Source organism: Lampris incognitus, chromosome 14, assembly GCF_029633865.1.
Source record: "Lampris incognitus isolate fLamInc1 chromosome 14, fLamInc1.hap2, whole genome shotgun sequence".
NCBI lineage: Eukaryota > Metazoa > Chordata > Actinopteri > Lampriformes > Lampridae > Lampris > Lampris incognitus.
In genome coordinates this window covers 11010286-11154464 of record NC_079224.1, presented here as the reverse complement: position 1 = coordinate 11154464, position 144179 = coordinate 11010286, and the positions used below count along the sequence as shown (strand labels likewise).

Below are 144179 nucleotides of genomic sequence, written 5' to 3'. Positions count from 1 at the left end.
CTGCTGCAGGAAACCACCTTGGTGCACATTTTCAGATGGAACAGGGAGGCGATGCACAACAAAACCACAATCTGTTTGATTTGCTCTAAATTTTCAAATACCAGAAGTTGGACTTGATGCGTTACTCGCTGCGACACTCAGACATAACCCAAAACTCAAGAAGAGTATGTGTGTAGGTGGGTGTTCTCTGTACATTAGAGTCCGGGATTTCTATCTGTGTGAAAGTTGTGTAAATGCCAGTAAACATCGATGAGGTCTATGTATGCAAGAGGCAACAATACAGGTCAGCAGTGACAAAACAAACCCGATGCCGATGAAGGTGGGAGCTTGTCTGAAGGTAGGAGCTTGTATGAAGGTAGGAGCTTGTATGAAGGTAGGAGCTTGTATGAGGGGAGGGGCTTGTATGAAGGTAGGAGCTTGTATTAAGGTAGGAGCTTGTATGAAGGCAGGGGCTTGTATGAAGGTAGGAGCTTGTATGAAGGCAGGGGCTTGTATGAAGGCAGGAGCTTGTATGAAGGTGGGAGCTTGTCTGAAGGTAGGAGCTTGTATGAAGGTAGGAGCTTGTATGAAGGTAGGAGCTTGTATGAGGGGAGGGGCTTGTATGAAGGTAGGAGCTTGTATGAAGGTAGGAGCTTGTATGAAGGCAGGGGCTTGTATGAAGGTAGGGGCTTGTATGAAGGTAGGAGCTTGTATGAAGGCAGGAGCTTGTATGAAGGTAGGAGCTTGTATGAAGGCAGGGGCTTGTATGAAGGCAGGGGCTTGTATGAAGGTAGGAGCTTGTATGAAGGTAGGAGCTTGTATGAAGGCAGGGGCTTGTATGAAGGTAGGAGCTTGTCTTAAAGTAGGAGCTTGTCTGAAGGTAGGGGCTTGTATGAAGGTAGGGGCTTGTATGAAGGTAGGAGCTTGTATGAAGGTAGGAGCTTGTATGAAGGTAGGAGCGTGTATGAAGGCAGTGGCTTGTATAGGGGCTTGTATGAATGTAGGAGCTTGTCTGAAGGTAGGAGCTTGTATGAAGGTAGGAGCGTGTATGAAGGCAGTGGCTTGTATAGGGGCTTGTATGAATGTAGGAGCTTGTCTGAAGGTAGGAGCTTGTATGAAGGTAGGAGCTTGTATGAAGGTAGGAGCTTGTATGAGCAGTTCACAAAAAATAACTGGAAAGGATTCTGTGTATATGCACAAAAGGAAATATGACATACCTACACTAGCATAGAAATATGAAAATGTGGCTCTGTAGGTAATATGACGAGTCTACAATAACCCAGAAATACAAAAACCTGTCTCTCAACTATACAGATATGGTTGAGGTATGATGCATTCATGGATATGTAGTTGCATATACACTACCGTTCAAAAGTTTGGGATCACCCAAACAATTTTGTGTTTTCCATGAAAAGTCACACTTATTCACCACCATATGTTGTGAAATGAATAGAAAATAGAGTCAAGACATTGACAAGGTTAGAAATAATGATTTGTATTTGAAATAAGATTTTTTTTACATCAAACTTTGCTTTCGTCAAAGAATCCTCCATTTGCAGCAATTACAGCATTGCAGACCTTTGGCATTCTAGCTGTTAATTTGTTGAGGTAATCTGGAGAAATTGCACCCCACGCTTCCAGAAGCAGCTCCCACAAGTTGGATTGGTTGGATGGGCACTTCTTGCGTACCATACGGTCAAGCTGCTCCCACAACAGCTCAATGGGGTTCAGATCTGGTGACTGCGCTGGCCACTCCATTATCGATAGAATACCAGCTGCCTGCTTCTGCTCTAAATAGTTCTTGCACAATTTGGAGGTGTGTTTAGGGTCATTGTCCTGTTGTAGGATGAAATTGGCTCCAATCAAGCGCTGTCCACTGGGTATGGCATGGCGTTGCAAAATGGAGTGATAGCCTTCCTTATTCAGAATCCCTTTTACCCTGTACAAATCTCCCACCTTACCAGCACCAAAGCAACCCCAGACCATCACATTACCTCCACCATGCTTAACAGATGGCGTCAGGCATTCTTCCAGCATCTTTTCATTTGTTCTGCGTCTCACAAACGTTCTTCTTTGTGATCCAAACACCTCAAACTTGGATTCATCCGTCCACAACACCTTTTTCCAGTCTTCCTCTGTCCAATGTCTGTGTTCTTTTGCCCATCTTAATCTTTTTCTTTTATTGGTCAATCTCAGATATGGCTTTTTCTTTGCCACTCTGCCCTGAAGCCCAGAATCCCGCAGCCGCCTCTTCACTGTAGATGTTGACACTGGTTTTTTGCGGGTACTATTTAATGAAGATGCCAGTTGGGGACCTGTGAGGCGTCTGTTTCTCAAACTAGAGACTCTAATGTACTTATCTTCTTGCTCAGTTGTGCAACGCGGCCTCCCACTTCTTTTTCTACTCTGGTTAGAGCCTGTTTGTGCTGTCCTCTGAAGGGAGTAGTACACACCGGTGTAGGAAATCTTCAATTTCTTAGCAATTTCTCACATGGAATAGCCTTCATTTCTAAGAACAAGAATAGACTGTCGAGTTTCAGATGAAAGTTCTCTTTTTCTGGCCATTTTGAGCGTTTAATTGACCCCACAAATGTGATGCTCCAGAAACTCAATCTGCTCAAAGGAAGGTCAGTTTTGTAGCTTCTGTAACGAGCTAAACTGTTTTCAGATGTGTGAACATGATTGCACAAGGGTTTTCTAATCATCAATTAGCCTTCTGAGCCAATGAGCAAACACATTGTACCATTAGAACACTGGAGTGATAGTTGCTTGAAATGGGCCTCTATACACCTATGTAGATATTGCACCAAAAACCAGACATTTGCAGCTAGAATAGTCATTTACCACATTAGCAATGTATAGAGTGTATTTCTTTAAAGTTAAGACTAGTTTAAAGTTATCTTCATTGAAAAGTACAGTGCTTTTCCTTCAAAAATATGGACATTTCAATGTGATCCCAAACTTTTGAACGGTAGTGTATATATATATATATACACACGTATATATTTATGTGTACGTGCATGAAAATGTAGAGTGAAAATCAATAAAAATTGTTAAAGAGAGGGCGTCCGGGTAGCGTAGTGGCCATTCTGTTGCCTACCAACACGGGGATCATCGGTTTGAATCCCTGTGTTGCCTCCGGTGTTCCTACAGACACAATTGGCCGTGTCTGTGGGTGGGCCAGATGTGGGTATGTGTCCTGGTCGCTGCACTAGTGCCTCCTCTAGTCGGTCGGGGCGTCTGTTCAGGGATGAGGGGTAACTAGGGGCAATAGCGTGATCCTCCCACGCGCTACGTCCCCCTGGCGAAACTCCTCACTGTCAGGTGAAAAGAAGTGGCTGGCGACTTCCACATGTATCGGAGGAGGCATGTGGTAGTCTGCAGCCCTCCTCGGATCAGCAGAGGGGGTGGAGCAGCGACCGGGACTTCTCGGAAGAGTGGGGTAATTGGCCGGGTACAATAGGGGAGAAACATTTGTTAAAGAGGAAAACTCCATAGGTGTGTAAGAACAAATTTGTACGTATGAACGATTGATGAAATGTGATTTCACCACATGTCAGTCATGGTGAAATAAATCCTCATCATTTCCCAGCGAGACAATACAGAAGAGTGGCTGTAATAATAGCAGGTTTCACTATCGCCACTATTATCTCCCCGTGGAGTGACGGTTATATCAGTGAGCACTGAATAGTCAGCAACCAACATATTTCAACGTGGGCGTCTCAGCAAACAGGGATCAGATGGAGTTGTGTGGTGGGATTTGAGTCCATTTGGGGGTCTGTGACCTGAAGCCTTTCACAACCCTGTTGGTGAGAGAAACAGGCTAGTGGTTTTGGGGGAAGGCTGGTTCAACCACTCCAGATAGAAATCTGGAGAAATCTGATCTGGGGAAATCCGAGGGCAGCTCCCAGGTATGAATGAGCATAGCTGTGTGACTTTAAAGCGGGGATGCGGATGAAGAAGAGCACGCGTGGTTGGTGGACGATGCCAGCCGACGGGAGAGTCCTCTGTATTGTATGTTTGTATGTCATTGTGCCCTAGCGTGACAGCACAGTCAATCACACCTGTCCGCCATCACTCAAACCATCAGTGGCATGGAACAGAACATGCATGAGTGATGATGATGAAAGAGAAAAAAACTATTAAAGCAATCCAGTTCCCATCAGGCTCGCAGAGGACTGAAGATGCTGCAAAATGAGGTCACGTCAAGGTTGATGAGAGGAGATGGAAACAGGCATTTCTGTAAATAAAGACACCAGCTGCACGGCGTCTGGGGAGTATGGCGGTCTATTCCGTTGCCTACCAACACGGGGGTCGCCGGTTCGAATCCACGTGTTATCTCCGGCTTGGTCGGGTGTCCCTACAGACACAATTGGCCGTGTCTGTGGGTGGTATGATGGAAATTATGAAAATGAGTTGGTCAGGAACCTTGGTTGTCAACAAGTCATTCAGAAAAACATTTATTTAGAAAAGCAAGACAAAAACAGACTTTGCGCGCAAAGGGACAGTTTACAAAGAGTAACCCGTCACAGAAGAACAGCCAGAAGAGAGTGGTGAAGAAGAGAGGGCGCGTTGGCCCTGCTAAGTATTTTTATAGGCTATTCAACAAAGGGCATAGGTGTGAGAATGTGCAAATGGTCCGGGGGCTTCAGTGCAATCTGAATCTGAATGGCTAGGTGTAATCTCCGGATCTTCCGGGCGCAATCTGGCCAGGGATAGATAAGACAAAAGACTTTGTTGTGTTCGAAGGGGGTTATGTTAAGACAAAGGCCTTTGCTCTGTTCAAGTAGAGTACATTGATAACTAAATTTTTCCATCACAGTGGGAAGCCGGATGTGGGTGTGTGTCCCAGTCACTGCGCTAGCAGCTCCTCTGGTCAGTCGGAGCACCTGTTCGGGGGGGGGGAACTGAGCGGAATAGCGTGATCCTCCCATGAGCTAAGTCCCCCTGGTGAAACTCCTCACTGTCAGGTGAAAAGAAGCGGCTGGCGACTCCACATGTATCGGAGGAGGCATGTGGTAGTCTGCAGCCCTCCCCGGATCAGCAGAGGGGGTGGAGCGGTGACCGGGACAGCTCGGAAGAGTGGGCCCAGATAGCAGACACATTTGGTCCTAATCTGGGGCACTTTTGGTACTTACAGCTCAGTTACGGCACTGGTGACTGTTGGGTGGGCCAGACGTGGCCCGAATATCATAAGCCGGGCCTGAGTTGGGTTACGGCAAGTGTTGTGGGTGCCAGACGTGGCCCAAATGTAATGAACCGGGCTAAGCTTGGGTTACACAGCACATACTATGTGGCCCAAATATGGCCCAAGTGTGGCTGAGTTGAGGCAGCCACACTCACCCTGAGTAAACGCCGTCATTCAAGGCCAAATGTGGGCCGTAAGAGAACTGCAGATGTGGGCCATGTTTGGGCCAAAGATTCTGTGCTATCTGGGGGGAGGGGCGGGGGGGGGGGGTAATTGGCTGGGAGAAAAAGGGGCCAAAAATAATAGTAATAAAAAAAAAAGATAAAGACATCAACTGAGCCATTATTTTGCCCAGAATAAGACACTAAGCCATTCTTGATGTGACCAACGCTAAATATTCATTTTTAGTACAGTAAGAAATGCCTCAAAAAGTTTAACAAAATAAGAAACAGGCTCCAAATAAAACCGGAAGTCTTCACGGCAGCATAAAGATGTGTTCTGTTAGCGCCAGGGCCAGCAGTCATCAGCGCTGGGTGTCTTCATTTGCTTGGGGATCATCTAAAACTTGTTGGCATTTAATGCCGGGCTGTACACTTGATCCCCCCCCCAATGCTGGTGGTTCCTGACAGGCCTGATAAACGTGGAGACGCGACAAGGGGAGGGTGAGGAACCGGCTGAGGAGGCGCGTGCCATCAATAAAAACATGAGGCAATTAGTGTAGCGCTCATATTTCTTTAGGGAGGCTGATATAAAACGTGATGATCAAAGTAATGTGTGCTGCGTGCGAGTCATTAATGAGGCGCCGCCGCTTCTGTGGGGATACAGAGAGTTAAAGAGCCTCTAGAAAACGAGTCTGTAGTAAAAAACAGATCTGTCTTTATTTCACCGCGCATTGTTAGGAGGTAATTAATGAGTTTTGTGCACGGAGGGAAAAAACAGGCTTTACTGTTCACTCTGGCGAGAGCGGCGTCCTGTGCTGATTATACCTTCTGCCAGAAATGGCCAAGGGTCGGCTTTTCCGTACTGGCCAGCCTCTCTGAGAACCAGTGAAGTGCACCAATTAACGGATTCAGCAACAAACTCTCCAGCCGCGTGCCAAGCAGGGGAGACGGACTCCAGAAAAGCGGCCATCATCAGAGCCGCTTTCATCTGCCGTCTCCACAAGCGTTCAGAAGCATACATGCGCCCGGTGGCGTGGCGGTCTATTCCGTTGCCTACCAACACGGGGATCGCCGGTTCGAGTCCCCGTATTACCTCCTGCATAGCAAAATTGCTGTGGCCCGGACCCGTCCCACACCTGACACTTCATCCGCACCACATACCGCATTGAATGATGGCGCTTGGGCGGTCCGCTCCAGTTTGCCAGATCTGGGCCAGAACTGAGCCATAGCAATGCCGCATGTGCCACATATTTGCCAAAGGTGGCCCATATTTGTTTTGTGATATTTGGGCCATATTCGCCATTTACCACACGGGCCACTTCAGGGTCACATCCAGATTACATGTTGCCGAGAGCACCGCATCTTTGCCAAAAAAGGCCCACATGGGATTTGGCATATTTGGGCCATATTTGCTATTATACATGTGGGCTACTTCAGGCTCACATCCACTTTGTCAGGGCCAGAAGAAGGCCGCCAGTGCCGCATCACTGCCTGGAGTGGCCCACATCCGGATGCTGTCTGGGCTCCAGCTTGGTCGGGCGTCCCTACAGACACAATTGTGTCTGTGGGTGGGAAGCTGGATGTGGGTATGTGTCCTGGTCGCTGCACTAGCACCTCCTCTGGCCGGTCGGGGCGCCTGTTCGGGGGGGGGGGGGAGTGGGGACTGGGGGGATTAGCGTGATCCTCCCACGCGCTACGTCCCCCTGGTGAAACTCCTCACTGTCAGGCGAGAAGAGGCGGCTGGCGACTCCGCGTGTATGGGAGGAGGCATGTGGTAGTCTGCAGCCCTCCCCGGATCGGCAGAGGGGGCGGAGCAACGAGCGGAAGAGTGGGGCAATTGGCCAGATACAATTGGGGAGGAAAAGGGGGAACCCCCCCACCCCCCAAAAAAAGCAAACATGAGCGGGAATACACAAAAACCCACTCAATGCTGTACACGATCAGAGATCTGCACTTCAAGAAGGACAACGTGTTGTAATGTGCGTTGATGCGAGGCCCATCTAGCGCTGTCTCCGCCATGTTTCCTAACTGATTACCTGCTCCTGTCAGGGAGCAACGGTCCGCTTCAAACTCTCATTATTCTGCGTGAGTGATGGGTCGCTGTGCCTGCTGCGAGTGGTGGACCCTCCGGTCTTTGTTCCAGAGGTTTGTGGACCTCAGTTAGTGGTTCTGCATTAGACGGGGCGGCTCCGAGGCAAAGTTTAGGGAGGATGTTTTATGTGCCTCCTCGTACAGCGCTGCCAGACCCCCCCCCACTTCACATCGTCTACCTTGCCCAGCTGATATGTCTGACACGCATGTGCATCCCGGGAGATGGATCCCTCCTCTGACGCACTTCCTGCAGTTGCTTCCATGTGTTGTTCTTGCTCAAAAGTTGTTTTTTTTTCCCCCCATGGAAACTGTCTTCATCTGAATCAGGGGTCTGAGAGAAGGTGCCACCCTTTGTCGTTTCTATCGACCTACTTTCCCCTGTGAGACTGTGAAGCCCTGTGAGACTGTGAAGCCCTGTGAGACTGTGAAGCCCTGTGAGACTGTATATGTGGTTCAGGACTATAAATAACTTGACTCGATCACGGAAACAACAACAGCAGTAAAACACGGGTTAGAGTTGTGTTGTGGAGTTGTGTTGTGGAGTTGTGTTGTGGTGAGTCTGATGTGGCTCGTTTGGAAAGGCAGCACATAAGTAAGACGAGGGTAAACGAGTTTAGACCAATTATTATTTAATTATTTTTTGACTAAGTACAACATTTCACGTGCTCCGTGCAGACGCTTGTTCAAGACATCGTCGCCTGTGGGCTGGAAACGAGTTTTTCAGCAGTAATAAAAGGTATTACTAATAAACGAGTTTTTCAGCAGTAATAAAAGGTATTACTCATAAACTCTGCAGAGGAGAGACACAAACAGCAGACTGCACGAGTAAGCAGCACACTTGTGGCCACGACACAAACAGAAAACATGAACACAAAGAAGAACAACCATCAATCAACAATAAACTGCAACAAAATAGTATAAACTCACACGGTCCCTGACGCATCTGGTGAAATAAAGACACGAAGATGTTTTATTCTGTCATTTTACAGCGAGGAGCCAGTCCACTCTCTAGCAATAACAGACGAACTTTTAACAGCACCAACAGTTTATGAATTTAAAAAACAAAACGAGGGCGTCTGGGTAGCGTACCAACACAAGGATCACCGGTTCGAATCCCCGTCTTTCCTCCGGCTCGGTCGGGCGTCCCTACAGACACAATTGGCCGTGTCTGTGGGTGGGAAGCCGGATGTGAGTATGTGTCCTGGTCGCTGCACTAGCGCCTCCTCTGGTCGGTCGGGGCACCTGTTCGTGGGGGGGCTGGGGGGAATAGCGTGATCCTCCCACGCGCTACGTCCCCCTGGTGAACCTCCTCACTGTCAGGTGAAATGAAGCGGCTGGCGACTCCACGTGTATCGGAGGAGGCGTGTGGTAGTCTGCAGCCCTCCCCGGATCGGGTCGGCAAAGGGGGTGGAGCAGCGACCGGGACGGCTCGGAAAAGAGCGGTAATTGGCCGGGTACAAAAAATTCAACAGCCTGCTAAAACTTACAAGAGCATCGAACATGTGACAATCCGAAGCAGAGAGAGCAGGTGTAGTCTGATGCCTTGCTCTGGGATGTATTGACAGCATTCATGGCTGTAGGGGGTCTCAAACCTGCAACTTCGCAATCACGGGACAATGTGTAACCATGTGTGCCAGCGCACATTACGCCACTGTTGAAAAGGGCAAAACTGGTGTGTCCATACCATGTGACTGCAGACACACACGATGCGCCCTGCGATGGTCGACAAACCACCGAGCGAGCCGCCATTCACTGGTGTGTTGACACGAACTAGCCCCTGTAACGCCAGAACGACCGGGATTCCACTCCTGCCTTAAACGACCACGGGCGGTCAAAATGACCGCCGGTTTCTAAACTCTATATTCTGTCACTATAAATACCCAACTGAGATAGTAATGCATTGCATCTGTTAGTATGTCTGTTAGGAAACCACTTACACCAAAATTAACATTTTAACAACTTTAATACTATTTTTTTGCATGTGCTCCCCGTGTCTGCGTGGTTTTCCTCCGGGTGCTCCGGTTTCCTCCCACAGTCCAAAGACACTTAGGTCAGGTGGATCGGCCGTACTAAATTGTCCCTAGGTGTAGAATGACTCGCATGGAGGCAGTGTTAGCGTCTAGGCTTAACATTTAATAATCATTGCAGGGGAACTCAGGTACAGTGTACAGGCATGTAGCTGTGTATAATGCCGCCACTAGGCTGCATGATCTAGTGACTACTCTGTAAGTACGGAATGCAGGTCAGTACAAACATAACGCTACAAGGTTATCTACATCCTCCTTCTTTAGTTCAGAGCTGTAATTATGTTTTCAAAATGTTCACTGTGTTTCAAAGTAGCTTATATTTAGTAAAGCAGTACTGGCTATCTTGTGCTGGCCTTACACGAACTATGCCTGACATGTAACTCTGCAAAGGAAGCAAATCTGTGTTAATGTAACATTAAACATTTCAACAACATTTCAACAAGAGAAGTATACTTGTGACGGTAGGTAGAATTTACCATTTAACATTTCAACCAACAAGGCAAGTCAGTTCTTGTGTCCATGCACTCTTCATTCAGTGTATTTTGGGTTGGGCTTTGAAATCCTCCCAGATCTTGTGACATAGGGGGATTGAGATTGTCCAGGTGGCTCCACGACTGGTGGTGGCTCTTCAGTGGTTGCTTGAGTGCCATGGTCTGGCTGTCTAGTGAGTACTGATGGAATGTGTTCATTTTGGTCGAGGATATGTTGAGGTTCGGATACTGGCAGAATGTGCCGTCGGTTTCTCCTGTATTCCTTTCCTTCCGATTCAACGATGTAAGATCTAGGTTCGTTGCCCTTCCTTTTGATCACTCCGATCTTGTCATGTCCCTTTGTAGTCTGAAGACGGACTATTTGGGACGGTTCCAGAGCAGGCAGTGGTCTGCTTGACTTGTCATAGTGTACTTTCTGCATTCCCCGTTTCTTTGACAGCTGAGCCCAGACCGTTACAGTGTCCTTTGACGACGGTGCCAACAGCTGCTGGCTGGCAGGTAGGGTGTTGCGTGTTCTCCTAGATAGGAGACGCTGAGCGGGAGAGCCCAGGGTTGTATCTCGTGGCATGTTTTGAATGTTCAGCAGATTCAGAAGTAGATCTGTCCCATCTCTCTTTGAAGTTTCAAGCAGCCTCTTTGTGCTTCAAACTGCCCGTTCTGCCAAGCTGTTTGCTTGTGGGTATTCAGGACTGCTGGTGGCGTGGTGGAAACCCCAGGTTGTGGCAAACTCACGAAAAGTCTGACTGGAGAACTGAGTGCCATTGTCTGAAAAGACAGTGTCAGGGACGCCATGGACTGAGAAGTGCCGCTTTAACTTGTTGACCACACTTTGTGAAGAGAGGTTTTTAAGTGGCTCGATTTCAAACCACCCTGAGTACGAGTCGACCAAGACCAGGTAGTGGTGACTGTTCCACTCGAAGATGTCTGTGGCGACGGTGGACCAGGGCAGTTCTGGGATTGGGGTGGGTTGCAGTGACTCTTTCTGTTGATGTCCTTTTAGACTGTTGCACACACTGCAGGCTTGGACCATGTTCTCAACATCCTTTGCCATGGATGACCAGAATGCAACATCACGTGCTCTGCGTTTTGTTGCTTCGGTCCCAGAATGTCCTTTGTGTAGAATGGTCAGGTATTCAGACTGACCATGACAGTCAATTTTAGGAGAATTCGGGGAGCGCAGGTCTGTATCTTTTTTTTCCACGAAGTAATTAAACTTTGAAAATCCGAAACGGTCATAATGACCGTCCACACAGCTGTGCTATAGACGATTCACCATGTGTTTAATGCCACATTAGATACACACTCGAGGCGGGAATTAGTGTTTTCAACAATGCTGAGAAAACACTTCTGCTTAATTCAGAGGAACAGTGATTATGAATAACACTACGCATTGTGGCGCCATCTATCCCATAAGAGCACATTTACTTGAACGCAATGTCTCTGAGGTCAAGCATTCTCCAAGAACAAAATTTGCCAACACTGCAGTCACAAAATTCCCATTGTCTCATTGACCTTGCCCTGGAACAGAAAAACACTTCCATCTTCCAGTTCCTCGTTGAAAAAAAAATATATAAAAAATGATAAAAATTCAGGTAAATAGAAGGACCATACAAAATCTGAATGAGGTTAGATGACAGTCAAGGTAGCTCAAGTTAAGACTGGATGTTTTCACTCTCCAAGGTAAGAAAGAGGGAACTTTTTGCAATTTTTTTTCTTTCTTTCCTACAGCCAGTGGTTTATTAGTTTTTCTGTTGTTGTAAGCTTGTAGAAACTCAATCATGTCCACTACTCACAAAACGAATGCTCTCTCCACTGCTGTGATGGAGGTTACTTGAATAAAGAATGAATATTGGTGTCACGCTCACAACCATTTGATTATTAATTAATACACCAAACCCAGTCATATGACTGTCGACACAATTAATGAGCACAGTTAGAAACCCTGATGATGTGACATGGTTTTTGCCTTGTGAATAACAGTTGTATTGTTACGGCTGTGACTGTGTCACGATGTCACCCAGACTCAGGCAGCTCATGACTTCAGTCATTGTCTCCCATAGTCTCAGTCATTCTCCCAGTTCCCCCAGTAACCTCACGGGTCACGCTTTATTTTACGGTACACAAGTAAGACGTAACAAGCCGTACTTTCTATCAAATTAGACAAAACTAGAAATTATATTGTAATGGAGGAGTTGGATGCACCTTCCCAAAAACAAACTCTTACTGTGGTGCTAAACCCAAAAAAACATATACTTCAAAAACCACATCCAAGGATGTAGGGTAGCACTCACCAATTTGAAAAAGAAGAGGGACAGTGCCTCATTTTCACCAATTTTTTTTCTTCAGAACTTTGTTCATTGAAGTTTTAAGTGGCATAAACATACAAGATGTCATATCAAAACATAAACATTATTAAACAGCATCCTAAATGATTGTGCAGAGAGGTAGGAAAATAAAAAATATATATGTAAAAAAAATAAAAATAAGAAAGTGCAGTGATCAAAGATGAAGAATGTGCCCAGGTCATCATGTCCAAAAAGGAGTGGACAGCTAACAAGTACCCTCTATGGAACATCAAAAGTGTATTGTTCTTTGATATAATCTAGAAAAGAACCCCATGTTTTATAGAACCTGGACGCTGAGCCCCTTATAACACATCTAACTTTCTCCATTTTAATAAAGTACAAAATATCCCTTATCCACGTAGAGTGAGGTGGTGGAGAGGGTGATTTCCACTTTAATAGGATCAACCGTCTAGCTAGAAGGGTCGTAAATGCTACTAAGTCCGCTTTATAGCGTGGTAGTAACAAATCAGTTGGGGGAACACCAAAGAAAGCTGTTAGGGCTGTCGTCCCAATAGGAATATCAATGCTATTAGAAATTGTTTCAAAAATTTCAGACCAAAAACTATGTAAAGAAGGACATGACCAAAACATGTGGCTATATGTGGCCGGGGCCTGATGGCATCTGTCACAGGTGGGATCAATGTTGTCATAGATCTTGGAAAGTCTAACCTTGGTTAAGTGTGTGCGGTGAACAATTTTACATTATATCAGCCCATGTCTGGCACAAATTGAAGAGGAGTGGACCCAGCGTAGAATTAACTCCCATAGGTCCCCTGTAATCTCCTCACCCAGGTCCTCCTCCCACTGGCTCTTAATGTTTTGTAGAGAGGAAGGGCGTAATGAAGAAATCTGAATATACATAACAGAAATCATCCCCTTTGTACAAGGTACAGGTGTCAAGAGAGAGTCAATAGGGACAGAATCCGGGAGATTGGGAAACTGTGGACTAATATTATGGATAAAACTGCGGACTTGTAAGTATCTAAAAAAGTGTGACCTTGGTAGGGAGTGCTTTTCAGATAACTGTTCGAATGGTGCAAAGACCTTTTCTATATATAGATCTTTGAAGGTTCCAATACCAAGTGTGGACCAGGAGAAAAAAGCCATATCCATTATAGAAGGTGGGAAAACAGGGTTGGCTGCAATTGGAGCTAGTAAACTGATTCCAGACCCTGAGTATTGACTTCACAATAATACTATTAGAGTGGGGGGAGCAGGAGAACTGTAATGGAACGTGTGCAATAGCTGTCAAGGAAGCGGGGTCAGAAGAGGCTGCTTCCAAAGCCAACCATGCAGGAGGAGAAGGGGAGTTCTTCAACCGAGCCCAGTGCTGCAGTATCCTGATATTGGCTGCCCAATAATAAAATTTAAAGTTTGGTAGAGCAAGGCCTCCCAGAGGTTTTGGTCTTTGTAGTAAGGGTCTACTAAGCCGAGGAACTTTACCGTCCCAGATAAATTCAGACACCAATTTATCAATTTTATGGAAAAATGACTGTGTAAGAAAAATGGGTAGAGAATGAAACAGGTATGAGAATTTGGACAAGGAGTTCATCTTAACAGAATTAACTCTTGCAGACAGGGACAGTTGTAGTAATGACCAACGTTCAAAGTCTTTTTGTAGTTTTGTTAATAAAGGGGAAAAATTAAATTTAAATAAGTCTGCAAATTTATCTGGGAAATGAATGCCAAGATGAGTAAAGCCACATGTGGTAATTTTAAAAGGCAGAGTGTGCAGGGGATAGTTACGGGCCTCTGCATTTAACGGAAATAACTCACTTTTGTCCAGATTAAGTTTATAGCCTGATATTTTACCAAACAGGCTAAAAATGTCAATGACAGCAGGAATAGAGATGGGGAGATTAGACATACAACAACAAATCATCAGCTAAAGCGAGGTCTTCTGCTCAACTCCGAATCGCTTAATGCCAGTTATAAGAGGACTAGTCCTAAGGGCAATGGCCAATGGTTCAATTGCAACTGCAAATAGCAACGGACTCAGATTGCAGCCCTGCCTGGTAGAGCGAGAAAGAGGAAAGTAGTCAAAGTAGGTGTTATTGGTCCTATCTGAGGCTGTGGGAGAGGTATAAAACAGTCTTACCCAGCTAATAAAAGTGTCACCTAGGCCAAACTTCTCTAAGGTACCGAAAAGGTAGCCCCACTCGATGCGGTCAAAGGCCTTTTCCGCATCGAGTGAGATCACGGCCTCCGACAGAGATGAAGTGGAGGGGTTGTACATAACATTAAGAAGTCTCCTAGTGTTAAAGAAAGAATATCTGTTTTGTATAAAACCGGTCTGGTCAGGGGAAATAATAGAGGGTAAGACAGTTTCTAGATGCATAGCCAGTAGTTTGGAGAGCAGCTTCAGATCCACTGATAATAGGCTTATTGGGCGGTAGCTTCCACAGGAGAGAGGGTCCTTGTTCTTTTTCAAAATTAGAGAGATTGAAGCCTGAGTGAGTGTGTGTGGTAGTTGATGAGAGTGAAAAGATTCATTGTACATGTCAATAAGAATTGGTGCTAATTTATCAAAAAACTTCCTATAAAATTCAATTGGGAATCCATCAGGACCAGGACATTTACCCGACTGCATGGCATGAGAGACCTTGTAAAGCTCCTCCACAGTTATAGGAACATCTAGCTCCTCAGCTGAGACAGAGTCAATCGTAGCAATATCTAGAGATTCAAAAAAATTGTCAAAAGCAGATGGATCGTCTGGTCGCTCTGCCGTATAAAGAGAGGAGTAAAATTGTTTCCAATTGATCATTAATCTGTTTGGGGTCATTGGTTATACCTGATGGAGTCTGAATTTGAGGGATCTGGTGAGAAGCTGCTTCCTGTCTTAATTGGTGAGCTAGCAATTTACTTGCCTTGTCACCAAACTCATAGTAAGCATATCTGGACTTAAACAGTAATCGCTCAGTGTGAGTTGTGGAGAGAACATCAAATTCTGCTTGTCGTAGAAGACGCTCCTTATACAAATCTGGTGATGGGGCTATAGAGTAGGTATTGTCAATCTGCGTGATCTGCTCAGTCAAGTTTGTTAGTGTCCTCTTTCGGGCTCTACCGTCATGGGCACAATAAGAAATAATTCCCCCCCTCAAATATGCCTTCAGCGTCTCCCACAATAAGGAGGCTGAGATCCCTGGTGTCCTATTAACATCTAGAAAAAAATCTATCTGTTGAGAAACAAAATTTACAAAATCTTCATTTGATAACAGGCCAGTATTCAGTCGTCAGGCTGGACGGGTATTATCACAACCTTTGTTTTTCAAGTCCATAACGACTGGGGCATGGTCTGATATAACAATGGCATCATATGAGCAGGATAATACTGATGGAATAAGCTGTTGGTCAATTAAGAAATAATCAATACGTGTGAAGGTGTGATGGACGTGAGAGAAGAAAGAATACGCCTTGTCAGACGGATTATAAAAACGCCATGGGTCTGAAAGTGAGAATTCGCCCATAAAGGCTTGAATAACTTTAGCAGAGCTTGATGGAACTGTAGTTTTTGTGGATGAGCGATCTAGTGATGGATTAAGCCAACAATTAAAGTCCCCCCCCTAAGATGAGACGATACCTAGACATGTCCGGTATTAAAGAAAATACTGATCTGAAAAAACAACTGTCGTCCCAATTGGGGCCATAAACATTAAGTAGAGCAACCGGGGTGTCATTAAGTTTTCCACATACAAGCACATATCTACCATTTGGATCACAGGAGAAATCTGAGCAAGTAAATTAACAGATTTATGAATCAAAATTGCCACACCTCTGGATCTACTCTGGAATGCAGAGTGATAGATTTGTCCAACCCACCTCTTCCGCAGCCTGGTGTGATCAGATGGTTTAAGGTGCGTCTCTTGTAGAAAGGCAATATGAACACCCTAGTGATTAAGATGTCTAAGTACTTTGCTGCGTTTGATTGGCTGGTTCAAGCCTTTACAGTTCTAGCTAGAGAATTTGATCACTCCTCCTCTCTGCTGCAAAGAGGTTCTATTAGGATGGCCCATAGAATGGTGCTGGGTGCAAAATGTATAACACTATAAAATAGACTCTGTGAATGAGTTCAACTCGCGACAACCAAGCAATAAACAAAGCAGTAGTAGAAATAACGTTGTTCAAAAGGAACTCTAAACTAACATAACCCCTGCCCCTCCCTGCTGATGCGTCACCATGAACTGGACGTGCGCATAACCCACTATCACTAGTAAACCCTAACACACACCTAAGTAGTATCTGAAGAGGGGTAAGAGTCATATCACTTCTCCTGAAGTCAGTGGTGGATCTAGAGATTTTTTCCTGGGGTGGCAAGACTGTGTCCCAGAGGTGGCAGCTGCCACCCCTTGCCACCCTGTAGATCCGCCCATGCCTGAAGTCAAGTGGCAAAGTAATAACACATTGTCAAACTGTTAACAGCCCAGTATTAAAGGTGCACCGTGGACATAAGCATTAGGCTTGTTAGAAAGCCTCCTCCCTAGGCGGAGATTGCGAACTTGCAGAGGCTGATGGAGGGACCACCTTCCGGAGCTTACTGCCTACGAATGATGAGGCGACGGTCGGATCTTCAAACGTGTGCATGGTCCCATTCGGTAGGGTGATTTTAAGGAGTGCTGGGAACATCAGTCCAAACTTGACACCTGGACAGGCCCGCAGTTCGCGTTTCACTCCTCCAAGCGCGGCTCTCTGCTTGGAAACGTTGGCAGTGTAGTCTGGGGAAACGGACAGTCTCTTGCCCCGGAACAGCAGAGGGGAGTTGCGGGATGTTTCGCTGGCCCGTCGTAGAATCTCGTTCCGCATGTGGAGCTAGTGGACCCTGATGACAATCGGTCTGGGCGGTTCTCCCTGTCTGACTTTCTGTCAGTTTGGAGGGATCCGACGACGACTTTATAGTTCAGTGTCTTTATTTCAACGGTGGCGGTTACAATCATACAGTAGCTAGCTCCGCAGCAGCGACTCGTCTGAGTGCTAAACATAGACCGACGATTATGTGGTTCCCCTGCGCCCTCATGCGTCAGATGGACCAATCAGCTTGCAGCTAACTTAACAGCCAATAGGAGTGCTTGTATCACATCAACCTTATAGCCAAACGGGCTATTATATTCTAGAGCAGTGTTTCTCAACCGGGGGTCCGCGGACCCCTAGTGGTCCGTGGTGTAATTGGAAGGGGTCCGTGAAAATAAAAATCTTTAAAAAAAAGATCCTATGACATTTATAGAAATAGGATTATTTTACTCAAATGTGACTGAGACCTTTATCTACCTAAACTATAAAGGGTAACAGGACTTTTTTCTCTAATTACATCTGTTTCACAAGTGTAATTTATTGTATTTTAATAAGAGATCTCGCTCCCGTTTGCATTGTTAAAAGTTACTGCATAAAAATTCTGTTGTTACATATATCTGAAAGTTACTGAATACATATTCTGTTTTGTTACATATATCTGAAAGTTACTGAATACATATTCTGTTTTGTTACATATATCTGAAAGTTACTGCATAAGAATTCTGTTTTGTTAACTATATCTAAGTTACAACTGAAAGCTCTTATTTTTGCCCCAAAGAGTGAATAAATGCTATAATGCAATTTAAAATGCAGTTTCTACTGTTTCTATCAAATTGCAACCCCCCTCCCCCAAGATCAGGTGGAGGGGTCCTCAGGATAGATCAAAAATACGCAGGGGGTCCAGGACCCCAAAAAGGTTGAGAACCACTGTTCTAGAGAATATTACACTCCCGTCTTGGGTTTGGCTCTGTCGAGTAGGGGGACTCCATCCAGTTTCAGCAGGTCTTTCCATAAGCCGCCAATAAACTCTGTTGGACGCGGCCCTTCAGAGCCCTCTGGTGACCCCACTATACGAAGGTTGTTGCGCGTCGATCTCCCCTCCAAGTCCTCACCTTTGTCTGCCCGTGTCTTCACTTTTGTTTTGAGCGCCTTGACGGTGGCATCGAGTGAGGTGAGCCGGTCGCTATGGTCACTCGTGGTTTGTTCCAAGTCATCAAGAGTCCGCCCATGGTCATGTATCTTCTCCAGCAGTGGCTCGGTAGCATTCTTCAATGCTGTGCGCACTGAGCTGATTTCGGATCTCGAGTCAGTCGCCAACGAGTCAATCCTACCATATATGTCTTCCTTCAGCGAGTCCAACATAGACTGCAACGCCCGCAGGTCGGTAGAGTTAGCCGTGCTATAGCAGCGCCATCCAGCGGCCGCGGTGGGTCAGTTGATTGCGAGGATTTGTTGCGGCCTACACGTGAGGAGTCGGATTTCAGCTTATGAGTGGCCATTGCTGAGTCCGAAGTGCAAAAAAGGCTTGTCAAACTGATAAGCAAAATGAATTGAGCCTGATAATGTCGAAAACAATTGATAAAAGGACTATTGATAAATTAAATTTGTCACATAACGACAGAGCTGTGAAAAAGCACGTCTCACGTGCTCGGTGCTCGGCTCCGCCCCTCTTCACCGATTTATTTTGGCCAGCAAAACGTGCTAACGTTTCGGCCTGTAGCTGGCCAAAATAAATTGGTGAAAATGAGGCAAATGATGTCATTTTTCAAATTGGTGAGTGCTACCCTACATCCTTGGATGTGGTTTTTGAACTAGAAATTATATGTTCTTTATTAGACAGTAAGCAAACAGAATTATACCCTTATTAGACACCATACACCTAAATTGGGCTGTAATTAGAAACTGCATATAATGCTGTATTAGACCCAAACTGTGCTATAACTAGGAGGTATCCGGCGTTGCCCAGGGAAAATGTTCTCACCAAAACAACCAACATGATCTGATCTTTAAGATATAATCGATGATGAAATGTAGGATAATTTATGATATGATACATATGATTACGAATGTCAAATAAACGAATTTTATTAACGAAAATGATCAGATGTCATAATTGTCAATCCATTCATCAAGCTTCTTTGCCAGTGTGTGTATTAATTGCTCAGTGCTCAGGCGCCTCAGGGTAAACCATGTTGCGTGCCTTCAGGCTAGTATTGACAATGTTAGGTGTAGTGCCTCCCTTGACCACTGGAAGGATTTGCCGGAAGTCTCCACAAAGCATCGTTGGAATGCGTCTTTCGCAAATAAATCAAATTTTTTACTTGGTTTTTGAAATATTTTTCGAACTGTGCAATCCTTGGAAAGTGCTGATTCTAAAAATACCTTTCTTTTTGTTGTACAATGAGTATTTCTGAAGTTTTAGGCGAACATACAAACATACATTCTTGCTTTATATATATATATATATGATTAGACACTAATATACCAAATTATACTCTAATTAGAAACCAGTCACATCTGGTAACTACTTCACACGTCCCATGTAGTTTGTAGGTAGTAATATATAGACCAATACATGCTTCCAATACATGGGATGGGAGTAAGGCCAGGAGCATCAGAGGTGGATTCAAACTCTTCTACCATGGTGTGGATAGAAGGGGAAATGGGGTAGGGGTAATTCTGAAGGAAGAGTATGTCAAGAGTGTGTTGGAGGTGAAGAGAATGTTGTACAGAGTGATGAGTATGAAGCTGGAAATTGAAGGTGTGATAAGGAATGTTGTCAGTGTATAAACCCCGCAAGTTGGGTGTGAGATGGAGTGAGTTGGATGAGGTGGTGGGGGGTGTACCCAAGGAGGAAAGAGTGGTTATTGGGGTGGACTACAATGGGCATGTTTGTGAAGGGAACAGAAGTGATAAGGAGGTGATGGGCAGGTATGGTGCCAAGGAGAAGAATGTGGAGGGACAGATGGTGGTGGATTTTGCAAAAAGGATGAAAATGGCTGGGTGAATACATATTTCAAGAAGAGGGAGGAACACAGGGTGACGTATAAGAGTGGAGGAAAGCGCACACAGGTGGACTGTATCTTATGTGGGAGGTGCGATCTGAAATGGATTGGACACTGCAAGGTGGTGACAGGGGAGAACGTAGCTAGGTAGCATCGGATGGTGGTGTGTAGGATAACTTTGGAGACCAAGAAGAGGAAGAGAGTGAAGGCAGAGCCAAGGATCAAATGGTGGAAGTTGAAGAAGGAAGACTGTTGTGTGGAGTTCAGGGAGGAGTTAAGACAGGCACTGGTTGGTAGTGAAGAGTTGCCGGATGACTGGAAAACCACTGCAGAAAACGTGAGGGAGACAGCTAGGAAGGTACTTGGTGTGTCATCTAGACAGAGGAAGGAAGACAAGGAGACTTGGTGGTGGAATGAGGAAGTACAGCAAATTATACAGAGGAAGAGGTTGGCAAAGAAGAAGTGGGATAGTCAGAAAGATGAAGAAAGTAGGCAGGAGTACAAGGAGACACAGTGTAAAGCGGAGAGGGGTGGCAGAGGAAAAGGCGTATGGCGAGATATATGAGAGGTTGGATGCTAAGGAAGGAGAAATGGACTTGTACCAATTGGCTAGAGAGAGGGACCAAACATGGAAGGATGTGCAGCAGGTTAGGGCGATGAAGGATAGGGATGGAAATGTGCTGACAAGCGAGGAGAGTGTGTTGAGAAGACAGAAGGAGTACTCTGAGGGGCTGATGAATGAAGAAAATAAGAGAGAGAGAAGGTTGGATGATGTGGGGATAGTAAAGGAGGTGCGGTGGATTGGCAAGGAGGAAGTAAGGGCAGCTATGAAGAGGATGAAGAGTGGAAAGGTGGTTGGTCCAGATGAGATACCTGTGGAGGCGTGGAGATGTTTAGCGGAGATGGAAGTTGAGTTTTTCTTTCTTTTCAAAATATTTTTATTGAATTTTTACCAGGGTTGGGCACATATATTCCACAATGCTACACATCAATGTACAGAACAAGCAAAAACAAACAAAACCCTGTGGCAGTGACAGTGATAACGGTGATATAGTAAAACAGCCCTTCCCTCCCCCCACCGTCCCCCCACCCCCTGATCATCTGGAATAATTCTAAGGCACAATGTCTAGAAGAAAATAAGTAAATAATGTAGCTATTTTCATGGAGTCAGGTATTGTTTTTCATGTCAGGGGCAGAGTTAAAATGAATATAGTGCTTATATTGTTTGGGTGTTGCAAAAGTATGTTAAAAAGGGTTCCCAGGTTTTATACAAATTTCCCCCTGAGCCACTGACTGAGAATCGCAGCATCTCTAAGTTGAGACAGGACATTATGTCTCGAAGCCACTGACTAAGCATGGGCGGGGCAGCATCCTTCCATTTGAGCAAAATTGCATGTCTGGCCAAAAGCAAAGCAAAGGCCACCATGCGGCGCTCCACAGATGTCAGATGAGAGTCATCTCCATCAGTAATGCCAAGCAGAGCAATAAGAGGGTCTGGGTCTAGGTTTTGTTTTAAAATTTTAGACGGGGTACGAAAGATATCTTTCCAGAATTTTTGTATGTGAGGGCACAGCTAGTACATATGGATCAAGGTAGCATCACTGTTTTTACATTTGTCGCAAGTGGGGGAGATCTCAGGGTAGATGCTAGATAATTTAACCTTGGACATGTGGGCCCTATGGACCACCTTAAATTCCACCAGGTAGTGTCTTGAACAGAATGAGGATTTGTGTATTGATGTGAGGATGGAATCCCATTGGTCATCGGATATATGTCCCACACCGTGTTCCCAAGCCGTTTTAATCCTGTCCAGAGGTGGACATGTCAGCATGGAGATTTTTCTATGTAATGCTGACAATGCACCTCTAGATAGAGGGTTAAAGGAAAGAAATGTGTCAGCCGGGTTAGTGTCAGGTTCTGCAAGGAAGCAAGGTAAGATGGAGCGCACATAATGTCTGACCTGTAAATATTGAAAGAAATGTGTTTTGGGTAAGTTGTATTTCTCAAACAGTTGACTGAAAGATATAAAACAGCTATTTTTGAACATGTCTTTAAACCATCTGATGCCTTTCCTGTGCCAATCCTGGAAAGTTGAGTCGTGTCGAGATGGAATGAAAAGATGTTTAGAAGCAACAGGGCTCAGGAGAGAAAAATCTCTGTAGCCAAAGGACTCCCTGAACTGGGCCAACACTTTAAGGGTATGACACACAGCTGGGTTGTCTATTGATTTTGTTGGGGAGTAGTTGAGCGGTGAGCCAAGGAGTGCTGGAAGCGAAATGTGCGAGCATGATCCTAACTCCAGAAATGTCCAGTCTGGGCTGTTGGGCTGAAGATAAAAGTGGGTCCAGAAAGCAAGACAATGAATGTTAGCAGCCCAGTAATAGTGATGGATTTCAGGGAGCCCCGTGCCCCCCATCCCTTTTGAACCTCTGAAGTAAGATCCTGCTTATTTGTGGCTTTTTATTTTGCCATATATATGAAGAAATAACCAAATCTAGTGGGACAAAAAATGATTTTGGGATGAACACTGGTACACGCTGAAATAGATATGTAAATTTTGGTAGTATATTCATTTTTATAGAGTTTATTCGCTCGGCGGTGCAGGCTGAGCTATCTGCTAGCCCATGCAGACTGGCAGTTCCGACAGTCATCCTGGCTGGCGTTCGTTCCCTGGACAGTGATTTTTTTTTTTAGTTTAAATATGTGTGTTAGTTTGGATATATGTGTTCTTGTAGTTGTTGTAGTTTTTGGATGTGTTTTTGTCTTTGTGTTGCACTGCTGTGGGCCGGGGGAAATGATGTTTCGTTTCATTTCATGTGCACAAGTGCATGAAATGAAATGACAAATAAAGTGTTTCTGATCCTGATTATTTTCTCTCTCCAAATGTGATACAACAACAAGTGCAAACTTCTCACAGCCATAAGCACTGGTTATTAGTAACAGATGAAATATGTGCATATCCCTATGAGGGGACAGCTCCAACAATATACCTGCAATCAGCAAGAAACAACAATGTCTTTCATTCTACAAGATGTTGTTGTTGTTGTTATTCGTCCGTCGCAGCGATGAGGACCATCTAGTCAACCTGTGATGGATGACTGATGACTTGCACAATGATTAAAGTGAGGAAGAGTTGCACATCGTCAACCCCACTCTCTCGTCCGAGACCACCTACTACCAGTGGGAAGACTAGCAAGACGACTGGCAGTTGAGACGTGTATTCTACAAGATACACGCACAATAACACACTAGATCTAGACAGTCTAAAACAAGATGCTGCCTCTGAGTTCTTCTCATCATCTAAAGAATAAACACATTGCTGAAGGTTCTCAGACACACCCAATTGCATATTAATATCAGAATTAATTAGATATACAATGGGTAAGGCCCACCGTTCTGTTGCAGCTCAAAAGCAAGCTTAGTGAAGTCATTTTTTTTAACGAGGAACTCGAGGTACCTGTCTCCATCCATTCTGCTAACTGGTTCCACCCACACTTCATGTATGCAGCTTTTCTTTTTTTTTTAAATGATGAAAATGGTGATTTCACTGGTGAGAAAGCCAGGTTCAACCTGGCCTCCCTTGTTTTGTTTTTTTCAAACAATGAATTGACCATTCAATGTAGAGCTTGGCCAGGCCTGGTCTCAGTATGATTGGCTAAAACCCTGGTAACTAGAACTTGAGCTTTGAACCTGGTATGCCTGTCTGCCTGCCCCTTGTCAATCAAGACAGAGCTAAGCCGTAGACACCAAAATTACAGTTTATTCTGTCTAATAGTATGCAGTGATCAATGGTGTCAAAGGCTGCGCTGAGGTCCAGTGGTAGAAGCACAGAAGTGGAATCAGAGTCCATAACTAGTAGAAGATCATTCACCACTCTGGTCAGAATAGTTTCAGTGGAGTGACAGGCCCTGAAAGCCGAGTGAAAAGGTTCATATAGATAGTTTTCTTCTATATGGGTCAAGAGTTGTTGATACACAACTCTCTCTAGTCTAGTACTAGAAAAGCGAGGAAGATTAGAGACTGGTCGATAGTTATTAAGAGACCCTGGATCGAGGTGCGGTTTCTCAGATAGAGGTTTGACCACAGCTATCTTAAAACTGCTGGAAACAATGCCAGTAGTAAGTGACAAATTAACAGCCTAGCATTGTAGGTCCCAGGAAAGGCCAGAGGTCTTTAACAAGTTTTGCTGGTAGAGAGAGGGTCAAGTAGGCAAGTAGTTGGTTTAGAAGCTGACATGAGCTTAGTCAAAGTAATGAGAGATATGGTCTCAAAAGCTGTAATAACTGGGACTATCAGTGACTCATTGGATAGATATGAATTTGGTAAGACAGGATCTGCAGGAGTAGCTGGAGTTGAACTAATTTTGTTTATCTCATCAACCTTATTGCAGAAAAGTCTAGAAACTCATGGACTGTGAATGGTGAACAGCTAATAGAAGGCTGCTTTTACTAAATGTTGCTACATTGTCAAAGAGAACTCTGGGATTATGTTTATTAATATTGATTATGCAAGAGAGGTGTGCTGCTTTCGCAGCAGCTAAAGCACGCGTGTATTTCAATAAACACTCGTGCCAAGACAGGTAAAAAACTTCCAATTTTGATTTTCGCCATTTACATTCCAGTCTCCTGCAGGCCCACTTAAGAGCATGTGTCTCATCGTTAAACCAGGGTGTAGGCCTCTTTAGTCACCTAGGTCTGGTAGTGAGAGGTGCAGCTGAATCGACGAGACCAAAGTCGGCCACATTCAAGTCACTAGTGAAATTTTCATCAGAGTCGATCTCTACGGTGAAAGGAGCCAAGACTAAAAGCTGCTGCTGGCCAAATGCAGCCACAGTAGATGGACCAACATGCTCGAGAGGCTAATACATCTGTGCTGACACTAACAGGACAGGCCAATAATGCTTCAAATTTAATGAGAAAATGATCTGACACAGTGGATGTGGTTGGGAAGACATTCAGATCAGAAACAGCTATCCCTTAAGATAAAACCAAATCGAGGTTGTTATCACTGCAATGAGTCGACTCTTGAACAAACTGAGCGAACCCAAAAAGTATCAACAAGCAACAGAAAGGCTTTTCTTAGAGCAGACGTGGGCAACTGGTGGCCCGCAGGCCACATTCGGCCCCCGTCCTCACTGAATATGGTCTACGGGTCAATTTCCAAATATCAATAAATTGTTGGTTTCACAGGTGTTGGAAGCAAACGGGCCTTTTGACCACATTTAAATTGGATCCCAATTGTAATTATACTGTCCACTGATGGAGGGCGCTCCGTCGGAACACAAGAAGCCTTTAGCCAACCAACTGCTTCCACCCGGTCTTGTCTTGGTCTCGGCGGGTGTCTTCTGCAACAACAGGCGACGAGGAGAGGCATGTTCTCCAAAAAAAGAAAACTTGACCTAGAGAACCGTGTCTTCCATGCAAGATGGGAAATGGAATATCTTTTTACGGAATTCAAAAGCAGACCTATGTGTTTAGTGTGCCTGGAAACAAAATCAGCCATGAAGGATTTCAAATTGAGTTGCCACTACAATACCACGCACAAAGACATTTACACCAGAGGTGCCAGAACCGCTGTCATCGCTGAACTCAAAGGAAAAATACACCAACAGCAGAGCCTTTTTACCAAAGCCCTGTCTACACAGGAGTCCTCTCTCAAGGCATCTTGTGATGTTTCCCATGAGCTTCCTAAAGCAAAGAAGCCCTTGTCAGATGGCAAAACAGTGAAGCTATGTGCAGTGCAGATTCAGATTCAGCCAACTTTATTTATCCCAGAAGGGCAATTCAATTCTCACAGTCTACCCAAACATACACAAACTCACAGACAAGTGGCAATCATCACCATGTCAGAGACAATAGATAGATCAGTACATGGGCAAGAGATGCACATTGCCACCCACATGTGGCCCTGCATGCAGACTCACACAAGGACCAGGCGAAGGGCAAAAACCCACACAAGTCAAAAGAGTAGAATAATAAATAAATAAATAAATAAAGCATTCTAAGATGCATTGCACGTTACATTCCCCCACTACAGTTAGTGAACGTACAGGCCCACAAGCCACGCCAAAAAACAGACAAGGTATAAACCAACTATTGTGGTTTAAAACAATATAAAGCATTTATTCAAAATGAATAATCTCAGCATTTAACAGCCTGATAGCAGAAGGAATGAAGGACCTAGAATAGCGATTCGTTTTCCTAGGGGGCGCTTTATAGCGCCGGCCTAAGGGCATTACAGTGAATTAACTGGACAGGACGTAGTCAGATTGGTTAATAATTCCTTTTGCTTTCTGGGCCTCATGTTTCTCCCAGAGGGAGCACAAGTCTCTCTGCTGGACTCCGGTTATCTTGGAGCAGACCTTGACGATACTGTTTAGGCTATTCCTGTCCTTCACAGTCAACCCGTTAAACCAACAAATAGAGGAAAAAGTTAAAAGACTTTCAATAAATGACTGGTAAAAAATACACAAGATGGGGTTACAGAGATTAAAGGAGTTAAGCTTCCACATTAAGTTAATTCTTTGTTGTCCACGCTTGACAATTAAATCTGTGTTCACATCGAACTTGAGTTGGGAGTTGAACAAGTTTCCCAAGTACTTATAGTAAGTGTCAACAATTAGAACATCCTTGCCATGTATAGTGCTAGCTCTGGGTTTATCACTGTTAACATCAATGATAAGTTCCTTAGTTTTTTGCCACATTAAGGTCAAGGAAGTTATCAACAAAGGCAGGTAGAGCGCAACTGTGATCTGACTCCGAGCCCTGAAGAAGAGACAAAAGTGCAGTATGCTACCTTCTTTAGAAGACCTGCAGCTGTCTGTATACAAAATAAAAAGTAAGGGAGAAAGAAGGCAACCCTGCAGTGAACCCCTGTTTGAGACCAGGACATTGGACATAACTCCATTAACTAAAAACTGCTGGGTTCTGTGTGTTATAAAGTTTAAAAGCAACATTAAAAGCTGATCGGTTAAATTAAAATAAGAGGCAAGCCGCTCGACCAAAATGTGATGGCTAAAGCTTTTGGAGATAACATGGCTAAGAACTTTGAAACGGCCTCTCTGTTCTGTCGCACAGTACGCGAAGAATTTTTGACATTCACAATCATGTCGAGGGAAAGCTAAAACAAGTCATGCGTGACTGCAAGTACTTCTCCTTAGCGTTGGATGAAGAGCACAGATGTGATGGATGTTTGCCAGCTTCTCATTTACACAAGAGCCATCGACGGTTCATTTGAAGTGCACGAGGAGTTATTGAAATTGGTGTCTTTGCATAACATGAGCAAGGGCAAGGATGTTTTCAATGCCGTTTGAAGTGTTGTAAGTGAGCATGGGGGCTTCGACGAGCTTTCAGCAGCTGTTGTTACCGATGGTGCTGTAGGGTATGCAACTAGTCTGAGTATAGTCGTGTAACCGGTTATTTTCTTGCCCGGTGCGGGATTCGATACGGGGTGTACTGCACCACAAGGCGACATCACTAACCGCTCGGCTAAAGGGTCAGACCCGTTAGCTAGGGACTAACGTGTCTTATTAGTAGTTTACAGTCGTATATGATTGGGTTAGTATCAGGCAAGCCCCCTCCATTGTAGCCAATCAGAGTGAGGCTCTCTAACACACGGGGGGGGGGGGGAGGCGCGGTGTGCGAGAGCTTTGCGGCTGTGTGTGGGTCGCTGAACAAAAATACGAAGTCTAGAGAGAGAGACAGACACGTACTGTACGTGGAGTGAATGTGTTACCGTCTACAAGGATCCTTGGGGACGAATTCGTGTTTCCTGGGGTGCGTCAGAAAAGGTGTCCTGCTTGGAGGCTGCGAGTGACCACCAGCTAGCATGAATTCCCCCGACTAGCAGTGGAGTGTTTGAAATGGTCATGGACTGAGGACGTGGAAGTCGGTGCTTCGTCGGTGCCGTGAGTTTCAGAGGAACATTTGCCATTGTTGTAGTGAGCATGAGGCACGAAGAGGATTCTAGACAGACGTTAGTAGACATTAGTGTTTAGTGATTGGACTCTCTCCAGCACTAAGTGCCGCACCGGATAAGCCTATAGTGCTAACGTTAGTCTATTTGTCAGTGAAGCTAGCTAGCTAGCTCACACTGGTCGGAGTGGCTCGTTAGTTCTCAATACTGGGACTGCGCATGTTCGGATGAACTGTTGGATGCTGAGAAGAGGACTCGGAGGACAGTCGTGTTTTTTGGTTGTGTGACGGGAGATGGCTGCCCGAGTGAACGTTATTTCAAGAGCAGTGTGAACATTGAACGCATTGCATTGCTGCTGGCGCCATCTAACGTCTATAGCGAGTCACGTCGTAGACTACACGCACGTCACGTGGTTTGCCCTGCCGTGCAGGCGTCTCTCCAGCGGCTCGTCTCGTGTGCCCAGGATTCATCAGACTGGTATTTGTGTCAGTTTCCTTATTACTCATTACTAGACTGTGTTAACAAACGAACTGAACTGTTTATGTTTGAACATTCATTGGTTTTGATACTCAACATTTAGAGTGAGTTTCTCATTTGAGGTTGTGTTGATATTGTGTATACCAAGAGATACTGTGTATACAAAGAAAGTCAAACTCTTGTTTTTTGCATTTTATTTTATTTTATTTTGCTATTGTCATCCTATAGTATTACATTCAATTAATACTAAACTGTTGTTGGCTGTTGATTCATCTTTACTGTGGTTGGAGTTTAGGGCTTATTACAATACTTACCTGAGGGTAAGTATTTTGAAGTTGTGTACTTGCCTTGGAGTAGGGGCGGCTCAACTGTCCAGTTGGTTCTGGGGAGGGAGGGTTATGCTGAGTTGGACCCATAGCACAGCATACACTCTACACGTCAGGGGCCACCGTGTCAGATACCTTAGCGTGAAGCCCACCCCACGATATCTTATAGGGTGTAACGCACTAACCACTCTGTTCAGCAGGACAGGCATCCACATACTTACCCACGTAGGTACTGAGACTAATTGCATTGGGAATGGGGACCCAGATCCCTTCATTAACCCAATCTTGCAAGGTGAATGAGTACTATTACTACCCCTACAAGGCGTGGCTTATTATGCCCGCTACGGTGCACCATCAACGCGAGGAAGACGCACTGGATTCGCCGGGCTCCTCCCAGCAGAGCGGCGTTGACTGCCCTATATTGTACTGCATCATAAATCAGGTGGTTAACGTTATTGCTAGCTAACTGTTGCTATATGGTTATGAGTGTGGCTTTTCTTTGTGGGAATTTGTATCATTGAATAAATCCTGTTTCCGCTCCCGCCGTTCTTGCAACCCGCTCGTCATGTGGCGGGTTGCAAGAACGGCCGTGGCCGGTTACCACGGCCGGAGCGTCCACGGGGTCAGGCATTCATTAGGCCACCCTTACCCGAGGGATAGTGGGTGTAGATCGGTGTAGTGTTCGGGGACTCGTCGTTCTCCAGCGACCCCTCTGGCCCATCCGGGCGCCTGCAGCCAAGCAACCGGAAGCATTCTCCCTACGTGTCCTTCGCGGCCTGAAGGTGATGCAATCCATGTGAAGCTTCAGCGTGTAAAATAGCGAGAGCAGCCGACATGAGTTTGAAGGAAGCTGGTGTTACGCCAATCTCTTTCCTGTGGAAACGCGAGCCAGGGGAGTTATTCGACAAGAGTTCCGGCCATATGCCATTGGGTTAATCGGGTGGGATAAGGGGAAAAACTAGAAATACATTTATATATATAAAAAAAAGGTCAGCCGCGGTGGTGTAGCGGTCTAAGCATCGGCTTTGTGTCGATGCAGTTGCCCACTGGGGACCGGGGTTTGCGCCCCGGTCTCGTCAGATCCGACTATGGCCGGACTCGATGAAGCAGCAATAATTGGCAACGCTGTCTTCGGGAGGGGGGCGGAGTCGGCTTGTGTTCGTCACATGAATGCGTCTCTGTGTGTGGGAAAAGCAGTGGTTCGGCCTGGATGCGTGGTTTTTTTTCGTACCTGTTTTCCGGGAACTCTGCCTCTGATTGGTTAGTAATCGTTGAGAGAGCGTTCACCTGGATTCCGGGAAGACCCGCCCCTACTCTATCTCTGATTGGCTAACCTTATCCCTAACCCCACCCCAACCCTAACCTTAATCAACGGAGGCAACGAGTACTAGCCAATCAGAGGCAGAGTTGTCGCTTGTCACGAAAGTGGAGAGGCGTTGCCTTCGAGACTGCCGGCCGGAGAGATGCAGCTAGCGAACGCGTACAGTACGAGGGTGGGTTGTTTGAATTAAAATAGGGATCGATTGGCCACTAAATTGGGAGAAAAAAGAGAAAAATCAGAAATAAATTTATAAAAACGAATAAATCCTGTTTCCTTTTGATCTTACAGGAGGCCCTCTGTGCCAAGACAATGAACTTCAGCCATGTCATGGATTTAGTCACCAAGTTTACCAATCTCATTCGAGGGGTCTCTCAATCATAGGAAGTTGGTAGCCTTTTTGGATGAAGCGAGTGCCGCTTATGGGGATTTACAAGGGCACATTGAGATCAGATGGATGAGCCGCGGGAAGTGCTTGGAGAGGTTTTTTTGCATTGCGCGCTGAAATCCCAGTGTTCTTGGAGGACAGCCTTCAGTGTGATACAAGTGCCTATTGCAGTAAACTCAGGGATACAGAATTTCTCTGCGAAATGTCCTTCCTTGTGGATATTACCTCGCATCTTAATCACCTTAATATGCAGTTGCAGGGAAGAGGTCAAACTGTGTCGGATCTCTACGCACACATGAGCGCATTTAAGCATAAATTAGCCCTGTTCAAAGAAGGCTTTTCATCTGACCATCCAAATTTGGCACACTTTCCCGCCTGTGAAGAGATGCGCAAAGATGTCCTTGAATGTGAGAAAACATTTCTCAAGTACAGAGCAGACACAGAAACACTGCAGCAGCAGTTCAAGGAACACTTTGAAGATTTCCACACCATGCAGCCACGAATTGCGTTATTCACTGACCCCCCCTCTCTGCGGCTGTCAGTGAGCAACCCCTAGAGTTGCAGCTTGAACTTTGCGAAGTACAGTCAGACCCCTTCTTTCAAGCGAGGCGCAATGAGAGAGGAATTTCATTTTGGAGACTACTACCCGAGTCCCGCTTTCCACTCCTCAGGGATTTTGCACTCTCAGTGGCCAGCATGTTTGGGAGCACTTACATCTGTGAGAGCAGCTTCTCAACAGTGAAGCAGATCAAGTCAAAAGGGAGAAACAAGCTGATAGATGAAACTCTGTTCCAGCTCATGCAGGTTGGATGCACAAACATTGACATTCAGTCTATCGTACGCCAGAGGGGAAAAGGCCATAAGTATGTCATTTAGACAGCACTTTATACTGATCCACCTGTGAGTGAGTTTCAATGGCTTCATCAGGGTATGAGTGTGTGTGTGAATGGTGAATGTGAGGCACGCGTTGTGAAAAAGCACTTTGAGTGGTCGGTAGACTAGAAAAGTGCTGTATAAAATGCAGTCCATTTACTGTTTTGAGCTAAATGCATGTTTATTTGAAACATGTTATGGAATGAGAGGGCAGAGTAGAAATGCACTACAAACATGGATATCAGTTGCTGCACTTAGTGTCAATATTAACTTTTGTACCATTATTGTACTGACATAATTGTATATCCCTCAGGAATGTGGATGTTTTGTTTCTGTGTTAAGCTCATTAAATAGAAATGTTGGTATAATAAACTGTGATTACCGGTATATATTTTATTCTTTTTATTAAATTAGTCGTGATCATCGGTTAGTTGAGTGATGGAGTTACAGTATCTCACTGGTGGAAGTGCACGTTCACAATCCGGCCCTCTAGTAGTGAGGATAAAACATTTTTGTGGCCCTCTCTATCATTAAAGTTGCCCATCCCTGACTTAGAGGATCAGCAGCCTTATTCAGATGAATACTGAAATCACCAAGAATTAGAATCTCATCAGAATGAGTAACAAGACCTGAGACAAATTCTCCAAATTCTTCAAGAAATAGTGAGTTAAAGCCAGGAGGTTGATAAGAGTATCACAATCTGAACTGAACAGAATCTATTCGTGGCTGAGAGAGGTGGAGTTAGAATAAGAATCACAGAAGACTGGAGTTTAGATTCAAGTTAAGAAGTTAAATTGAAAATAGATTTAAATATTAAGATGACGCCCCCACCTTGTTTGTTTGCTCGAGCTACATGGGCATAAGTATAGTCAGGTGGCGAAGCTTCATTTAAAGGAAGGGAAACATTTGATTTCAGCCATGTTTCACTGTTTCACAAAGCCCAGTCATATCAACACTCTGTTCAAGAATCAGATCATTTATTAGTAAGGCTTTGGTAGGCAGTGATCTGATATTTATGAAACCAAAGTTAAGCAAATTGCCCTGTGATGGCCTGGCGGCCTGTCCAGGGTGTCTCCCCACCTGCCGCCCAGTGACTGCTGCATCCCCACGACCCTGAGAGCAGGATAAGCGGTTTGGATAATGGATGGAAATTTAAGCATCATGTAGAAGTGATCAATAGTAGGAAGAACTTTAGAGCCACGAATAGAGGAAATATTAATTGGAATTAGATACCTTGTAGTATTAGTTGACAGTTTTGAAGACCTACGATTTTAACGATGTGTGATCACACTTTTGATAATATTAGATATTAGATGTTTGGTTCTGTAGATTATTAGGTGCTTTGTTTCATTTCACATTTCACCACCGCCAGTGGTGGGAATGATTATTGTGATTCACACATATAGAAGAGAGCTAGGGAGCAATACAGCAGGGGTAGGGAGACAGTCTCAATGTTATAGACCAAGTGACCAGATCAGAAAGTTTAGCTTTCCTCAAGGGATCCACCGTTACAATCCACTTCTAAGAAACTCACTCCCTGTTACGTTGATCCCTATGAGATTGATTCTATTATCAACCCCACTGCTGTTAGACTCAACCTACCTTCTCACATGAAATTTCATCCTACATTTCATGTCTCTCAGCTGAAACCTGTCCCCACTAGCCCACTGTCTCCTCCAGCTACCCCCCTTCTCCCTCACATAATCGACCATCCAGCCTACACCGTCCAGCGATTGTTGGCTGTACACTGCCGGGGCCAGGGCTATCAGTATTTAGTGGACTGGGAAGGATATAGACCAGAAAAGCACAGCTGGCTTCCCTGCCAGCAAATCCTGTGCCCATCCTTGGTCCGGGACTTTCATTGGGAGCACCCAGACAAACCCAGTGGGTCACCTAGAGGCGCCTGTTGAGGGGGGGGTTGCTGTTATGGCTATGACTGCATCACGATGTCTCAGTTCAGTCAGCTCATTACTTCAGTCATTGTCTCCCATAGCCTCAGTTGTTCTTCCAGTTCAGTCAACTCATCATAACCGCAATCATTTTTGTTGTCTTTCCTATTTTATTTTGAAGTACTCAGTTGTTTTGTCGTTTCAGTTCCTCCCCCTGTTGCCGTCAGTCAACCCCATGTATACCACACCTGTTCCCCATTTCCTGGTTAGCTCCCCAGCACATATATTAGGGCAACAGTGTCTCAGGAGGTAGAGCAGGTTGTCTGGTAACTGGAGGGTTGTCGGTTATATCCTCAGCTCCTTGTTAGTTGTTCTTGAGCAAGAGCTCCTGAAGAGCTGGTTGGCGCCTTGCATGGCTGACACTGCAGTGGGTGTATGAGTTTGCGCGTTTGGTGAATGTGAGGCATTCATTTATTGTAATGCGCTTTGAGTGGTTTGTGTAGCTAGAAAAAGTGCTGTATAATGCAATTCATTTACCATTTATACCCCCCTGGTTTCTCTGTTCCCCTGCCAGATTGTCTTGAGTGTTCAGCCAAGCTAGCCAGTCTTCGGCCTGTTGTCTGGACCTTGTTTCTCTTGCCCGCCCCTCGTCGGCTCTGAAGCGCTTTCCAAAAGCTTCTTTCCAAAAACTGTAGCACGAATGAACTCGGACGTCTCCTCAGTCTGAAGAGACTGCTGTGCTGCCACCACTGGGCGCGTGCGAGCTTTGCAGCATTTACCTACGTGTCAATTTAAGCCACTTCATATGTCACACCGCACCTTGACCGCATTTTTGCACCTCATAGGTTGTACTTTCATCATTAACAGTGTTGTATTTTGTACTTATATTGTTTAGTCAAGTCAGTTTTATTTGTAAAGCCCATTATCACAAATTACAAATGAGCAACACAACATCCTGTCCTTAGACCCTCGCATCAGATAAGGAACAGCTCCCTAGGGAAAAAGCACCCTTTAACAGGGAGGAAAAAATAGGAAGAAACCTCAGGGAGAGCAACAGAGGAGGGATCTCTCTCCCAAGACGGACAGACCTGCAATGGATGTTGTGGTTGTGTTTACACAGTTAACATAATACAACAACTGAAAGACGATAACAGAATTATAATGGAATTATAAGATATATGAAGAATATCTGATGAGGAGGATGCCATGCAGTGTCCAGATGCCGCCGGAACAGCCCAGGACCTGAGCCAGGCGACCACCATCACCATGTGGAGCTGACAGGAGGACAGACTACACATGCACACAGGGGAGACTCGCGTCACACCATTCACACACACAGGAGAAGCGACAGAAGACATAACTCACACGTTGGAGTGAGAGAAGGACATAACATTGAAACAGGATATGGATTTATTCATTCATCCATTATCCAAACTGCTTATCCTGCTCTCAGGGTCGCGGGGATACTGGAGCCTATCCCAGCAGTCATTGGGCGGCAGGTGGGGGGGGACACCCTGGACAAGCCGCCATTTCATCACAGGGCTGACACATTCACACCTCGGGACAATTTAGTACAGCCGATGCACCTGGTCTCTGGACTGCGGGAGGAAACCGGAGCACCCGCAGGAAACCCACGCAGACACAGGACGCAGGATGTGGCTCTATAAACTGTATAAAGAATGTGATGAGGGGGATGCCAAACGGCGTCCCGGTGGCGACAACCATCACCATGGAGACATGGGAGGAGGACAGACTGCACGTGCACACGGGGGAGACTCACATCACACCATTCACATACACAGAAGAAGAGACGGGAAGAGGGGAAGACACCATTCAGAGAGAGAGAAACGGCACGTGAGAGAGGAGAACAGTTTGGGGTAGTCATACATCCATACTCTATAGTCTCGTTGGCAGAGTTTAGACTCTGTTCCTTTAACTGCTGATAATCTATATTTCTTATCTCTTATTTATTCTCTGCATGCACCATTTGAGTTTGAAACAACTGCAATGTCGTCGTGCTCACATGATGACAATCAAAGTTCTTGAACTGTTTGACCTGAAAACCCCGGTAACTAGAACTTGAGTTTTGAACCTGCTTTGCCTGCCCCTTGTCAATCTGGTCACCTGTCGGACTGATTTCCCTTTGTACGGACCCCCTGCCTGCCTGCCTTTGACCCTTAAACTGAGTGTTGCTGTAACCTTCCTGTCCGTGAGTCCTGGATTTGGGTCCTTCCCGGGTCCACAACATGTGCTGTAAACCCGCTGATCCCCTGCATTTTCCACTCAGTAAGCCAGCTCCAGCCTGCAGCGCAGCAAAGGACTAAGCAACGCGGGACTGTGTTGGTGTGATGGCAGACTCCGTTCCCGTTATTGAATCAGCTCTCCAGGAGCAGGGAAGTCGTCTTGATAGGCGGCCAACCCATCCATCCATCCATTATCCGAACCACTTATCCTGCTCTCAGGGTCGCGGGGATGCTGGAGCCTATCCCAGCAGTCATTTCGCAGCAGGCGGGGAGACACCCTGGACAGGCCGCCAGACCATCACAGGGCCAACACAAACACACACACACACACCTAGGGACAATTTAGTATGGCCGATTCCTCTGACCTACATGTCGTTGGACTGTGGGAGGAAACCGAAGCACCCGGAGGAAACCCACACAGACACGGGGAGAACATGCAGACGCCACACAGAGGACGACCCGGGACGACCCCCAAGTTTGGACAACCCCGGGGTTCGAACCCAGAACCTTCTTGCTGTGAGGTGACCGCACTAACCACTGCGCCACCGTGCCACCCCAGGTAACCAACATCTCAAATAAGCATTGAATTCAGCTGCCTTCTTTTTACAGCCCTCCCCCCCCCCCCAGTGCTGCGGAGCACTTCACAGAAAACCACAAAAAGTAAGACTCGGCATCATCCCGGGAACTACGCCACATGTGTTATTAATGTAATATAAATCAGTAATAAGATGTTATAATGCATTAACGAAAAGACTTTTTGCCTTGCCAGGTTGGGAGCCCACTCTCTCAAATATGGGAGTCTCCGTAGACTCAATATTGGAAACCACGTGACCAGAGAGGACCGCTGACGCACATTTTCGGGGAGCGGTGTACAAATGACACGACTTGAAGTACGTAATGCATACAGAAAAGTTGGCTTTCATGCAGTGGTGATAGAAACTACAGATACAGGTAAAGTTTAGGGTGAAGATTAAGTCATGGTTAAGGTTTGGTCAAGGTTCTACAGTGGTTAAGGTTTGGGAAGCGGTTAAGATTAGGTAGCGGCAGGTGTTTTGGCTAGCATTGTGGAATCACATGGTTTCTGAGACAATGTCCATGGAGACTCTCCCCACTTGGGTTACCAACCTGGCAACCCAAGATGTCCTTTAATGTTTTGTAACATCTTATACAGGATTTATTACACATTAATACATTAGTTATTTGCTGCTAGCGAAGTAATTACTAACACATATGAACTGTTTATAAACTATGCCTTCTTGTAAAGTGTCGGCATATTTTTTTAAGTGAGCATGACATCCCAGCTCAAAATGAAAACTGGACGGGGGCGTCAGGGTGGCGTAGCTGTCTATTCCGTTGCCTACCAACACGGGGACTACCGGTTCGAATCCCCGTGTTGCCTCCGGCTCGGTCGGGCGTCCCTACAGACACAATTGGCCGTGTCTGCGGGTGGGAAGCCGGATGTGGGTATTTGTCCTGGTCGCTGCACTAGCGCCCCCTCTGGTCGGTCGGGGCGCCTGTCTGGGGAGGAGGGGGAACTGGGGGGAAGAGCGTGGTCCTCCCACGCGCTACGCCCCCCTTGTGAAACTCCTCAGTGTCAGGTGAAAAGAAGCGGCTGGTGACTCCACATGTAACAGAGAAGACATGTGGTAGTCTGCAGCCCTCCCCGGACCGGCAGAGGGGGTGGAGCAGCGACCGGGACGGCTTGGAAGAGTGGGGTAATTGGCCAGGTACAATTGGAGAGAAAAAGGGGGGCAAAAATGAAAAAGAAAAGAACCCTGGATCAGGCAGATCTCAAGTCAGTAATAGAGCTAAAGACGTGGGCCCGGCGTCGGGACGTGAAAGAAGACACTCTGCTTGCCAACTCATGTTTAATTCTGTATTTTTGATTCTTTATTCATTACGCTGACATAAAAGCCACGAACCACAAGGCCATCACTATTTCATACTCTGGTTAATATGCGATTACATAGGGAACAAAAATCTGATGCCAAATCTAACCTCCCAGAAAGTACTCCCCCAGTGGCCTGAGCTCAGCACATCTCTACTTGATCACTGAGATGTTAAAAATCACCTTCAGTGCTATTCCCTTGCCTACCACCATGGGGAAGGTGGTTCGAATCCCGGCGTTACCTCCGGCTTGGTCGGGCGTCCCTACAGACACAATTGGCTGTGTCTGCGGGTGAGAAGTCGGACGTCAGTATCTGTCCTGGTCGCTGCACTAGCGCCTCCTCTGGTCGGTCGGGGCGCCTGTTCAGGGAGGAGGGGGGAATAGCGTGATCCTCCCACACGCTACACCCCCCGGGTGAAACTCCTCACTGTCAGGTGAAAAGGACCGGCTGGCGACTCCACGTGTATTGGAGGAGACATGGTAGTCTGCAGCCCTCCCCGGATTGGCAGAGGGGGTGGAGCAGCGACCGGGACAGCTCGGAGGAGTGGCTGGGTACAAGGTTGACGCTAGATCCAACGGGGTGTGGGCACGGAAGTAGCCGTGATTGGCTGTTGCAGCCGTGATTGGCTGTTGTGTCGGCCAATAGGCAGCGCGCAACCTCGAAGCGCACTGACTTGAAACAAACGATGTGCACTGAAACATTTAGCTGGCTAGCTTACAACTGACCCTAGCATTGCCAGATCGTACTGTAACCCTAGCCCTAGCGCTATTGCTATCGCTAGCTAACTAAGGTTAACTTAATTCGCCCCAACTATCGCGCTGTCTGTCGGTCTGGCAGTCGGCGCGCTTCGAGGTTCCGCGCCGTCTATTGGCCGACGCAACAGCCAATCACGGCTACTTCCGTGCCTACACCCCGTTGGATCTAGCGTCAACCCGGGTACAATTGGGGAGAAAAGGGGGGGGATTACCTTCATGGCGTCTTTGCTCAGAGGTCAGAGGTCAGCTGAGCTGGCTCTTCACTTGTGTGCGCAAAGGTTTTTACGTTGCGTCCATCACGACAGTCGTTAAAGAGGACACGAATCACAGGAGGGGTTTGATGTTTTCTTTAATACGTAACGTCCCCATGAAGAGTCAACAGAAGCACAGACAAAACAGAATATCAAAAAAAACAAAACACGGCGAATAACAGAGTCCACGTTCGGGGTTGGGTCGGAGAAAATAAAAGCGTTCACGACACGTCACTTCTTGTCTAATGCGTAGCGCGAGCAGCCAGCAACACAGCGTAACACAACATCACACACGGTTACCGAGCCTTTTACTACAGGGTGCAGGTTTGGGCAGTGATTCGGTCCCACGCTGTGGAACAGAGACCTGCCATCAGCCATGCAGGATGTGCAGACCGGGGTTGTTTGGTTTGTTTGCCACTGGTGAGAGGTGTGTGTCGGCTACCCTTGTGGTGCCGACGCCGCCCGTGTTGGACTGAATACATTCCGTGTCCCTCACCCAGCCTCGGGGTGGCGCCGGGTCCACCCACACCAACAGGTTCTACAAGGACACTTGATGAGCGCGTGATAAAAGAAAGTGCTTCGCTACGACACGTTGTTAAGACAAGGACATGACATTTTGTTTTGTTCAGAGTAAGAAAGCACTTGGATTTAAAAAAAACAACAACAGCAACAGCAACAGCATGGCAACAAGAACGAAGACAGGTTTAGGAAGGAGAACGGCTGAAACGCTACATGCTGTCTGGGACAGGGTCCACAGAGAATCAAGCCCAGGGGGGGGGGGGAGCTTAAATAACCAAACTGGGGGCGTCTGGGTAGCGTGGCGGTCTATTCTGTTGCCTACCAACACAGGGATCGCCGGTTCGAATCCCTGTGTTACCTCCGGCTTGGTCGGGCGCCCCTACAGACACAATTGGCTGTGTCTGCGGGTGGGAAACCGGATGTGGGTGTGTGTCCTGGTCGCTGCACTAGCGCCTCCTCTGGTCGGTCAGGGCGCCTGTTCGGGGGGAGGGGGGCTGGGGGGAATAGTGGGATCCTCCCACGCGTCAAGTTCCCCTGGCGAAACTCCTCACTGAGAGGTGAAAAGAAGTGGCTGGCGACTCTGCGTGTATGGGAGGAGGCAGGTGGTAGTCTGCAGCCCTCCCCGGATCGGCAGAGGGGGCGGAGCAGCGACCGGGACGGCTCGGCAGAGGGGAGTAATTGGCCGGATACAATTGAGGGAGAAAAAGGGGGGGGGGGAATAACCAAACTGTCTAGTGGTGAACAATATGAAATTCACAGCTTCTGTGCCACCGGCTTTGACCCCCTGAGCTCCTACTCAGAACTCTGATATGCGGGGCGCTCCCGGGTCTTTTTCACCCCAAGAGACTCGCATGTTGCGTCCACATGGGCACGATGCAGCTGCACGCTTTGAGTGGCGCCATTTCACTGACGTGCGCTGCCGAGCTGCTCGGGACCCGCCGCACAAGAGCCACCGCCGGTCCAAAATGTGCATTTCTATACCACACGACAGCTCGGCATGAAACCCGGTGCGGATGAAACCACTGCCAGCTTTTACAGGAGGGGAGAAGACGGCAAAAGAAAGAAAAGCCGTGTTTGTGTGAAACCCGAGTTCGGGCCTTGTCAACGCTTGAAACCTGCAGAGCTCCAGAAACGGAACAAGTCCTGTTTTCACAATGAAAGGCCCGGTTCAGCTCCGGCGGTGCATCCAGATGACTAAGCTACAGCGAGGCTGTGAATTAACCTCATTTTACGCCTGGGTGGATGAATGGTAGTGGCCAAAAAAAGAAGAACAAAATTAAAAGAAAATAAAAAACGGATTGGGTCAGAGCTGCCACATGATCGCACACTCGGGCCCAGTAGAAACGTGTGAATGACACACAACATTAATACAAAACGCACATTAGGGCTCACTATTGGGTAGTCAAGGTTGGATTCACACAGGAAGAGAAGAGACGATCTGGTTTTCGGCCCCTCGCTGCCCAGATCTCACGGTCACGTGGCCGTTGCAAGGCTTCATCTTGCTCCTCATCATCACACAGCGTGTGGAGATGCCTCACAGCACTCCTACTATGCGTTGCATTTGAAGCCTGCACGGCCCTGCTGAATTACAGTCCCTGGGCCCGACAGCGTTTCTGCCATGTTTTACCCACAGAGATTCAAACCCCTGCCTGTGGCTCAGCCTGTGCCATATTCTGCCCAACAAGCCTCCCAGCTGGTAAACTAATGGGGGATTTTTTGTTGTTGTTGTTGTGCATTTTGATGGCGCCGTCATCTTGGGGGTTTTACTATACAGCGACTGAGCCCACGCCGGTTATTATTTGCCTCTCTCGAGGTCTCCTCGACAGGACATGGCAAAACGGCTTGTAAAAAAACATTTCCTGTTCCTGTTGTGAACACAGCCTGGAAAGCACAGATGCAAAACAAGACTGTGGCAGCTGGAACAACGTGTGGGGGGGGGGGGGGGGAGTGGCTGTGCAGTGGTGAACGACGGTAGACATACAGCAGGTTACAACGCAGCGGGGCTGAGCCTCGGCTACGCCGCCTCAGTGCATTGCAGTGGTCTCGCAGCCATTGCATCATTCTCATTCTCCTTTGTCCAGGCCTCATTTCTGACCAGGAGGCGAAACAAGGCCTTAAGGGGTGGGGTGGGGCGGGGAGTACCGCGGTCACAGTTCACATAGTCGGTCCGTTTCCCCCGTCTCCCTTCACAGAGGCTGTGATCCAGTATGCTTCAGTACTCCATTGATTATTCCTCAGCCCCGCGGTCTTGAATAGCGAGCGAATCCAACGGCAACGGTGTGAACAAGAAGACATGCGTGTCACGCCCGGAGACAGACGGTGAAATATGTACAGCTCTGCTCTATACATGGAGGCACCAAACACGAGGAGGAGATAAGCAGGAGAGGGGGGAGAGCGGGAACGGGTCCTCGGGCGCATCATCATCTGTGTAAATACAATGAACTGCTCAGTGTATCGGAGGCACAAATTATAATTGAATGCAATTAACTTCAGTCGGTTTCACTGCACACGTAGTGTCTTCCTGCACGGGGACAGTTAATGACTCAACTCCACCCATGTCTAATTGCACGTTGCTCTATGTGCTGTGATGCTCACATCGCCGGACAATGGCAGCCGAGAGTGTCCGCAACTTCTATCTACAGAACTAATGACCGACCAGAACCAATGCCAGAACATATCCATCACAACTCATTTTCACAGCATTTCAACAAAAAGAAAAAGCTGGCATTTTCCAAACGTGTAAACGCACACGAGGGTGGTGTGGCGATGGGGAGGGGGGCCGGAAAAAACAGGTTTGTGCCTCTGACCAAAACGAACAGACTGCCTGACTCGCTCTGGAAACGACGACGTCACTTTTCGTCAGTTGCTTCTCGGATGACCTCATCTGCTGAGGGTTCTCTGATAGACGGTGGCGAGTAATTGGAACTGATGGAGCGTCTGCCTCCAGTCCTTCCTCAGATGCCTCCAGTCCTTCCTCAGATGCAGATGAACGCCTCAGTGTTACTTATCATACATTAATTACTGCTTGACAGGAAACAGACACAGGAAACAGACACAGGAAATGGCGACGGGGAGCTTGTCGGAGGTCTACAGCGACGTGAACGACTGCACTAGGACGCCACATTTCTCAAATTAAAGTTTCAGAAATTCGTGTCAGTGGAGCCTGTCGCCACGTACTGCGTTGGTCGAGGCATCAGGATGAGTGCAAATTGAATGAAGTCCCTTCAAATCCCCATTTGGTAGCTACTGTTTCAGCCATACTGCTTGACTCACAGGGCAGCAAGTGGTTGGACCGATCAACCCTGGTGACCATTTTCACTGTATAACACAAAAAAAAAAAGGTCTCTCGTCCCATCAGCTTTCGACCTCAGCTGATGAAACGAAAATATCCAACAAAGGATAAATTTCTTCCTCTATCAGGTTGGACACAACGGGCAAGGTCTGATTTAGCGGCCATTGTCACATCAGGAACTCCACCTCCAAGTACCTGGAGGGGGTTTACGTCCTTTACCTTGACCAGTTAGGGACAGGTGGAGCAATGGTCAATACAAAAGTGAGACTGGATCAGAACTGACAGGGAAAACGTGGCCGATATGAATATTTGCACATGCTCACACCAATGAGCAGGAAGAGTTTTTTTGATGAGGTGTGTCAAGACTTTTAGTGTTGTCCCTGGATGATGATGATGACGGTGTGGCGTTTCCTGATTGGACTGAACTGGCCAGGGTCACGATAGCTGCCAAGAGGGGTTGAAGAACTTGATGGCGTGCGTCTTGGCCCATTTGGCAAACACCGCTTTCTCTGTGATGAAGCGATGGCCACCGTAGGGGGCGCTCTCATGGAGAAGGTACTCAGCACATTCATCCCGGCTGCCAGCCTCATAGTAGTGGTAGGGCACTTTTCTGTAACCCTCCGTCCTAGAGAGGAAGGAGAGAGAGAGGGACTCAGAGACACAGGAAACATCATATGAGACAATGCATAAAAGTTGTTGGTTTTTAATCTACTTTATAATAATCCAACATAACTTGATTAAACATTATGTTCATGTCACTGAAATTTGATGGGTAGAAAAATACAAATACAGCAGAAAAGTACGTAAAAGAGTGAGGCAGGAGAAGAAGGTTCACATACTGTTTCCGCTAAAATGGTGTCTGTTTCTGGTTTGGGACCACACATATACATACACCGATCAGCCAAAACATTAAAGCCACTGACGGGTAAGTGAACAACACTGATTATCATTACAGTGGCACCTGTCAAGGGGTGGGATGTATTAGGCAGCAAGTGAACAGTCAGTACTTGAAGTTGATGTGTTGGAAGCAGGAAACATGAGTAAGTGTAAGGATCTGAGCGACTTTGACAAGGGCCAAATTGTGATTGCTGGAGGACTGGGTCAGAACATCTCCAAAACAGCAGGTCTTGTGGGGTGTTCCTCATATGCAGTGGTCAGTACCTACCAAAAGTGGGCCAAGGAAGGACAACCGGTGAACTGGCGACAGGGTCATGGGTGCCCAAGGCTCATTGATGTGCATGAGGAGTTAAGGCTAGCCCTTCTGTTTTGATCCCACAGAAGAGCTACTGTAGCTCAAATTGTGGAAAAGTTAATGCTGGCTATGATAGACAGGTGTCAGAACACACAGTGCATCACAGCTTGCTGTGTATGGGGCTGCATAGCTGCAGACCGGTCAGCCCATGATGACCCCTGTCCACCCCCGAAAGCACCTGCAGTGGTACGTGAGCATCAGAACTGGACCATGGAGCAATGGAAGAAAGTGGCCTGGTCTGGTTTTCTCTTACACCATGTGGACAGCCGGGTGCATGTGCGTCATTTACCTGGGGAAGTGATGGCACCAGGATGCACTATGGGAAGAAGGCAAGCCGGTGGAGGCAGTGTGATGCTCTGGGCAATGTTCTGCTGAGGGAAACCTTGGGTCCCGGAATTCATGTAGATATTACTTTGACAGGTACCAGCTACCTAAACATTGTTGCAGACCAGGTACACCCCTTCATGACAACGGTATTCCCTGATGGCAGCGGTCTCTTTCATCAGCAGGATAATGCGCCCTGCCCCACTGCACACATTGTTCAGGAATGGTTTGAGAGTTCAAGGTGTTGCCTTGGCCTCCAAATTCCTCAGATCGCAGTCTGATCCAGCATCTGTGGGATGTGTTGGAAAAACAAGTCTGATCCATGGAGGCCCCACCTCGCAACTTCTCGATGGAGTGAGCGTTAACGGTTGGGGTTGGATGAACGGCAGCAGGGCGGCAGCAGAGTAAAGTTGGCAGGTGCGGCTTTAACATGTTCTAGTGACAAGAGACAGCTTTATGAGGGGAATGACTCGTGTCACACTTTCACCGAGAGATGAAAGAATAAAGAGAGGGAAACGGCCATCGGAGCGATAGGCCGGTGCGTCCATGATGAAAGCTAACGGAGCGACAGTGGCCGTCTGCCAATTCAATACGTGACCCCCGCAGCACCTCTTCGTCCCCTCTTGTGTCGCACAGCTGCGCGCGTCAACAGATAAATTAAACCCGGCCTCCGCGCGACACCCGTGGCGTTTTCATTACCGGAAAAAAAACCGGCGGGGTCCCTCTCTGGCTGACTCTCGTACCTTCACGGCCCAAAAGATGGGCGCCCAGCTGTGCTGCCACACTCCAAAATATCAAATACCTGCCTGGGAACACTCCTCACTCCACAGCCTCGCGCCGGAAAACTTGGTGAAACACAATATTCTGTTGTCTTCTCGCACAACGGAGGACAATGAGTGGGAAACAAGACGGGAAGAAAACCCCCAACCGTTCTCTTTCTGAGTCATCAAATCCTCCGCACCACTCGCAGAGCCGCTCTATGATGTGTCTGGAGCTGTGTGTGTGTGGGGGGGGGTGGGGGGAGTGGGGTGGGGGGGGGGGCAAGGCCTGGATAAAGGGCAGGATTTTCACTGAGCATTAGGTACAAAGTCTGATTCGGGGGTGTGGGGGGGGGGATGGAGGGCGATCAGGGCTGATCTGTGAGAGTGGCGGAGGGTCGACGGTGGGAGCAGAGCGGCCCCGGCTTCAATTATGGCCGAGGTGTCGTGAGAAAGAGCAGCCGTGCCCGTGGCAAAAAAAACACCCTGTTTGCCATCCCTCCCACGGCCTCGCAGCCAGACAGTAATCACTCACCGAGAGTGAGAGAGATGATGCCAAGCCCACATACAAATATAACTTTAAGGAGCGGGGATATAGGGTCTGCTGCAGTCCAACCGCAGCAGCAGAGCCAGAGCCGGCGACCTACTGGGTATTCGAGGCACATAACGGTATTCACGGCGCAGGGAGCTCAATATGGATTTCTGCATAGAAATCAGCCATTAAATTCAAACAGTGGCATTGAAAATGTATTCTGGTACGGCAACAGTCCGCGGTTATGGGAAGGAATGACTGGCCTCTGCTGTGAATGTGAGATCTTGTTTTCAGTGTTGTAGGAGGCCGGTCGTTTTCCTTCCAGCTGGATAAAGATAATGATTGGCATCTTACTTGCAGTAGGTGTCGTTTATCATGCCGTAGATGTGAATCTCTTTGCACATGTCCATAGCCAGGATAAGCGTGAACCAGCCGGTACTGAGATAGGAGCCTGACTGGATCCTGCAAACACACAAAAACGACGGTTGTTATGTTATATCTATTTTCACCACGACAGATCGATACAGTAAGTGCTGTAGGTTGATAGGTAGGTAAATAAGAATCAGAAACACTTTATTTGCCATTTCATTTCATGCACAAATGAAATGAAATGGAACACCGTTTCCCCCCAGCCCCCAGCAGTCCAACACAAAGACAAGAACACATATCCAAGAACTACAAGAACACATATCCAAGAACTACAAGAACACATATCCAAGAACTACAAGAACACATATCCAAAAACTACAAAAACTGCAACAACACATATCCAAAAACTACAAGAACATATATCCCAAAAAAAAAAAAATCCCTTTTCAGATGAACGAACGCCAGCCAGGATGACTGTCGGAACTGCCGGTCTGCGTGGGCTAGCAGTTAGCTTAGCCTGCCCCGCTTCCGCGTCCTGTCAGACCGCCCTCGGTGTTTCCTCTTCGGGCGTAGCTCCGGTCAGGGCCGTGGTCCCTGGGCCCACAGGACGCAGCAGACCAGGCTCCCCCAGCCGATCCAGCGCCGGCTCTCCCAGCCATCAAACAAAGACAAACTTAGACGTGGACAAAGACACTGCATGGACGGTACTGGGTGAGGCCGGTGCAAACGTGAATTCCTGCCGCCATCTTCCCCGTAGATCCTTTTACTTTTTCCCGTCGATTACTTATAATCTTGGCAAAATGACAGCTTTAGTTTACCTCACCTCTTTCCATCATTGAGTCTCTGTCTGTTTCAACCAAAGATAAATTCAGTATTTATAATACAGATGTGAACGCATACCCTAGTCATGTTCAGCCCAGCGAGGCAGCCCCTCAGATCTAAGACCATATGTGTGCCTTAGGTTTTCAGATGACTGACGCTGTCGAGTCTCAGCATCTAAAACCCGTATAAGCACCAGCGTCGGGTTCATCAACAGCCAAAAACAGCACTGGGTTGCGTATAGTTTGTGTAAGTGATGTGTGACAGTCACGCCTCAAATCCATTCGACTGGCTTCACAACTAACAGTATGCTGGTTCAGAACATTTGGAAAATAGACTTGGAGAAAAAAAAGAAAACCTGCCTGGGGGCTGAGAGAGCTAAAGAGAAAACACTCCTAGACTGTTAAGGTGCTCGCTGCGGCGTGCAGCAACTAAAAACAATACTGCAGCAGCAGATTCCAAATTCACTTCATATTCTCCCCCTAAAAGACCGACTATTTTCAGCAACAAGAACAATCGCCCCCGTGGCTTGTATAGTAGGAGAGGAGACACAGGTGTATCCGACAAAAGAAGTGCCCTCAGTCACATTTGCATAATTCACAATTACCTTTTTGCCACGTATAGTCGTGTCAACGAATTATGCAAAGGCATAGAAATCACAGCCGGCCTGCACGGCATCAGAAGCAGTCCAATCACAGCGTCTGAGACAACAAAGGATAAACCGAAAGAGGATAAACTGAACCAGTTGAAGACCACAGAGGTGTGATTTGGAGGAGGCGGTGAAAAACACTTGTATCTCAGATAAATTGGAACCGGCAACACAGCTTTGAGTAAGTCGACTGTTAAGCACACTTCAGAGTGGGTGTAAAATGATTTCTCATCTGAAGGCTTAATGTAATGTTGATGAGGAAGTCTACACAAAGGTCGCAGAGAGGCCTGGTTTCCTTTTTATACCGAAATGCAAAATCATTTTCTGTGCAAGCACAAAACACAACCGCACATAACTTGCAGATTGCGGCGGCTGAAGCTCACAGAGCTGAACACTGAACACACACACACACACACACACACACACACACACACACACACACACACACACACATGGGGCCCCCTGTGGCAATTCCATTTAAATTCATGTAATTAATTTTTTTTTTGTGCCAGTCTCTATTGTTGAATTAGAGTTTTTGCAGATCAGCTGCTTCTTTTATGCTAAAGCAGATAGCTTTCCACAGCTGAGAAAATGTCCCGCTTTAGACAAAGAAGAAAAAAAGAGTCGTGTCACGCAGGCAGCTTCAACTTTTTGTGACACCAACTACAAAAGCGGCATTAATGTGGAGGACGTATCAGCAGAGAAGTTTGCGGTAGCTGTTAGCTTATTGCTATTAGCTTATTGCGATCCCGCGACCCTGAGGGCAGGATAAGCGGTTCAGATAATGGATGGGTAGCTGTTAGCTTATTGCAGGGGCGGATCTACGGGGTGGCAGCTGCCACCTCTGGGACACAGTCTTGCCACCCCTGTTGCCACCCCATTTATAAATCAGATAATATGTTTTTAAAGTATATTTTATGTACATGCATGGTGAAGGTCAATGAGACCCGCACCAAACTCGTCTCAAACAGAAGTCGCCGATTTAGAATCCCCCCCTCCCCCTCACAGGCGCGGATCTACAGGGTGGCAAGGGGTGGCAGCTGCCACCTCTGGGACACAGTCTTGCCACCCCTTTGCCACCCCAGGAAAAAATCTCTAGATCCACCACTGGCTTATTGCTATTAGCTTATTGTTAGTTGTTAAGAGTAAACAACATAAGACTCACCGGCCGGTCGGCCGGGGGGGGGGTCGGCCCCTCGGCCCCTTTAGCCGAGCGCTCAGCGACGTCGCCTTGTGGCGCAGCGCACCTCCGCTCGAATCCCGCAGCGGGCACCGATCGAGCTACGTTACATTAGCAACCGCGTAGCCACTGGGGCGCGCCCGGATGTGCGCGGGCCATCTGAATCTCAAGCTGGCACACCCAGCATAATCACAAAAAAAATGTACGAGTTAGCTGCAAATTAAAAACATCTTAATGTTATTTATTTCTCACACTATTGAAATGAATAAAAAGTTGAGTGTTTCCCGAAGCAGCCCCCCCTCCAGTGTCGGCGCCAGAACAAATCTGACGGCCAGGCCTACGGTTTTCACGGGGGGGCATGAGCATTAGGGCCCCACTACATAAGTGGTTCTCAACCTTTTTGGGGTCCTGGACCCCCTGCATATTTTTGATCTATCCTGAGGACCCCTCCACCTGATCTTGGGGGAGGGGGGTTGCAATTTGATAGAAACAGTAGAAACTGCATTTTAATTTGCATTATAGCATTTATTCACCCTTTGGGGCAAAAATAAGAGCTTTCAGTTGTAACTTAGATATAGTTAACAAAACAGAATTCTTATGCAGTAACTTTCAGATATATGTAACTAAACAGAATATGTATTCAGTAACTTTCAGATATATGTAACAACAGAATTTTTATGCAGTAACTTTTAACAATGCAAACGGGAGCGAGATCTCTTATTAAAATACAATAAATTACACTTGTGAAACAGATGTAATTAGAGAAAAAAGTCCTGTTACCCTTTATAGTTTAGGTAGATAAAGGTCTCAGTCACATTTGAGTAAAATAATCCTATTTCTATAAATGTCATAGGATCTTTTTTTTTAAAAGATATTTTATTTTCACGGACCCCTTGCAATTACACCACGGACCACTAGGGGTCCGCGGACCCCCGGTTGAGAAACACTGCACTACATCAACACACTGATATGCTAGCCGCACTGCGTCACAGTAGGCTACTAAATGGCTAAGCCCAAAGAACCTCGAATCAAGAGAAAGTCATTTTCTCATATCCATCATGATTTTACAGTTAGCTAGCCAGCTCAGTCGATTTTGCCGCGTTTTTAAAGCATCCTTTTCCTGTGTGTCACACGCAATGACCACCTGAATGGACAAAATCACACACTGGTGTTCCGCTCCGGTGTCCTGCTAACCCGCTCCTCCACAATCACGCAATTTAAGCATTTTATTTCATTGATTATTATTGATTATGTATTTAAATGTGCTATGTGCATTAATTAATTTTAATTTTTACATGATGTTTAAGTACTAATTTTCACACCGTCACTGGGTAATTGGCGGGGGGGGGGCACAACTTTAATTTGGGGGGGGGGCGGGGCCCGGCCAATGCCCCCCCCCTGTAGCGCCGACACTGCCCCCCCTCTTTCACTCAGTGTAGAGCCCGCGCAGCGGAAAGTGGGCGCGTGTTCCTCTGAGCCTATAATGTAGATCAAGACAAAAACCATGGCGGAACTACGGCGGCGCACGGCTGCCACGCCGCAAAAAAACAAGATCGGTATCGCGTTATAACGTGAAAAGTCTTCTGTTATAACAAGATCTTTTTCACGTTATCACTTATTGTTTCAACATAAAACGTTTCACCGTACAACGCGGTAAGTTGGTCTCGGCCGGAAGTGGGTGTTACGCTTCCGTAATGGCACATTAACGCCGTTGGTACGAAGCAAAGCGGCCTGCTTACACTGGTCACACGAGACGTCGCGAGGGGCAGGAGGAAGGGAGTTCAGCTCGGGTTCCGCCCTCATTCTCACCCCAGACACCCACGGCTGCTCCAGCTTCTCCTCAAGTGCCGAGGAGCAGCGACACGTATGAGGCTGCTGCTGGTCCGGCCCTTTCCCCGCCAGCAGCTGGACTCTTGAAAGACTCTTTCCCACCGCCGGTCCGATAAAACCCGGTACCAGGGCGGCAGTGATGACATGCAGACTGGGCTCTTTGTCCCCGCTGTCCTTTGAAAGAGAACTGACTGAGTCGCTGGACTATGACGACATAATTTCGGTATTCAACACCCTGCCCCATCACCTCCTGCTGCAATCATTCCTAACGTAAGCTGATGTAGTTTGGGACTCAGTATTATGGTTTTGTTGGGTGCACATCTGGATGTTATGCAGGTGTTGCTGCACGTGTGTGTGGTGTATGTGGCTGCCAAGCCAGGCTCCCGTTACTGAGCATGTTGGCACTGGTGTACCTCTGTCCATAGATAAGGATTATTGACGCTGTTGTGTCCGTCAGCTGTGTGTGTGTGTGCGTGTGTGTGTGTGTGTGTGTGGCTGCCGGGCCAGCCACTGTGATGCTGTTAATGTTCGTCTTGGAGCCTGTAGCATTACCTGTGTTGCGTTCAGGCGGGTAAAGTTGTAACGGACTATTGTGGTTAACATATTCGTCTCAGAACCTATGAAGTGTGATTGGTCTTGGACGGGCTAGGCCCACCTGATTTTCTCTGCGCCCACCCGCACTGCGATTTCTGCCTGGGCTGTTGGTTGTTAGCTTATTGCCGGACGCTTCTGTCATTTAGAGTTGTGACGGGAACGCGTTAGCCGTGTTGTGGAAGTTTCTAGTGAGTGTTTCCATGCCGGCACACAAAGTCACACAACCCTTTCTTCAAGATTTTTCTTAAAACACAAACTAAAGGGCGTCCGGGTGGCGTAGCGGTCTATTCCGTTGCCGACCAACACAGGAATCGCCGGTTCGAATCCCCATGTCACCTCCGGCTTGGTCGGGCGTCCCTACAGACACAATTGGTCATGTCTGCAGGTGGGAAGCCGGATGTGGTTGTGTGTCCTGATTGCTGCACTAGCGCCTCCTCTGGTCAGCCGGGGTGCCTGTTCTGGGGGGAATAGTGTGATCCCCCCACGCGCTACGTCCCCCTGGCGAAACTCCTCATTGTCAGGTGAAAAGAAGCGGCTGGCGACTCCACATGTATGGGAGGAGGCATGTGGTAGTCTGCAGCCCTCCCCGGATCGGCAGGGGAGGTGGAACAGCGACCGGGACGGCTCGGAGGAGTGGGGTAATTGGCCAAGTACAATTGGGGAGAAAAGGGAGGGGATAAAAAAAGTAACTAAATTCTTGGCTTTTCAGAAATCACCACAACTGGCAACCACGTGGTCTTGAACAGATCAGACCACTCTGATTTGTTAAAAAGAATGTAACTTGCAACTGACTCATCAACTGACCCATTAAATGGACGTCAACAATTTGCCAGAAGTCTGTTTTCAGTGATCTGTTACATGGTACTTGCGTAGGAAGGTATCCATGTACAACAGTTTACACGAGGATTGGAGTAACGTGTGCAACACATGTTTTCACATATTCACAGACGCGCAGATGTTTATGGAGACCACAGCTTTACGTTAAAAAGGGAAAACCGGGCAGCAGATTTGGCTGTTTTATTTAGAAATATACAAGCCTTGAAAAATAATTTGCCAGACGGAACGCATTCAACATCTGAAAAAAAAAAAGCAAGTCTGTGGAGCCAACAGCCGGTGAGCTGTGGGTTTGGCTGTTGGCTCAGGCGGCTCTCACATACACTCATGTACACCGATGCTGCGCTGGGTCTGCAGGAAGGCGGAACTGCAAAAGGGAGGCAATTTGTTGTAATAAGGCAGCGGAGGAGCACAGAAAGAAAATGGCACATTATCACCGATACACACCTCGGCAGCTTTCAGCCGTTGGAGCTGTCAGCACATCACTGTTAGCCTGCATTATTCATTACACATTTGCATCTCTGGCAGTCAGACACCGAACTGCTGCATGGGTGAGCTCGCACACACACCAAGACACAAAACAAAAACACGGGCCTGTGCCTTTGAAATGCCTTTGTGTGCGTATATATACACTCACGATCGTAAACACACACTCACACACACAGGCTTGGGGCGTAATGGAATACAGTAACGGGTGTTATGTAATCAGGATACAAAAAATGTAACAAAAAAAGATGTAATCAGATTACCTGATACAGTTGCTAAAAACAGAGATTTGTCTTTCAGGTTACATTTTTTAGAATAATATAAAATAAATGTTTTTTCAACTGCCGCCGTGCGTCGCAAATTGTAGTCACTCGTGGACGACCTGAGAGGGACACGTAGTAGGATGTGCGCTCGTTAGTCTTTGATATATGAACTATAGAAATGTCAAAAGTCCTTGGAATAATAATAATATCTCATCTCATCTCATCATCAAACACTTCTCCGGGGTCGGGTCGCGGTGGCAGCAAGCTAAGTAGGGCACTCCAGACGTCCCTCCCCCCAGCAACTGCCTCCAGCTCCTCCTGGGGGATCCCAAGGCGTTCCCAGGCCAGATTGGACGTGTAGTCCCTCCAGCGAGTTTTGGGTCTACGCCGGGGTCTCCCTCCCAGTTGGACGTGCCCGGAAAACCTCCAAAGCAAGGCACCCTGGAGGCATCCTAATCAGATGTCCGAACCACCTCAACTGACTCCTTTCGATGCGAAGGAGCAGCAGCATCTCTACTCCGAGCTCCCCCCGGATGTCTGAGCTCCTCACCCTATCTCTAAGGCTGAGCTCAAGACACCCTACGGAGGAAACTCATTTCAGCCGCTTGTATCCACGATCTTACCCAAAGCTCATGACCATAGCTGAGGGTTGGAACGAAGATTGACTGGTAAATTGGGAGCTTTGCCTTCCGGCTCAGCTTCCTCTTCACTACATCGGTCCAGCACAACGTCAGCATTACTGCTGATGCTGCACCACTCTACCTGTCAATCTCCCGCTCCATCTTACCTCACTCGTGAACAAGACCCCGAGATCCTTGAACTCCTTCACTTGAGGAAACAACTCATCCCCAACCCGGTGGGAGCAATCCACCATTTTCCGGTAGAGAACCATGGCCTCAGACTTGGAGGTGCTGACTCTCATCCCGGCCATTTCACACTCAACTGCAAACCGCCCCAGTGCGCACTGGAGGTCGCGTTCTGATGAAGCCAACAAAACCACATCATCTGTGAAGAGCAGAGATGCAATTCTGAGGTTCCCAAAACGGACACACTCCTCACCTTGGCAGCACCTTGAGATCCTGTCCATGAATATCACAAACAGAATCGGAGACAAGGGACAACCTTGGCGGAGTCCGACACCCACTGAAAACGTGTTTGACTTTGTGCCGAGAATGTGGACAGAGCTCTCACTTAGGTTATACAAGGACCAGATGGCTTGTAGCAACTGCCCCGGTACCCCATACTCCCCCCACAGAGTACATGGTCGTAAACCTTCTCCAAGTCCACAAAACACATGTAGACTGGCTGGTCAAACTCCCATGCCTCCCTCATCACTTCCACAAAGGTAAAGAGATGGTCCGTTGTTCCGTGGCCAAGACGGAATCTGCATTGTTCCTCCTGGATCCGAGGTTCGACAATTAGTTGGAGCCTCCTTTCCAGCACCCTAGAGAAGACTTTACAATGTGATGCCCCGAATTGAAGCCCACCCTCCGGTAATAACAGTAATCATAATGATATATAATAATAATATTCTATTAATAATAAAACTAAAATGGAAGGAGTCTCTCTGTCTGTCTGTCTGTCTGTCTGTCTGTCCGTTCTTTGATTTTCTCAGCAACCGTTCATCCAATCGACTTCACACTTGGCGGGTGCACCATGGGTCTGGATGGCTTCGTGCCTCTTTTTTTATATATATTGCCACCATAGGCGGATTATGAGACAATGGGCCCCTGGGCATGGATGCGTAAAAGCCCTCCCCTCGCAGGGCAGTTACACTGACTTGCAGCCAACAGCACAATAACTAAATTCATCTGTACCTCAACAGGATTTATAGCATATTTCATACATATTTTCAGCACATTTACACAACACAACACCAACAGCATATTAACTAAGACATAAATTCACCTGCAGTTTCCTTCAGTTTGTCAGTAGGACGTCAGGGACTCTGTTATTGACATGAATGACTAAGCCCTTTGACTATGCGACAAGAAATCCAAAGATAATAACAGCCGCTTCACGCAGAGGCTCTGGCTTGGGGCCCCCCCAAAGCCCTTCGGTTCCTGGGCCCGGTAGGCCCGTTCTGTAATCCACCCATGATTGCTGCCCATCTCTTACGATTCGAAATCGTCCTGTATGCAAGATGGAAATGATGTGTTCCTTGCTGAACCGATACGGAGTGTGAATTGTTCTGTACTGTCACAACCGGAGGCGGCAGAAACACGCAGGCAGGCCCTCAGTATTTCTTCCTGCCCTGGTCTCCTGAAAGTTGTGGTGGGTTACCAGAGCACTTTCCCCGGGGTACAGGATTCCCGGTTTGTCTGTCCTGCTCTCGGTTCTACTGTTTATCTGTCTGTCTGTCCTTTGATTTTCTCGGCAACCGTTCATCCGATCAACGTCACACTTGAGTGCGCCGTGGGTCTGGACCAGTTCATGCTTGTTTATAGTGCCACCCATCCCTTAAATCTTCCTGTATTTTAAAAGGAAATGATGCGTTCCTTGCTGGGCTGATACAGTGTGTGATTTGTCCCTTATTCTCACAACCAGAGAAGGGAGGAAATGTGCAGGTAGTCTCTCCATATTTCTCCCTTCTCTGTCACCTGAGAATTGCGATGGTTTACCAGAGCGGTTTCCCTGGGGTACCAGGAGCACATAGCTTCAGTCCTAAAATTGTGCATTCATCCATCCATTATCCGAACCACTTATCCTGCTCTCAGGGTCGCGGGGATGCTGGAGCCTATCCCAGCAGTCATTGGGCGACAGGTTGGGAGACACCCTGGACAGACCGCCAGACCATCACAGGGCCGACACACATACACACATAGGGACAATTTAGTACGGCTGAGTCACCTGACCTACATGTCTTTGGACTGTGGGAGGAAACCGGAGCACCCGGAGGAAACCCACGCAGACATGGGGAGAACATGCAAACTCCACACAGAGGATGACCCGGGATGACCCCCCCAAAGGTTGGACTACCCTGGGGCTCGAACCCAGGACCTTCTTGCTGTGAGGTGGCTGCGCTAACCACTGTGCCACCGTGCTGCTAAAATTGCACATTTATTATTAAATCAAAACATATAACTTTGTTAAGAAATACGAGTACATTGTACATTTGAACAGTACATGGTTATGGTCACTGAATGTATTTTGTGTGTTGCTTTTGTCTGAGACATTATGTAGCCACATGTGTGTCTTCTAGAGACATATTACTCTGACAGGTCTACTTACTGTAGGCAGGTGTCTGGCCTACTGTAGATTTCCCCTTACATGAACCTTTCGAGCCTTCACCATTCTGACCTAAGACCACAAACACACTGTGTGTGCATCCATAGAATCAGGGAAATTGATATTTATAAAAACATATTTTCCAATGAGGTCGGGGGTAGGGGTCACGATTCAAGATTCAACATTTTATGTTACAATAATTCAGCTAATGCTACCACGTGGCCCATGCCCTTAAAGGGACAAATCAAAGAGCATGTGGTTAAGGAGTCTGTACAAGTTTATACAGCCGGTGAGGCATTCAGGATGCAGCCTGCTGCAGGGTTAAGGGCCACTGTGGAAGCGAGATGTTCTGGTCTTCATACTGCGGAGTCTTTTACCCCAAAGGAGGTGACTGAATAGGGGGTTGGCCAGGTGTGAGGAATCCTTTTAACATTTTAAAACCTTCCCGCTGAATGCAGATACGGTATGATTCAGAAATGGTGGAGAGAGTTCACGGCCAATTATATCTGGAGCTGTGTGCGTGACTCTGTCCGTCTGGTTTCTATTGTGGTGCTGTAGAACTGCTACAGTGGGTCAAGTGTCCCTTATTTTTCGGAGCTAAAGGTGGCGACGGGCTGCTTAAATTCGTCTCTGTGTCACCTTCTTTTACTCTGGCTCGCATGTAGGGTGACCAGACGCCAGCAAACCAAATGTGGGTCAAATTGTGTGTTTGTGTGGGACAATGTGAGACACGTATGGACATAACCTATATGTTAATGTGGAATCCAACGGCCCACTGCCTGAATTTCCTTTATGAGGCTCTTTTTTGTTTTTTTGGACGTTTCCCCCCCTTATTCTCCCCAGCTGTACCCGGCCAATTACCCCACTCTTCAGAGCCGTCCCGGTCACTGCTCCGCCCCCTCTGCCGATCCGGGGAGGGCTGCAGACTACCACATGCCTCCTCCGATACATGTGGGGTCACCAGGCGCTTCTTTTCACCTGACAGTGAGGAGTTTCACCAAGGGGGGATGTAGCGTGTGGGAGGATCACGCTATTCCCCCCAGTCCCCCCCCCCCCGCCCCCACGAACAGACGCCCCGACCGACCAGAGGAGGTGCTAGTGCAGCGACCAGGACACATACTCACATCTGGTTTCGCAACCGCAGACACGGCCAATTGTGTCTGTAGGGACGCCCCACCAAGCCGGAGGTAACACGGGGATTCGAACCGACGATCTCCGTGTTGGTAGGCAACAGAACAGACCGCCACGCTACCCGGACGCCCCATTTTGCATGTTTTACACAGCACCTCTTCCTGCTCACTGTCGCGGAGCTTGAATTTTTGGTTTTGGCCACCAGTTCATCCGCGTTAACCCGCTCGTTGTCGTCGGTATCCATGTTTCCCTTCTCTCTGGTCTGCACACAGCACACCGGATAGTCATGTGACGGTAGACTGCACACACGTCACTGCCTAAACAGGGACTGGTTGGTCATCTCTTAATTAAGGGCATAGATATGCAGACGGCACACGCAGACGTCAGTATTTAATTACGTCGCAGCCTTCTGCGGTTACATAGTTGCACAGGCTAACGTCGCCATTGTGATTACATTAATCAAGCAGCAGTAATTACAAGCCTGCCTGGTGTCTCCACTGTCCTCTCCAAGGCTCCGCTGTTTTCTTGTCTTAGAAAATACACTTAAGTAAAAGTCCATCCATTATCCCAACCGCTTATCCTGCTCTCAGGGATGCTGGAGCCTATCCCAGCACGAGGCGGGGAGACACCCTGGACAGGCCGCCAGGCCATCACAGGGCCCCCCTCCCCCCCCCCCACACACACACCTAGGGACAATTTAGTACAGCCGAGTCACCTGACCTACATGTCTTTGGACTGTGGGAGGAAACCGGAGCACCCGGAGGAAACCCACACAGACATGGGGAGAACATGCAAACTCCACACAGAGGACGACCCGGGACGACCCCCCCAAGGTTAGACAATCTCCCCAAGGTTGGACTACCCTGTGGCTCGAACCCAGGACCTTCTTGCTGTGAGGCGACCGCGCCAACCACTGCGCCACCATGCTGCCCTAAGTAAAAGTCATGTGACTGATATGTTTTCTTTTGTTCATATGTGGCATTGAGGTGAACCAAAAGTAAGTAAAGTTATCCACATTACTACGTTAATACTGTGATACAGTAAGTTACTGAATACATTCTTCAGCAGGTAATTTGTAATTGTAACTGAATACATTTATGAAGTAACCCGCTCAACCCTGCACACACACACACACACTTGCAAATCTATACCTGTGGAGCCCCCTCATTGACTACATTCATTTCCTAGCCCTTAACCCTAACCTTAACCTAACCCGTACCCTAACCTTAACTAACCCGTACCCTAACCTTAGCCTCGCAAACTACATGTCTAACCCTAACCCTAACCCAACCCTAACCCTTAACCCTAACCCTTAACCTAACCCGTACCCTAACCTTAGCCTCGCAAACTACATGTCTAACCCGTACCCTAACCCGTACCCTAACCCTTACCTTAACTAACCCGTACTCTAACCTTAACCTAACTTAAACTAACCCGTACCCTAACCTTAACTAACCCGTACTCTAACCTTAACCACGCAAACTACATGTCTAACCCTAACCAACTAACCCGTACCCTAACCTTAACTAACCCATACTCTAACCTTAACCTAACCCTTACCCTAACCTAGCCCTTACCCTAACCTTAACCTAACCCGTACACTAACCTAACCTTAACTAACCCGTACTCTAACCTTAACCTAACCCTTACCCTAACCTAACCCGTACCCTAACCTTAACCTAACCCGTACCCTAACCTTAACTAACCCTAATTCTAACCATAACCCTAAAACCAAGTCCTAACCCTAAAATAGACCCTTTTACTTGTGGGGCCCCATAAAATGGCCCCACAAGGTAGGTGGTTTCTGGTTTTTCTATCCTAATGAAGACATTCGGATAGAAAACATGGTACAAACACACACACACACACACACACACACACACACACACACACACAATGATGCAAACATACAGACACAAACGTGAACACACACAGACACAGGCACACACACACACACACACACACACACACACACACATAATGATGCAAACACACACACGGAGAGATATAGACAGCCAGAGACAAATACAAACAAACAGGCTAACACACAGGTATGGATCGGGTGCACAGAGGCAAACACACAAAGACACACACAGACAGACAGGCGGTGTCCCAGGTCCAGCTGTAGAAGTCTCCAGAAGTCCTGGACCAGCATGTGCTTGCTGGGATAAATAAGGTGCAGGGTGTGCTGACCTGATGAATCACATTTCACAGCAGATGTGTGGCAGCGGAGACGTTATGAGGAGGCTCAACACACCCAAGGTCAACAACACACCCAAGGTCACCAAGGGGGTGCGTGTTTACCCCTGACGGCCGGAGCAGGGACTGACATGCGGACGTGTTACTGCAGGGCCAGTCTGGAGTGGAGATAAAACAAGGTGTTTGGCTTCTGCTGCAGAATCCAAACAAGATTTTGGAGCTGGAGGGCTGAGAATATTAGCTTGTTCTGTCAAAAGGTCTTTCAGCAGGAGGCATCAAACACGAAGTTTAGTGCGGCTCGGCTCCAAAGCCACCTAATAAACAGCGTTTGGGAACAGGTTCGGGAACGGATGAAACAAAACAAAATAGAAAAGAGGCTTCAAATACAAAGCTTTGCAACAAATCCCTCTTTCTCCCTCCCTCTCTGCAACGCGAACCCGAGACGAGCGAGGCAGGAGCGATTGGGCCCGACACGCTGGGCCGGGGAGCCACCGGTGCATGTGAAATGAGGAGTGGTTGAGAAATGAGGTAAGGCACTCTGAACGGGGTAAGTAAGTAAATAATCCCTTAAGTCTGACTGAGCCGCAGCTTGTTGTGCTTTACCTGCCGAGTGCCAGAGGCTAAGAGCGGTGGAGAAGCGGCCGGGACCAGTCAGAGACTCCTCCACCTCCTGCTCGGTTCTCCGGCTCTGCAGCCGACACCCACGGAGGGGAAGCTGTCCACATGCTGCAAGAAAGCTGCACTGACGAGACGCTTCTCCAGCCAAACAGAGCTTTTTAATGCCAGCGCGCTTGCATAAATGACGTGCATCAAAAGCCCTCGGTGGAATTTAGCTCAACTCTGTGGTGAGACGAGAGTCTCTCTACTGCCTGGCGAGGAGCACGGCAGGGATGCACTGTGGTGTATTGTATGTTACACACTTGATTATCAAACTAGTTTTTCGATTTGATTTTCCCCAGGCGGCACGGTGGCACAGTGGTTAGCACAGTGGCCTCAGAGCTCCCGGGTCGTCCTCTGTGTGGAGTCTGCATGTTCTCCTCGTGTCTGTGTGGGTTTCCTCCGGGGGCTCCGGTTTCCTCCCACGGTCCAAAGACACGTAGGTCAGGTGGATCGGCCGTACTAAATTGTCCCTAGGTGTGAATGTGTATGTGTGTGTGTTGGTCCTGTGATGGCCTGGCGGCCTGTCCAGGGTGTCTCCCCGCCTGCCACCCAATGACTGCTGGGATAGGCTCCAGCATCCCTGAGAGCAGGATCAGCGGTTTGCATAATGGATGGAGGATCCCTCTCCCTTTTTCTCCCCAGTGGTATCCGGCCAATTACCCCACTCTTCTGAGCCATCCCGGTCACTGCTCCACCCCCTCTGTCGATCCAGGTAGGGCTGCAGACTACCACATGCCTCCTCGATACATGTGGAGTCGCCCGCTGCTTCTTTTCACCTGACAGTGAGGAGTTTCACTAGGGGGAAGTAGCGCGTGAGAGGATCACGCTATTCCCCCCAGCCCCCCCCCCTGAAAAAGCGCCCCTACCGACCAGAGGACGCGCTAGTGCGGCGACCACGACACATACCCACATCCGGCTTCCCACCTACGGAGATGGTCAATTGTGTCTGTAGGGACGCCCGACCAAGCTGGAGGTAACACAGGGATTCCAACCAGCGATCCTCGTGTTGGTAGGCATCAGAATAGACCGCCGTGCCACCCGGACGCCCCTTATCAAACTATTTTAACAAAGCGAAATACAGTCACATAACTGCTGCAGGCACAGTTGCACATTAAAATCTTACGACGCATTCATAAGATGTCGTCATGAGGAATTCACTCTCCCGCCATGCTGACATTTACTGTGGCTGTTTGACAAACTGTCTTTATTCTCTCGCCACCTCCGCAAAATTACCACCGTGGTTAACGGACCACTTGGGATAGCTAGAATCTGTATTTTGTGTTCCCAGACAACACTTTTTCTTACCATTTCCCTCGGCTGTAGCTGTATGTCTCAGCTACTCGAGCATCATCATGCGGGGCATCAACGCTGCTCACCGCTTCTGCCACAGGAAGCAGTGCCGTTGCTAAGCGCGGGCGGATCGCTGCGTAAAACGTCACGCCACGAATGAGGAATTCAAGTGCAAGTTCAAGTCCGAGTTTATTAGCTGACAGATTTGGTCCTCTACTGAAGATGTGTCTTGGTGGTACGCTCAACAATAAGACACAAGAACATGAACACGGTGTTAAGAAGTCGAGAAAAACTAGGCCCATCTACGCATGTGCCCAATATGGATACCTAATAAAATAAATATCTGAAGGACTCCGGGAAAAATTATACAATTCCATGCAGGCACACGAAGTACCTGTCAACAATAGATGGGTTCTGCCCGAGGTGGCGCTATACTGCTCCGTATTCACATTGCACTGATAAGAAAACATCCATCCATCCATTATCCAAGCCGCTTATCCTAATTAGGGTCGCGAGATGCTGGAGCCTATCCCAGCAGTCATTGGGCGGCAGGTGGGGAGACACCCTGGACGGGCCACCAGGCCATCACAGGGCCCACACATTCACACCTCCTCCAAGGTTGGACAACCCCGGGGTTCGAACCCAGGACCTAATGGGGGGGGAGGGGATAATAAAGATTTTACTTGCAGATACAAAGCAGATACTCCCCTCCCTGCCCACAGCTGGCGGCCAACCCACCTCCACTGTTCAAGGTGGAGACACCGGGCCTGCTGTTAGTCAGTTAACAGCAACAGATGTCAGCTATGCTTGGCAGAGAAGTATTTTATCATGTGCAGGCCTGATATATGTCCACCCTGAACTGCAGAAACGAACCGGCCACCAGCTGCAGACACAGAAAAAAACACCTGCCCCGCAACCACAAATAATGTCATCATTACCCCCCCATTGGATAATACACATTGTATTTTCATATTTTAACTGCCTGCCCTTCCTTCCAGCTGTGCCCCAACACCACCCCACTCACTATATGATATATGTAAATTAGGACCTGAGTGGACGGGTTTAAAAAGCAGTCGTTGAATATGCAACACGACATGCAATATGCAAGTGCAGTACAACTCGGAGGTGCAACGCCGACGATACGGATCACTACGAAACGCGGCTCAGAGCTCACAGACGTGTACGCTGATCTGATCGGCGCGGTGCAGCAACTTCTGCTGTTTCATCCAGGTCAGCACACGGTGAGCCGAGGCTGCAGCAGATACCGGGTCCTCCACCCACAAGCTTATTTCAGTCAATCTGCAGACAGCCTTTCATCAGGCCCAACCAAGGCGTCCTCTATCTGTCTGAAGAGGATGGGCATTTCATCAACCATCTATCTCTTTTTTATCTCTCTCTCTCGCTCCCTTTCTGTCTGTCTCTCTCTCTCTCTTCTGTTTGGCCTCAGAGAAATTGCCACTCAGGCAAAGCCTCTGGGGTATATTGTTGGACTGGCAAAAGCACCGTACAGCTATCCCGGGGACACACGATGCCTTCTTAATGACGGCTTCTCCGCCAGATGCACTGCATTAACAGCCGAGCATCGATCTGGGCCCCAAACATGAGCAAAAAGACCGCTCCACCAAGCCCCATCCCCCCCACCCACCACCACCACCACCACCATGCTGCCCACATTTATCCCTCTCGGTAACACAGTCTGGCGACATCTGATTTCCTTTCTCGGCGTGACGCAGGGTTATGGCCTCGTGCAAATGACGATGCTGTTCCCTGATTGATGAACTGGTGCAATAACAGGCTAGCAGACGAGTTGCTGTGTTTACCCAAAGGGCAAAATGTGCAAACAGGGAAAACATCTTTTTTTGCCTCTGGGGCAACTGAAAAGAGCCCCTGATAAAAGAATGACAAAACTCAGTCTCGCCAATATTTTGATTTTGATGTACTTTAATGACCCCCTTAGGGAAATCACGCTCTGCATTGAAGCCATGCTAGCCGTGTAGCTAGGAGCAGCGGCCAGGGGCCGTGCAGCGCCCGGGGCCCAGCTCCAGTATGTCTTGCCATGCCTCGCTCAGGGGCACAGACAGGAAGGAGTATTAACCCTAACATGCATGTCTTGTTGATGGCGGGGGAAACCTGAGCGCCCGGAGAAAACCCGCCGCAGACACGGGGAGAACAAGCAAACTCCACACAGAGGACGACCTCCCAAGGTTGGACAACCCCGGGGTTCGAACCCAGGACGTTCTTGCGCCACCGTGCCGCCCGGATATGGGAAAAGATGTTTTTTGTAACGTCCTTTACACAGACCACGGAGCACATGAATGTACTGTAATGATGCAAAGGAGCGAGGAGGCCATGCACGTTTGCTGAGCTGTCTCCTAATTTTACCGGGGGCAATAAGATGGAGCTAGCGTTCAACCTCGATGAGCCACCTTATGAGAGAAGACAAAATGTTCTTCTTTGACTTAATGTTAGTTTACCTCCGAGCCACAATTCCAGACTATTAAAAACCAAAGGCATTTTTGGTGACACAGAATAAACCAAAAATTTATCTTTTTTGGGGGGATTATGCCACGTCAGCAGGAAGCCCTCTGGTTACTCCCTTATCTACAGCTACCTGCTGCTCTCCCTCTCTCTCTCCCTCTCTCTCTCTCAAACTCAAATGTGCCTTTATTAGCATGACAAATATACATTTGTATTGCAAAGAATTTTCACATAAAGGACACTAACAATGCAGGAATACAGAACATATATGTATACATCAACACATGCAATAACACAACTTACACAGCGACGTCATGGCAACAAGATCCTGTGTGAGTGGATGTGTGTGAATTTGTCAGTCTCTGCATGTGTGTGTGTGTGTGTGTGTGTGTGTGTGTGTGTGTGTGTGTGTGTGTGTGTGTGAGTGTATTCACATAAAGGACAAGAACAGTATACAATACAGAACACATATACATCAACAGATGCAATAAAAATCTCTCTCAGATCGTCTGTCTCTCTCTCTCTCGCTCAGACTCTATCTCTCTCTCAAATTTTCTGTCTGCCTGCCTGTATATCTCTCTCTCTATCTCTCTCAGACTCCCTCTCTGTCTCTCCGTCTGTCTGTCTCTCACTCTTTCAGACTCTCTCTGTCTGTCTGTCTGTCTGCCTGCCGTTATGTCTCTCTCTCTTTCTCTCTCAGAATCTCTCTCTGTCTCTCCGTCTGTCTGTCTCTCACTCTTTCAGACTCTCTCTGTCTGTCTGTCTGTCTGCCTGCCGTTATGTCTCTCTCTCTTTCTCTCTCAGAATCTCTGTCTCTCCGTCTGTCTGTCTCTCACTCTTTCAGACTCTCTCTGTCTGTCTGTCTGTCTGCCTGCCGTTATGTCTCTCTCTCTTTCTCTCTCAGAATCTCTGTCTCTCTGTCTGTCTGTCTCTCACTCTTTCAGACTCTCTCTGTCTGTCTGTCTGCCTGTCTACGTGTCTGTCACTCTCTCTCACTCGCTCTCGGTCTCTGACTCTCTCTCAGATTCTGTCTGTCCACCTGTCTGTGTGTGTGCGTCTGTCTCTCTACACTGACCTTTTCCTTTACTCTTTCCTGTTCACACAGAACCTCAACATATCTCTTCTTTCCTCTCTCCAAAACCTCCCTCCGTCTCTTTCTCACTCACATTCAACCTCAGCTGTAATACCAGTTATAGTTATCTCTCTCTGTCTTCTCTCTCTCTCAGCAGGTCTTTCATTGATCCTTTTCTCCCTTAGTTGACCCTCTTTCTTGCTCTTCCTGTACTCACAGTCAGGTCTGGCGCTGGGCGATATGGACAAGCGTAAATATCGCGATATTTTTGGAACAAATACCTCGATATCGATACTGTGACGATGTGGTGGCGATGACTACTGGTGCTTTCACAAAACATTTACACAATCAGATTTGTAATAAATAATCATCAGTAATGCCTATATAATGACTAGGTGGGTACAGGGTAAATAGTAGGACAGCAAGAACAGTCTGGTAAGTTCAGAAAACCACATCCCTTTACTGTAATGCAGCCTTTAAAACCAGGACAAGACAACACTTAGGCCATATCACGATATCCAAAATCCCAGATGATAGCTAGTCTCATATCACCATATCAATATATCATCCAGCCATCCATTATCCGAACCGCTTATCCTGCTCTCAGGGTCGTGGGGATGCTGGAGCCTATCCCAGCAGTCACTGGGCAGCAGGCGGGGAGACACCCTGGACAGACCGCGCACACACACACATTCACACCTAGGGACAATTTAGTGTGGCCGAGTCACCTGACCTACGTGTCTTTGGACTGTGGGAGGAAACCAGAGCCCCCGGAGGAAACCCACACAGACACGGGGAGAACATGCAAACTCCACACGGAGGACGACCCCCAAGGTCGGACAACCCCGAGGTTCGAACCCAGGACCTTCTTGCTGCGATGTGAGGTGACCGCTCTAACTACTGCGCCACCGTGCTGCTTATACATATACAAATAATACAAATTTGTCGTGTTGCCACGACATGTAGCAACTTTCATGCCGCATGTTTCACACAGCACCTCTTTCTGCTCCATATCGCTGAGCTGGAATCCAAAATATCGCCATACCACAGAGGTCGTGTTTTGGTTTGTTTTTTTTGCCACCACTTCATCAGCGTTAACCTGCTCGTTGTCATCGGTATCCATTTTTCCCTTTCTGCTCTGCACACAGCACGGTCATGTGACCGTAGACTGCAAGGTTGGACTACCCCGGGGCTCGAACCCAGAACCTTCTTGCTGCGAGGTGACCGTGCTAACCACTGCGCCGCCCCTGCCTCTGATTATCTAGCACGGTCCTGAAGTCTCCTCTGAAAATCCTGTACCCGTTTGGAACAGAACCAGTGAAGAAGAGGTTGTTACCATTGGTCGACATGAAGCCTTATCCTCAGCTCGGGAGTTAAAACCAGAAACGTTAGCTGTAATGTCACTAAAGTCTGCACTTTCACGTATAAGGAATATATAGTGGCCTTCTTTGTCAGAGTCAGAAATTAAAACTTCTCTATTAAAACGGTTTTTCAAAATGCGAACACCAGCCGGGCACTCGGACCTGCGAGAGCCTTAAATCACAGCCCATGTGGATCTCCAGGAACCACTATCTGGTTCAGCTGAGACTCGTGTATAGAACAAAAGTCAGTTATGCTGTTTGCAATACAGTTTGACGTGATTTCTTAGCCCTCCCCGCGTTTGGTGAAATAACAGACAAAGACATAATGAATAAAAAGAAATGAAAAGAAAAGACGGCAGCGTGTTGGACCCAGTACATGGTAATGCACCGAAACAGAAGACTCGGTGTCTGAGAACACGTTAACCAGGAAGGAAACTGCAACCCTCTCAGAAAAACCAGAGCGTACGCTGCAGAATCAAGTCTCACAGTGTGAACACGAGGACACACGACAACGTGCTGGATGTGGCAGATGTCCTCTGGACAGTTTTCACAACACTACCTTTCTCTGACGAGAAAAACAGAACAAATCTCTCTGACCAAGGCACTCCATGAAATTAAAATGTCTTTATTGGAACTTGGACAAAGACAGTAGACTATAAATTAGACATTTTTATAAAAAAGGCCTATAGCCTATCTCCTCGTTCAAACCGGGATATTCCATTGCCTTAAAATTCCAGATCCAAAAAGTTTCCTGCTGCAGCAGGCGGGTCTTAGCAATTGGCTGCTTCAGATCCAATCAAGCAACTCCCACCTGTGCTCTGTGCCTGCACCAAAACCATTCGCTCCTGTTTTGTCTCACTATGCCCTGCAGAAGGCCCGAGCCGCTACGCGTGGGCATTTTTAGGTCCTTTTTGGATATGTCCAAGTTCCAATAAAGACATTTTAATTACACGGAGGGCCTTGGTCAGAGAGATTTGTTCTCTTTTTCTCATCTGAAACTACTAACCTTGGACCAAAGAGCACCCAACAAAAATATATTACTTAACTACAGAGAGGACTGAGCACGCCACCGACTCCAAACACATGCAGCATACTACCTTTCTCTTCTGGGCTTTGATTTGTTGCTCAGCCCGAGTCAGGTCTCAGCTCTTCCCTTTGTCCGCCATTTTCCCTCTCTCTGCATCTCACTCTCCGTCCTCCTCATACTCAGCCTCAACTCGTCCCTCTAACCCCAGTCTACCATCTCCTGCTCTCTCTGTCCGTCTCTCTCTCTCTCCCCCCTTTTTGTCTTGCTATGTCTCTCTTTGTCTGTCTGTCTCTCTCTCTCCCTCTTTGTCTTGCTCTGTCTCTCTCTCTCTCCGTCTCTCTCTCCCTCTCCCCTTTTTGTCTTGCTCTGTCTCTCTTTGTCTGTCTGTCTCTCTCTCTCCCTCTCCCTCTTTGTCTTGCTCTGTCTCTCTCTCTCTGTCTGTCTGTCTCTCTCCCTCTCCCTCTTTGTCCTGCTCTGTCTCTCTCTCTCTGTCTCGCTCCCTCTCTCTCTCTCTCTCTCTGTCTTTCTGTCTCTCTCTCCACCTCTAAAAAAAGGACGGGTGATTTACAATGGAGAATTCTCCATGGTGCCATTGCAGTGAGTAGTTTTATGTCTGTGCTCAACCCCGCGGTTTCAAGTGACTGTCCATTTTGTGGTGAAGTGGAGACTGTCTTTCATTGTTTTACAGATGCAAAAGACTCCGCAACCTTTTATAGCCACTGAAGAATGTCTTTAGACTGTTTGGTGAGAGGTGGTCTAAGACAGTCTTCATTTTGGGAGTTGGCTACAAACAATCTGACGCCTCCAAGTGGCAACTACTAAATCTGGCAGTAGGGGAGGCCAAACCGTCCCTCTGCAGTCGCAGGAAGAACAGGACAGGGCAGGAAGTACTTCCTGTTGTCGTCTCATTGGTGAAAGCCAGAGTCTGGGTTGATTCTAGACGTTTTACAGGAACACGGGTAAGTTTATCAGAAAGCGGTGCTGTAAGGATGCAGCATGTTCTGTGGCAGGTGAAGAACTCATATTTAACACCGTTTTCAGGTAAGTGGTGAAGTTGTTCCTTTAACTCTGCTGTACAGTCATTTTTTGTCATGGAAAAAAAAATTGATTTTTTTGAAGTCTTTTCAACAAATGCTTATAAAAATAAAAAATCTGTCTCTCTCTGTGTGTCTGTCTGTGTGTATGGCTCTCTCGCTCTCTCTCTCTGTATTTATTCCTCCCTCTCTTCCTCAACCTTTTGTCTTCTGTTTTCCCTTAGTTAATGGCTCTGTTGTTCCCATAAAGCATATGTCAATACCAGCAGTGTGAGAGGACAGAGGATAGCGGGCTGGTGCAAGGAAAGACAGAGAAAGAGAGACACAGAGGGAGAGAGACAGACAAAGAGAGAAGGAGAGACAGACAGAGAGACCTTGACCTTTAACCAAGTCGAGAGAGAGAGAGAGCAAGAGAGACAGACAGAGCGAGACAGACAAACAGAGAGAGACAAGAGAGAGAGAGAGAGACAGAGAGAGGGAGAGGTATTCTCTGAACTCCCCAGGCAGCAATCTGAGCACCCTGTCCAGGCTGGAAGCTGAACGGTGGTGACATTGCTCTGACCTGTGTTCACAGCATCTTGTGGGAGTGGAGTGTCTCCTGAATGGCTAATCCTTCGTACTGTAAGCTCACTGGCGCCGTTGCCAAGTTGTACTTCATTTTGGTGACTAAGGGGAACAGTGTGTGTGTGGGGGGGGGGCAAAGAGGTCTCTAAGCCAGCAACACCTTAATGCCATGAAAACACCCTTCCGTAACCACCGGAACGTAACACAACAACAAAGATAACTTCACACACTATACTCTCCTTCTGTGTCCATTAGGTCCATGTCCAGAGACACTGCCGGCATCCCACTGGAAAGCTGCGTCTCCTGCTAGCTCAACAAGCTAAGTGCAGGCAGACACAGGCTTGTGCACCACATCCTAGGCCAGAGGTCAGCTGAGGACATTTACCGAGTGTTTCTCCTTCAGCCTTTACCCCGCTCATCCTCGCTCTGCTGCGGCACGAGGAACTGCCTAAACAAGAAAATCACCACATGGAGGTAAAGGTGGGTGGTCACACTGGCAGTGAAATCAGATGCGTCTGTGAGGAAGGTGAGCCCGGGGTAAAAGTGCTACTCAGGCAGATCAGAGATAAGCGTGAATATTCATGAACATCATTATACAGGAAGAGTAGAAGGGAATAACTGCATAAAGTATAATTTCATGCAGTTTTGGGAGGCTTTACGCCAACCAACGCGGGAATCTGAAATGTTAATTCCAAATTTTTAAACCATGCAAGTCAAGGGACCTTCCGAGCGAAAACAGCGTTTCTTATATTTTCGGGAGAATGAGGAAGGATTTGGTGAGAAGACACAATGCAGAGGAATACTGCACCTCTCTGCAAGCCACTGCTACAGCGACGCACAGCTTCCAGTCAGTATCATTTTGCATGGATGACTACAACACTGGAAAAAAGATACCTCGAGTGTCCACTACTACCACTACCGCTACCACCGTATTTTTGTTATTTTGGTTTCAACACCAGCCATGGAGCAGGCTGGGATGCACTAATGGAGGGAAAGGAAATCCTCCGTGTCGTTCTGCGAATTCGGCTACATTTTGTAAAAGCTATATATATATATATATATATAGAGAGAGAGCTATATATATGTAGCTATATATAGGGGGAATATATATATACCCCCCCCTTTTTCTCCCAATTGTACTTGGCCAATTACCCTATTTTTCCAAGCCGTCCCGCTGGTTGCTCTACCCCCTCCGCCGATCCAGGGAGGGCTGCAGACTACCACATGCCCCCTCCGACACATGTGGAGTCGCCAGCCGCTTCTTTTCACCTGACAGTGAGGAGTTTCACCAGTGGGATGTAGCGTCTGGGAGGATCACACTATTCCCCTCAGTTCCCCCGAACAGGAGCTCCGACCGACCAGAGGAGGCGCTAGTGCAGCGACCAGGACACACACCCACATCCGGCTTCCCACCTGCAGACACGGCCAATTGTGTCTGTTGGGACGCCCGACCAAGCCGGAGGAAACACAGGGACTCGAACCAGCGATCCCCGTGTTGGTAGGCAACGGAATAGACCGCTATGCTACTATATTCAGATTAAAGTGAAATCCATGGCCGCTGTTGAACAGCAGAGCTTGCCGTGCCCCTCTGTGCGCTCTCATTCCTAACATGGCGCCTCCCGTGGGCTTTCTGTGCTGTTGCACGAGCCCCGCTGCAGTGTTCGCTGACACTTTGCATGTGGCGAACATCCATCAAGTTAAGCTGCAGCACACTCGCGAGGTTTCACAGGGGTCCGAGCATTTGTTCCTCTTTTGCATGTTTATAAAAAGTAAAACAAGACCTAAACGTCAGGCCGAACGGTGCTTCCGGACGAAAGCCTTTCTTTCTATAGCCTAGCATAGTTTTACACGCCCGCGCCTTCCTCTTGTGCACCGCAGGCAATCGTACGGCAGGCCGTGTTCCCCCACAGTGATGCAGAGGAAATCCACCGCCAGAGGCCCGCCTCTGATAGCCCCGCCTCTGAAAGCCCCGCCTCTGACAGCCCCACCTCTAATAGCTCCGCGTCTGATAGCCCCGCCTCTGATAGCCCCATCTCTGATAGCCCCGCCTCTGATAGCCCCGCCTCTGATAGCCCCTATTTCCCTTCCTTCCGCCTGGCTCTGGGGGCTTTAATAATCCAGATCTGAGGCTCTCGTGCCCACGGCCACCCCAGCACATCCCTCTCAGCGCCCTGCAGCAGCCTGGCAGTGTCTGCCGCAGACACGAAGCCGACAGAACAGGGAAAGATCTCCCATCATGCTCTCGTTCGTTTTGTTGGTAGCCTTGGATTAAGTGAATGGCCCCGGGCTGAACATATGTGTTCTGGATGCAACACGCTGGGGTTCGACCTCAAAGCGGCGCGGATTCAGGGTTGTGGGATTTAAAAGACATGTGTAGCGCTGTTCACTTGTTATGTATAATCCAGGACCATTTGGTTAATCACTCCACGGTCTGAAGGTGATGGTGCAGAAGGTAAATCATAATCCCGTCTTTGCCGAACCGCTAGAATTGGGCCATTGTGTTACTCTTCACAACTCTCATTAGCTGTGACAGAAAGAGCTAGACCTGCAAAATGGTTTAAAACGTTTTAAAGCACCTCTGGTTTTAAATAACTGGCGGCCTGTGCAGGGTGTCTCCCCGCCTGCCACCCAGTGACTGCTGGGATAGGCTCCAGCATCCCCGCCACCCTGACAGCAGGATGAGCGGTGTGGCTTTTTACCAAAGCAGCAATATGATAAGATATGACTGACACGCATCATCCCTTCCCGTCTTTACTTCAGATGGGTTCATCCGACGGCTCTGGAAGGGAAGCGGCAGTCAGTACCAGTCTGCTGGAAGCCTGCGTCGACAGTCGTCTCGCACGTTTGCTCCACACACACATGATTTTCCTGCCGTAGTCAGTCTCCATCTGAACTTCATTTTGAATTTCCCTCCTGCTCCATCTGAGCCAACAGCACACACGTTTTTAAGGCGGTAACAACACGGTGCCTCTGCATTTTGAAAGACGAATCCCAGCCGGTCTAAAATTGCTCGGCAATTCATCTTCATGCTCCAGAAGCCACACTTTTTCCCCCCAATTGTACTTCGCCGATCACCCCACTCTTCCGAGCCGACCCAGTCGCTGCTCCACCCAGCCCCTCTGCCGATCCGGGGAGGGCTGCAGACTACCACATGCCTCCTCCCATACATGTGGGGTCGCCAGCTGCTTCTTTTCACCTGACAGTGAGGAGTTTCACCAGGGGGACGTAACGTGTGGGAGGATCACGCTATTCCCCCAAGTTCCCCCTCCCCCCTGAACAGGCACCCCGACCGACCAGAGGAGGCGCTAGTGCAGCGACCAGGACACATACCCACATCCGACTTCCCAACTGCAGACATAGCCAATTGTGTCTGTAGGGATGCCCGACCAAGCCAGAGGTAACACGAGGGTTTGAACCGGCGATCTCCGTGCTGGCAGGCAACGGAATAGACCGCCACGCTACCCGGACTCCCTGAGTCATCCAACTCCATCCCAGAGTAATTTACAATGAGCACAACAATAAGGGGCTTCCTGAAGGAGGGGGGCAGTGTAATGTGCACGGATAAATAGACTCGCTACCCTGGGCCAGGGTTGGACCCTTTAGCACAGTCACCCCTGGTGCAGGAGATCGGGGTTCGCGTCCTGGCTGCGACGGTTGTCCCCCGAGTTCGCTACATTGGTACGTCATTGTGTCAGTGGTTAGCACCGTCGCCTCACAGCAAGAGGGTCCTGGGTTCAGTCCAAGCTATCCGTGCAGAGTTTGCATCTTCTCACCCGTCGCAGCTCAAAGACATGCATGTTGGGTGAACTGGAGACTCCTGCTCGTCTATGGTTGTGGGTGACTGCGTGTGGGGTCCCGGTGATGGACTGGTGACCTGTCCTGGGCGTCTCTTTGCCTCCTGCCCAGTGCCTGATGGGATACGCTCCAGCCACCCCACAACACTGAACCGGATGAAGCAGGTATAGAGGATGGGGAAATGAATGAATGGATCCACAACACAATCAGCTTCATTTAAGAAGAGATTCGAGGGGTGGAGGTCAGCGCCAGCGCCTCGAGGCCGTGTCTAGTTACTTCACATACCCCTGAGCCTGCAGGATGATCATGAATGCATTCTGAGTCCGTCTCCATAAATATTTAGATACAAGTAGGCCAGGTGCCCCGCTTCGCCACTAATGAGGGAGTAAAGCACGTTTTGATGGCGGTGACAGGCCATCTGTCACCTATCGCAGTGATACAGTTGTTTTCCAATGACGCACGACGGACACAAAGGGCAAGTTAAGACCTTTCAGAAGCCGCTGGAAAAGCTTCCATTACAATAACCGAGTCAGAAATAAATTTATGTTATTCACGAACACCCCTACTTAATCCTGAGAGGTCAAACACACAAAAATGACAGAAAAATGGCCTGGCACTGGGCTCCGAGTTTCTACAGGGATGCTGTATCATCACCGACCTGAACAATAAACCTCAACTTTCCCCTTTATTTCGATTTAATGTGTATTCGGATCAAATTCCCTGTAGCAGACGTGCATCTTGAAAGGAACTTTTGACATTTGGCGTTGGTCCATTTCCAAAAAGTATAACCTAAAAAAAATTAGACGTATGGGGGGGGGGCTGAAAGCTGCAGTTGGATTTGTTTTCTGGCTCTGAATCCAAAGTCCGTTGAGATGAAAACTCCACATTCACGTTTGCCTCAAGCTCAACTTGTACAGCTCTGGCAAACATGACCAGCCAAAGCAAACAGAGGGAATGAAGTACACAAGACTCTTAAGCCTAAACGCCACACCTGATCGTATCATAAGACTCTTAAGCCTAAACGCCACACCTGATCATATCATATCACAGGTTTAGTTGTAACACAGCCAATCAGCTTCTGAGCAAATGATTATTAAACTTTAACCCACGAGAGACAAACTGATGAAACTGACATTCTGAATCACACAAATGAAGCAGCCATTTCCTGGCTTTTCAGTGATACCTGTCATCATCCACTCCAATGGGAGGACGAGGGAAGTTTCAAACTATTACAACATAACATAATTATTGATCAGAATTTCGACGTCGCTGGACAACGTAAGTGGCACGGCGGTGCAGTGGTTAGCGCGGTCGCCCCACAGCAAGAAGGTCCTGGGTTCAAGCCCCGGGGTAGTCCAACCTTGGGGGTCGTCCCGGGTTGTCTTCTGTGTGGAGTTTGCATGTTCTCCCCGTATCTACGTGGGTTTCCTCCCACCATCAAAAAGGCATGCATGTTAGGGTTAATACTGCTGTCGGTGCCCCTGAGCAAGGCAACGGAGAGAAGAACTGGAGTTGGTCCCCAGGTGCTGCAGCTTCCCACTGCTCCTATACAATAGGAAGGGTTGAATGCAGAGAACACATTCGTTGTAAGAACACAATAACGAATGAAGTGGCTTTCTTTTCTTTCGTTATTTTGTTATCGCCAAGCGTTCCGGAACTCTGGCCTTGAGTAAGAATCAGACGCGGACCTTTGAGTAATAAGTTTGAGATTCCCCCCGGCTTTGCCTACACGTGTCCCACACTGTCCCTTACAAACCAACTATTTGTCTCACGTTTGGTTTGCTGGCGTCCGGTCAGCCTACATGCCAGCCAGAGTAACAGAAGGTGACGCGGAGACGGATGTGGGCAGCCCGTCAGTAGGGCTGCCACCTTTAGCCCGGAAAAACAAGGGACCCTGCCCCGTCTCGGCTCCCACGATTGCCTACCCAGGCACCCTGACCCCCACCTCAATGGAAAAGGTTGCTTTTTTATGAATAACAACTTCCCGGATGCGATGGACGCCACGCGGTGTGGTGTTGGCTGAGAACGTGTCCGCCTTGAGAGGTTCATGTAAAGGGAAATTATACAGAAGGCTAGACAACTGCCTACAGCAAGATTGGACTAGTACCCCCAGGGCACTGAAGCTCGTAAACAACTCCCCCCTCTCCACCACCACCACACACACACACCATGCCCACCCCACACCACCCACCCCAGCCATTACACCCCACCTTAATTATTTTGAGCTTCCAGTCGAGCTGGCATGGTAAAGCCACCAGACCATAATCACATACCTGTGGGGGGAAGGCTGGATTACCAGTCCAGCTGAGCAGGTATGTCTGTACAGCTCACGAGACCAAGTACTGCTGCCGCTTCACTCACAAATCACAAGACAAGGAAACAACGCATTAAGTCATCCCCCGGCAGGGTATGACTCTAGACTGTGGCAGTATTTGTGTTCACTGAAAACCACCCAAGCACACAGCACAGCAGTTATTACTGAAACACAATAATGTGACTGACTAGGAGCAGGCTGACAACAATGCCACCCAAAGGTCATCACACAGCACAGCTGAATGCAGGTTTCAAAGGCTAACTAGGTGCGCTAGGCAACGTCACACGGACCTGCAGAAGCCAACGTGTAACGAACCTGACAAACTGACCCCAACACAATACAGTAGCATCAATCCACAGTGATGCAATATACGTGCTATGAGAACAGCATATCAAATAAACTCCATCCATCCATCCATTATCCTGCTCTCAGGGTCGCGGGGACGCTGGAGTCTATCCCAGCAGTCACTAAGCGGCAGGCGGGGAGGCACCCTGAACAAGCCGCCAGGCCAACACAGGTTGTTAATATATACATTTAAAAATTATTCTCTCTCAGCAAATCTTTTACTTACCCCAACATTAATGTTGTTTACCGACCCACTAGATGTAATACATCCTCTGTCTGCTCCAGCAACACACAATCCCCCTCAATGCACCGACAGCATCATCGAATGGCTATTACCTTTAAAAGTTCTTCTTTCTCGACTTTTTCTTTTGCAAACTCTGTGATCAAGTTCTCAAGATCCTGTTGTGCACTGCTGCAACCGAGGGTAGACACTTCCAGGCTATCGTTACTGCTAGCTAGCTCGACAGCCTCTGTCGGAATGCCCTCTTCTTCACTCTGTTTAGCTTCTTTTGGAAAAAGCTACTTCTTAGCGGGACATGTTTTATTGTGGCCACTTCTTTCACTTTCTTTTCTTTCTGTTGGCGGCCCTGCTGGGCTTTTGGTTAACGCCCTCCATTTTCTGCTGCCTGGCAAGTTTTCCCACACACTTCTCACTGACGCAGCCTAACTGATAGAGTGTCAGGTACAAATTAATTCCACTAGGGCGTCCGGGTGCTGTAATGGTATATTCTGTTGTCTACCAACACGGAAATCGCCGGTTCAAATCCCCGTGTTACCTCCAGCTTGGTGGGGCATCCCTACAGACACAAACGGCCGTGTCTGCAGCTGGGAAGCCGGATGTGGGTATGTGTCCTGGTCGCTGCACTAGCGCCTCCTCTGGTCGGTTGGGGCGCCTGTACAGAGGGGAGGGGGGACTGGGGGGAATAGCGTGATCCTCCCACACGCTACGTCTCCCTGGCGAAACGCCTCACTGTCAGGTGACAAGAAGCGGCTGGCAACTCCACATGTATCGGAGGAGGCATGTGGTAGTCTGCAGCCCTCCCTGGATCAGCAGAGGGGGTGCAGCAGCAACCCCCCCCCCACGTTTTTCTGCGCTTCGAGTCTACTTTTGTCACGTTTAGTGAAGAAGAAGGGATGGTGAAGCGTAATCTGCAGAGACAGCTGTTTAAATCCCACAGACATCCCGCTGTACATGTGTTTTGAACTTACTCACCGTATCTACATTTATTGATCAAGGCGAGTGTGGGGAGTCTGCCTGTTTCACTACAGGCAGACTCCCCACACTCGCTACGGTGGGTTTGGAAATAAAATCAATTGGTACATACATACAAACCCTGCTGATTTCCTCCAATGGAGCCGACATGAAAACTATTTTGGTTCAGAACATTTCTGCTGTCAGTCAGCCTGCTGGAGGCAGGTCAGCCGGCCGCTGTCCACTCAGGTCCCCAGGAGCTGCTGCTGACTGACAGCTGAGACGGCCAGAGACGTCCAACCACAGACAGCAGTCAGTATGGACTGGATGACAGAATGCTCACGTCTCGCTTTTAGTGGAGATTCCTGGTAAATGTCCCTACTAATCGTCCATGAGTGAGTGAGTGACCACAATTTGCAACGCACAGGCCAGAGGTCCCCAAACTTTTCAAACCACCATGTCCATCCATCCATTATCCGAACCGCTTATCCTGCTCTCAGGGTCGCGGGGATGCTGCTGCCTATCCCAGCAGTCACTGGGCGGCAGGCAGGGGAGACACTCTGGACAGGCTGCCAGGCCATCACACAGGGCTGACACACACAAACACACACACACACACTTAGGGACAATTTAGTAATGCGGATTCACCTGACCTACATGTCTTTGGACTGTGGGAGGAAACCGGAGCCCCCAGAGGAAACCCACGCAGACACGGGGAGAACATGCAAACTCCACACAGAGGACGACCCCCAACGTTGGACTACCCCGGGGCTCGAAACCAGGACCTTCTTGCTGTGAGGCAACCATGCTAACCACTGCGCCACCCATAACAATAATATTAATAATAATAATAACAGTAATAAGGCGTGAGTGCAGTCTGTGCAGCTGCAGATGTGGCTCTGACTGCATCCATTCAGCTGCGGTACTTAGTCACAGCAGGCTAATGTTAGCTAAACTCAACGACTGAGGAGTCCGAATCAGACCACATCAAGGTCTGCGTTACTGGTTCATATGTCGGATGTCATGTCACGTCACCCTACATGGCTAAATAGAGGCAAATTTTATTTCTAAAACATTTAGATGATACATATCTAAATGTTACATCGTTGTAATGTGATGTTAGCTGTGATGGCTGTTGTCTGTCATAAAATGACATGAAATGGCAATTTTTCAGTTTTAAATTAAGGACTTGGGCCAGTTGGAGCACAACTGTTAGGCCTTTCAGCAAGTCTCTTACATACCACCAGGTAAAGCCTTGAGTACCACTAGAATAGCCCACGGTGGCCATGGGAAAAACATTTATTTTATATTATTCTTAAAATGTAACCCTGAAAATAATCCGTTTTTAAAAACTGCATCGGTAATCTAACTGTCTTTTTTTTCTGTAACTATTGGAATATGGCGGTGCAGTGGTTAGCGCGGTCGCCTCACAGCACGAAGGTCTTGGGTTCGAGCCCCGGGGTAGTCCAACCTTGGGGGCCGTCCTCTGTGTGGAGTTTGCATGTGCTCCCCGTGTCTGCGTGGGTTTTCTGCGGGGGCTCTGGTTTCCTCCCACGGTCCACAGACATGTAGGTCAGTTGAATCGGCCGTACTAAATTGTCCCTAGGTCTAGGTGTGTGTGTGTGTGTGTGTTGGCCGGCCTTGTGATGGCCTGGCGGACTGTCCAGGGTGTCTCCTCACCTGCCGCCCAATGACTGCTGGGATAGGCTCCAGCATCCCTGAGAGCAGGACAAGTGGTTTGGATAATGGATGGATGGATGCATTAGAATACAGTTACATTTTTTGGATCCTGATTACATAACGCCCATTACTGTACTCCATTACTCCCTAAGCCTGCCTGTTAGTGGTTACCACACAAACCATCACGGTACACTGGCCTGAACAACATGGCCCATTATGCAGGTAGCATCACTCACTAAAGTACTAAACCAGCTGTTGGAAGGACGAGCCTGTTTCTGCAGGGATGTGACTGTGGTTATCAAACGTGTACCCTTGGGTAAAAAAAAAATTCCACTGCCATCTAAAAAATGGGCCATGTTAACTCACCTAATGATATCTGTTTTGCAAAAAGACAGTCGACCGGATGCTTTGACATGAGGGACCTTCCAGTTTCTTCCCTCGCTGATGTCATCTATTACATCTATTACATCTGTTACATCTATTACATCTATTATATCTGTTACATCTATTACATCTGTTACATCTATTACATCTATTCCATCTGTTACATGGGTATTCCCGGTGGAAAGCGACGCGTGAGCCGCTGCTGTATTACTTCCATACTCTCCTAATTAAACTGCACGGGGCAGAGGGATCACGAGCGTCTGTGGGTGCAGGAGCGGTAAGCACACCTCGATGGGTTCAGCAGGTAGAAATGCTAATGGGTAAAAAAAAAAGGTGTGAAATCTGAAGCGGGGTAAAAGATGGTGACTGAGTATAATAAATGCAAGGCTTTTAGTCAAACAGGAAAATATTTTAAATTGCAAAAACTGCAGAAACACAGCATCTAAGGCGAGTGGCAGACACTGGAAGCTCATCGTCTATTCAGCATGCGATGTTTGTCCACGACCACTGCAGTAAGACGGGAAAACGACGATTTGCAAAGCAGATGAGGACCAACCGGAGCGATCTCCCCAAGGAGGAAGACCAAGACAAAGACCTTACCTCCAGAATAACATACAGAGGCGCTGATTATCATTGATTTAAAGCTCTATAATCAATTAATCCCTCTTGTGGCGTTGAATAATTTACAGCCGCGCTCCCCCTGGCTCTGCACCGTGGAGAGCCGGAGGATAGGGAGTAATCCCATTCAAAGGTCCAGTAACCATACAACTATTAGGCTCTGCTCGACTGTTCAGGCTGATCCTCAGCTACATGGGGGGCCCATCTTATAGTAAAGAAGATTTATCTCAGCTCAAAGGGAAATGAGTTACGACCTTAATATGCCAAACCCCTCTCCTTATGACAATGAGGCGCCGTTTCTGGCTTTATGGGGTTTTATGGGACACTGACGCGGCCTCACGTGTTTTCGTGTCCATGATGAATAAAGCATGAAAGACAAAAGAGCAAAGCAGCCAAACATAAACCAGACCCCATAAAAGTCTATATGAGCAACAAGAATGGGATATTATTCGTTGTTAAATATATAACACAGTAAATGATTTGCAAAATTTACTCAATGTGGGCATCTGGGTGGCGTAGAGGTCTATTCCGCTGCCTACCAACACGGGGCTCGCCGGTTAAAATCCCCGTGTTACCTCCGGCTTGGTCGGGCGTCCCTACAGACACGATTGGCCATGTCTACGGGTGGGAAGCCGGATGTAGGTATGTGTCCTGGTCAATGCGCTAGCGCCTCCTCTGGTCGGTCGGGGCGCCTGTTCGTGGGGGACGGGTAAGTGGGGGGGGGGATAGCGTGATCCTCCCACGCACTACGTCTCCCCTGGCGAAACTCCTCACTGTCAGGTGAAAAGAAGCGGCTGGCGACTCCACGTGTATTGAAGGAGGCATGTCCATGTGCATGTGCAAGTGCATGTTCTGATAACACCGAGGGTGGTGCAGCGGCGGCCTCGCCTGGTGTTGACTGTGTTTTTGGTGTCATCGTGTGGAGTGCGGGGAGGTGTGTCGAAGGTGTCTGGCTGGGAGAGCTGGTATTGGATCAGCTGGGGGAGCCTGGTCTGCTGTGTCCTGTGGGCTGAGGGACCACAGCCCTGCCTGGAACTGCGCCCGAGGAGGAAACACCAAAGGCGGTCTGACAGGACGTGGAAGCGGGGTAGGCTAAGCTAACTGCTAGCCCATGCAGACCGGCAGTTCCGACAGTCATCCTGGCGTTCAGTCTTGGACAGTGAAAAAATGTTTTTTGTTATGTTGGCTATGTGTTTTTGTAGTTTTGTATTTTTTTTGTAGTCTGGATATATGCGTTCTTGTAGTTTGCATCTGTGTTTTTGTCTTTGTGTTGCACTGCTGTGGGCTGGGGGAAACGAGATTTCATTTCGTTTCATTTCATGCACTTGCGTACATGAAATGAAACGACAAATTTCAAAAGTTCAAGAACAAAAGTTGCGGATTCCTGACGTGGCAGTCTGCAGCCCTCCCCGGGTCGGCAGAGGGGGTGGAGCAGCGACTGGGCCGGCTTGGAAGAGTGGGATAATTGGCCAAGTGCAATTGGGGAGAATAAGGGGGGAATATTCCCCCCCCAAAAAACATTTACTCAATGTACTTAACACATCTCCTGCATGCACATCCACACAAACGACATTGTTATATATACATATACACATATATATACACACACACACACACATATATATATGAGTCCAAACTGAGATATCCACCATCTGAAACAAGGACATTCTCACTGATAAAGTGACTGCTGTCCTAAAGGCAAAACGTCACTGCTGAATAATCTGGATATTGCCGGGTATCTTCAGTCTGTCATTTACTGAATAATAAACATTTTAGAGGAAGTAACCGCCCGTGTACTTCAGATGTCAAACAATCGTGCTAAGTAACAAAAGCATGCCTTGGGGGAAAGCATCGCTTTGGCGGCCGTCCGCACTACTGAGATGTGAACGCGCTGAATTCCTGGTGAGCGGTATTAGAAACTGACCAGACAGTAAAACGTCTAATTTCACACAGCCGTAATAGAACAACAACGACCCAGAGCCTCTTATTCACATCACTGTAATTTGTGTGTCAGCGGGTTTTAGACTCAGCAGCAAAGCGCCGGGGCAGCACAAGATGTGTTCCTGATTTTAAAAGAAGCCGACGGCTCGTGTTTGTCGAGCAAATGACTGAATTATTATTTGTTTGCTGGCCGGGAAGCTCACGAGAACGGGCGCTGCACGCCTCCCCGGATGACAGCTTGACAATTTTACAAGCGGATTTTTAATACTGCTGCCAAGGAGCGATTGCTTCCCTTTTTACATGGCGTGCCGCGACCATAATCTGAAGTGACTCGCTCGCGTCTACTTTAGAGCCGGATGTGGCGGGGAACACGTGCATCGGGGACAGCGATGCTTTGCAGACGGCGGTGCGCGGAGCGTCGAGACTGCACTTACTCACGTTCCTGCAAGAGGCCACGGCAGCTCGAGATATCCTGCTCACACCGTGACGTGCGTTCAGCGACACGAGAGAACGTTTTTCCACCCTGTGCGCTCAGAGACCTCCATCTCCAACACAGCATTGTGTTGTTTTGATCCAAACACACAATCACTGCTGTCGTCACTTATGATTGTGGCCCACGCTAAAAGTGAGAATGTATTGCTGAAAATGACAGTCTCCAAGGGCCTTTCTCATATCTAAACATGCGGGTGAAGGTCAATCGAGTCAGCTTATGCGAGAGGATTCTTGAGACATACTGTGAGGAGGCGTCCATCCAATGACAGACATCAGTCCTGGGTGCAATGTTGACGTTTCTTTGCAAATATGTTATAATAATAATAATTATCCGCCTGTCAGTTGACTGACAGGTGGATTGGTGCAGCATCAGCAGTAATGCGGACGTTGTACCGGACTGTTGTGGTGAAGAGGGAGCTGAGCCGGAAGGCAAAGCTCTCAATTTACCAGTCAATCTTCGTTCCAACCCTCACCTATGGTCATGAGCTTTGGGTAGTGACTGAAAGGGTGAGATCGCGGATACAAGCGGCTGAAATGAGTTTAATCCATAGGGTGTCTGGAGGGAGCTCGGAGTAGAGCCACTGATCCTTCACATCGAAAGGAGCCAGTTGAGGTGGTTCGGGCATCTGATTAGGATGCCTCCTGGGCGCCTTCCTTTGGAGGTTTTCCAGGAACATCCAACTGGGCGGAGACCCCGGGGTAGACCCAGAATTCACTGGAGGGACTACATGTCCAATCTGGCGTGGGAACGCCTTGGGATCCCCCAGGAGGAGATGGAGGGCGTTGCTGGGGAGAGGAGTGCCCTACTTAGCTTGCTGCCACCGCGACCCAACCCTGGAGAAGCAGCTGATGATGAGATGAGATAATAATAATAATCGTTACATTTACATAGCGCTTTTCTCCATAGCGCTTCACGTTGAAGGGGGCAACTCACCTCAACCACCACCAATGTGTAGCACCCACCTGGGTGATGCACGGCAGCCATTTTGCACCAGAACACTCACCACACATCAGCTTGAGGTGGAGAGGGAAGAATCAGCCAATTACATGGGAGAATGCTTATGTGGCCAGATGGAGAGAGCCAAGTTGGGAATTTTGCCAGGAGACCGGGGAACCCCCAACTCTTTGCAATAAGTGTCATGGGCTCTTTAATGACCATGGTTGAGTCAGGACCTCGGTTTAACGTCTCATCCGAAGTACGGCATCTCCGACAGCACAGTGTCCCCGTCACTGCACTGGGATTTTGTATTTGTTGTTTTATTAGGACCAGAGGAAAGTCTGCCCCCTACTGGCAGGGCAACACCACTTCCAGCAGCAACTTAGTTTTTCCCGGGAGGTCTCCCATCCAGGTACTAGCCAAGCCCACACCTGCTTAGCTTCTGTCGTTTGGCAGAGCCAGGGCACATGTTGGTATGGCTGCCGGCATGTCAGCATCAATATCCACTTGTCCTGTAATATATCTGTCAATATTGTCCAACTCTAGAGGTGCAGACAAGTACTTCTGTCAGCAGACACTTTGCCCAATGCAAAAAAAAAGTGTGAGTATTACTGACCCCACCGATCAGAGAAGACAGCCTGATCCCAACCAACCACTGCTAGAAGATTTCTGTGCTACTTCTTGTAATGTTGTTCTTTAAAATGTCAAATACTGGCTCGGGGACATTAAAAGAAGGAGTGGAAGGGGTTGATGGTAAACGTTTCAGCATTTACCTGTGAAACTCTCTCAGTCCTAGCCACTGCATGCTTTGGGCGGCTTCCCCCATCGAGCCAAGAAGCACCCTACGTTTCCAAAAACAACAGTGTGTAGCACCTATTGGCTGCACCTGGGACTACGAGTCAGAAGCAGAATAACATATATCACTGTGGGGTACAGAGAATACGTTTTGTTTTGGTGCCGTTGGCACTGAACAGAGGTTCTGCAGGTGCCTGTCTACTTAACACTGCAGCCCCCCTCTCACAAACCTCTGTACCAAGACCACCCGCCAACCTGCCTTATTTCACATACCGTCACAGTCCACCATATAACTTTTTTTATTTTTAGGATTCCCCCCCCTTTTCTCCCCAATTGTATCCAGCCAATTACCCCACTCTTCCGAGCCGTCCCAGTCGCTGCTCCACCCCTCTCTGCCGATCTGGGGAGGGCTGCAGACTACCACATGCCTCCTCCCATACGCGTGGCGTCGCCAGCTGCTTCTTCTCACCTGACAGTGAGGAGTTCCGCCAGGGGGGATGTAGCACGTGGGAGGATCACGCTATTACCCCTCCACCCTGAACAGGCGCCCCAGCGACCAGGACAGATACCAACATCTGGCTGCCCACCTGCAGACACGGCCAATTGTGTCTGTAGGGATGCCCGACTAAGCCGGAGATAGCATGGGGCTTCGAACCGCCGATCCCCGTGTTGGTAAGCAACAGAATAGACCACCACGCCACTAGGACGCCCCCACCATATGTAATTTTTGAGACCTAACTAAAAAGCTGTGCAAAAATTGGCCATAAAGATTGTGTGACATCAGAGAGCAAGGCATCAGCCATCAGGTGGACCAAAGACACGAGCTATTTTCTGCTCACCCTTGTTTGCATGCGTGTGTGTGTGTGTGTGTGTGTGTGTGTGTGTGTGTGTGTGTGTGTGTGTGTGTGTGTGAATATTATACATGCATGCGTGGTTTCACAACACATCGGTGACCCGGCAGTGTGGGGAGAGAGGTGATATTCTGTCCTCATAGGGGGATGCTTCAAAAGCTGCTTACCCCATCTGGACCTACCCTTTTTTTAAGCATCACGGTGAATTTTCATCAGCTCAAGGTTGGGTTGTTGCACGGCTCGTGACACAGGTGTGTAGTTTGAACACCGTGGCCGGCGGAGCTTATGAAACTGGGCATGGTAAAAAAAAAGAAGAGCAGAAAACACATTTACTACTTTCACGGCTCCGGGCGAACCACCACGTCCACCGGTGTTAGTGCTCGGCTGGTAGACCACGCAACGCCCCCGAGGCCGGTGTAATTTGGCTAGCTTCCACCGTTCTGTGAAGGAGAAAGGCATATTTCCCTCAAATACTGCCGAAAAAGGGATATACTTCTGCATAGTGTGTGTGTGTGTGTGTGTGTGCATGGGTGCACCCTGGGGGAGGGATTCTCTCTGGGTGCTGCATCCATATGGATATTTCTTTCCATCTCATAAAAACCTTCATGTATGTGTGTGCTGGTTTTACACTAGTTTGGTCCGCATGTGGTGCACTATTGCTGCTGAAACCTGAGGCATACTGCATTTCCTTGTGTACGTGTTTACCAGTACACGGTATTATGCTCCCGCTGCCGTACTCCCAAGTGTGCACGCTGACGACTAATCCGGGCAACAACCTGATGGATTAATCCATGTCCCCCGTGCAATGTACTAACCTGTCAGGGGGGAACCATTTAGGATACAAGTCGACGGCATTATGGATCTGCCGGCCCATCTCAAATGCAGCAACATCCACTATGCGACCGGAGCCCGCTATTACAGGGTTGGGAATGGGAATGCAGCTGTCACCGGAGTTATCATGACGACGCTTAACTGATGCTTCGCCGAGTTGGGCCTCAGCATCACAACAAGGCTTAACTGTGCATTCTAGTGTCCTGAAAACCCTCGGCCCCGGACCCACTTCCACTAGACTCAACAGAGCTGTGCCTTTGCGCATGTATGCTACACATCACTTTAATAGGTGTCAATGGCGGCACAGTGGCCCAGTGGTTAGCGCTATCACCTCACAGCAAGAAGGTCCTGGGTTTGAACCCGGGGGTTGTCCAACCTTGGGGGTCATCCCAGGTTGTCCTCTGTGTGGAGTTTGCATGTTCTCCCCGTGTCTGTGGTGGGTTTTCTCCGGGTGCTCCGGTTTCTCCCACCATCAAAAAGACATGCATGTTAGGGTTAGTACTCCTGTCTGTGCCCTTGACCGAGGCACGGCAAGACCAACTGGAGCTGGTCCCCGGGTGCTGCAGTAGCAGCTGCCCACTGCTCCTAGCTACACAGCTAGGATGGGTTAAATGCAGAGAACTAAATAAAGTATATTCATTCATTCATTCATTATCCAAGCCACTTATCTGAAATCAAAATAAAAAAAAATATATGTATATGTATAGCTTACACTTACACTTTACATCACAGTCTACCATCTGACCCCAAGTCAGCAACTACTTAACAGGTTATAAGAGGGCGTCCGGGTAGCGTAGTAAGTCTATTCTGTTGCCTACCAACACGGGGATCACCGGTATGAATCCCCATTTTACCTCCAGCTTCGTCGGGCGTCCCCACAGACACAATTGGCCGTGTCCCGGTTGATGCACTAGCGCCTCCTCTGGTTGGTTGGGGCGTCTGTTGGGGGGGGAGCAGAACTGGGGGGGGGGAATAGCGTGATCCTCCCACGCGCTACGTCTCCCTGGTGAAATACCTCACTGTCAGGTGAAAAGAAGCGGCTGGCGACTCCACATGTATGGGAGGAGGCATGTGGTAGTCTGCAGCCCTCCCCGGAGCGTCAGAGGGGGTGGAGCAGCGACCGGGATGGCTCAGAAGAGTGGGGGGAGGGTTATAAGATGCAGAATTGGACTGCAACCAATCAGGTTTAGGATTTGAACTGACTGATTAAATATAAAGAGTTCATGTCCCAGAACGAGATGTTTACCATTTGGAAAAAGGCATCATCTGCTCTCACCAAATTATAAAAGTAAAACTTCTGTGAAAAACATGAAATGTTAACAGCATTTTTTTGCGGGGGGGGGCGACTAAAAAATAGAAGCAAGATTTAATTAATCTCTGTTTTTCAGCTACTGGGTGATGAAATTCCAGCAACCGGTTTTATTTCTCACCCTGCATATGAAACGGTTGAGAAGGAAACTGCACCGCTGCAGAAGAAACGGAAGGACGCAGCACATCTGAGATGAAACTGACGGCCAGCCCGGCACCGCACGGCCCCGAGCGGTTCTGCTAACGTTCCAGAAGTTTCACCGCCTAGCTGCTGCATAAACAGGAATGGGGTTTAAGGAACACGCCCCCTCCAGTCATGGCCAGCCTCACGCGGACCAGATGAGGCTGTGAGGACACAGGAGACACCCTTCCTCTCTACAGGAAGGACGTGGTGATGACTTCCCTTTTGTTCAGCCGCCACGCGGGGGTTATTTTAGTTCGGCATCGCGTCTCTTATTAAGATAATTTCGCGGCCGTTACAGGAGCGAGACACGGTGATGTAATGGCGGCATACGCTCGCTCTCTGGGGAGACCTCGGTTTGGCACGGGAGCGGCGAATGTCAGGGACACGATGTCGTGGACGAGGAAGAGACAGGGCGCCTCGCGTTAAACAACTGCCACTACTGACCGATTCAGTCTGGTCTAACCCGTCTTAGAGACACGCACACATAGCGAAGACCAACAGATACACTCTGCACACAAAAGACTTCGCAATGGTCGAGGGTCGTCTGACATTGAGGGACGCGTCTGTTCACTGTCAGCTCGGGACTCAAGACCGCATCGACAAAACAACTTCAGTGAATCACGTGCGCCTTGACACGCCCTCTGTTGGGCTGCTTGAGGGCCAGGGACCGTTATCCAAACCGCTCATCCTGCTCTCAGGGTCGCGGGGATGCTGGAGTCTATCCCAGCAGTCAGCGGGCAGCAGGCGGGGAGACACCCTGGACAGACCACCAGTCCCTAGGGACGACTTAGTACAGCCGATTCACCGGACCTACATGTCTTTGGACTGTGGGAGGAAACCGGAGCACCCGGAGGAAACCCACGCAGACACGGGGAGAACATGCAAACTCCACACAGAGGACGACCCGTGACGACCCCCAAGGCTGGACTACCCCGGGGCTCGAACCCAGGACCTTCTTGCTGTGAGGCGACCGCGCGTGTGTGTGTGTGTGTGGTTTCAACTGTGTAGGGCAGCCAAATCGATATTTTCCATCACTGACAACTCTTTCCAAGAGTCAGAAACCACAGACCCCGAGACTCAGATGTCCCCCCCCCTTTTTTCCTCCCCAATTGGCCAATTACCCTGTTTTCTGAGCCGTCCCGGTCGCTGCTCCACCCCCTCTGCCGATCCGTGACAGGGGAGGTGACAGGGAGAGGGCCAAAAGGTGGATTTTCAGAGGATGTGGCTGTGTTTTCTGATTCAAATCTGGCCACAAAAGCAGTCCCCCGTTCACTTTCCACTGTCTACTACCTTACAGACTTTATACCCAATGATGAGATCAAACATCTGAGTCTCGGGGGCGTCCGGGTAGCGTGGCGGTCTATTCCGTTGCCTAACAACACGGGGATCGCTGGTTCGAATCCCCGTGTTGCTTCCGGCTTGGTCGGGCGTCCCTACAGACACAATCGGCCGTGTCTGCGGGTGGGAAGCCGGACGTGGATATGTGTCCTGGTCGCTGCACTAGCGCCTCCTCTGGTCGGTCGGGGCGCCTGTTGGGGGGGAATAGTGTGATCCTCCCATGCGCTACGTCCCCCTGGTGAAACTCCTCATGTATGGGAGGAGGCATGTGGTAGTCTGCAGCCCGTCTCCCCCGTCACCTTCCCCGTCTCCTCCGTCACCTTCCCCGTCTCCCCGTCAGTGTTTTTCTTTCCCCGTAGAGCTGCTCCGCCCTGGTACCCCGTGGTTCCTGCCTTTGTTGGAGAGCTGCTCGTGTTAAGTAAACTGGCAGCAGGATCTCAGACGTCATGAAAATAAGAAAGAAATTCCTGCATTGAGTGATGCCCCCCCCCCCCCGAAGCTTAACTATTTTAGGAATCGAATCACCGGCGGTACTTACACTTACACATAAAGTTGAGGTTCGGAGATTATGAAGCATGATTACGCAACTGTAAAATTCATTCAAGTATAAAAGTAGATTAGAAAAAAAATAACCTCACCACCCATCACAGACTCGTGCACGAACAAGAAAGCCGCCATGGACGAGCAGCTGGGTGGGAGGCAGAGACCCGGGTGGCGCGGGCCCAGGTGGCGGAGCTGCAACGTGACAGTGTGATTTAAGTGCCCTGTCGCACCGAGGGCCTGTTATCTAGCTCGTGCTAGCGGGGCCGCGCCGGTACGTCCCAGCGGCCGGTGACCGGAGCTCAGGACGCGGTGCAGATAACAGACGGGCCTCGCCACCGCGCCTTCCAGCTGCTGAGCGCAATTATGGAGGACAGCGCGTCGCGCATTTAAGTAGCTGCCATCTCCATTCACATCATCATGCTCCCCCCCCCCCCCCCCCGGACAAACTCCCGGTTTAGCTCCACTGTCTCCACCCCCCCCCCCCGGACAAACTCCCGGTTTAGCTCCACTGTCTGCACCCCCCCCCCCCCATTCAAGCTGACTCTGAGGGGCAGAAATGACCCGAGCTTCTGTATCTCACTTTAAACGACTGGGTGAGAGCCGGTCGGACAGCCAGCCAGCCGGCAGGCTGATCAGCCAGCCAGCCAGGCGGAGGCTGAGGCAGCGCGTGTCTCCGGCCGCTCGCGGCAATCTGGATAATTAGAGTTGTGTTCAATCACCGCCGCGTCTCCTACAAGCTGATGATTATCCCCCCGCCCCGTGCAGCGAGCGCTGACAGTAACCCACAACCAACATGCACTCACACACACTCACTCTCACACACTCACACACTCACACATACACACACACTCACCCTCACTCACTCACACATACACACACACACACACACACACACACACACACACACAGACAAGCCCACTCACAACGGTAAAAAATGGAAAGAAGCCCAAGGCAAGATAGTGTTAAATCTGTTTTGCAAAACCTCTGCAGCAAAATGTTGTGTGTTTGTGTGTTATTGTGGATAGGCTGGCACTCAAATGGTTGGCACAACTTGTTTTGGACTGAACTTGTTCTGGACTTGGCGAAGTTGCAGAAGTAGAAACTGAGGTATTGTAATGTTCAAACCAAACCAAACCAAAACCAAACCAAAACCAAAACCAAGCCCATTAGTCAAATGCAAAACACCGGTGAAGGTCCAGCACACTAGCGGTGGATGTTGGTGGTGAGATGTTTAGTCTACAGACCAAACACAACCTTCCTCCAACACACAACCTGAAACTACACATCACAATCTCTTCATTATGGATCTTCCCCCCCCCCTTTTCTCCCCAATTACACTTCGCTGATCACCCCACTCTCCCGAGCCGTCCCGGTCTCTGCTCCACCCCCTCTGCTGATCCGGGGAGGGCTGCAGACTACCACATGCCTCCTCCCACACATGTGGAGTCGCCAGCCGCTTCTTTTCACCTGACAGTGAGGAGTTTTACCAGGGGGACGTAGCACATGGGAGGATCACGCTATTCCCCCCAGCCCCCCCCCAAACAGGCGCCCTGACCGACCAGAGGAGGCGCTAGTGCAGCGATCAGGACACACACCCACATCCGACTTCCCACCTGCAGACACTGCCATGTCTGTAGGGACGCCCGACCAAACCGGTGGTAACACGGGGATTTGAACCAGCTAGCCCCATGTTGGTAGGCAGTGGACTAGACCGCCACACTACCTGGACGCCCCCCACAATCTCTTCTTAATCAAACCTGTGTACCAAGTAAGGAGGTGTGACATTGTCATTTGGGCAAAATGTAATTTAGGCGTGTTGACACATGCCAGCAGGTTGTAGACATATGCAAAATCAGACAGACAGACCAGGCAGACGGACGGGCAGATAGACAGACAGCGAAAAGACAGACAGGATAGGCCTCTCAGCACCCATCATATTTTTTTAACCAGACGCGGCTGCTGTCTCGCCTCCGCATTAGTCTCGGTTACTGGCCTACGACGACTGAAACGGGACGTCGAACCCACGAGCACACAAGCCGCCATGTAATACGGCTGTTCTCCCCAGAGCATCCTCGGCTAATCCCACATCTGTATCTGTGCTGTGCGGGCCCTTCGGAAGAGCTGAGCCAGGCTGAACATGTGGGCTGTACAAGCGGTTCTGTGTTAACCCTGCCGTCTTCAGCAGAGGGAGACAAAAGAGCCGGGACGCGGCGGATCCTCCGCCTATTACTCTTACACGGTAATCCTCTTAAGAAGTTAAGACAGGTCTTGATGACACGGGGGAGAGGTAGGGGGAGGAACGGGGAGGGGGTGCGTGCAGCTTTGTAGTCGTCAGCGGAGGCCGGGGCTGAGAAATAAGGTTCATCCTAAACAATGGCAGGCAGAGCCTCCTCCGCCGAGCCATTAACCTGCAGCGAGAGACGTGGAAAAGAGGCCGTTGTGTAGTAATTGTGTCTGTGGTAGTTTAAAACTACACGGCAGCATTTCAACATCTTTCTCTTCTCGCCCAGTTTCTACATAAAAGGACTCATGGCAGTACATCCTACGTGAATCTGAAAGCGGGACTAATTCCCCCATTTTTTAATTTCTGTGTGCAACTCAAGGCTGCAGAGATACCGTCGGTGAAGGTCTGGCACCAGCTGCGGCTCGGGTGTTTAGAAAGACCGCCAGAATTATGCTACCTCATTAACCGGATTTTCTGCGGACCAGCACTTGGCTGATGTCCGCGGTGCTACCAGACCAGTGCATCTGAGGCTTGTGCATCAAAGCCCCTCTTTGAAAATGGCCGCCGGTCCCAAGCAGAGCCTCTTCAGGGGGAAGTTAAGTTGCACGCTTGGATAACACTTCATGAAAGAGATTGTCGGTGGGAGAAAAGCGAGGAGCACTCAGCGGACCATCAGAACCGATAAGGTCACTCGGATCAATATCGCATCAGCGAGCTGAAGGGGGAAGTCGAGGTGCTGGAGGGTAAAAACTCTTTGGCATCACTGTCAAAGTTAAAAACTGGAGGTCGGCAATAAAATGTAGCGTAGCAGCACAAAATGGAGGGCTGCAAAAAAATACACACCAGAGATTTTGGGGTGACTGGGCAGGGACTCACCTGTCTTTTCCGGTCTCCTTCTTGAAGACCATGTCACAGTAGTTCATCCTGTCCTCCGTGGTGATATAGATGCGGGCCTGGGGGTAGTTCTCCGCCGCCTGCCGCAGCATGTTGTACACGATGCCCTTGCCATCCTTCCTCATGTTGCGCAGGGGTCCCCACACCACATAGACCGTGTCGTTGGCCTGGCCGAAAAAGTACTGGGGCTTTTGCAGAAGCAGGGGTACGCTGGTGTGGGAGACGACCCTCAGCGTGGTTCTCCTGCCCACGTCCTGTTCAAACCCCCGCGTGGGAGCGTTGTTCATCCGCCAAATGCAGGAGGACTGGTCAATCTGCGGCCCAGCGGTCTGCCCCAGCATCTGCCCCGAGCTGGACACGATGCTGCACAGCTCACAGTGCAACTTCAGGGGCTGGAGGAGAGGAAAGACCTTGTCATTATTTGCAGGATACTTCACGCTACAGTTCTCAAGACTTACATGCAAACAAATGGTCTTTTTGACGCTTTCTATCGCTGTACCCGTCCAATTACCCCACTCTTTCGAGCCGCCCCGGTCGCTGCTCCGCGCCCTCTGCCGATCCGGTGAGGACTGCAGACTATCACATGCCTCCTCCCATGCATGTGGAGTCCCACCGGCCGCTTCTCTTCACCTGACAGTGAGGAGTTTCACCAGGGGGGCGTAGCGTGTGAGAGGATCACGCTATTCCCCCCAGTCCCCCCCCCCAAACAGGCACCCCGACCGACCAGAGCAGGCGCTAGTGCAGCGACCAGGACACATACCCACATCCCGGCTTCCCATCCGCAGACATGGCCAATTGTGTCTGTAGGGACGCCCGACCAAGCCAGAGACGGGGATTCGAACCGGTGATCCCCATGTTGGTAGGCAAATGAATAGACCGCTAAGCTACCCGGATGCCCACTCATTTTAATGGTTAGTGATGGGTAGACCTTTCCAGGAGAAAATGATACTGCACATAGCATTTTACGTCATCGCCCACAGCAGCCAAATGCAGCAGAATACGGCGGACACGGGCAAGACTGAAGAAATGAGGCTGCTGTGGCCACCAGGCAGCGATGGCCGACCAGCTCACGCAAGACTTTTATCAACGGATACTACATCACCAGTAAATACAACCCTGGTTCAACCATGGTTTTTTTGTTCATCAGTGGGGAACGGGCTGACGCCACTGGTAAATCTGTTTCACTTCACATGGATCTCTGGGATTTGGAGAACACCAACGTAATTCCCAGGATCACCATAATAGTGGTAGCGATGCTTCCATCGATAGTCATTCATCCATCCATTATCCAAGCTGCTTATCCTACTCAGGGTCACGGGGATGCTGGAGCCTATCCCAGCAGTCATTGGGCGGCAGGCAGGGAGACACCCTGGACAGGCTGCCAGGCCATCAAAGAGCCCCCCCCCCTCACACACACACCTAGGGACAATTTAGTACGGCCGAGTCACCTGACCTACATGTCTTTGGACTGTGGGAGGAAGCTGGGGCATCCAGAGGAAACCCACGCAGACACGGGGAGAACATGCAAACTCCACACAGAGGATGACCCCAGATGACCCCCAAGGTTGGACTACCCCGGGGCTCGAACCCAGGACCTTCTTGCTGTCAGGCGACCGTGCTAACCACTGCACCTCCGTGCTACCCATCATATGCTTCCATCGATGTTTTATGCAAATATCTAAGCTGTGAATAAGAAACACTGAAAGAAAAACAAACAAATTATTTTTTTTTTAAAAAACACCTAATAACTCAGGGCATGCGGGTAGCGTGGCGGTCTATTCCATTAACTACCAACACGGGGATCAGCAATTTGAATCCCCGTGTCGAGCGTCCCTTCGGACTCAACTGGCCATTTCAAGCCTGATATGGGCATGTGTCCTGGTCGCTATACTAGCGCCTACTCCGGTCGATTGGGGCGCCTCTTCGGGGGGGGGGGGGGGACTGGGGGGAATAGCGTGATGCTCCCATGTGCTACGTCCCCCTGGTGAAACTCCTCACCGTCAGGCGAAAAGAAGCGGCTGGTGACTCCACATGTATGGGAGGAGGCATGTGGTGGTCTGCAGCCCTCTCCGGATCGGCAGAGGGGTTGGATCAGAGACCGGGACAGCTCGGAAGAGTGGGGTAATTGGCCGGATATAATTGGGGAGACAAAGGTCGGGGGGGGGGGACTAATAGAATGTGTTTCATGCTCGTTTGAGGTGGAAAAATGTGCATGTGATGATGGCAACAGAATAGTCAACCAAATGAAAACAGTGAGGATAAAGTTAACAGTCTCTTCTTCAACCATTATAACTCTGCCCACTGGCCTGATGCGTGCTCAATAATCCAGGTAAGAAAATCACAGAAGGATGAATCAGTTCATCTGGATACAACGTTTACTGACAGATACATTTCATCACTCGACTAAGTGACCTCGTCAGTCTACACTGACTGCAGGTATCCCACCCTGACATGGTTTGAACGGGGAGTCAAAGAGGCCATCTATGTTAAAGAGGGAACGACCATCCCTAAACCGAGGGGGGGGGGCTATCTGTCGCCATCTTACAATGCTGTGACTGACGGGCATTGTAACTCAAGTTAAAGGTCACACCCATATTTGCATATGAAACTGGTCGTTATGCCACTGTATTGTTTATAAGACTGGGGTACCTGCAGTCAGTTTATAAGGGTGGGGTACCTGCAGTCAGTTTATAAGGGTGGCAGGCGCGGATCTACGAGGTGACAAGGGGTGGCAGCTGCCACCCCTGTTGCCACCCCATTTATAAATCAGATAATATGTTTTTAAAGTATATTTTATGTACATGCATGGTGAAGGTCAATGAGACCCGCACCAAACTCATCTCAAACAGTAGAGAACAAAATACATTCGATGAAATCCGAGTTTTGAATAATAATACGTTTAGAATAATGTCCATTGCCCCCCTCCTTGAACCTCATGCCACCCCTTTGCCACCCCAGGAAAAAATCTCTAGATCCGCCAATGAAGGGTGGGGATACCTGCAGTCAGTTTATAAGGGTGGGGTCAGGGGCGGAGCGTGGGTCTCAGAACAAAGGGGGCGGAGCTGTCAAGTGTAAAAATGCTTACTCACTCCCCCTTCTGGCAGTGTGATGCAGTTATACCTCACAACCTATCACAGCTGGATCATAGCTCCGATGCATTCATGAATAGTCGTAAAAAAGGCTATAGCCTTTATAAGGGCCGTTAATATCTATGTATAGGGGCCCCGTACTGCACTGTATTTTTTATCATTAGCCGACTTTACGAGTGTGTCACTGAATGCGTTGGAGTCCCGAGACCCGGTGCGTTCACGGACGCTCATAAACTTGGCAACAGAGCTCCAAACGGGGCCCCCCGACCTTGTGGGCCCTGGGGCGACCGCCCCCATGCCCCTGCTCTGGCTCCGCCACAGGGTAGGGTACCTGCAGTCAGTTTATAAGGGTGGGGTACCTGCAGTCAGTTTATAAGGGTGGGGATACCTGCAGTCCGTTTATAAGGGTAGGGTACCTGCAGTCAGTTTTTAAGGGTGGGGTACCTGCAGTCAGTTTAGAGTGAAGAGGTCACTTATGCCCCTTTTCCACTACGTGGTACCGGCTCAACTCGACCCGCTTCTGTGTCGTTTTCCACTACTGTAACAGTTCCCCCTCATGTGTCGCTGGATTTTCGGCTCTCCATTTTTTCCAATTTCAAAATGTACTTTTAAGATAACCCCGCTTTGACGGCTTCGGTGTTTAAAAATGGTGGGTGATATCCCATGTGAGCACTGATGACGCAGTGACGCATTTCTCTGACCAATCAGAGGTCCGCATTGATTTTGGTACCCGCTCCAGTTTTTTTGGACCCTCAACTAAGGTGGTACCAGAAAAGTGGTAACAGGTACCAAAAGTGCCGGTACTTTCCAGTGATGGAAAACGAAAAAAAGGGCGAGTCGAGTTGAGCCAGTACCGTGTAGAGGAAAGGGGGCATTAGATGAGTGTCAGTAGACGTTGTATCCGGAAGAACTGATTCAACCCTCTGTTGAATGGCCGTCGTGTTTCCTCTTCTCCTTCTTCGCTCACCGTGGAATATGATCAGATACAGCCGACATACACTCACTGGCCACTTTATTAGGTACACCTTGCTAGTACCGGGTTGGACCCCCTTTTGCCTACAGAACTGCCTTAATCCTTCGTGGCATAGATTCAACAAGGTACTGGAAACATTCCTCAGAGAGTTTGGTCCATATTGACATGATAGCATCACGCAGTTGCTGCAGATTTGTCGGCTGCACATCCATGATGCGAATCTCCCGGTCCACCACATCCCAAAGGTGCTCTATTGGATTGAAATCTGGTGACTGTGGAGGCCATTTGAGTACAGTGAACTCATTGTCATGTTCAAGAAACCAGTCTGAGATGATTCGAGCTTTATGACATGGCGCGTTATCCTGCTGGAAGTAGCCATCAGAAGATGGGAACACTGTGGTCATAAAGGGATGGACATGGTCAGCAACAATACTCAGGTAGGCTGTGGCGTTGACAAGATGCTCAATTGGTAGTAAGGAGCCCAAAGTGTGCCAAGAAAATATCCCCCACACCATTACACCACCACCACCAGCCTGAACCGTTGATACAAGGCAGAATGGATCCATGCTTTCATGTTTTTGACGCTAAATTCTGACCCTACCATCCGAATGTCGCAGCAGAAATCGAGACTCATCAGACCAGGCAACGTTTTTCCAATCTTCTATTGTCCAATTTTGGTGAGCCTGTGCGAATTGTAGCCTCAGTTTCCTGTTCTTAGCTGACAGGAGTGGCACCCGCTGTGGTCTTCTGCTGCTGTAGCCCATCTGCCTCAAGGTTCGACGTGTTGTGCGTTCAGAGATGCTCTTCTGCATACCTCGGTTGTAATGAGTGGTTATTTGAGTTACTGTTGCCTTTCTATCAGCTCGAACCAGTCTGGCCATTCTCCTCTGACCTCTGGCATCAACAAGGCATTTTCACCCACAGAACTGCCGCTCACTGGATATTTTCTCTTTTTCTAATGAAAATGAAAATGGTTGTGCGTGAAAATCCCAGTAGATCAGCAGTTTCTGAAATACTCAGACCAGCCCATCTGGCACCAACAACCATGCCACATTCAAAGTCACTTGAATCACCTTTCTTCCCCATTCTGATGCTCGGTTTGAACTGCAGCAGATCGTCTTGACCATGTCTACATGCCTAAATGCATTGAGTTGCTGCCATGTAATTGGCTGATTAGAAATTTGCGTTAACGAGCAGTTGGACAGGTGTGCCTAATAAAGTGGCCGGTGAGTGTAAACTAACAATAGAAACTTCTCAATAATAGCAGCCCCCGTTGCTACCCCCGGGAGTCAGCCATTGTAGCTGTTGTGCTAGCTGTTGTTCCTGAGCAATTATTAGTACTCAGGGACCACAATGAGCATCATAAGAGCTTTTTTTGTCTCGTCGCGCCCTGAGCACAGTGAGGCTGTTTTCTTTTTCCCTACAATGCCGGCTGACAGAAACACACATTCATTTGCATTTTTCTTTTCTTTTCGAACGATGTGCTTAAAATTTGCATAACACTTGGCAAGAAACAGAGCTGCTAATGCAACAAACATGAAGGTCTCCGGGATTGTGGCTTTAACTTTTTCCTACGGAGGAGTTCTCCTTTCCATCACTCCCATTAATCTACAAGGAGGACACAGGACAGGGTCAATGTAAAAACTGTGTCCCTGGTCCTGGTAGTGTGGTGGTCTATAGTGTGGCCTACCAACATGGGGATCCCGGTTCGAATCCCCAAGTTACCTTCGGCTTGGACGGGTGTCCCTACAGCCACAATTGGCTGTGTCTGTGGGTGGGAAGCCGGATGTGGGTATGTGTCCTGGTCGCTGCACTAGCGCCTCCTCTGGTCTGTCAGGGCGCCTGTTCAGGGGGGAGGGGAAACTGGGGGGAATAGCGTGATCCTCCCACGTGCTCCGTCCCCCTGGTGAAACTCCTCACTGTCAGGTGAAAAGAAGCGGCTGGCGACTCCACATGTATAGGAGGAGGCATGTGGTAGTCTGCAGCCCTCCCTGGATCGGCAGAGGGGGTGCAGCAGCGACCCGGGACGGCTCAGAAGAGTGGGGTAATTGGCGGATACAGTTGGGGAGAAAAAGGGAGGGGGGAACTGTGTCCCTGGATAGCGGTGGTGGGGATTCAGTGTCTTGCTCAGGAGCACTTCAGCAGGACAGGTGCTTGTCAACATGAGGATTTGAGCCCGGAACCGCTGGCCGAGGCTGTCTGCCTACTCCCTGTGCCGTCCTGCTGCCCGGATGCATTTAAAAAGTGACAATAATCTCACGAAACGATGGAACCCACACACTGAAAAGCATATCAGGACATTTTCATAAAGGGAGTCCATGGCTGGTCAAACGGACCGATATTTCAGAGTTCAATCAGAAACACTCCACAATGGATTCCAAGGGCTGATTTACTCTCTCAAATGGAAAAACTAAACGCCATAACACTGTTACACTTTATGATGCTATGGCAAACGTGCATAACAATAAATGTTGACAGAATATTTTGGCAGGCGGGAGGCGTGATCGTAATTCAAACTGTAATGCACGGGGTAATTATCTCCAGAGATATTCATCAGCACTTTACAGCCCTATATAATTTTCATTTATTCCCCAAGATTAATGTCACCACGCTCAGAACCAACATTGATTAAGTTAATTGAATGTGCGGGTCCTCCGAGGTTAGAACGTGGCGGGGACAGACCAATCAGCCCTTCGCTTTGCAAATGACAAACTGTCTTTATTGCTGACTTGCATTATGGGAAAGATTTGTAATGAACCTTCAATAATTGCTCATGGCTAAGCTGTGCCAAGGGAGGGCGGCGGCTCTTTGTGACTCTCATATGGGAGATTTACTTAATTGAAGCTAATATGCATGGTTTGTTTTGAGGTGATTAAACTAATTTAGGTGAATGAATGTAAGAAAAAGTTAGAAAAAGAAAGAAAAGATACTGTCGTGATCTGTCTGAAAGGGAAAAAAACCAGTGCCACTGGTTTGAATACAACGTGCATTTGTGCTGATGTCTTCTGACGTTCGGTACAGACCACACAACAGGAAACGACCAGCAATTCCCTCTGTGCACGTTCTGCATTGCATCATCACACAAGGGGGGTTTAGTGGATAAACTGAATCCCACACTGCTATCCATACCGATAATACACTTTATCACGACTATCCAAAGGAGTTGAATCAAGTGCAACTGGACTTGGTATATATCCGTGAAGACGTTTCGCCTCTCATCCAAGAGGCTTCCTCAGTTCGTGCCTTTCTGACTAGACTAAGCTAGTCACGATTAGCTGAAATTGATCATGATTAGCTTGGTCTAGTCAGAAAGGCATGAACTGAGGAAGCCTCTTGGATGACAGGCGAAACGTCTTCACGGATATATACCAAGTCCAGTTGCACTTGATTCAATTCCTTTGGATAACCATGACCTGGATGAATGAGACATTCAGACTTTATCACGACTCAACGGCAGGTCCGCTAAGGTTCCTGATGAACTGGGCACACCCATTATCCTCCGTCACAGCCCGCTCATGAACCGAGGCATGCAGCTCAGAAAGGTGGCGCTGCGATACAAAGACGACGCTGATTTTCGCAGAGGCGTAACTCTACGACACAGCGCCCGTACAAGACTCCCCCCCCCCCCCCCGGTTATGAAATTCAATCATGGCGCAGGAAACGATCCCCGGGTGTGGGCTCATACCTCTCCATTTACTGGGTGGTTGAGACACACCGCAGCCTTGAGCTGTCAGCGGCCTCTCCATTAGCACCCTCTCCCCTCGGCCCCGCTCGTGACTCCATCACGCCTCCCAGCAGCACATATGGATTGGCCCGGGGCTCTATGGGGAACCCGAGTCTCAAGGTGGGTTCCGTTAACCCCCTACAGCACGTTCACCCTCGCTAGCCAGCAGGTCAGGGATGCGAGCTTGATTCTCTGAGGAGATGATGGAAAATCCGGGGGAAAGTAAACTAAAGAGGCCTCCACTTCCCCGAGCAAATATCCGTGACTCGCTTATGTGAAGGAGGTGTTTCATCCCTGCAGTGACCCGCTCCGGTGCAGCCACTCACAAGCCGCCGGCACGAGAGCGTGGCTGCGCTAGCGTTCCCTCAGGTACGAACACGTGTCAGCTGAGTGAGTGTAAAGCTGTAGCTGAAAAGGTTACACAAGTGCTCAGTCAACTCTGCCCAGCTCAAATATAATTGCAGGAACAATGCTAACAAAAAAGCAGGGATTAGAAAGGCTTTGAGGGGATTGTCCAGGTAGCGTGGCGGTCTATTGCGTGGCCTACCAACATGGGGATTGCCGGTTCGAATCCCCGTATTACCTCCGGCTTGATCGTGGGGTAATTGACCAGGTACAATTGGGGGGGGGGGGGCTTTAAGCTCAAAGACTAGTGCATCTTTCCAAAGATTGCTTCTTAAATTCCCCAAACAAGGGGCGTCCGGGTGGCGTGGCAGTCTATTCCATTGCCTACCAACATGGAAATCGCCGGTTCGAGTTCCTGTGTTGCCTCCGGCTTGTTTGGGCATCCCTACAGACACAGTTGGCCGTGTCTGCGGGTGGGAAGCCGCATGTGGGTATGTGTTCTGGTCACTGCACTAGCACCTCCTCTGGTCGGTCGGGGCGCCTGTTCAGGGGGGAGGGGGGACTAGGGGGAATAGCGTGGTCCTCCCACGCGCTACGTCCCCCTGGTGAAACTCCTCAATTTCAGGTGAAAAGAAGCAGCTGGCAACTTCCGCATGTATGGGAGGAGGCATGTGGTGGTCTGCAGCCCTCCCCGGATCAGCAGAGGGGGCGGAGCAGTGACCGGGACGGCTCGGAAGAGTGGGGTAATTAAATTGGCCGGGTACAATTTGGGAGAAAAAGGGGGAGAAATCCAAAAAAAAAAAGAAAAAAGAAAGGCTTTAAGATCAAAGACTTGGTGTGCCTCTTTTCGAAGAATGCTTCTCAAATTCCCCAAACACATTTTTCAAAAAAAAAAAAACACGAAACAAAACGACAATAAACAAAACAAAACAAAACCTCGTCCAGATGTGACACAAGAGCTCTATCTCACCCGCTTCGACACAACTTTTGGAAACCCTTATCTCTTTGTGTGTATGAATAGGCCCTTGGTGCCTGCGGATCTCGAATCCGGGGGCGAGAAGCACTTCATCGCCTGACACATTATGTCCTGTAAATCGATGAGGCGTTATAGACTGCACTCCCTGCCCCCATCAAGCCGTGGCACTCCGGCGCCGCTCGCGTTCATCAAAGTGCCTTTCAGAACGGCACGCGCTAATCACAAATAGAGTGCGCTTTTATAATCCCAGTTATTTTAGCCCTCGCTAATAAGTAGGAAATCTACTCGCCGCATACAGCAAAGTCTGAGCTTTTAATGCCTCGACGTGTCGGAAAATAAAGTAGGTCATAAAAAAAGCAGGCTTGGCGTCAAGGAGACAGTCGTCATTAATTTACGCCGTCAGGGTGTGCGCCTAACCTTGACGTTCATTAAAATGCACCAAACACGATTTATTAATAAGCAATAATTATTGCATTAATGTACCGAGAGCACACGTACGACGGCTGCCGGGAACTGAAGAGGTCCTCCGCGGCACGAGCCGGTGCTGAGCCTGTTCAGGCCTGCTCTGAGGGCCTCGTTCTTACAACTTCCCCTGGATGCGGGTGTCAGGCGGGCCACTTAAGTAAAACTGTAATTTACTGCTGAAACGCCCTATCAGGGGGAGGAAATGGAGAGAACTGGAGGGTTTAAGAGCCACCGCTCAACGTGTTTCTATAATAACGTCAGGTCAATTCTGTCTTGCTGGCAGATTCCCCATTAAAATTATCAAGACAGTGATCCAAAAGAAACTCCACTTTCCCATTTCAGCCATTGTTTGCATTTCAAAAGGCCCCGAATTTGAAATTTTTGCGTCTAAATGAAAATATTGAGCTTTCCGCCTATGTCCGTGACGAATCCGAAGGCCAGAAAGCGAAGGCTTGCGAGTAGTCTCACAAGACAAATGTATTCAATTCCTGCTGGAAAGTGGAGTAGGGACAACACCATCACATCTACAGACACACTACATCAAATCCTGAAAATAAGGCCGGGCCACTTGCACACCACTGGGGCCATGCATTATACATGCCCGCGAGGCGGCTCGGGTAAGTCTGCCCCGCCGCCTGTGAGAAGACATCGCCGCTACGGACGATGACGGCTGACAGCTCACGCGGCAGGCCGACACGCGGGGCGTAATCACTTACGACACCTGACGCACGTGCATCACCTTGACCAGCGCTCCGCTACTCTGTCCAACCCTTGTCAGAAATTCAGGAAGCATGCAGAACGCTGTTAGCGTTCACCTTCAGACAACCCCCCCCCCGCCCCATGTGCCCCAGAGAACTAACTTATAGGGAACCTGAGCCGAAGAGGAGGCCCCTAATTCTGCCGCGGCTGCCACTCTTTCGTATGATTTACATACATCTGGGCGGGGGTTGGGGAGCGGGGGGGCAGAGTGATTTAAGCAGGCTTGTCAGGACCCAGAAGGAGGTGCAGACGTAGAGGCTTCGGTGTAATGTGTGATTGCTTCTGGGCCTGTGTTGTGCGGATGAAAACCTCTGTGGAGGCTGAGGATGAAGCTCCGCATTAATTTTCCAGTACTGGCCTTGGGAATATGAGGCGTCCACCCTTTTATTAAGGAGGAGGGGCGGGGGGGCAACTAGAACCTCTCCAGCGTACATCTGCAGACCTACCGCTGTCTATCCTGGGAGAGAAATCACCCTGTCGGCCCACACGGCGTCCAGCCGGAAATTAATGCACGTCTGTGTCTGTGTGCAGAAAAATAAACGTATATTTTTCCTTTATGAATATCCGATAGCCGCCTCTTTTGGGTTCAGTTTCAATTTTTTGCTGCGTCCCTCCTGAAACAACAAACACACGGTCGGGTTTTACATTTTGATGTGGTGGGAATTAAAAGGCTTTGATATTTCAATTTCCATAAATTGTGTGGGGAATATACAGCGCAGAGCTGTTTGAAGGCAGAAGAATGGGATCATGGAGTGTGTGGAATTACAAAGAAATAACGCACGCTGGAGACATCAAACGGGCTTTTTCGAACCCATTTTAGAAAGCCCAATATGATGAATAAAGAAAACCCATTAGGAGGTTCTGCCTTTGTGTCACTGTGTCTGAATGCATGTTTAGTATGAAGGTTAAAAAGTGTGAGGTGAGGTTAATGCCGACAGAAGGTTATGAGGCATGCCAGCCTTGTGACAGTAAAGACTACATGAATGACATTTACATTATATTTACCACCCTGAATAAAAACTGAAATTCCTGCATGAAAACATGAGACGAATGTCCCCATTGGAAGTCTATAGGTGAAAACAAACGGAAACTCCATTTTAATGAACTGCAATTACTGAAAAAGGTGAAGACCTGTAAACACTTGCACAAACATGTGCAACACACATACGCACACGCATGTCGTCTGTGTGTGTGCATGTTTATGTGCGCAAATATGTACTGTATTTGCATATGCATACAATATCTACGTGCCTTTGCATATATAAGGCTACATGCATATGTGTGCAGGCGTATGCCTGTGTGTACATGTGAGCATATTTGTGTGTATTTGCGTGTCTTCGTGCATGCACTTGTTCCTCACCTCCTGCTTAGGAATGCTAACATAGCCCAGGTGGGGTTTGAAGACCCTGTGCGGCTGCCTGGAGAACATCCAGTGGCTGCTGAAGGTCTGACCAAACACAGGCTGCAGCAGGAAGTAGGGCTTCTCCGAGTAGTGGACCACCACCACGAAGAACGAAACCACCACTATCAGACTGGTGGCTATCAGCGACTTCCTCTGTGAAGAGAGAGAGAGAGAGAGAGAGAGAGAGAGAGAGAGAGAGAGAGAGAGAGAAAGAGAGAAAGAGAGAGAGAGATAATGTGATCAGAGGTCTGCTACCTGACCAGATGCCAGGGCTGGCACCATATTGAGGCCCGCATCAGTCTTCTTTCTCAGTTCTTGGATGGGTCACTGATCTACTTTTTGACAAGTTAAAGGTTAAAATGCTTGTTGTGTCTTTTTACAGCCACTACTTGTGAAAATTATGGACGCTGCCGCTGCATCAGCACTCAAGTTCTTCACCCGCTCTCACGTCTCCTCATGTGGTGGGTAGGTGCGTTTCTGAGACTGCGCTAAATGCAACCGTGCTAACTTGAGTTCGGGCTCTGGTAAGGTTTTTCAGTGGCGTTGTGGTTGGTTCGCACTGCTGCCTCATAGTAAAAGGGTTCAGACTAAAGTATACAAAAGTGTAAATTGTGTGTGTGTGTGGGGGGGGGGGCTGTAATGGACTGGCAACTAGTCCAAGGTGTCTTCATGCCTGTTAGGAAAGCCACCCACCCCAAACCATGAACTGGATTAAGCGGGTACAGACAATTAATAAATGTCAGCCTTGGTGTAAATTGGGATAGATTGCGTTAGGTGAGGGTTTTCGAATTTTAGGTCTATGCAGACCTCCAACCCAGTGTGGCTTTGCTGAGCTTGTAAAACACAGCGACAGTAACCTTCAGTTTAGAAGGGGGAAAAAAGGGGAGTGAGAAACTCTCTCCGATGTCTCAGCAACCACTGTCTGGACACTTGGAGCGAGACAGAAAGCCCACAAATGCTCAGTGGCCCGAGTTTAAAAGACACGGAAAACCTGCATGAATCCCCTCGATATGAATCTGTGGGGGAGAATGAATACGAAAAGGATTTTTTTTCAAATAAATAGAATATTTTCTGCATTAATAAAGGTTAAATAAAGATGTGCTCAACTCTGGATAAACTGCTCGGAAAGCATGTGACTCGAGGTACTTGAACATCGACTGCCTGCTGAAACAGCACAGTTTGAAATGTACTGGGTACGGCTCTCCAACAAAGACAAAGCAGAAGATATGACGGCGTTAAATTCAATGTATCCCGTTCAGCATCAAAGGCTTGTTTTAAGCTCCCAAACTGTCACATATGATACAAAGAAACACTCTTAAATTGCACATTCCTCCCCTAAAAGCCAAACACAACCAGAAGTGGGGATGGGGGGGGGGTGTCATTCACAGAGATGAACCCTTAATCTCTGTCCATTCAGCTATGGAACTTCAATTTCTCAGTCTTCTTTTAAAATCTGATGGAGCCATCGTTCTGAGTTCTCCGAAAGAGCTGAGCCGGCATGCCATTGCAAAGATGTCATCAGTTTTTATCGAAGTCAGAGGATTAGAGCCTCACACTTACCTGACCCCCCCCCCACACACACACACACACAGCCTCCGCCCCTCCCCATCTGCTGTGCACAAATACAATAATCTTACTTTTTTTCCCCCTCTCTTTCAGCATCCCCAGCAAGTGTCATTGTTTCATACGGCGCTAAACAGCAAAATGATTGTCTGCGGGGAGAGGAAATTACGACTTGGCAGAAAGTGCTCGGAGCTATGAATAATGGATAAGCGAGAAGCTGAGGAAAGGTCTCGTGGAGGAGACACTATTGGCAGGGCAGAGCCTGAGATCAATGCAAGGAGAGAAGAGTGAGGAGGGGAGAAAGACAGAAAAACAGACAGACAGACAGACAGACAGACAGACAGACAGACAGACAGAGATGGGGTAGGGAAAAAAAACAGCCTAGGCGTGGATGACTAGCAGTACACTACAACATGTTTGAGCCCGGTGAGATGATGGATTCCAGCAGAGGCCGGGCCCTGCTTGGGGAAACTTCAATAACCCGCCGCTAATCTAGCAGGCAACACGCGGCCGGGGGTGTTATGGAGGTGGCGTTTTCCGCAGATTCTTTTGAAGCGTTGCGATAGCGAGAGCATCGCATGTGGCACGGGAGTGCGGGGTGAGGCCTGACAGCCCAATGGCACGCATCACCACGAGCTCTGATCTCCAACATCAAATGTCTCCCAGGAAGATCAAACAGGCCGTGGGTGCGGGGCGGTGCGGGGCGGGGGGACCGTTTGCCGTGTTGACAAGACTATCATGTTAACCAGTTGCCCGCAGATTACATCACAAATCATTTCAAGGAATTACTACTCATCTTTGATCACAACAAGAAGGGTCCGGATTTGGACCCTGAATGAAACAGCAGAAAGAGGGCACATGGGAAGTGCTTTATCAATGGTCGGTTCTTGTTTCTCAACCTTGCCAAGTAACAGATGTCACAAATCTGGAGTGGACAGTCGGTGTATGTCTCGTCGAGGGGGGGGGACAAGGGCAGGTTCCTAGCCGGTCATCATGAACCCATTACAGAAGATGAAACCAACTTCTTCAGGGGTCCCCAATAGGCGGCCCGCGGGCCATGTCCGGCCCGTGACGGGTTGATTTATGGTCCGCGATAATTTTTGGAGAAATGCCAGAAGGAAGAATTTTTTTTATTTCCCTACCAAATTTTTTTTTAATTTCTTAGTAAAAGTAAGACTAGTAATATATCGAAAAATAGATGAAAAGTCTCTGTTTAAATTATAATACCTGCAACGTATCGACACCAAAACAAACTAACGAACAACATGCTGCTGGAGGTTGAGTGGCCCGTGGTTTTAAAAGTGGCCCGCTATGAAAAGTAATTGGGGACCCCTGTTCTAGACTAACGGTTATTCAAAGGGAAGAAAATCCCCTCGCCGCATCTCGCAGCGCTACAACAATCATCTGTTCGCACCACAAGAATGACGACAGAAAATGTCTCCGCCCCCTTTGACGTCATCAATCAGCCATTATCCACGCCGCTTATCCCAACAGGGGTCGCGGAACGCTGGACCCTATCCCAGCAGTCAGTGGGCGGCAGGCGGGGAGACACCCTGTACCGGCCGCCAGGCCATCACAGGGCCGACACACACACACATTCACACCTGACCTGACCTGACCTAAGTGTCTTCGGACTGTGGGAGGAAACGGGAGCACCCGGAGGAAACCCACGCAGACACGGGGAGAACATGCAAACTCCACACAGAGGACGACCCGGGACGACCCCCAAGGTTGGACTACCCCGGGGCTCGAACCCAGGGCCTTATTGCTGTGAAGCGACCGCGCTAACCACTGCGCCACCGTGCAGCCCCCTTTGACCTCAATCTGGCCACAAATCATTTGGGACTCGTCTCATCATCGTCGTCTTACCTCGGCGGCAGGCGGGGAGACACCCTGGACAGGCCACTGACTGCTGGGATAGGCTCCGGCATCCCAGCGACCCTTAGAGCAGGATACGCGGTTTGGATAATGGATGGAGTCTTGGGGAGAAAGGAGGGGTGTGGAGTGGGTGTAGCACGCACGGCGGTAACGTCCACCGGCTTGACTGTGAGGCTCACCCGTCTTTTGCTGCCTTCACGCGGAATCCGGGAGACGGTGAACGGCAGCTGGCAAAACTGCAACGGGGAAAACCACAAACTACGCGACGGAACGGCAGGACGGTAAAACAACAACAACAAAAAACTACACGGGTTGCTGCGGTAATGTATTAATTCAGTAAAAAAAAATTAAATTGTACAAATGTGTTTGTTTTGTTTAGTTACATGCAGTAATTCTGTCAATTCACGTAGCGATAAAAAAAATCAGTCCGCCATCTTTTCCGTTTTGCGACGTGCTACGTAACATCCGGTTGTAAATCCCCTCGCAGACGACGACGAGCTAGTTAAAAACCTACATACGTCACAATACGTACGTGTCAGAGGACACGTTTTTGCGAGACCGAAATACGTGTATATGGACACGTATTAGTTGCCGCTGGGGCCGCAATCCCGTCTTCTGGCCACTGGGGGCGCAAGAAGAAGGGCGGACAGCGTCATGGCGGCAGCAGTCCTGCAACCAACATAGTAGAGGAACGCGGGAGGTGCGGCAAGACGCAGCACACCGATGAGCGGAAGTGTCCTGCAATGAACAGGAAGTGCAACAGCTGTCATAAAAAGGGACATTGGGAACGTGTATGTCACTCTAAAGCGGTGACAGACGTCACTGAAGAGGTTAAACAGCTGTACTTTCTGGGAGAAGTTGGCAAAGACGGCAGTCAGGAACGTTCGCTCCGCCATCTTTGTTCAATATTTCTGACATTCTATTGCGTCACGACCACGGTCACGACACACCTAGTAGGCTACAGGGCGCCCCCTAGCGGCATCTGTGAGACACGCGTCAATGAACACGTATAAGTGACTTGCAGAAGCGTGTCCATACACACGTAAAGAGGAGGCGACCGGTCTGCTTAAAAACCCGCCTGGAGGAAGCTCGAGAGGGAGCGCCGCGAGACTTGGCCCGTGCGGCGGAAGCGCTCACGTTAAAGGGAGGCGGGAAAAGCAGGACCGGAGCGCCGAAGGGGAAGCAAACGAGCGGCTGTGCAAATTTCACATTACAGCCTTGAGTCAACGTTAACACATTTTGCTGGAGGAGTTATAACCTAATATGCGGCTACTGTGACCTTATTTGGTGACCATCAAATCGGACAACGGCAGCCATTAAGTGCAGTACCCACTTGTGGTTATTGCTGTGCCGGTTTCGGCTAACCCCTGGAGAAAGAGAGAAAAGGGCAAAAGAGGAAAAATGGGGGGGGGGGGCTATTTCTGGAGGCACTAAAACCTGCTGTGTGGGGGTATTGATCTTGATTCACAGACAGAGTGTGGGAACATTGGTACCCAGCACACGGGAGAGCCATAATTCTCCCGAGCCTGACCATCCTGTGGTGAGTCTGTGTGACTAGATTTCATATAGACTTATAGAGGGAACACAACCGTCAGCAAGGGAATTGATGGCCACCTCGGCCATTTGTAGTGATGACCCTATTGGGATGGACAGCTCTGCTGCCGCTGAGAAACTGAGCGTGCAAGAATTGATAGTTTGTGGGGGGGGGGGGGGGGGCAAAACTGAAGGGGGGGGGGCAGAAAACACACGAGGGTTTTCAGGATGAGGTTGGTGTTTTTTCTTCACTTTTTCAATTAACCGTATCGTGCCACCAATTTTGGATCCGTGGGCCTCGTGCTCAAATTAATTCCTCGGTGTTATTCTCCTGAATCTATCGCTGCAGTAATTTCCTTCTTTTTTTTTTTTATTATGAAGACACAATAGGCAATAAATCAGCGGATTACAAAATGATCAGAAAGTAATATGCCCCTTCCACTTGAATAATAAATAGAAAACTCCGGGCAAATTAGTCTTTTATTGCCCATAAATTGCGCAATAAAAATTTCACCTCCATCAGGCTCTATCTACGCGTGAAGGGAATACAGTTTCCTGCAAACATCGCTGCGTTCGCAAACACTTACGCTCCGCAGAGAGCAGGGCCATACTGTATTTTTCTTTTCGAAAGCTAATTGCAGTGGGACTGGAAATAATGAGAAGCTCAACCTGAGGAGAACAGCTCATGAAAAAACATATCTGATAGCTATTTTGCTGGGGCCTCCTCGGCAATGGGGAAAAAAAAAAAAGAAATTACATTTGCATTGCAAAGATATTGCGTTCCTGGCACCCTATTCTTGCCACCACGGTCCAGAGAGCAGTTAAATTCCAATTTCAATTAATCGGGGATTCAGGAAAGTATTTACCAACACACTCTCGCACCCCTTCTCCGCTCTCTCTATCTCTCGCCCTCCTTTGCCTAATCCTTGTTGCCGCTCTCTTCACCAATGACACAACAGGATAAGAAAAGCCCCCACTCCAAATGATAGACTGTGTTTGAGGTGCATCAGTTTATGCGAGTCATGTTTCAAGCAAGGCCTCTCACACAAAGTCATTCAAGTGCGAGGGAAGGAACCGGAGTCCGTGGCGTTGATAATAAAGCCAAGCGAGGCTTCTGCTTCACAATTTGATCCACTACACAACAATATAACTTCAAAAAGAAATTTATTCATTCATTATCCAAACTGCTTTCCTTACTCAGGGTCGCGGGGATGCTGGAGCCTATCCCAGCAGTCATTGGGCAGCAGGCGGGGAGACATCCTGGACAGGCCACCAGACCATCACAGGGCTAAATAGTGTGTGAGAGAATTATTATTATGATTATTATAATATGATGATGATTATCTTTCAGAGAGAATATAAAATGTGTGTAGCTGTGATAGACAATATAAAGCAGTAACCTTAAGCACTAGTGGCGGCTGGCCAGTACAGGGCGCTGGGGCGCCGACCCCTTCAAACATCAAGAGATGAAAATCTACTTAAATATGTTAAATATAATTTAGTTGTATAATGCAAACCATTATGAAATAAAAGTGTTTTTCAGTCTGTGAGCGCCTGTCAGTAGCATTAAATACTGGTTCAAATGGTATCTGGTTGATTTCTGTCTGAATACATATACTTGCTGGGTGAGGGGCGCCGGCCAAACCACACCTTATGTAAGCCCTAAAACCTGTGGCGAGCAGGTGACCTGAGGCTGCTGTCTGATTGGTTTCTTCAGATTTTCCAGGGGGCGCAGTTCTGTGCGCCCCAGACACTCCCACTTTTATTGGCAGTGAATTGGTATTGTTTTAATGTTATCTAATGTGATTGGACAATTCTCGTGGCTGTCAGTCATGTTCATACCCACCACGACGCCTCGTCTCGACTGTCAATCATCCACCGTCTACGAACCCTGATAAAATCTATAGGCCACATTGTCCTTCTTAATAACTCTGTGACTGTGTGGACACTAAAGCAGCTGTCAGGTGTGCTGCGCCAAGTTAAACTGCCCCCCCCCAACATTTCTTTGGCACCAGCCGCCACTATTAAGCACCATGGATATATATACACATCATTCTAGTTGCAGTTCTGCCATTACAAAAAGAAATGTGAAAGAGAATATACCAAATCTCGTAGATGTATTGAAGCGTGGCCTTGTCTGACTTACATCACTCATGAAATATTTGTTTTAGCAGATTAAATGTAGGCCTATCTAAGGTGAACAAAGGTATGATTTGTGTGGAATTGCTTGTCTTCGACTCGAGATATTTCATCACCGTGATTCACTCTGGCGTTTTATCAACACTCGAAAGTAAATGAAATAAAATGCAAACACTTGGACCGAGGCGAGGCGGCACCAGGGGCCTCGCGTATCAGTCGCTGCTATGGGCAAATTTGCTCTTACACACCCTTGGGATTTTTTTGGCCCTGAAGTTTGTCTCAGAGACCGGTGTAGAAGAACCTGGGTAACCCCTGAATTTAAGACGCCGATTGGCTGACACTGATGTCTTTGCAGGCCTGCTCAATGCAAGAGGTAGACAATAGATGATAGGAGGAAGGCATTACAAATAACCATCATGCTTTGCCACTAACTGTCAGACAATCCTAAGGGCTAAAAATTTCAATTTGCCCATAGTAACGATTGTTACATGAGGCCCCTGGAGGTGAGCAGCAGCAGCGCCTCCGCCACACGGCCCGTCGGTACCCGACACGGCCGGCAGAGGGCGCGGTTCCCTCAGCGCAGCCGGCCGCAGGCACCCCCCCCCCCCCGGCCGGGGCCGACGAGCTGCGGCCCCGAGGGACTGCCTCTCATCTTTTCTAAAGGGCTCTTCTCTGTGATCCTGCGGTCTGGACTACTCTGCCAAACACCCCACCTCCCATCGCGGCCTCTCCGCCGCATTACAGACCCGCTCTCCGGCCGGCCGTGTCGTGGCTTTACCAGGCTCTACTCGCAGACCTGACGACGTTCCGGATTGATTCACGCAAACTTCTTTCTTGCGCAGCGTTGACCTGCGCGTCGCGAACAACTATTTAACCCGAGATGCACCGCGGCGCGTTTCAAACCGGGGCTCTGCTCGGAAAACCTTCCTCATGACCCACCATGACTTGTAGTCAAGTCCAACGTCTTCCTTTACACTAAAGTTCAAACACTGCCAGTCTCGCGACACAGTCGGCAGAGCGCGCTCTCCCCCCCCCCCGCGCGCGCGCCAAACGCCGCGATGCATTATCACGAAACACGGCACGCGTGACTCGTGGAACGGAAAATGCTGCGGTAGGTGCGCGCGGTCGGCCGCGGCGCATACCGCTTCGGTAGTGTCACCCCCTTTCAGCGGTGGCGTAGAAAACAACAAAAAAGAAAAAAGGAAATCCCTCAATCCAGGTCAAACACTGATCCGTCCCGGCGGCACGACGCTGCAGCTTTTATGATACCGAAACACCGCACAGAATTTTAATCGGCGACACAAATGGGACGTTATCTGTTTTCTTTGTTTATATATCCAGGTGCGCGCTTAGCGAGGGGGCAGTGTGCGTGTGCGTGTGTGTGTGGGGGGGGGTCGGAATGAACCCTTCCACCACGTATCCTCCCCCTGCCCGAAAAAACAAACGAGCAGCAGTTTAACAAAACAGCATTTTATTTTCATTTCGGCCATTTCCAATTCACTTTTACACACCCTCTTAGTGTAAACGCGTGCGCGTGCGCGTGTATTCGCACGTCCGCGTTCGCAGGGGTTCGAGCATGTGTGGCGCTGGAACGGCGTAGGCGGAAATGCTGTCAACCCCATTTTGCTAATGCATATCTGATATCAAATGGAACATAATCCCCTGAAGTATAAAGGATTAAACGTGGTGCGGTTTTCACTTCTCTCCGTAGCTGGCGACCTACTGGGGAGAGTAGGAGGCGAGCAAAAACATCACCATATGTTCACAGAAACTGGTGGTGGGGGGGGGGGGACAAACCCCTGTGCACTTGAGAAAGTAGAAGAATTTGACTAATTCAGAAAAGGGAAAAAAAAACCTTTCCTGACTTTGTGTGAAGTGTTTCTTTTCACTGCCAAGAGAAGGGGGGGGGGGAAGAAGCACAGTGAGATGAACTCCTTGTTCCGTCTTAGGTCTTCCTGGTTGCCATCGCTCCTCTCTGTTGTTTCGAGAGATTGACACAACTGTGACATGTTCTCCCCCCTGGAAACGACAGCACTTAAAACAATTCAATCTCACTTTATAGGACCCACCATCACCCCCAACCCCATCGCCATCCTATCTCATAATACTCAGGTGGATCATCTCAGTATGACCTACAAATGCCGTGCTATTCACCAGAGAGAGAGAGAGAGAGAGAGAGAGAGAGAGAGAGAGAGAGAGAGAGAGAGAGACAGAGAGAGAGAGAGAGGTAAAAGAAAACAGGCATGTTTTGCTTGCTTTATGAAGGTGGTTGCACGTATCGCCCTGTTTACACTTGGTTTTAAAACGCGTTTTGGGCGATCGGATCACAAGTGGACGCACCTGTGTCTGCCACGCGTCTCCCAATGCGTCCCGCTGACCACTTGCGATCAGATTCGCTACTCCGAAGAAGCGTTCGTTACTGTCTACGTCACTTCCGCCACAAGGTCAAAGGGCGTCAGTCAAGCGCCAGATTTATAGCTGTGAACACAATAGCTAATGTTTGAAGTTGTTTCACGCACTAATGCACATGTACGGACTATTCCAACTGTTGAGACTGACAGGACTGATTCTTCTGCCCAAATGGAGATTAGGCGTCTCGTTTCACTCGTACTCCAGCCACCTACGCTCCCCTCTCCATTTTTTTTTCGAAAACTAGCGCGCTGCTACGCTACCAAAACAACCACCACTTCCTGCGCTGATGACGTAGTTTCCTGTTACGTCCTTGTCGGGCGCGCATCAGGACGCATTATGGCGTTTACACTACAAAAGCCATGTGGTCAAATGCGTCCCCCAGACCACCTCGGCAAGTGGTTTGAGTACCCGGCCCACAAAACGTTTCGGTGGTCGTTTACACTTGTATTTAGCGCCGTCCACTTGTGATCCCATCGCAAAAAAAAAAAAAAAAAAAAACGCTTTTTAAAACCCAGTGTAAACGGGGCGTATCAGACCTCCTGCTCCTCCTCCGTGAGAGAACGGACAGCTAAAGCTGGGGACGCCCTCAAAATGTCTGGTTTCTCCTCTCTTCAACATCTGGTGCCAAGGGCATAACGCAAGCTCCAAACGTAGACAGGCTGGAAGGATGGGCGACCTCTGCAGCGGAAGTGCCCTGCTCCCCCCCTCCAGTAACATCTGTTGCATGGCACTTTATACCAGCAGGGTCTTGCCACTGTCTCACCCTAATCCCGCGCTTCAAGTGCCAAGCCAACGAAAACGACCGATGGCCTTTACTTTTGAGACTCCGGCACTTCGGCGTATCTGCGGTTTCTGAGTACCGGCTGTTAACCTGCAGACAGAGGAGCAGGGCGGAGGAGACCTTGCCGGCGAGCTAAGCACAAGGATACGCTGGCGAAGCCGCCAAGGCCGCCCAGCAAGCCCGAAACAATCCGGGCCTCGGGTCTTAACTACAGCTCTGCAGACAGCACACCAGAACCCGCAGGAACCACACTCCCACACTCAGAGGCGCAGAGGCCAGTGGACGTGACTTACGGCTGATGTGCAAAAGATGCCACATGTCGAAACCATATTTAGGACTTCGACGTAAAGTAATCCGTCGTATAGATCTACAAAAATAGGCAGATGCAAGATATAGATTAGTCTCCATTTCTGTCTCTCCCTCTCTCTGTCTGTCTGTGTCTGTCTGTCTCTGTTTAGTTGAAGGGCAAAGGCAGAAGGGGGTCTGGACTAGCTGTGGAGAAAAATATCAACCACATAATCTATTTCAATTTGCCAGATGAGACGGGAATATAGCCGACGATTTGTAGCTGATATTTTCCCTGAAACAAAAACGCGTGTAAAAACCCTTTTCCCCCTCATCGATAGTAAAAACCCTCTTACCCTCATCGATAGTAAGTAATGACACAGACGCCATGGCAGATACTAGATGTGACAGTGACAATGATCACGTACAGACATCACAGAATCTACATTTGGGTTTAGACAGACAGACAGACAGACAGACAGACAGACAGACGGGTGGACGGATGGATGGATGGATGGATGGATGGATGATAGCTAGAGAGAGAGATAGATAGATAGATAGATAGATAGATAGATAGATAGATAGATAGATAGATAGATAGATAGATAGATAGATAGATAGATAGATAGATAGATAGATAGATAGATAGATGGGTGGATGATAGATAGATAGATAGATAGATAGATAGATAGATAGATAGATAGATAGATAGATAGATAGATAGATAGATAGATAGATGGGTGGATGATAGATAGATAGATAGATAGATAGATAGATAGATAGATAGATAGATAGATAGATAGATAGATAGATAGATAGATAGATAGATAGATAGATGGATGGATCATAGATGAATGGGTGGATGATAGGTAGATAGCTAGCTAGCTCAGTGCTGGATGAGACAGACGTCTGGTTTCGGCAGACATTTTAAAGGAGTTTGTCCATCAAAGGACGCGTCTCCTTGAGGCCGCCGAAGTCTCGACATGGGAATTTGGGGCGATGAATTTCTGAGAGTTTCGTCGATAAAAGGAATCTTCCCTTTTCCACACCGGCCCTCAGAGGGAGGATGACTAACATGCTGCGGGGTTGGACGTGCGCCGCAGTGACTGCCAAGGTTATTTTGGTCCTCACCTACTTTAATATTTGACAGGTGCAATATCAACATGAAAGATATTACACTTCTTCATTCAAGCCCAAAGAAGTAGAACGCAGCGGAAGAAGGGCAAGAGGGGGAGGGAGGACGAGAGGGGAGGAGGGGGAGGAGAAAATGAAAAACATAAAAGGAATCGTAAAATCTGTAAAATACTTATACGCGTGTTATGGCTAATAACGATAATTCCCGGTGCATTAGCGGACCCGGTCTCTAGGGGTCTGAGGAGGGGGTCACGGCACGTGCTGCCCCACGCTTAATAAACGTCCCGATCCAAAGAAAAGCAGGATGTGGCCGGCTTTCCTGCTCTCTTCCTGAGCCACAAATCAACAAATGACGGGCAGAGGAAGTGCAATGCTTGGTTAAAAGCCCGAAGCGCCACTGCAGTCCGATAAACGATCTAGACCCGGATGAACCGATTCAACTTTAACCATTCCCAGCGATGGGCTTCACTGAACAAGGTCCAAAATAATGTAGGCCGTTTTTCACTCTGAAGCCGAGCTTCTCACCGCTGACTCCCCACAGCTTTTCCATGTACTGCGTGGCTGCAAAGCGGCTGTTTCGGCTTACTAGATGGGATGAACGATGATTTATTTCGAACACGCAAATAAGCAGGATATAACATACAGAGGAGCCAGTAATCTGAAGTGATCAACAAATCCCCACATCAAACTCAGCGGACCAATCTGCATATGCATCAGATTAGTTGTTACATGTTGGGAAAGGAGTGGGAGGAAGTATACACTTATTTTTCCTACCCCATCTCACCTACTCGTAACTTAGTTCAGCTACTATGCATTACGAACTCACTTCTCACTGCACTGTGTAGTTCACACTCAATGCAAGTTGTGCAATGTGTCCCAAAAAGTGGACCGTTCTTTTTTTCTTTTATTGGGGACCCCCCCCCCTTTTATTCTCCCCAGTTGTATCCGGCCAATTACCCCACTCTTCCGAACCATCCCGCTCGCTGCTCCACCCCCTCTGCCGATCCGAGGAGGGCTGCAGACTACCGCATGCCTCTTCCCATACATGTGGAGTCGCCAGCCGCTTCTTTTCACCTGACAGTGGGGAGTTTCGCCGGGGGGACGTAGCACGTGGGAGGATCACGCTATTCCCCCCAGTTCCGCCTCCCCCCTGAACAGGTGCCCCGACCGACCAGAGGAGGCGCTAGTGCAGCGACCAGGACACAAACCCACATCTGGCTTCCCAACCGCAGACATGGTCAGTCGTGTCTGTAGGGGCGCCCGACCGAGCCGGAGGTAACTCAGGGATTCGATCTGGCGATCCCTGTGTTGGTAGGCAACGGAATAGACCGCCATGCCACCCGAGCACCCCAAAAGTCGACATTTCTATTCCAAGGCACAGGATACCATATTTGTTTATATGGCCTGGGAACGCCTTGGGATCCCCCAGGAGGAGCTGGAGGTCGTTGCTGGGGACAGGGACGTCTGGAGTGTCCTACTTGGCCTGCTGCCACCGCGACCCGACCCCGGAGAAGCGGCTGATGATGGATGAATGAATGAATCACTCTGTTTAGAGAAACACTCGACGGTAGGGAAAGTGCTCAACAAATAAGGAGCAAAAATAATCCAGTGAGTCAAGTAAATTCTTTATGAGACAGTACAAGCCTGTGTCATGCCATAAGCGACCATCAGCTGCCAATAAAGCAACTCGGGAAAGGACATACCATCTACTGCCTCGTCATGCACATCATGTGCACAACGTCCAGTGGGGAAGGGAGAGGTGCGACATTCAGAATCAGAGACCATTCATTGTCGCCTCTTTCATGTACTTTCATACACAAAAGAGACGAAATTTCGTTTCTCCCAGCCCACAGCAGTGCAACACAAAAGACAAAAAAACACATAAAACGACACCATCAAAAACATACAAAAACGGAGAGAGGAAGAAAAACAAACAGTCAGCAACACAGTCCATTCAGTACATTTGCAACACAGTCCAAAAACGTCACTGGCCAGGGAACGAACGCCGGCCAGGATGACAGTCGGAACCGCCGGTCTGCATGGGCTAGCAGTTAGCTTAGCCTGCCCCGCTTCCGCGTCCCGTCAGACCGCCCTCGGTGTTTGCTCTTCGGGTGCAGCTCCAGGCGGGGGCCGCGGTCCCTGGGCCCTCCAGACGCGGCAGACCAAGCTCCCCCAGCCGATCCAGCGCCAGCTCTCCCAGCCGTCGAACGAGATCGACGATCACAGACGTGATTCTTCACACGACGACACAAACTCAGACATAGACACGGACAAAGACACTGCGTAGTCCGAACTGGGGGAGGCCGCCCCAAACGTGAGTTCGCGCCGCCATTTTCCCGCATTTTCATTCAGTTTTTAAATGTGCAGTCTATGTCCTGCTGGAAATATATTTTGTCATTTGCAAACCAGAAATGTCTACCTTGAACAACAGGAATGAATCGGCATCCAGCAGTTGCAGACATGGATATAAGCGCCTATTCTGTAATTATAAATAAATCATGCCAATAGACAAATACCAACAACCCCCCCCCATTGGACCGTTACCGATCACTTGTTTTTGAATTTTTGAACGTTGCACCTCTCCCTTCCCCATTAGACGTTGTGCACATGATGTGCATGGCTATGTCCTTTCCTCGAGTTGCTTTATTGACAGCTGATGATGCTTATGGCATGAAACAGGCTTGTACTGTCTCATAAAGAATTTACTTGACTCACTGGATTTTATATATATATGTGTGTGTGTGTGTGTGTGTGTGTGTGTGTGTGTGTGTGTGTGTGTGTGTGTGTGTGTGTGTGTGTGTGCGCGTGTGCGCGTGTGTGTGTGTGTTTGTGATGGACTGGCGGCCTGTCCAGGGTGTCTCCATGTCTGCCACCCAATGACTGCTGGGATAGACTCCAGCAACCCCGTCGGGTAATGGATGGATGGATAATGGAATGGCTATATATATATATATATATATGTGTGTGTTTGTGATGGACTGGCAGCCTGTCCAGGGTGTCTCCATGTCTGCCACCCAATGACTGCTGGGATAGACTCCAGCAACCCCGCGACCCTGAGAGCAGGATAAGCGGCTCGGGTAATGGATGGATGGATAATGGAATGGCTATATATATATATATATATATATATATATATATATATATATATATATATATATATATATATATATGTGTGTGTGTGTGTGTGTGTGTGTGTGTGTAGATACAAATATAGATATATATGAATAGATATAGGTATACAGATATGCCACCGTTGACCTACTATGGCTGTGAATATACTATACTTAGTGTAGTACCAGCATACTAAAACATATACTATGCTTAGTGTAGTACAGCATACTACAACATATACTATGCTTAGTGTAGTACAGCATACTACAACATATACTATGCTTAGTGTAGTACAGCATACTACAACATATACTATGCTTAGTGTAGTACAGCATACTACAACATATACTATACTTAGTGTAGTACCAGCATACTAAAACATATACTATGCTTAGTATAGTATAGCATACTACAACATATACTATACTTAGTATAGTATAGCATACTACAACATATACTATACTTAGTGTGGTATAGTATACTACAACATATACTATACTTAGTGTAGTATAGCATACTACAACATATACTATACTTAGTGTAGTATAGTATACTAAAACATATACTATGCTTAGTATAGTATAGCATACTACAACATATACTATACTTAGTATAGTATAGCATACTACAACATGTACTATACTTAGTGTAGTATAGCATACTACAACATATACTATACTTAGTGTGGTATAGTATACTACAACATGCACTTCAGTGAAAGGACCACCGATCGCGGCTGTTTCAGCCTTAAAAGCGTGGTATGGAAGTGACAGTGAGTCTATTTTGTTCCTGCGGTAACAGCTGCTTGGTTTTACACAAGTCACTCAATACACTTTAGTCATCTCTTTTGGACCTGTTTTTTTTTTTTTGGTGGCTAAACAGGCTTAACAGCCCCCCGCCCACCCCCTTGGCTACACCCATGTGTTTCCATTTTGAACGTTTGTCAGCATGAGTCGAACAAACCTGACTCCGGCACCAGAATGTTCCGACTGTGTCCCGGTACGAGTCCGGCCCTCATTAGCAGACGTGCTTGGATGCGACGGACCGTTATAAGGTGTGACACAACCGTGGGACGTAACTGTGCAAACATTTTGGGGGCTACAGCACAAACACTGCATTGTGCACACGCCGCCAAAACCACAGCCACCCTCGGTCGGAACAGCGCGAGCCTTTTGTTGTTCAGTAATCCTCTTAGTTTGCGAGGTTTTACTGAGAGCTCCTCTGACGGCGTTATGAAAGTTGGGCGCTCTGCAGCTGTTGGCCGCCCTAATCGCACCGTCCAGGTGAGCCGTGACCATATTAAACACACTCTGGTGCCCCGCGTAGTAGCCGCAGTCGACACCTAAAAGCGACACCAGGAGCCGATTCGCTAACAAATGCAGCCCCCATCCACCTGCAGTCGATTGTGTGTCCAATGCACAATTCTGCATCGGGTAAACAATCGCAGCGCCAACAAGCACGGGTCCGCACCGCACAAACGAGCGGCGAGGCACATAAGCGCATCGGTGAAGTGGAAAGTCCTCACAGCAGGGGACCAATGAACAGATGTGGCGGAACCCGGAGTACACCGTGGATTTCTGAACCCCCGCCCGCTGGCTTTTCACAACGGGCCGGGCGACACGGAGTCGTGCCGCCAAACCTAACGGCAGTGCAAGAACTGCATTTCATCAGCTAAAGAGATTAAAATGAAAGAAAAATGACACTTTACTCCATCCCCTTGGTTAGCTGCTGGGCCCCGTTGGTGCCTGTCAGCCTCTTCAGCTCGCCGAGGCAATCAGCCTCCTGAGTGCTGGGGCCCGGAGCGCCGCGGGGCCTCCATTAGGTTCCCATCGGGGATAATAACAGTGACATGGATAGCTTTGATTAGCAGCCTCGGTCAACAGCCCTCAGGAAGGGCCCTCCGCTGAGATCAGACCTGCCCCCCGCCGTGCACATTACCAACTTTATAGCATAACCTGACACCCTCACAAGAGTGAGAAAACGGAAACATGGAGAGAGACAGACAGACAGACAGACAGACAGACAGACAGACAGACAGACAGACAGACAGACAGAGAGACACACACACACACAGAGACAGAGAGAGAGACAAGAGAGAGAGCGAGAGAGAGCGAGAGTGTGAGAGAGAGAGACATGGAGAGAGACAGACAGACAGAGAGAGACACACACACACACAGAGAGACAGAGAGAGAGAGAGAGACAGGAGAGAGAGCGAGAGAGTGTGAGAGAGTGTGAGAGAGAGAGACATGGAGAGAGAGACATGTAGAGAGAGACATGGAGAGAGAGACATGTAGAGAGAGACAGAGCGAGAGAGAGACAGAGACAGGAGACAGGGAGAGAGAACGAGAGAGAGCGAGAGACAGATGGAGAGAGAGACAGCGAGAGAGATAGAGCCACTCAGTCAGCAAGACTAGACGGGTCAAACCTCCAATAGAAGCCCTGCATGCAGAATTCTGTTGAAAATTGCTAAACGTACAAAGGAAAACGCCAACAGATGCATGCAGGGCAGAATGAGGCTGTTTCCCACTGATAATAAATATCCAGAAAAGATCACTTAAATTCTGGATGCCCCTTAAATCAAGTCCCCACCACACGTTGCAATTTAAAGCATTTCAGATCCAAGAGCGAAGACAGAGTCCCCTCAGTCAGCTGGTTGTGAAACTAACACAGATGAGTTTCAGACCAGCGCTGCTAACCAACCACAGATTAGAGTAAACCACATCATCACACAACGCAACAACTCATATCTGGAACACTGGGACATAGAAACCAAATTACAACACAAACTAGAACGTTGTCGGGTCCTAAAAAGAGAATACAAACCGGCTGACTATCTGTCCACTGTCAGAGACAGTCAGCTGAGACCCATCCTTACCAAGTACAGGCTCACTGACCACAGTCTAGCCACTGAAAAGGGCAGACACACACAACATCTTGGCTACCAGAAGAGCAAAGAATATGTGGTCACTGTACGGCAGGTGAGGTCGAGACAGAGATGCACTTCCTGCTAAATTGTGAGAAATTCCGGAACATTAGAGAAAAATACCAGGAGACATTTGTAAACCAGATTCCAAATGTTCTACTCCCGGATGAGAAAGAGCAATAGCCACTTATTTTAGGACAGGGCCATCTTGCGGCGCAAGATGTGTCAGAATGCCATATCCTAAGGGTCAGCGAGTGACCAAAACACTGTCAATTACTGTTCAAATACTATTCTATATTTCTACCAGTCCCACCTATTCCTTTTTCCACTTACTTTCTTTTTTTATTATTCTTTTTTTAATACTCACCGTCACCTGCTTTGGCAACATTTTAATGTATCGTGCCAGTAAAGCACTACTGAATTAAAAAAAACTGAGCGAGAGACAACGAGAGACAGAGGGAGAGCGGGAGACAGAGAGAGAGCGGGAGACAGAGGGAGAGGGAGAGACAGAGGGAGAGCGGGAGACAGAGGGAGAGAGAGAGACAGAGGGAGAGACAGAGGGAGAGAACAAGACAGAGAGAGAGACAGAGAGACAGAGAGAGAGAGAGAGAGAGAGAGAGAGAGAGAGAGAGAGAGAGAGAGAGAGAGAGAGAGAGACACACACACACAGAGACAGAGGGAGAGACAGAGGGAGAGCGGGAGACAGAGAGAGAGCGGGAGACAGGGAGAGGGAGAGACAGAGGGAGAGCGGGAGACAGAGGGAGAGAGAGAGACAGGGAGAGGGAGAGAGAGAGACAGGGAGAGACAGAGGGAGAGAACAAGACAGAGAGAGACACAGAGAGAGAGAGAGAGAGAGAGAGAGAGAGAGAGAGAGAGAGAGAGAGAGAGACAGAGAGAGAGAGACAAAGAGAGAGAGAGACACACACACACAGAGAGAGACAGAGGGAGAGAACAAGACAGAGAGAGAGACACAGAGAGAGAGAGAGAGAGACAGAGAGAGAGAGACACAGAGAGAGAGAGAGACACAGAGAGACACAGAGAGAGACAGAGGGAGAGAACAAGACAGAGACACAGAGAGAGAGAGAGAGAGAGAGAGAGAGAGAGAGAGAGAGAGAGAGAGAGAGAGAGAGACACAGAGAGACAGAGAGACACAGAGAGAGAGAGAGAACAAGACAGAGAGAGAGACAGAGAGAGAGAGAGAGAGAGAGAGAGAGAGAGAGAGAGAGAGAGAGAGAGAGAGAGAGAGAGAGAGACAGAGAGAGACAGAGAGACAGAGAGACAGAGAGAGAGACAGAGGGAGAGAACAAGACAGAGACACACACAGAGAGAGAGAGAGAGAGACAGAGAGACACAGAAAGAGACAGAGGGAGAGAACAAGACAGAGAGAGAGACACAGAGAGAGAGAGAGAGAGACACAGAGAGACACAGAGAGAGACAGAGGGAGAGGGAGAGACAGAGGGAGAGCGGGAGACAGAGGGAGAGAGAGAGACAGAGGGAGAGACAGAGGGAGAGAACAAGACAGAGAGAGAGAGACACACAGAGAGAGAGAGAGACAGAGAGAGAGAGTGAGAGAGAGAGCGAGAGCAATTGTCTGTGAATGCGTCCATGTGCTATGCGTCCTTCTTTTTCCAAAGCCCACAGCACAGACAGAGGCCAAGACTTGGAAAAAGCCCAGCATGTCACCATAATTCTGGCACGGGATGAAAATATATCATAACTTGGCGAGGCTTCAAAACGAGCTAAAACAACAACAACAACAACAGTGTGGAGGGAGCGGGCGTGTCGCAGGGCTTTCAGCTGGACAACACTAATGCAATTACAGGGATTTTCTGCCTGCTCAGAGGCCTGGTTCAAGGGCGGAGTAGAGCGAGCTCAAGGCCTGCTGCACCAAGTCAGCCGTAACTTGGGGCTACGGCCATGCCCCAGTCTTGCCAACTCGCTGTCGGCACATAACGTCGGCAATAACACACACAGGATTACACCGGCACGGCTGACTGTTTGAGGAGAGAGATCAAGGTTGTTTCACACGTCTGAAGGAGCCCCAACTGGATCAAATCGAGCTTTACCGGCTCGGGTTCAAAAATTACTCGGGGCAAGAAAGCGGCAAAGATGAGAAACGGAAAAAAAAAAAAAAAAAAACACAAAGCAGCATTTTCATGTGCTGTGTTGATCTTTCGCTCGCCCCCGCCACGGGGGAGGTCACTCATCGGGGATTCGGTGTCAGGCATAAGGACACTGCAACCGGGCAACACTGGAGGTCAAACCCTGGCCTCCTTCCCTACCCGCTATTCCACCTTACTGCCCTATCGACTGTCTGTAACTTAGGAGTCTTTATTTTTTGCCAGCTCAGTATTTTATGACAAACATGATCCCTCGGGCAAAATTCCTCAGGTAGTACCTAAATCAGTGGAGAATATCAGCTAGCTCCTACCGAACCCGGCCCTTCCCTTCTGGGCCGTTCGATTGCTCTGTGCCAATGCGCAAAGCGGGGCTTGCCAAATGTACAATAAACAGCGAGGCCTTGCCAAGTGGACAATGTGCAGCTGGGCCTTGCCAAGTGTTATCCAGCAGCGGAGCAACAACACGCTGCCACGAATCCAGCTGAATAAAAGCCCCCTGACGTTGAAGCCCTCTCAGGACAGCAGAGAAATTAACCGAGGTTAAGGGCGTAAATTCGCTTAAAAGCTGATAAAATGCCCTTGAATTAATCATAGGTCCTGGAAATGCCCTTGGCAAAGAGGGAGAGGACGGAAGAGAAGTTAAGCGAGTTGTGTATCCACAGAACATCATAATTCCAACATTAATGTGACAGCTTTTCACTGTTTCATCAAGGGTATTGATCAAACTGCACCATAAAACTTCAAGTCCCCGGCGAAAGTTAAGTTCCTGCCCTGCTACGAGGTAAAATCACAGCTATGTAAGGCGCACCCATCTCGGTACGGCTGGGCAATAATTAAAAATGATTGTTTCAGTGTCTTCCAGTACGATTGTATCTGGATGACATTCGGATATGTTGTGCAATTATCAGAACCGTCACATGGGCGGTGCAAAGTGTGCAGCTGCACAGGGCCTCGCCCCTCGCTCCTCTAGGGCCTCGCACCTGGCCTGCTATCCTGCAGTTCTTTTTTTAAACCAGCATTTTTTTACAACTGTTCTTGGCCCAACATGCTTCTAATACGAAATTCCTGTGTCAACTCCACTATGCACAGTCAAGGTCACATGAAAAAAACAAAACTTAACAAATCATTCAGTTTTTTTCATTTTCAATATTACATCGCTGCGTAGTGCACGCTCCATCCCGCTGCTCAATGCGAGGGAGAGCGGGAAACAATGTCGGCTGCACAAGAGCACGACCGATTTCGTAAACGAGGGGGTGTCGAGGTGCTGAGAAAAGAAAGACAAAAGAAAAATAAGGAAGAATTTGATGAATCACTGCGAGCATCGCTGGATAAAACTGTCAAAGCTAGCGGGTGCAGGTGACTGCGACTGTAGGCTACCGGACTGTAATGACCGGTCTGAAAAATGGTCTAAAATCTGACCGAAATGTAGGCTACTGACCTGGAATATTGAAATGTAACATATTTCAACATGCCAAGTAAAGGTCACTTTATTTTGGCATGCTGATGATGTAAAGCCAATAGTATTACACTTAAGTTTTTTCCTATGAAAGACTATCGTAGCAAAAAGTCATAGCTGAGACTATGTGCATGATGATGCTGTATTATCCAGCCATCCATCCATTATCCAAACCGCTTATCCTGCTCTCAGGGTCGTGGTAGCCTATCCCAGCAGTCATTGGGCGGCAGACAGGGAGACACCCTGGACAGGCCACTAGGCCATCACAGGACCCACACACACACACATCCACACCTAGGGACAATTTAGTACAGCCGATTCACCTGACCTACGTGTCTTTGGACTGTGGGAGGAAACCGGAGCCCCCGCAGAAAACCCACGCAGACACAGGGAGAACATGCAAACTCCACACAGAGGACGACCCGGGACGACCACCAAGGTTGGACTACCTCGGGGCTCGAACCCAGGACCTTCTTGCTGTGAGGCGACCGCACTAACCACTGCACCACCCTGCCGCCCGCTGTATTATTCTACTTGTTAAAAATGTATAGCACTGAGATTACATGTGCCGTAGTACTAGCATAGCGGTGTGCAGTACTAGAATAGCTGTGTGCTGTAGTACTAGAATAGCTGTGTGCAGTACTAGAATAGCTGTGTGCTGTAGTACTAGAATAGCTGTGTGCAGTACTAGAATGGCTGTGCTGTAGTACTAGAATAGCTGTGTGCAGTACTAGAATAGCTGTGTGCTGTAGTACTAGAATAGCTGTGTGCAGTACTAGAATAGCTGTGTGCTGTAGTACTAGAATAGCTGTGTGCAGTACTAGAATAGCTGTGTGCTGTAGTACTAGAATAGCTGTGTGCAGTACTAGAATGGCTGTGTGCAGTACTAGAATGGCTTTGTGCAGTAGAACTAGAATAGCTGTGTGCGTGTGACCATGACTCATACTTATGCATGTTAATGAGCAGGGCCTCGCACGTCAAGTTCGCACAGGGCCTCACACCCCCCCTGCCATGGCCCTGGCAATTATATATTGTCATATTGTGCACTGTGGTTCACAGGTTTGTCGTCTAAATTAATGATAAGGAGAATCTGTTACCTAGAATTCCTCACAAAACGAGGTATGAAATATTTGAGAGAGCATTATTCAAAAAACTGGTTTTGGTTTGATGTTATACTTAACATCCATTTCTGCATTTTACTCATGTTTATATTCCCCCCCCCCCTTTTTCTCCCCGATTGTATCCGGCTAATTACCCCACTCTTCCGAGCCGTCCCGATTGCTGCTCCACCCCTTCTGCCGATCCAGGGAGTGCTGCAGACTACCACATGCCTCCTCTGATAAATGTGAAGTCACCAGCTGCTTCTTTTCACCTGACAGTGAGGAATTTCACCACGCTATTCACCCCAGTTCTCCCCCCCGCCCCCAAACAGGCCCCCCGACCGACCAGAGGAGGCGCTAGTGTGGCGACCAGGACACATACCCTTCACTGGCTCCAAGTCCACTCTCAGCCAAATCAACAATCACCATCGATGGCACTACTATCTCACCTTCCTCCCAGGCATGCAAACTTGGTGTGATCCTTGATCCCACCCTCTCCCTTGAGCCACATATCGGCCAAATGGTCAAATCCTCCTTCTACCACCTTCGCAACATTGCAAAAATAAGATGCTCTCTCACACACCCTGCTGCTGAGACACTGATCCATGCCTTCATTTCCTCCCACCTTGATTACTGCAACTCACTCCTCTATGGCATCAGTGCTAGCTCTATCAAGAGACTCCAATTGGTCCAGAACGCATCTGCCCGACTTTTAACTTTCACCAAATCCTGGCACCACATCACCCCAGTCCTAAAAGACCTCCACTGGCTACCCATCTCCCACCAGATCAATTACAAAATTCTGGTTCTTACTTATAGAGCCCTTCACAAACTGGCTCCCCCATACCTCACCAACCCCCCCCCCCACCACCACCACCACCACCACCCCTCTCGGTCCCTCAGATCCACCTCAGACTCCCTTCTCTCTACCCCCAGGTCCAACCTCCGCAGCTTTGGTGACCAAGCCTTCTCCAGGGCAGCTCTCAGGCTCTGGAACTCACTCCCCAAAATCATGAGAGACTCAGAATCCCTTCCACTCTTCCAATCCCGTCTCAAGACACACCTCTTCACCTCTTCTTGCCTTCTCGTGCCCCCCCCCCCCGTCCTCTTATCCACCCCTAATCTGAGGCAGACTAAGGACCGAGCCCTCGACCTGCTCCCTCCCCAAGCACATCAGACACTGCTGCGATCTGCCCACATTCAGGTCATTAATCAGCATTCACCTCTTCAGACTTCATCTGTGATTTATGTGATTTATGATACTTGTTTTTCTTCCCCTTTTGTATCTGTCCAAGTCGGAGAGTACTGCTGGCATCGTGTGTGGCTGCCGCTTCTCCCTCTCGTAGCCCCCCTTTCCATCCACCCCTGTATGTCTGTGGTATGTTTATCTGTTGTATTGTTTCACCCTGTTTATTGTAAAGCGACTTTGAGTGTTAGAAAAGTGCTACATAAGTTTAATTTTTTATTATTATTATTATTACCCACATGCGGCTTCCCACCCGCAGACAAGACCAATTGTGTCTGTAGGGATGCACGACCAAGCCAGAGGTAACACAGGGATTCGAACCGACGATCCCCATGTTGGTAGGCAATGGAATAGACCGCTACGCTACCCGGACACCCTCATGCTTATATTCTTATATTTATATTGTTTATGTTACCTATGTTTATGTCACGTTTATGCCTATATTTTATATTTTGTCTTTTACTGTAAAGCACATTGAGCTTGCTTGTAATGAAACTGCACACAGATATGCTAGCTTTCTTGTTTGGTGGCAATGGCAATTCTATATAAATAAAACTGCCATTGCCACCAAACAGTTCGATGGGATGAACCTCATCTCGATTCTTAAAACACGATATTTTTGCATTCGTGAGCATATATCGTGTTATTTATCAATATCATGTGAAATTCCCTATGATTATTATGACTACATTTGGGCACAAATAGGCTCACTCAGCTCAAAGCCATAAAACCACATAGTCTCATCTAGCTTCATCTACCAGTAGTCTCTACACTATTGATACACAGCCGTCTACACAGGATGGGACAATTCCACGCCGACTGCAGCAGAAGCGCCCGTGTTTTGGCACGTCCCCTCGAGGATCATGTCCCGACTAAGGCAACGCTCCAACACACAGCCAGAGCTATCGGAGCAGGATGATGCCGCCTAATCACTTGGGATCGTCCATCTTGGCTCAGTCTAGGAGCCACCGATTGTGTTGATGTGCTTGCTGGCACTCAGTCTCGATCCAAGTGTGGGAAGCTCACATCTTACTGGTGATTCAAGTGTTAAGAGGTCGGCTTTAATCCCAACACAGTGAGACCCTGTAATCCCTGCAGAACTGTTCACCTAAGGGCCGCTGTCTATGCGATCCAGCAGGTCTGGTTGAAAGAGTAACACTCTGGCCCACTTGGCAGCGGGCAAATTATCCTCACCTCCATAATCCTGCTGAAATAAAATTAGGTACCTGGATTCTTTGCAGATTTACTGTGCATTTGCAGCAAAGAACATTTTCATTTCACTGCACTCGGGACTTGTACTTGTGTGTATGTGACAAAGAAAACTCTTGAATCTTGAGAACACAGTTTTCTCTTGAAAGAGAGAAGAGTACAGTAGAATTGTGTGTAAAATGCAGATTAAGAGTGTTAAGATCCGTAAATTGAAGTATAACTTCCATACAATAATAAGTTTCGGTCCCTTTAATTGATTAACTGGTCTAATATCATTTCTTCAAGTTTGATAAGATTCAAATAAAGGAGCGAAGTTGTGTCACTCCTAACCTGACTAAGTTTTGATGCCCACAGCAACATGGCGTACAGTAAGCGCTGATTCCCTGTCTGTGGGAGGGGATCCACCAGAGTCATGGGATGATTATGCAGGATCAAGAGATGATTAATGCAATCTGGAGAAAAAAAACATAATTTACTCACAAATTTAATGCCATGTTCTTAATCTTTGCCTTAAACACTTCTTTCTCTTTACATGTGAAAACATCAATACCAGCAGCTTTGAGTCTTGTTCAAATAAATAAACAAGTACAATGGACCGATAAGGAGAAATATGTGTCATAGTTTACCATTCTGTATGTTTTAAGCTTGCTACAAGGCATCAAAAGGAGGCATCGATTTGCCTTTAGGCATCATAAACTGTTCAGAATCAACGCCTTAAAGCATCTGGATTAGTGACTGGGGGGTTTTTGTTGGGGATGACGTTCTCAGCTAAGTCAAAAGCTAAGAATTAGGGGGGCTACAGGAATCATCTCATCTCATCTCATCTCATCATCATCAGCTGCTTCTCCGGGGTTGGGTCGCGGTGACAGCAAGTGAAGTAGGGCACTCCAGACACCTCTCTCCCCAGCAACGCCCTCCAGCGTCTCCTGGGGGATCTCAAGGCGTTCCCAGGACAGATTGGACATGTAGTCCCTCCAGCGAGTTCTGGGTCTACCCCGGGGTCTCCTCCCAGTTGGATGTGCCCAGAAGACCTCCAAAGGAAGGCGCCCAGGAGGCATCCTAATTAGATGCCCAAAACACCTCAACTGGCTCCTTTCGACGTGAAGGAGCAGCAGCTCTACTCCGAGCTCCCTCCGGATGTCCGAGCCCCTCACCCTCTCTCTAAGGCTGAGCCCAGACACCCTATGGAGGAAACTCATTTCAGCCACTTGTATCCGCGATCTCACCCTTTCAGTCACTACCCAAAGCTCATGAACATAGGTGGGGGTTTGATGGAAGACTGAATGGTAAATTGAGAGCTTTGCCTTCCGGCTCAGCTCCCTCTTCACCACAATGGTCTGGTACAACGTCCGCATTACTGCTGATGCTGCACCAATCTGCCTGTCAATCTCCCGCTCCATCCTAACCTCACTCGTGAACAAGACCCCGAGATACTTGAACTCCTTCACTTGAGGCAACAACTCATCCCCAACCCGGAGGGAGCAATCCACCATTTTCCAGTAAAGAACCATGGCCTCAGATTTGGAGGTGCTGACTTTCATCCCAGCCATTTTACACTCAGCTGCAAACCGCCCCAGTGCGCGCTGGAAGTTGTGTTCTGATGAAGCCAACAAAACCACATCATCTGCGAAGTGCAGCGACGCAATTCTGAGGTTCCCAAAACAGACATACTCTTCACCTTGGCTATGCCTTGAGATCTTGTCCATGAATATCACAAACAGAATCGGAGACAAGGGACAACCTTGGCGGAGTCCGACACCCACCGAAAACGGAAAACGTGTTTGACTTTGTGCCGAGAATGTGGACACAGCTCTCACTTTCGTTATACAAGGACCGGATAGCTTGTAGCAACTGCCCCGGTACCCCATACTCCCGCAGTACCCCCCCACACACACACAGAGTGCTCTGGGGTACACCGTTGTAAGCCTTCTCCAAGTCCACAAAACACATGTAGAGTGGCTGGTCAAACTCCCGCCTCCCTGAGCACTTCCACAAGGGTAAAGAGTTGGTCCGTTGTTCCATGGCCAGGACGGAATTCGCATTGTTCCTCCTGGATCCGAGGTTCGGCAACCGGTCAGAGCCTCCTTTCCAGTAACCAAGAGTAGACTTTGCCAGGGAGGCTGAGCAGTGTGACGCCCCGATAATTGGAGCACACCCTCCAGGGTGTGGGAGGAGTTCAGCGAGGCTATGGCTACGGGAATCTTCACTTTTAAAGCCTTTACTTGAATAGGATATTTGAGAAGGACAGAAAGTATAGGGTGCAGAGAAGTCCTGAGCCAGATGCAGACTGAGGATGCTCCGATCAGGCCTCATCTCATATGGTGCATGTATCTGGGTGAGCCACAAGAGCACACCCCGAGAACAATCACTTTAGAATGAAGAGGAAGTTTTTACATCTATCCTATAATCAAAAACTGATAGGGACTATGACATATTTCACCATTCATCACAGTTCCTGCAGCCGTCACATCAGCAGGTTAACAACCACACTTCAATTTGAGTGTTTAACTGAAGTATGATCCGGATGTTTTTATTGGAGGTTTGAACTGGGACACTGCAGCTTTGAATCCCCCTCCTGCCAATGCATAGTAATAACACAGGCTTATGGTCAGCACATCAGTGCTGGCATCACCCCCCCCCCCATCATCAAGGGGGGGTACAACATCCTAGCATAAAATTGAAAGACCTGGGATTTAGACCACCTGGTTGATATCGCTGGCGATTTAACAATTATCAAGGAAAGCCTTCAATCTCCCCACCACACTGATGACATTCCCTCCCTGTGCAGCTCTCCGCAAGAGGTGTGAGCCTGAGAAGCCCCCCTCCTTACTACTGCAACTGTGTATGGATTACAGCTGGGTTCTGGGGGGAGGTTATCACTCTTACCACCGCAGATAAGCTAACCCAGCTCCGGCCTCCGTGTGTGCCTGTGTGTGTGTGCGTGAGTGTGTGTGTGTGTTTGCACAACAGATGTAGGTTACATTACCATAATAAAGCAGCTACACGCTTAGTGGTGCCATGTTGCCTCAAAAGGCCTAAAAGTGAAAAGCAATGCCAAGCAACGTGACAAAGACAGTTCCTTGAGGCTTTTTAGGTTTTGTTTTTTTCAATCACAGCGGTCAGGACAGATAGATTCAGATTCAGCAAGCACAATCTAAGTATTAAACATGTAAGTCCTGCACACGATTTGAACTGAAGCACATTTGACAGTGAACTCCGTGACAAGGCTCTTCCAGCACTTTAAACTGGCAGTAGGCCTTCACTGCAATCATCGTCAGTCAAGAAGAAGTCATAAATGAATCTACCCGGGAATCAAAATGGAATCACATTGTCCTGCCGGGGCCCCGAGATAGTACCGGGCAACACTGCACAACCCATAGAATAACAGGCTGCGGGAGGAGCCAGACAAATCTCCCACAAATGAAGGGAAACAGATAAGGAGACGAATAATATGAAGGGGAATCTGAGCTTAGGTTTGATAACAGCCCCTGAATGCAAACGGGACTCTCGGGCCCGTTCCACGTCCCGACGGCGCCCCGGGCTTTCTCTGCAACTGTGGCGGGGCAGTTTTTGTCAGCCTGTCTTCTGCTGTAACATAATCACACGGGACAAGGGGAGCCGGTGAAGTGCCAGTCATTCTTGTGTGGCTTAAGAAATGGGACACTTACAACACTGAACACAGTATTTAACACACCTCTCAACACACACAAACAAGTGTGTGTGCGTTTGTGTGTGTGTGTGTGTGGGTCCATGTTCTTCCATCTTGTGTGTAAATCTGAGTGAGGGTGTGTGTATCTGCGTGTGAATGTGCATGCAAGTGTCTATGCCCACACCTTTTTTTTTTTTGTTGCTTGTTTGTTTGATGGGAATACATTTGGTCATGCATTCCTCTGTGCAGCCGCATGTGCGTTTTGCGTGCACGAGTGGGTGTGCATGTGCATGTGTGTGTGCACAAACAGACACTACCTTGTGCTTAGGGGCATGCAAAAATATGCAACGCTGGCCTTGTTATGCCATCTGCAGTTAGCAGCACCAGCGGCATCACAGCTCCTTGATGAAACATGATGGAAACCTCATTCTGAACAGGCCGATTAACAAAGCCTTCCCGAACTCAGACCCGGTTTGTTATGGGTGAACTCACTCCAATTAAAACCAGGGCAAACAAAGGGGGAACCCCCTCAAGTCAGCTCTCGTCCCGAGGTCCTTTCCCCCCCGATCATTAGCGGGAACTCGGTCACAGGCTCCGACTCCAGTAGTTCTTAATGGCGAGACGGTGGGCTTACACAAACCCCTATGCACCTGGACACACCGTCACCAACATCTGGAGCTTAGCGAAGCCTTGTTCTTAACTACAGACACTACAAGAAGAATGACGGTTATAGTGTTAACACAGCGCACATGTGATTTGATAGCTAAAGCTGTCACGGTGACTCTCACATTACTGTGCCTTTACATCCCCTCATCCATACAGAAATGTTTACATTAGGTTTACCATCCATCCATCCATCCATACCGCTTATCCTGCTCAGGGTCGCGGGGATGCTGGAGCCTATCCTAGCAGTCATTGGGCAGCACGCGCACACACACACACACACACACACACACACACACACACACACACACACACACACACACACACACACACACACACACACACACACACACACACACACCTAGGGACAATTTAGTACGGCCGAGTCACCTGACCTGAATGTCTTTGGACTGTGGGAGGAAACCAGAGCTCCCAGAGGAAACCCATGCAACATGCAAACTCCACACAGAGGACGACCCGGGATGACCCCCAAGGTTGGACTACCCCGGGGCTCGAACCCAGGACCCTTTTGCTGTGAGGCAACCGCACTAACCACTGCGCCACCGTGCTGCCACATACATACACGTCTTACATAAATACAATATGTTTGGGGAAAAAACACTGAAATTGACTACTGACTAACAACAGCAACAACAACAACAAAACAATGACAACTCAACACTTGAGCGGTAGACTAGGAGGAGGTCGTCCCACCTCCCAGTGCAGCATCAGCTGAGGGCTGTTGTTGGCATATCCAACATGTACCCTCCGTTTACTATCAACACCCGTGAGGCAAACGTGTTATTGTCAGTCGTCAACAATACAATGTGAGGAGGTGTCAGTAAGTGTGCTGTCCTAAAACAGACACACACTTGTGATAAAAATCATCTGGAAGAATGACGCCTACGTCCCAGCCCCTTTGCCAAACTGTCAACCACGCCGTTGACCGGGGTGGTGTGTGTACTGAGACCAGCGAAACGGTTTGGATCAACGCTTTGCTGTCTTGTTGGGTGTGTGTTTGGTTTCATTACGGCGAGCAAAATGAGGAAGGTGGCAGGTTAAAGGTCAGTCAGTGTAAGTTAGGAAACAAGGAAAATGTACTGGGAGCTAAATGAGACGAGTGATGGAACAAAGCTTATGTTTACAATGCAACTTGTTCCAGATGTGTGTGTGTGTGTGTGTGTGTGTGTGTGTGTGGGAGAGAGAGAGACAGACAGACAGACAGGCAGGCAGACAGGCAGACAGAGACAGACAGACAGACAGACAGACAGACAGACAGACAGAGAGGCAGACAGACAGACAGACAGAGACAGACAGACAGACAGACAGACAGACAGACAGACAGACAGACAGACAGAGAGGCAGACAGAGACAGACAGAGACAGACAGGCAGACAGAGAGACAGACAGGCAGACAGACAGGCAGACAGACAGACCGACAGAGACAGACAGACAGAGAGACAGAGAGAGACTATCTATCAGTGTATAGGTGGGAGACAAACTTTTTCTAACTTTGTCTTAATCAGCTAAGGCGCCTCAGACACTTGGCAAGACTCATGCAACACAATAACACATCCGGGTTTGTTTTTGTTCGGTTTAACTGCGCCGTAATAAGCGTCGATGGCTGCGGTCGTCCCCCGCAGAACCCACGAGCCGAGCCGGACCGGACCGGCAGTAAAAAAGCACACACACGTGTGACAGACCTAGGCCTGACTCGCCCCTTTACGTTGCCCGTCTGCACTGGCGAATCTCGAACCGGTGACCAAAAAAAACGAGCGAAAGCCCGGCGTCACTGAAAGCGAAGGACACGCGGCACCACGCACGCGCCACCTCGTCGTTCAAACATCTGTATGGCCGCACGCGAACCAAGAATGAACCACATCTGTCCCCCCCCCTCTTATCCTTCGCGGTCCCGCTAAGTGAGAAACCCCCCCCCCTCTCTCTTACCTTCCACATCCAGGCCATAATTTCTACGCAGACAATGGACGACCGCTTGCTACCGCCAGCCGAGAGCCCCCGCCGGTGTTTGTTTCGGAGGGCATTTATTTACTTGGTCAACGTCTGCGACGCAGCTGCGGCGGTGTCGTCCGCCGGGGATCATCCCCATAAATACCGTAGCGTACCGTTATTCGTCTCGTCGTCGCATTTCCCATGGAGCGGGTCGACGCTCGCCGCTACTGGCCGGCGACCGCGGCGCCCCGCCTCCCGGGTGTCATGTGACCGCGGCTGAATTTGGTACCGGTGTTCCGCCGAAATCTGTAACGCCTCAGATTCTGTGACCCTGCCTTTAAAAACCGCTCTTTTTCGGCCACCTGCCCCCCCCGATGCTGATCCTAATCTCAACCAATCCAAATTAATTTTAACCATCTTGAACATTATGGCTAAATTCAACCTTATGTGAAAGGCCGTTTCCTGGTCGAAAGAGAGCGTTGTAGCGGGAGGGTCACATAATCTGAGGGGCCACACATTTTGGTGCACCACCGGCAAACAGTATGGCTGTTACTTGGTACCCTGATCCTGATCAAACCCTTTAAAGTGATGTGTGGTTTGCAGGGCTGCGTGTAGAGAAAACACGCGTGATGCTGTATACACAGTTATAATGCTTCACAAATGTAGATATTTCCCTAGTTGCCCATCTAAAAACAGTGAAGCGTAGCGTCACCTCATAACATCTCTGATGCTTTGATAAAGGCTGCTCTGGAATTTATTAAAAAAAATAATCATAGTATAATTTTAAATTGTCAGTCTCTGTCAGTATTCTTGGTGTTAACTGTGAGTCTATGGCAGAAATCAACTATCAAGTCAGTCTCACAGACCACATGTTGTGGGGCCGGGGGGATTTATAGTTTAAATTTCTCAAAAAGGAAGGAAAGAGACATTTTATGTTTCAATGGCTACCTGTGTGACACATGAATAAAAGACAAAGTTTAGTTCAGTTATCTGCAATTGGTACTGATCCTTTAAGATGCAGTCTGATGGCATAACAGTTTGTTTAACACACACTTTTTAACGCTGGTTAACACAGTGTTGTTTCACTATCATATGTGATATATGCTATATAAACATGCTGCTGTATATATATGTGTGTATGTATGTATGTATATATATATATACATAGCACAAAAAGTAAGGAAATGTGTGTTTGGTAGAGTATTTCTTTGTTGTAACAATGCTTCTTGGCAATAAATCTTATCCCGTTGGAAAACCTGTTTATTTGCCTTTTAAATGGGGCCACATGTGTAAGGAACATGCATTTGTGGGATGAGCAGCAGAGCTGAGTATGTGGGTTGCGCCCATGAAAAATTTGCCAAATCTTCTCTGCCAGTGTATCCAAACAGCTTATTTTGCTGCTGCTATTGACTCTTGTTTTGAGCTTCTGGTCCCCCAGGTGCTGACAATCAGGTGCCTGATATAAGATTTACTGCCAAGAAGCATTGTTACAACAAAGACATAATCTACCAAACACACATTTCCTTCTTTTTGTGCTAAGTTTATATATATATATGTGTGTGTGTGTGTGTGTGTGTGTGTGTGTGTGTGTGTGTGTGTGTGTGTGTGTGTGTGTGTGTGTGTATACAAATGTGTATATATACATATGCCCTGTGATGGCCTGGCAGCCTGTCCAGGGTGTCTCCTCCCCACCTGCCACCCAATGACTGCTGGGATAGGCTCCAGCATCCCTGCGACCCTGAGAGCAGGATAAGCGAGTTGGATAATGGATGGATGTATACATATATAACATATGTATGTATGTATGTATGTATGTATGTATGTATGTATGTATGTATGTATGTATGTATGTATGTATATATATGTGTGTATATGTGTATATATATATATCTTTGTTAAAAGAAACATTCAATGGTAGAGATAGGGCTCAACAAATAAGAAGCAAAATAATCAAGTGAGTCAAGTAAATTCTTTAAATCAGAATCAGAATACTTTATTTAAAGTAAATGTACTTGACTCACTGGATTTTATATATATATATATATATGTATGTGTGTGTGTACGCATATATGTGTGTATATGTATATAATAATCATTACATTTATACACGTATATATGTATGTATATGTATGTGTGTATATATATGTATGTGTGTATATGTGTATAATAATAATCATTAAATTTATATACACACACACACACACACACATATATGTATGTGTGTGTGTGTGTGTGTGTGTGTGTGTGTGTGTGTGTGTGTTTTCAGCCATGATGCTTGCCTTGGTGTGTGCAATCCACCTGGGCTGTAATTGAGTTCAGATGGAGCCTGACTTTCTAGTGGATGACTTGACTCTGTGAGTAAATAGAAACTGTCCGAGTTGTCAGCGGCTGAAAGAAAACCAATATGAGGATTTTGAAAATACATGAATATTTGATATCCGCCTCCGCCGCCCAACGCCGAGACGCAAACAAGGCCGCACCAACTTGAAGCCACAAGGTTTTCATGTGTGAGCACACCCATACTACACAGATGACACACACACACACACCCACACACACACACACACACACACACACACACACACACACACACACACACACACACACACACACACACACACATATCTTCCACTGACCCCCAACCAGCCCAAGGGAGGTAACCACAATCTGCTGAGAAGCAACACATTTTGGCTAGCTGTCTGTGAATTGATTAAGCTCTCAATATTTTTCTGCTATGGTTTCCCAGGTACGAGGCGGGTCTTTGTTCCAAATCAATAGTTCTGCTGGGGTTATCACAAAATCTCCCCCCCGTCTCTCTCCTCACTATTCAGGTACAGCGTTGTTCAAGTCAGACTCCAGGAGCACCGCATCTCAGATTCTCAGGCGTGCAGACACTCACAGGAGAGAATCAAGGTCATTTGGCAGATGGCACTGTGAAATTAGCCTACCGATGAATGATTAAGAGCCTGAGGATGATGCTCCCTCACCTTCTACATGGGATAAGGAGCTATCAGGCACAACAGGGTAACACAACGCCGCCAGGTTTAAGTAAGCAAGGGGTCTTTTTACAGTCATCGGTCTCACATCACTGAGCTTTGTGGGTTTAGCGCCGGCAGTGCTCGCCTGCTGTGCCGTTATATATATATATATATATATATATATATATATATATATTCCTTTAAGAAGGATGTGAAGAGTTTCGGCTAGTTTAAGTGTTGGGTTTAAAAGGTGGCAGGCCAGTTGAATGGTTGGTTTATCACCGCTTTGAGGGTATCGAGCAACGTTATGGACTCGGCTTATGCATTTATCCTACTCTGTGATTTGTATTTTGTGAAAGGGCCTTCCGGATAGGAGAACTGCCCCTAATGGAAGGAGAACTGCCCCTAATGGAAGGCAAACTGCCCCTAATGGAAGGTGAACTGCCCCTAATGGAAGGTGAACTGCCCCTAATGGAAGGTGAACTGCCCCTAATGGAAGGAGAACTGCCCCTAATGGAAGGCGAACTGTCCCTAATGGAAGGCAAACTGCCCCTAATGGAAGGCAAACTGCCCCTAATGGAAGGTGAACTGCCCCTAATGGAAGGTGAACTGCCCCTAATGGAAGGCGAACTGCCCTTAATGGAAGAAGAACTGCCCCTAATGGAAGGCGAACTGCCCCTAATGGAAGGAGAACTGCTCCTAATGAAAGGCAAACTGCCCCTAATGGAAGGAGAACTGCCCCTAATGAAAGGCAAACTTCCCCTAATGGAAGGTGAATTGCCCCTAATGGAAGGCGAACTGCCCCTAATGGAAGGCAAACTGCCCCTAATGGAAGGTGAATTGCCCCTAATGGAAGGCGAACTGCCCCTAATGGAAGGCGAACTGCCCCTAATGGAAGGCTAGCTGGTGTGAAATTCCCTGCAGAGACATCATATGGGAAGGGGAACCAGGTCCCTGGGGAAGTAGGTATGCCCATGTCGAGACTGATGATACAAAAGGTCATTAATCATCCAGGATATGATCAGCTGACCAAAGAAAGACTTGAGTTGAATTAAGAGTAGCGAATAAAGACGCCTTGGCTAACATTAAGAGACTGTTCTTGGGAATAATGCCCTAATATATATATACACATACATACAGCAATAGTGATTGATGTAGTAGTCCCGAGTGACGGAAACATCAGGAAGAAAGAGCACGAGAAGCTGGAGAAATACCAAGGGCTGAGGGAAGAACTAGATCGCATGTGGAAGGTGAAGTCCACAGTAGTCCCAGTGGTAATAGGAGCACGAGGGGCTGTGACCCCTAAACTGGGAGAGTGGCTCTGGCAGATTCCAGGAACATCTGAGGTCTCTGTCCAGAGGAGTGTGGTCATAGGAACAGCTAAGATACTGGGCAGGAAACTCCCAGGCCTCTGGTAGAGGACCCGAGCTTAAGGAAGTCACACACCAGCCGACAAAGGGTGTAAGGGAGATTTATATATATATATGTATATATATATGTATATATATATAAAGCAGGAAAATACTGCATATATCTGCAATCCAACAGCTGATCAGTGGCACCTACGGTGATGAACAGTGCTACAGACATGAATACTACAGACAGTGAGTGTCCGTGCAGAACACAAGAGAAACACATGGGTTGCATAGAACTTTGCCATTTTGTCGTGATTTTATACCAAAGACGAGCAGTGTGCGTCGAAGTACAGAAGACCGAGGGGTAGTTTTATGTTACTTTGTTTTCCTTTATTTCCCTGAATAAAACAGGTGAAACACAGCATCTGTGTCCTCTCGGTACCTGTGAGTAAGCCTACACCAAACTGGGGAAAACAACACTGGTGTCAGAGAGGCCTCGGTCCATTTGCTTGATGAGGGCGCCGGGTTGGTGTTGGTCCGGTTCCCAGGCTTCAGCGGAGCCCAGAGAGAGTCCGGTGAGAGGCTCCGTGAGTGACGGGCCCTCCCAGGTTATGAAACCGTCCTCCTTTGCTGACAGACACAGACAATGCTGCGGGCGGAGGTTCCCAGGTGATGACTCCAGGTGGCCCTTCACAGACTGTTGGCTCACGTGGGGGATACAGCGGAGGCGGGGAGATTTTACAAGGGGGGAGTCAGAGAGAGAGAGAGGCTACAAAGGAGGAAGATGAGAGATGTGCCCTAGCCTCATAAACTGTGAAGGCATACAGTTACATCATCTGCATCTGAATCTCATTATTTGCAAAGTACACAAAGAAAAAGAAGAAGAATCAGGACTTTGTTGTGCCGCCACATCTTGGACAATTTAGTGCCAGTTTACTTAAGGTAAGGTCCTCTTTAGAGGTGGGCAGGGTAAACTAGCCCTAAATGAGCATAAACCCCCGCCGTCTTCAACCAAATAAAGAACAGCCCTCTAGCAGGTTAATATGCTGGTGTTACAGGTCCATTACGTTAATTTACCTACAAAAAAAACATATAAAATAACGAAGCCACGGGAACTGTATGAATTCAAACACAACGGCAGGTCCCACATGGGACTGTACGCTGCCTCGGCATCCAGTTAAACGTCCTGGGTGACACGGTGGCCCAGTGGTTAGCACTGTTGCCTCACAGCAACAAGGTCCTGGGTTCGAATCCCGGGCCGTCCCAGGTCCTTTCTGTGTGGCGTTTGCATGTTCTCCCCGTGTCTGCGTGGCTTTCCTCTGGGTGCTCTGGTTTCCTCCCACCATCAAAAAGACACGCATGAGGGGCGTCCGGGTGGCATGGCGGTCTATTCTGTTGCCTACCAACACGGGGATCACCGGTTCGAATCCCTGTGTTACCTCCGGCTTGGTCGGGCGTCCCTACAGATACAATTGGCCATGTCTGCAGGTGGGAAGCCAGATGTGGGTATGTGTCCTGGTCGCTGCACTAGCGCCTCCTCTGGTCGGTTGGGGCGCTTGTTCTGGGTGGAGAGGGAACTGGAGGGAATAGTGTGATCCTCCCACATGCTACGTCCCCCTGGCGAAACGCCTCACTGTCAGGTGAAAAGAGGTGGCCGGCGACTCCACATGTATCGGAGGAGGCATGTGATAGTCTGCAGCCCTCTCCGGATCGGCAGACGGGGTGGAGCAGCGACTGGGATGGCTCAGAAGAGTGGGGTGATTGGCCGGATACAACTGGGGAGAAAAAGGGCAAAAAAAAAAAAAAAAAAAGACATCATGTTAGAGCTAATACTCCTGCCTGTGCCTCTGAGCAAGGCAATGGAAAGGAGAACTGGAGTTGGCCCCCGGGCGCTGCAGCTGCCCACTGCTTCTGTACAATAGGACGGGTCAAATACAAAGAGCATCGTTGTCGCCGGTACAATGACAAATAAAGTGGCAAATTTGGATGGACCCAAATCTCCCCCTTTGCCCCTCCTTGGCAGAATTCATTCATTCATCGCTATATCCAATCCCCTGTTGTGTGTAAGGCAGCAGCGCTCACCTCTAAGGGCCTTATAATGATCCACCGAGACACTCGAAACGGCAAAAAACACCCCCCCCAAAAAAAAAACTGCTCAAGCTTTCAATAAACAAGGGGAACATTTCTGTAAACTAAGTGCTCCAACATGTTTCCATGAGCTCACCCCTTTAACTGAGCGGGTTTACTCCGTTTCGTGGATGAACACATCGACCCTGAAGTTATTAAAGCTACAACCCTGAAGACTCACGCGAATAAATTCCCCTTTCTGAAACTCCTTCACTGCTGTATCTAACTGATGAATATCCAAATACTGCACAATTGTGTAGTTCTCTTAATGGCTATGATAGGACTGTCCACAGTGTTTTTCATCTTTGCCGTCGCAGCCAACTACCCCAAATAGCAAAACTGTTGTGGCCTGGACCCGTCCCAACCCCCGGACTTGTCCCACACCCCCGGACCCGTCCCACACCCGACACTTCATCCGGCCCACATACCTTGAGGAATGATGGCACTTGGGCGGTCTGCTCCTGTTCGCCAGATCTGGGCCAGAACCAAGCCATAGCAATGCCGCATGTGCCACATATTTGCCAAAGGTGGCCCATATTTGTTTTGTGATATTTGGGCCATATTCATCATTTACCACACGGGCCACTTCAGGGTCACATCCAGATCACATGTGCCCGAGAGCACCGCATCTTTGACAAAAAAGACCCACATTTGATTTGGCATATTTGGGCCATATTTGCTATTATACATGTGGGCCACTTCAGGCTCACATCCATTTTGCCAGGGCCAGAAGAAGGCCACCAGTGCCGCATCATTGCCTGAAGTGGCCCACAGCCGGAAGCTATCTGGGACATGCTTCCCGAAGGAGCGGGGTAGTGTAACGATCACAGATGACTAGACTCGCTAGCCCTTGGCTAACGGGTCAAACCCTTTTGTTGACTGCTTGGCACAGTTGCGACCTGAGTTCACTTTCCGCTGCCCCCGAATTCACTACAGTATGTTTGATGATGGGGAAGTGCTGACACGACAGCGCCGGAGGCTCTGTTTTGTTTTGAACAGACGTCTGGGTTTTGGATCGCTCAAACACCAATTATGCAGTAACCACCGGCCACTGCCGCCGCCATAGGTGACAGTAAATCAAGAAAAACTGTGATCTGGATTAGCAACTTTAAAACTGAACTGAAGTGGCAGTGCTTTATCACAAGTCCGTGTCCGTCTGACAAAAACTCACCGTATACAGAGGATCAGCTCACACATCGGATTGCCTCAAGCTACGGAGACGCAAGATAAACTCGAGTCCTGCGTACCGATTTGGCTGCAAGAAGGCCTACGCTCTGGCCTGCTGACCTATTGACCCATGAGCAAAAGATGAATCCCTTTCAACCCGTTGCGGCTGTTCTGCCCCCCCCCCCCGTCCACAAGAATAAAGGATAAACGGAACTCAACCTAACGTCTTCCCACAGCATTTCTCTACTTCACACATTTACTTATTCTGAAAACAGCCATTTGCATTCATATTGTACACTGATTCTGACCTATGTAGTTTCCTCCAGTGAAAGGCGGCTTTGGCTAACATTTGTTTTCAGCGAACACCGACTTCAAGGTCAGTACCTCCAAGAGGGTAATATATTATTTAATCTGCAAGAGGCTAGGGAGATAGATGTATTACTGTAAGCAAATGGCACAAAACTCGGTAGCGTAGCGGTCTATTCAGTTGCTTACCAGCGCAGGGATCACCGGTTCGAATCCCCGCCCAAATAGCATCCGGATGTGGGCCACTTCAGGCAACAATGCGGTGCTGATGGTCTTCTTCTGGCCCTGACAAAATGGATGTGAGTCTGAACTGGCCCACATGTATAATAGCAAATATGGCCCAAATCAAATGTGAGCCTTTTTGGGCAAAGATGCGGTGCTCTCAGCAACATGTAATCTGGATGTGACCCTGAAGTGGCCCGTGTGGTAAATGGGGAATATGGCCCAAATATCACAAAACAAATATGGGCCACCTTTGGCAAATATGTGGTACATGTGGCATTGCTATGGCTTGGTTCTGGCCCAGATCTGGCAAACAGGAGCGGACCGCCCAAGTGCCATCATTCCACGTGGTATGTGGGCCGGATGAAGTGTCGGTGTCTGGAAGTGTAAGGACGGGTCCGGGCCACCGCAATTTTGCTATCTGGGTGTTACCTCCGGCTTAGTCAGGCGGGTGTGTGTGTGTGTCCTGGTCGCTGCACTAGCGCCTCCCCTGGTCGGTCAGGGTGCCTGGTCAGGGGGAGGGGGAACTGGGGGGAATAGCGTGATCCTCCCACGCACTACGTCCCCCTGGTGAAACTCCTCACTGTCAGGTGAAAAGGAGCGGCTGGTGACTCCACATGTATGGGAGGAGGCATATGGTAGTCTGCAGCCCTCCCTGGATCGGCAGAGGGGGTTGGAGCAGCGACTGGGATGGCTCGGAAGAGTGGGGTAATTGGCCGAGTACAACTGGGGAGAAAAAGGAGGAAAAATCCCAAAATAAAAGGGAGCAAAACTCTCTGCAGCATATGGGTGTAAATCCTAGACAGCTTAAAGGTTTCATGTGAAATAACTTGGCCATCTGTAAAGCCCCCTGTGGCAAAGTTGTAATTTGTGATATTGGGCTATGCAAATCAAATTGACTTGACTTGAAGCATTGCACGTTTAGTGAGTATTTGCAGAATGGCACCGATTGGAACAAAGTAAGTGAGACCAAGCCCACTCAGACCCCATACTTGTGAATCTAAAAAAAAAAAGAAGAAGAAGAAAAAATAAATAGGAGCTGTGCAAACTGGGCTGTGTTGGCTGTCGACTGGTGCCCTGTTGCCCAGAGACTTGGCTCACACTCGCAGAGTCTGCAGCAAATCATGCGGCAGTGGCAACACACAGAAACCCACCGAGGGCATTCAGAAATGTCACATGCTGGCGAACTAGCTTGTGTGTATGCTGCCCTTCTATTCAAATTTGTCAGTCTTGCTCGCTTTGTTGTGTTGTTGTTCTCCGCGTCATTGCAAGATAGAGGTCCGGGTTTCGAGTGGAACCAGACCTTTTAAGCATCTCGCTAAAACACAACTCCGCGTCCACGAACCAGCCAATCACCGGGAATCACGTGCTTGTGACAACGTGGTGATGGAAAGGGCAAAAATCTAATCATCAGCTGTGAAGGTTAACTACATTCAAGTGTGTGTGTGTGTGTGTGTGTGTGTGTGTGGAGGGGCAGCTTTCTCTGGTGTGTGCTTTGCTAAGGGTGCTCAAATTTTAAACAGCCGAGACTCAATAAAAACATCCCTTACCAAATCTAACTCTCAATAAAAGACCCTCGGCAAACAAAAAGAGGAGTCCAGCACCTCCCACACCCGCACCTCCCTCCTATTTCTCCTCGGCAGAATTAATAACAGCAGCCACGTCCTGCAGAGAACCATGCGGGCTTCCTGCAAGTGCTCGCAGTGTGTGGTTACGGTGGCTTACGTTGTTATGATCGAATGTGACGTCATCAGATCGCGCCACTCGAGGACGTTGGATCGATCGATCGATCAATCTAACAGAAACCGAGACCGTTCTCCACCCAAAAAAACGACCCCACAGGTCGTTTGTACGAGCAGCTTATTACGACCCACAGGTACGTTTTAAGCTACTTTCTCGCGCTCCTCCTTAATTATAACGCGTTACTTTCCCTGTAACAATGAGCCATCTCCTCCCATAAGCTCTCGCGAGCACGGATATTAATAAAAGCAAAGTTTTTTTTGTCACATGGCGGTTATAATGTCCACGCTAGCTGACTTGCTAACTTTTGGCTAACGTTACGTCAGCTCTTATAACGTCATTCATACGGCCAGTAGCAATCTCAGTTACTATACTAGACGGCGAAACAACACAAAACGAGCTGACTACATATTCTATTGTTCTCACATTGTTTTAAAAACCCGCGATGCACAGAGGCGAAAAGTATCTGTGCTATACCTCCTGCCGCCGGTAGGGGGCAGGAGGCAGAATTTAGGAATTGCTCCTGTGGGGCGTAGTAGAGGACAAACGACTTATGTGGTCGTATGGGTTGGAGGACTTGTTGCAAAAAGTATA

General features: G+C 48.5%; 1 protein-coding gene across 2 annotated transcripts; it reads right to left on the bottom strand.

The window, feature by feature from the left end:
* Window positions 1–38293: 38293 nt before the first annotated feature.
* st6galnac3 (ST6 (alpha-N-acetyl-neuraminyl-2,3-beta-galactosyl-1,3)-N-acetylgalactosaminide alpha-2,6-sialyltransferase 3) lies at window positions 38294–133870 on the bottom strand. Of its 2 annotated transcripts, XM_056292847.1 has the most exons (5): window positions 133688–133870; window positions 102498–102692; window positions 90789–91198; window positions 45427–45534; window positions 38294–42831 (listed from the first exon to the last, which is right to left on the bottom strand). In XM_056292847.1, the coding sequence occupies exons 1-5, from the start codon at window positions 133703–133705 to the stop codon at window positions 42642–42644; spliced, it is 921 nt and encodes a 306-aa protein (XP_056148822.1). In that variant the 5' UTR covers window positions 133706–133870; the 3' UTR covers window positions 38294–42641. The 2 variants fall into 2 exon arrangements, with proteins under 2 accessions (XP_056148822.1, XP_056148823.1); XM_056292848.1 differs by lacking the exon at window positions 45427–45534.
* Between the last annotated feature and the right edge of the window lie 10309 nt (window positions 133871–144179).

What these genes read in the sequence shown, in the direction of transcription:
- st6galnac3 (XM_056292847.1), bottom strand. An exon ending in TTAGCATTCCTAAGCAGGAG is followed by an intron (nt 91,199 to 102,497) that starts GTGAGGAACAAG and finishes CCTCTCCTCCAG; the next exon opens with CCCCTGAAGTTGCACTGTGA. An exon ending in AAGGAGACCGGAAAAGACAG is followed by an intron (nt 45,535 to 90,788) that starts GTGAGTCCCTGC and finishes GTGTGTTTGCAG; the next exon opens with GATCCAGTCAGGCTCCTATC.